Source organism: Mixophyes fleayi, chromosome 6 (assembly GCF_038048845.1).
Source record: "Mixophyes fleayi isolate aMixFle1 chromosome 6, aMixFle1.hap1, whole genome shotgun sequence".
Classification (NCBI taxonomy): Eukaryota; Metazoa; Chordata; class Amphibia; order Anura; family Limnodynastidae; genus Mixophyes; species Mixophyes fleayi.
In genome coordinates this window covers 171,152,954-171,297,132 of record NC_134407.1, presented here as the reverse complement: position 1 = coordinate 171,297,132, position 144,179 = coordinate 171,152,954, and the positions used below count along the sequence as shown (strand labels likewise).

The 144,179-nt window shown below is 40.1% G+C and overlaps 2 protein-coding genes across 3 annotated transcripts; both read left to right on the top strand.

Annotated features, from left to right (window-relative positions):
* Positions 1 to 51,998: 51,998 nt before the first annotated feature.
* On the top strand, positions 51,999 to 59,005 carry PHB1 (prohibitin 1). The gene is made up of 7 exons (XM_075177200.1): positions 51,999 to 52,082; positions 54,762 to 54,864; positions 55,188 to 55,349; positions 55,468 to 55,610; positions 56,817 to 56,933; positions 57,835 to 57,930; positions 58,336 to 59,005. The coding sequence occupies exons 2-7, from the start codon at positions 54,777 to 54,779 to the stop codon at positions 58,546 to 58,548; spliced, it is 819 nt and encodes a 272-aa protein (XP_075033301.1). The 5' UTR covers positions 51,999 to 52,082; positions 54,762 to 54,776; the 3' UTR covers positions 58,549 to 59,005.
* A 6,680-nt stretch (positions 59,006 to 65,685) lies between these two features.
* ZNF652 (zinc finger protein 652) lies at positions 65,686 to 99,533 on the top strand. Of its 2 annotated transcripts, XM_075177198.1 has the most exons (7): positions 65,686 to 65,980; positions 80,284 to 81,361; positions 82,412 to 82,438; positions 91,600 to 91,747; positions 94,106 to 94,221; positions 95,767 to 95,911; positions 97,450 to 99,533. In XM_075177198.1, the coding sequence occupies exons 2-7, from the start codon at positions 80,405 to 80,407 to the stop codon at positions 97,968 to 97,970; spliced, it is 1,914 nt and encodes a 637-aa protein (XP_075033299.1). In that variant the 5' UTR covers positions 65,686 to 65,980; positions 80,284 to 80,404; the 3' UTR covers positions 97,971 to 99,533. The 2 variants fall into 2 exon arrangements, with proteins under 2 accessions (XP_075033299.1, XP_075033300.1); XM_075177199.1 differs by lacking the exon at positions 82,412 to 82,438 and having other exon boundaries at positions 65,688 to 65,980.
* Positions 99,534 to 144,179: the final 44,646 nt, after the last annotated feature.

The window sequence follows — 144,179 nt, the reverse complement described above, 5'->3', positions numbered from 1 at the left end:
CACTATACTACATGTTTCTGTACTACATTACCATCTGTAGATCTTATTTACAAAGCTCTCTCAATGTGCACTACAAAACACTTTGGCTTTGACTCTCTGCATCTGAATGGGTCATCCAAAGCACAATAAGGTGCATGCGCATGGGATGGGTTCACGGCCACACATCACATGGGCACGGCCACATCCTACCATCGCTGTGTTCAGCTTCAGAGCACTGCCCACCCCCAGCCACCATAAAAAAAACACAAAATGCTGCTTGCAGCAATGCAAGTGGGCGTGGAACCCGTTCACCGCTGCTCTGCTATGCAAAGCCGCAGTGAATGGGACAAACTTCCCTCGGGCAGGACAGAGCCCTGAAATTGTGACTGTCCTGCCTAAATCGGAACCATTGGAAGGTATGATAAAAAGCCTTATCTCATTGATATGTAGCTGACTGGTATTTGGAAATGAAATCACATCACAAGTCAAAACTTTGTAGCTTCAATTCCGCTTTCTTCCACTCTCATGATGATATACCTGTAAATCATGAGAACTGAAACCAACATTCACCTGTAATCAAATTGGCCACTGAATTTATTGATTACATACATGGAGAAAGTCATTAGCATCACACTCTTCCCCTTACCTCTATACAAAACCGCAATAAGCCCGCCGTCTAGTTACTGTACTTTCTCTCTACATTTAAATATGCCATTCCCATTATGCTATCACCCACTTATTCCTAACTTGGCCAAGTTTCCCGTCCATAAATCTTTACTTTTCCAGGAGTCAGGTTTCCACGTATGACTAAGGGGCACATTTATTAATCTTCTCATAAAGTGAAAAATAGTTTTCAATCCTTATCGCATTGGTAAGGATTGAACTATTTCTCAAATTTATGAAAAACGGATCACAGAAACAGCAGTTCCGATAAACTGCTGTTTCTGTGATAAAAAAAAAACATACCCCGCCTCTTCGGAATGCGCTGTCTCCGGATCTCCTCCAGGTCTTCTTCGCTCCTCTTCATACATCAATTGCACAAACATCTCCGCTCTGTCTCTGCAGAGAGAGAGAGCGCGGTGAGTGACATGTGATCCCTCCACACATGCGCTGTCCAGCTGTCCTCTTCGGAGCAGAGCTGACAGCACGGAACATGCTAGGGCACTGAATTTTTTTTTACAAATTGGGAATTAACCTGGGATAGAGTAAGGCTAAGATTAGTGCTAGGTTTAGCCTTTCCAAACCCTAAGTGAAATATTAATTTAAACTCACTTACCGATTTTAAACAAAATGTGGTTAATTTGAAAAGAGACACATACACTCAGAAATGTGCTAGCTATCTCCTGAGCATACTCTGTCACAGCACCACAGCAAAAGAGTTAATAAAGTCATCTGCAGAACAAGAATATTCAACTCTGCAGAGAAATGCTGCCAGCAAATGTGTTCTGATTCAGGCGAAGGCAGCAAATATCCAAGTTAATACAAAGCATGGCACAAGGGAGAGAAATTCCCTTCAGTTAATCTAGTGATAAAGCCTCATTCTGTAAAATATGTTACACATAGGTCCTGTGCTTCTTTCTCACAATAACTGTACCTTAATTGAAAACATGGAGACTGAATTAATTATATATCTTTCCCCTCTTATCAGATTATTATTTCATATACAGAATGGTTTCTGACAGGTGTACATTTGGGGAATGCTGGAATTCTGTTTAAGGCACAGGAAAATGAGGTTAAATGCCGTTGAAACACAATAGGCCAGAACCCTGTAAATTAATTCAAGCTGAGCTATAAGAAATGTTATTCTTTCTGTTTGGACTGGTATCTACCCCAGAGGTAAATATGTAGTCCTGATGTAGAGAGAGAAAATGCTGGGTTCAATTCTAACTTGCAGTAGTTATTAACTTGTTTTATACCTAAATATTTTTAATGAACTTATTAAACTCAGGAAAGTGCTAGCAGTGCAATGTCAGTTCTGGGATAGGTTATGGAGAATCTCCAATCTATTCACCCTTCCTAATACAGACATTCTCCCTCTCCCCAGTACCATATACCTACTGTTCCCAACATTCCAATTTTTGTAATCAGGACATTGAGAGAAGAGGTATGACCACCTCATCATGTGGGTTTGGGCACATCAGCATCTGGGCTCAGTTTAGTCACAACGGAGTGTGATCATGTCACCTGAGGGGTGTACCTAGCACTTCTGCCATCTCTAGCCTTGTAGCACCCATATGGGCAGGACATACCAGAACAAAAGTTCTGGCTGCCAGGACTGTGGGAGAATTCCACTGAATTGGGACTATCTTACATAAGTCAGGACTGTTGGGAGGTATGAAAGCACTTAAGGGTTCATAACGTTGCCCTGGTCACTGATAAAGATACATTAAATCCGGCATACCCATCAATAAACATTTTAGTAATGGAGAATAGACCACACTGGTTCTAAAATATCTTCTATAACAACCCACTGTTGTTGTTCTTTTTGAGTTTAAACCCCAGCCCTTTTTATCTATAATAGTAGCACAAGTCTCACTCAAATGTAACCCCTGGACACAGAGTTCACTAGTTCAGGGAGGCCAGGACCCGGGAGTATAGAGCTAGAGGAGGAGGAGTTGCTGGATGGGGTAGGGCAAGGTTTCCTTGGGCACTGTAAATTACACCTCTCAGCATGCCCAAAGAGGAAGTGATGTCAGTTAGTTGGTTGGCACCAGAGAAGATGAAGCCCAGGAGTGCAGCCAAAGAAAAAGGAGGCTCTGTTATTGCTGGGACCACAGCCTGTCAGAAGAGAGTTGTTGAGGAAGGAGAAACAGCAGTGTTGAATATACAAAGCATATCAGGGCAGAGTGAGTACTCTGAAAGAATAAACTACAGAGAAGAGCACAGCCGCTAGAGGTTGAATGTAATGAGGAGAGCTGCCCGTCTTACAGAGCAATAGCGAGAACTGCTAATATAATAGAGATCTATCAATTTATCAGGGAGAGTTGCCAGAGTCACAGATAAAACTGCCAGTATCAGAGTGAGAACTTTAAATTCCAGAAGAGGACCTGTCAGTGTCGAGACAGCAAACTGCCAGTCCCAGAGGGGGAACTGTTCCAGAGAGAAATCTGGCAGGTGTCCACAGGGATTGCAGATCCTGATCGAGATGTCCAGTGGGAGTTCAAATCCAGTCGAGGTGTCCAGAGGTAGTCAAGAACTGTTACAGTTGTCTGTAAGTTTTCCTGATCTGTTCCAGTTATTCCATGTCCCTGCATTTTCTACTACTTATAGCCTAGTGAGGAAAGCCATTGTGGACCCATCAAGACCTTTAACCTTTACTTCAAGTTCTCACCTATTATTATTGTTAATGTGGGACCACCACTACCCTCAACCTCTTTACATAGTCATACTAATATTATTAGTTTTGGGGATACTCTTCCCATCACCTACTTCAAGGTAGAGAAACATCACTTTTATGACCCTTATTCAGAGAGGAATTTAGTGTAATACATTGTCTTTACACTTCATTTGTCAATGCTTATTTAAAACTGTACTAATACCACTCACATGTTTATAGGCAAATCTTTGCTATCATTGATATGGTGAGCTGTTTATGCTGAAAATGTCTATACCAAAATGTTGACAGTCATAAGATAAACTCAGTTAAAACGGTCTACATGTTCATAATTTAGACATGCAAAATGTCTACAGGGTTGTAAAGTCGACAGTCAAAATGTCAACATAAAGCACTAGGGGCCTGATTCATTAAGGTTCTTAACTTGAGAAACTTCTTATTTCAGTCTCCTGGACAAAACCATGTTACACTGCAAGGGGTACAAATTAGCATTCTGTTTTGCACATAAGTTAAATACTGCCTGTTTTTTCATTTCCTTAATGAATCAGGCCCTAGATTTAAACCGGCAACACATGGTAAAAAAAGTGGAATTAAATTTTAAAAAATCAAACGGCGTGCACCCCTCCCCCCAAATAGCTTAACCAACTCTAGGGAGATCTTAGAAAAAAGTGGAACTCTCCACTAGGTGTCTCCAGCCCTGTGCAGATAGCACTAGGGCTCCTCTCACACCCCTGGTCTGTGGGTGTGGGGTAATAATAATGATTTTATAGTGAATAAGCATTATATCCCTGTGCACTACAGGTCCCAGTAGGCTCTGCCAGGGTTGCTGGGTTTAGCACCCAGGGCCTGCTGAGACCTGTAGTACTCCAAGGAAAATTGTAAATAAAACACACACACACGAGTGTAAAAATTATTTTACTTGAAATAAAAACACCCCTACACAATGCTCATTCACCCTCTTTATTTCTCACCTAGGTCCAGGGTCTTCATCTGTAATAAATCCAAGGATGCCTGTCAAAATAAAAACCCCTCGATACGTGACGCAAGACTTGCTTTTAAGAGATCCGCCACAAAATGAGGTCTTACGGCACTAGTCCTAATTATAACATGGGAATTTGCCTTGGCTTGAACTCAAAAATCGGGGGGACCTCACGTTTTTTGTCTCTGCGATTTTGCTAGTACTAGCCTAGGCTAGCAGCACCAGGATTGGTTAAGCTATTTGGGGATGGGGCCATGACATTTTTTTAAAAAAATTATTTCGTTTTTATTTTTACATCTAGTGCTTTATGTTGACATTTTGACAGTCGACTTTACATCCCTGTAGACATTTTCCATGTCGACATTGTAACTGTATTGACCTAATGAACATGTTGACATTATGGATGTCAAAGTTTTAACTGTGTCGACCTTATGACTATTAACATTGTGGTATAGACATTTTGACTGTTGAAATTTTGTATGGAACTTACATTCTACCGCTACAGTCACTTAAGCCACTTTACAATACCTGAGGACAAATTCCTCTCTTTCTATTTGTTTTCCATTGTTTTACTGCCCTTCTAGTTCCCAGGCCAAGTAATACACGTGCCAAGTGGCTTTTTACCTGTCAGCTATTGTGAGTCAGATGAGAGATTTACCTTAACTATGAAATTATCCAATCCCGTTGCCCCCATTTATGCACAAGTACCTGGCAGAGCAGGGGCTGCACTAGTGTAAATCATAAGCTTTATTTCTGCTAAATTTTTTTACATTTTAAAAGAGCCTCTCATACAATATGTTTTGAACAAATAAAAACACCTTATCCTGCCATCTTAAGAAAACACAATATACTCTACTTTGGGATATAGTAGCATGGCACCACCCATGGTAAGCACTCAGGTTAAGCAGGAGGCTTAATCATTTTTTTTCTTTGCATTTTCTTGCTGTGCAGATAACTTTTGTTTTCTTACTCTACCCAAGCACATTTTATATTTGGAGAGGGGTGGGACAGACTGGGTCTTATTTTGGTACTGCGGTCAAGTTTAAATAAACAATGGTGATGATGATGAACTTCTTTTATTGGATACAAGGGATTGTTTATTAGACTATATGTCACAATTTGTTATGAATGTTACATCACTAGAAATTCAAGTTAACATTTTTACCTTTTTGATAATTATTTGAAATCATTACAGGTAGCAATACCCCAGCAGTATTGGCCAAATTGGACAGTAATCTTGTTAGATTCTGCTGCTCGGTCTATGTATGGCCAGCATTAATGTGCCCATTTAGACCAAACTGGCCACAAATTACAGAGTCTATGCCCCCCAAAAGATTAATTCCGATCTATATCTGATGCAGCGCAATCAGATGGAATATGCAATTATAAGCATCTGGCTGTGTATGCTGTGTATGATCTTTCAGGTTTGGTCATACGTATAATTACATATTTGGTCAAACGAGTAGAATTCCGTTGGCTCAACCCAGCTAGTTTTCACATTGTGCTTCCTAAAGTCTATCTTATCTATATATAACACTATTAGATAGTTCTACTACTGAGGGGCCAATTTACTATTAATGACAATAGAGTTGGTTTTCTATCATTGCTTATAGCAGTGATTGAAAAACCTCCCATCGGCATAGTTTACATAGAAAATATCACCAAGGTAGCTGAGTTATAATCTGCCTGGCAATACTGGCTGGGGGCAGTAAGACTAGACTTACTGCTTTGCTGGACCAGTACTTGGCGATCTGGGCATTCGTGACCCAGTAAGGTGGTGGTGTCCAGTTCTACTTAGTGGAATAAATAAATAAATAAGCTAAAAATAGTAAAAATCATATTAAGAAAAATTGTTTTAAAAGAAATCCCAGTTGAAAAAATACTTTATTTAAATAACAAAGCATATTTTCATTGAACAACTTATGCTATCACCATCTTGATATGGCAATAACAGAAGACAGATTGAGGAGGCACTTGTACCACTGTGATCCTTGTTAAATAGCTTTTGCCGGAATGACCGACGAATCTTGTCACCGGCACGGTCTATCACCGGTGATAGCACTGCTATCGCCAGCGGTGACCCTTTTATAGTTAGGGAGACACCTATAGAGCTTTTATCAGCATGATAAATAGGGCAGTGAATGCCTATTGTTTTCAGGGTCGTGAAAAGACTTAGGAAAAAAGCAATAGTAAAATCTGCTACAGCTTCAACACTAAATCAAGGGGAAAAAATAGACTTTTTAATCAAAATGTAATCCAAACAAATTAGCTATTAATAATATGCTTTGAGTTAAGCGGTAGTCTGCATTATTAATTATAAAGGATCACAGTTATATTGCTGTATATGAAAGTAAGACATAATATAACAGATCATACAAAAAACCTCAGAATATTAAATTACACCAGCTAGGCACGTAAATGATGAATAAATGGCTTGAAGAGCTTACAATCTGAAAGGTCAAGCAGCACATGAATAGGAGTGAATGTATTGACCCTTTGAGCTCACAATCAGTATCCCAGTATGTCTCTGTCACCGTCATATGCTGAAATGTCACAAGATGACAAAGGTTTGTGTCACACGCCAGCGCTCTGACTGTGAACTCAAGCCTAAAATATGTCTGCTGGGGAAACAATAGCTCCATTTTACCCCAGAAGAGACAGATAAGAGATGGTGACCCATATGCACTGTCACGATAGACCTGACCCCATGACTATCGGGGTGTAATGACAGGCTACGGGAACTACGTGGGAGCAGGAAATTAAAAAGCAATCAAATCTGCTGAGGCAATGAGTAAGACAGTCAGACAAATACATTTTATTTAGTTCAGTAATTGTATAGGTCTACACTTCACCCCCTCCTCCTAAATATATCTGTGCTAATTGTACTGGGCTATTTTTTATTTATTTAATTTTCTACTGAAAATTCATTCCAGATTGTAATTTGTTGAGAAATTCTTCATGTACCTTTTCCTTATTAAAGTATTTTCTTTATCCTTAACCAACCTTCCCCGTTCGAGAGAGAGGAAATCTTGGAGCACTCTTTGCAATTTAGTGATATGGCTGCTTTTTTTTAACCCACCACATACTACTGGAAGTGAACAAATCTCCTATGGTTCATTCTTAGAATATTTACAACATTAGGCCAGTAGTTCTATTACTTTTATTACTGTGTCAAACAGAAAAAAAAATGTTTAAAAATTGTTTTTAGGTTTTAAAATCCTTTTTTAATGTACATTTGTTTAATCTGTAATTTATAATGTTTTAAATCAAATTTGTTGGTAAAAAATAATGCAATTTTGTTCAACTATAACATTTTAAAGACAAATTTGCTCCAAATTCTAAACTTTTTTCTTTGTGGATTTCCAGTCACGAAACACTGAACTCCATGGAAATTCAAATTTTACTGACATGTTTAATTATATATATTATAGTGTGGATACTGTGCATTACTGCTCAATATCACCCCTCTCCCAATCTTGCAGGCTATTGAGTCAATGCACTCACTCTTCAACCAGTCATGAATTATAGTTTTAATTATATCCTCCAGGGAGTGGTCAGTCTCAGAACTAGTGTTCCGACACTTCCTTAGTTCTAAGTTGAGCTCCATTTAGGTGACGTGTGTAAATGGATCCACCTCTGCAGCCTTCCTAATGACCTGTGCCTCAGTGTGGTCCCATTACAACTTAATTGTTAAAATGAAGCTTATGGCCGCTCAAGCGCAGATCTGGCTGAAACTGCAATGACTGCCTCCAGCCTTGTCAGAGCGCCAGGGAGCAGGCAAGCACAGCTTTCTGTGAACAGATCATGGTGCTTGAAGCCGAGGATGGACATGATGACATGCAACTTGTCATCAACTCCGCCAGCATTGAGTAACAGTATCAAAATGAACATAGTAGCTGTATGCTCAAATACATGTATATTTATGTAGTCTTTTGCTGTCTGGTGGGAGGTGTAGGTTCCTGTCTCACAGTCACCTATCTCTGTATTATCCTGGGATTTGCCACCCATTGGTAATTCAGTTTATTGTATCCTTGTGGGTGATTAGGCAGCAGGAGCTACTGCACATGCACAGTTAAAGCGTCACAGGTACAACAAGGGTGTTCAAGTACAAGTTAAATAACAATGGGCACCAGACCATCTCTGTCTTTGATTAAATAAAACTAGGAAGCTTTATTGCATCCCTCACATTGCACTCCAGCACAGTTCTTAGGTATGGGAGCGAGCATTCTTGCATGATCTGTGCAATGTCACCTTCTTCTGTCCCACTGTGTTTCAGAGCCTTCCTCTTGGAATCCAGACACAATTTGCCAGATACACTCCAGTATTTATATCAGCAGTCACATTAATGGGTTATCATCATCATCAGCTATTTATATAGCGCCACTAATTCCGCAGCTCTGTACAGAACTCACTCACATCAGTCCCTGTCCCACTGGAGCTTACAGTCTAAATTTAGAGTCAAGGAGAATAATACTCATTCACTCACCTATGCTATAGGTGGCATTACATATAGTTGCCCAATGTCCCAGATTTTAAAGATTTGACCCTTGAAATGCATGTCCCTGGAAATGTCCCTATTTTTCAATATTGACCAAAAGCAGAATAAAGATCCTCTTTTTCTGTATCTTGAATACAATCCTTACCTTCTTATTCATTGCTTTTAGTTGGTTAATATTTATTGACTAGTATTTAATATGCAAAAAGCATCTCAAATTCAAATTCAATAATCTTGTCTTGATGAGATTTCAGCACTCTATGGTCCACTGAGACATTGTGCGATATGGGCCTCATTTTCAGTTTGACGCGTTTTGCACTCCAAAACGTACATGTAAATATTCTGTTGAAAAAAAGTGTACTTACATTTGTATGTTAAGTTGCACTTACCTCAAGAAACTAATAAACAGGAAGAAATAATATAATGAGAATTAAATTATGATAAAAAGAATAGAATTAAGTGGCAGAGATGGAGTATGGAGGAGAATAAAGGGAGCAAAGAGGTATAGGAGAGGGGTAATATAGTATGTGGGTGATTTTATATAAGCAGCTGTGTGTCCAACATATAGGATATGAATATGATAGTGTAAAGTGTATGATCTATAAACTAAAGAGAGCAAGCAATGTATATGAGATAGGATTAAGAAGCCTATTAAGAGTAAGCAAAAAGTATAATTATATGAGTATATTACAGCTATATAAGTTGTGGGAATAATTTAGCAGGGATATGAAAGACAAAAACTGATAAGAATTAGAATAAATGTGGAAAATATATAAATATAAAATGCTGTATAAAACATGAAAAATAAAGCATAAAAATGAAAAAAGTAAGTAATAAAAAATATAATCTAAAATAAAAATAGGAAAAAAATACAAGATAAAATATAAAAATGACAAAATTAAAACATATAAAATAAGGCTCCCGTTGCGAAGGACCCCAGGGTGTTTCTACTATGTTATCCTCCTCCAGAGCTCGACAAATTTTCCAAAAAATTAGCTACACATATACTGACAGCGGCTAAATCCCTTATCGCACTAAACTGGAAAAAAACTTTGCCTCTTTCTTTAACAGCCCTTAAAAAGCTAATCTGGCATGTCGCAGCCATGGAACAGATTACCTATTACCTCCATGGTAGAGGCCATGTTTTTAACCAGGTTTGGGCTCCATGGCAATTTGTAGAAAGCCCACCCCCCTCTAACCCTTAGCCCTGTGATGAGGGCCCATGTGTGGTAAATACGGCTCCCTCATACGCTTTGCTCTCTTGCCGTCTTGAGTCATCTACACACTCTCCACCTCCTGAGCTCTTTCATGTCCCTGCTTTGTGGTCACCCCCCCCCCCACTAACTCCCTCCCATCTACCCCATCCCCATATTTCCAACTTTCACTACAGTTATATATAATTTGATACCGCATATAAAATTGTAAAAATGGCTTCTTTTCATTATAAGCTTCTATGTACAGCATGTCGATTTTATTGTTCTGACTCTGTTTCTATACGTCTGTACAACAATAATACAGTGTCATTCCCTGTATTTCCTTATTTGACCAACCAAAACAAAGAATTTAAAAAAAAAACAAACATATAAAGTAAATCAAGATAAAAATAAAGAAAAAATAATAAAGAATAAAAAAAATTGAAAAATAAAATATTAATGACAGAATTAAGATAATAAGTTATTCTAAAATGATAAATGGTAAATATTAATCTATGGATAATATATAATAAATAATAAATCAGACTATGTCAGGAGTGGTGTGTTAAATGTGTAGGTAGTTTCAAAAAGTTTTGCCTTTATCATAACACACCTTTTGTCACTAAAGCTGTCCAAGGTTACTAATATACAGGGTCCACACCCTCTCATTCGTTCTTGCAAAACAACCCAATCAATTCATCATGGTGCAATAAATAAAAAGCAACAACTAACAGCTCATTCAAGTCACCATTCACATCCTCCTAGCACTGTATAAGCAGTGTATAGTTGGACAAGGGGTACAGGTAATTTTCTATACCCTCACCCATGCAATTTCCAAACAGCAACAGAAAAAGCAAATGATAAATGGGTAATTCACTTCTGCCTGTCGGTGTCTAAGGAGTAGCAGTGGAAGCAAGGGTGTGCCACAGGATGGTTAAATGGTTAAATACTGCTGCCTGAGGTGAGGTGGTCAAGCAAATAATACTCTTGTCAAGAAATATGGAGGTAGATCTCCTGGCCAACAATTATCATACCCAAGTTGGTGTGCCCTTGAGCCCTGCTGTGGTGCCCAAAAGAATGACCCTAGTAATGTGCAAAGGTATAGGCCATATTTGCTAGATTTTATTAAGAAAAATAATTGGTTGGTAAATAATAATTTTTAAAAAAATAATTGAAAGTAACAAAAATAAAACAAATGAACATAAAACCATTATATGGTATTAACAGAACAGTGCTGCCCTAGGCATGTGTCTAGTTGGCCTATATAATAACAAGACATTTCCCTGATGAGGTATCAGTGGTGCCCTGCTGCTGGGAACGATGCTTATTGGGAGTTATAATCAGTGGTGTAATCAAGCCAGGGCACAGCCAGAGTAAATGACTAAAGTGAGCTGGTCAGAAACTTCCATTTTGTTTAGCCAGCCCTGGTTCAATTCTACTAATTTCATGCTAATCAAATGTCACAACACAACAGGCCATTTCACAGAGGTGCAAAGTTCCAGACATACAATCCTCAAGTTTCACCTTTGCTTTACCATTCCACAGAATGCCAATCCCCACTGTATTTGTAAATTTGCATTTTACAATGAGAACTGGGAAGGAGGTCAATTTACTCTGCTTTGTGTGGTATGCCTGTGTTAGGAGTGGGAATTCAGGCAGGTCAAAAATGATAGGGGGAATTCCTCAAGGATCATTTATGCTTAAATTCCACTGGCAAAATTACGCAGCTAAATGCAGAATGAGCGGAATATTCAGAGAAACAGGTTTGAAATTTCACTCATTTCTATTCTTATTCTTTGCATATTGTCAACTGCAAAGTTTCTGTAAAATATACCCACAATTACTGTTTCTAAATTTATGCTGTTTAAATTATGAACATTTCTGTTCCCAATTTTGCGCCGACTTTCCCTGGAGCTGCTATGATTGGTTATTTTTTTGAGGGTGTACCATAGCACAGCTCACTTTTCCATGGCATTCTGAACAAAAATTATGATTTTAAGAAGTACGGAAATAACCATAAACTATGCAACAAAAAGGCACATGTAAAAATGCCACTGCGTTATTATATAGGTCACATGAGTAATTTTGTTTTTTTCTGTTCTCTTAATTTTTTTGTCTCCATACCTGTCAAAATTACTGGTTGAAAAATCCAGTCAATGTCAGAGTTCTACCCAAAGCATTACATGATCCACCAAGCCACACCCTTTTCAGTTAGGTCACACCCAGCTTTTTATGCCTCTTTTGGCCACCAGAAATCAAGACTGTCCCTCAAAATTTACTATAGAATGAACCAAAAAAATGTATTATTGGATACCATGCAGGAAAAATAATAAAATAAAAAACAGGAAGATCCTATAACTAAAAGAGAAAAATAAATCAGCAAAATGCATACAATGCATTAATCTTCATTAGCATTTTAAAATGATATTTTTCTGGTACAAAGACGTTTTTTTTTATTTATTTTTTTAAAAAACAGAAGATTCTAACTAGAACAACCTTTAACAGTATAAAGCATTTGCCTAAATAGTTTAAAGTTTTCTACAGCATAGCTGTGCTACATTTGACAGTCTAAGCTAAGCCTAAACTGCCCACACACCCTGCAACATAGGCAGAGACAGCAGGAATTAAGCCTGATTTCACAGTGTGTACACCCAAAATGAGCCCAAATTCCTGACAATAATCTGATTAAAATTGTGTGGCCAAATTGGACACAAGTTCAGAGTTCATGCCAGGCAGCAGGACCAGCCTATGTGGGACCAGTGTTAAAAATTCATAACCATATACAATGATTGTGATGTTTATAATATAATTTTTTCTAGTAGTTGATGTTATGACCTATGTCTGTAATGCTTTTTATATAATATTTAATCAGAACATGCTAATGTTAATAGCTCCACAAAATAATAGCACATCACACATTATCTATTTCTCCTCCTAACCATATTCTCCCAAATGTGCTTACTCCATCTTCTTTGAAATTGTCAATGTACACGAAAGAAAGGAACATATATGCAACATTTGATTAGTTTAAAAAGTTCCTCTAGTTGAAAAAGCCCCCACCGCTTCATGAAGGTCATTGTTTACCCATGTAGTCATAGACCAGTACTGGTCGAGTGATGTACGAGACCCTATTACCGCTCAACATCCTGCTCCAAGCCAGAATGGACACAATTTGATGTTCATAGCAGTGGCGGATCCATGGGGGGGGGCGATCGGGGCGATCGCCCCCCCCTAGCAGACACTTGCTGCCGACGGCTGCACAGTATGTGCAGGTCCGTCCAGCCGTGACAGGCAGGGACAGTGTGCTGCCCGGCTGCTCTGACTGTGTTTTAAACACAATCAGAGCAGCCGGGCAGCACACTGTCCCTGCCTGTCACGGCTGGACGGACCTGCACATAGTGTGCAGCCGTCGGCAGCCTAAGATGTTAGAAAGGGGCGGGGCCTAAATCGCCCCCTCCCTAAATCGCCCCGGGTACAGCATTTTTCTAGATCCGCCCCTGGTTCATAGTCAGGACCCAACTGGGATTAAAAAGCAGCCCTGGAAAACGGACCACAAAGCCCACATACGTGAGCATGCATCTGAAGCTAAAAATTCCACAGCCATAGATGGCTCTAGTTTTCATCGGTCTGCTTGCACTTGTTGGGGTCTCCCAATTGGTGGAAAGGATTTTTTTTTTTTTTTTTTTTTAAAATTGACTTTAAAATGAAAGAATGGTTATAGTTTTGTCATATTTTAAGACATTGTAAACTTTGGTTTGTTTTCCTGTGTAACTCACCAGTTTGTGGAATATATATCAATTTTAATCAACTGCCATTTTAGTGACACAAATAACTTGTTTATTGCCTTTCCTATATTATCCCAAATTCTCAGGGGCAGATTCAATTCCCCGCATTGTTCTTTAGAACAACATGGTCCACACACTATTACCGTTACTACAGTAATAGCTGCAAATTATTACCGTTACTACCAGCGTCAGACTGGCCTGCCGAGGAGCCAGGCGATCCACCGGTAGGCCCCGGCGCTGGTTAGCCACGCCCCCACCTGGTCCGTTGTCCTGAACGCCAGATGATTGAAGTGCAGAGACCCCAGACACAACTGCGGCTCTCTGCGCATGCGCCGTACAGATACAGTCATTGGTAGATACGTCATGTCACATGACTCATCTGGAAAGAAAAACCGTCCACGTTGGAGACGTTCTGCCGCCCAGAGGAGCTACATGAAGAATGCAGGAGCAGCAGGAGCCATTGCTGATAAGGTTAGTAAAGTGCGTAGTGCTGCAGCAGTGAGCAGCCTGTCATTTTGGGAAGAGGGGAGAGAAAAAAATGTGGCATGAGAGATGAGGGGCAATAAGGGCATGTGAACTGCCATGGCAGCATGGCAGAGTGTGAAGGGGGGACCAAAGGAGCATGGCAGAGGTTGAAGGAGGGGGGCCAAAGCAGCATGACAGAGGGTGAAGGAGGGGAGGCCAAAGCAACATAGCAGAGTGTGAAGGGGGGCCAAAGCAGCTTGGCAGCGTGTTAAGGGGTAGCCAAAGCAGCATGGCAGCATGTGAATGGGAGGCCAAAGTAGCATGGCAGAGTTTGAAGGGGGGCCAAAGCAGCATGGCAGAGTGTGAAGGGGGGCAAAGCAGAATGGCGGAGTGTTAAAGGGGGGGCAAAGCAGCATGGCAGAGTGTGAAGGGGGCAAAGCAGCATGGCAGAGTGTGAGGGGGGGGGCCAAAGCAGCATGGCAGAGTGTGAAGGGGGGGCCAAAGCAGCATGGCAGAGTGTGAATGGGGGGCCAAAGCAGCATGGCACAGGATGATGAAGGGGGGCCAGAAGAAGGGGGGCAAAAGCAGCATGGATGGCGCAGTATGATCATAAGAAGGCACAGCATGGTGATGAAGGGGCATAGTAATGTGTGTGTGATGGCATAGCGGGCTTGTGGCAATTTAATGTGTGTGTGGTATGTGGTGGCTACCTAATGGGTGCTATTTTGTTTGTGGGGTGATGGGGCAATTTAATTTTATAGTGGGTACTATTAATTTAAGATGGGGTGGTTTGGGGGCTATTAATTGAATGTAGGGCTCAGTTTGAGGAGCATGAGGTCTATTTATTAAATGTGAATATAAATTATTTAATGGCAGTGACGGTTGCGGGAAATAGGTATATTTATGTTACGTAAATGCTATTAATTTATTGCTGGGACTGTCTGGAGGGAGGGAAATAGGTTTATTTATTAAATGGGACTACTATTACTTTAATGTTGGGGCTGGAGTATTAATTGTGGGTCCTATTGATTTAACGCCGGGGCTGGTTGGAATTTTCTAAATGTACCCATTTTTTTTCAAATAGGGCCCCCAACATTCCAGGTTCCAGACAAGCCTCAACTAAAGAAACCAGTAGCCATGTGGGACAGTCTGTCAAATGTTCTGAGTCTAGTGGGACTATCCCGATTTTTTTGGTGACAGGTCAAGACTGTGTACTCTTTATATACATACTGCATTCTTTATATACTACACTATGCTGCTAGCTGTCCTTCGTAGGCTGACCACTCCCCCTCTAGTTTCTGGTCTCGTCTCTTTTAATGGCTGACCACACCCCCTCTGGTGGGCCGCTAGCGTTGCGGTCCCCCGGTGGGCCCTTTATGTCCCGGTCCGACACTGGTTACTACTGTAATTTCTACACTGATTGTAACTCGCGGCTCTGTGAGAACAACGCAGTGAATTGAATCTGCCCCTTAAAGTAAATCCAGCTCCTGGGCATGCATCATGAAAGAACTAGCAGTATATGCCCTGCATTCACAAACCTTTGCATTTGTATCCCTTCTCATTGTATCTTCTCATAGCAACATATATAATCTCTTCTTACATACTAGAGTACTTTGCTAACAATGTTACTGACACATGAAAGAAGCTTGGGCTGGAATTTCACCTTTACTACTATGACTTAACCCAGCCATGCAGACTACATATGTCCTTTTATTCAAATTCCTCCTTCATGTAACTTTAAAAGGCCAGTTAATTTAATAAGTATTATGTGCAAGTTTAATGAGTTAAAGGGTCATTCTCATGTAGAAGTAAAGTGACCTAAGAAAAATCCAGCATAAGAATACAGACGGATTTTGACAGCAGATGAGAACCAAATGGCCCATTTTATCTGCCAATTTCCCGTCCTGACTCAGGCTTGTTCGTACTCAAGAGAAACGTATATGTCTCAACATAACAGTTTTATTCATGGAAATGACTGTGTTTGCCACACACCAAAATTGTTATGGCTGCTTTAGTCTAGTTTATACACAAAATTTGTTGTCAAGCCAAATAAAAAGGTGGACATATATTACTATACTCATCTGTCTACAATACTAAAAACCTCTAAAATTCTTAATTCATTGAATAAAAATGAAGTTCTGGAAAGCACTGAATAGTACTGCAATTGTCCGACTCTTACTGGTGCATGCTATTATGTTGTTGGAACATGACTGGTCTTGGGGTCAAAATACAAAGGCCCAGACTCCACCACCTTTGACCTAAAAAGTTATGTCAAACAATAAACTCCTGAACTCATTAGTAGTAGTTAATCCATTCAAAACCTCAAAATGGATGGAGTAAGTCCCTTTTACTGTTTATACTAATAATTTAGTAAATGTTATTTCCTTCTCAAGATATATGCATTACATTATTTCTCTCAGTTGCACCCGTAACAGATTATATATTTTGCAGAGTATAATGAAAGAGGTTATCCATCGTTATGACTTTCATTTATTGCCTTGTACACGTTCTCCTGCATCTTTGTCTAAAACAATGTTTTATTTACTGGCTTTCTTCTGTGTTTTTCAGACAGGCTTTCACATAATCAGACAGAGTTTTTTCATTTATTTACCATGGGACAGTTAATCGTACAATCATATCAAGTGTAGAGCACACAACAGAATTATGTTTATTGCAACAGGACAATATAAATAAACAGCTCTCCTTTATGATATAAATCCATCTCAGAAAAACACAAAATAAAACAAATAAAAATAAATAAATAAAACCATATTCAAGTTACTTTTAAACCAGGAAAAGTTGAAAATTTCAGTTGTCAACTTCACTGCCTTAAAGGTGGTAACCACCATGCAGCCATTTCCACCATTAGCTATGGCGGAAACATTCAAACAATGGAAGAAACATGTTCTTAACAGTGAAAGGTTTAATGTAAAAGATTTACAGTTGCAACATGGTTTATTTAGATAAAAGTTATGATCAATCACCTGTCACACAGAGTGTCAATCACACTATTCACTTCTAAATTCCCGATCTGCCTTTATATTACAATGCCATGGGCAAGCACCCCCTCAGTGGAGGTGCCAAGCCCCCCCTCAGTGGAGGTGCCAAGCCCCCCCTCAGTGGAGGTGCCAAGCCCCCCCCTCAGTGGAGGTGCCAAGCCCCCCCCCCTCAGTGGAGGTGCCAAGCCCCACATGGGCATTGCGCCCGTATCTCCACTGCATTTTACCTTAGCAGGCAGGAGGTGGGGATGGCATTCTCTGCTTCTCAGTGAGTGTAGCGCATGGCTATGACATTATAGCCAAGCGTCACACTCCGATCTCATCACAGCCATGAAGCAACAGCAGGCAGCTTCACGTGCAGGAAGCTGCAAATGGCTTCTCCTTCATGTCGGCGGCTAACACTCCATGTAGGGGTGGGGGGGGCGCCACAATGATATTAAAACATTAGATGATTGACATTATGTCACTCCTTCAGTGTTTTAGGTGCTCCATCAATATTAGTGACCCTAGGCAACTGCTTGCTTTTGCATAATAGCAGTGCTGGCCCTAATTGTAGAATACATTATTGCTTTTATAAAAATGGGATGTCAATGTTGTGCCCTAAGTAATACAAAGGGCTAGATTTACTAAGCTGCGGGTTTGAAAAAGTGGGGATGTTGCCTATATGCCTATAGCAACCAATCAGATTCTACCTGTCATTTTGTAGAAGGTACTAAATAAATGAAAGCTAGAATCTGATTGGTTGCTATAGGCAACATCCCCACTTTTTCAATCCCGCAGCTTAGTAAATCTAGCCCAAAGTGTTTTTTACACTGATATTTTATTGATCTGTCTTGTCCTAATAATTAATTATGCATCATACTGTTGCCCCCGTTTTTTCTCTCTCTAACTGCCTGCAATCAGCTTATTCTATCTGTCCCTGCTTATCCTGGTCTTTCTCTAGTCTTTAGTGTCTCTACCTTTATAATTCTATCCCTATTCACTGCTTCTCTTTATCCTATTGTTACATTTTACACTGTATCGACTTTCCCCTGGAATGGCTCCAAACTGTTCCCATCCCCCCTTCCACCTTGTGTAGGATCTCTTCAAAATGTATAGCCTTCCCTGCGTAATGGGATCCATTAGCCCTGTAGATAAATCATGCATATATTAGCCAGAATCCAAATGTCTGCAATGAAAATCCTTTCCTGCTACTGACAGTCATTTACAGTTAAACAATTTTCAGGAATATGGTGTCAGGAAACAGACACCTCAGAGTGTACACTAAAACTTAGAGGGCCTCTTGTGAACTGCAGGGCAAGATAAGCATTATCCCATTGTAAATTATGTTAAAGAACTGTATACAGTATATACGCACAGTGCAACCAAGCGTCTGTGAGCGAAGGAAGACATAGGTGTTAAGTGTTATACTCTCCTGCGATTCCGCTGTTAATTAGGTTGTTTTAGACCAATTGGCAACATATTGCAACACTCCTGACATTCTTCCATTAATAAAAAAAATATATTTTACTTTTTGGCTCTGTGACGTCTGAGACCTGTCCTTTAGCCAGCTCCTTGATACTGTGGTCCTCACTCTGGTGTAGCAGTAGTAGTGTGATGATCACTCAGTGAATGACAACAACAGTGCTCTTCTCCCCCTGCTTCAGTACGAGAAGTGCTGAGGACAGAAATAGAGGTGGTGATGAGCTCTATCCATTGTGTAGGGGTTATCATGCTGGTCAAGAGATAATGTATAAGTTATCATGCTGGTGAGCTGGCAGAGCAGAGGTTATCATGCTGGTCAATTGGCATTGTAGAGGTCATCAAGCTGGTGGACTGGCAGTGTAGAGGTTAATGATGCTGGAGAAAGTAAGTTCTGCTGGTAAGCTGGCAGTATACAGGTTGTCATGCTGGTCAACTGGCAGTGCAAAGGTTAAGTCATGGTCCAGCTGACATTGTAGAGGCTATCACACTGGTGACCTGGTAGTATAGAGGTTAAATCACGCTAGAGAGTTGGCATTGCAGAGGTTATCATACTGGTGAGCTGGCAGTTTAGATGTTATGCTGTTCAACTGGCATTGTAAAAGCTATTATGCTAGTGAACTGGCAAACTAGAGGTTATGTCATGCTGGTCAGCTGGCAGTGTAGCGGTTAAGTGTGTACATGGTGAAGAGGACAAATCATGTCTTTGAGGAGCTGGAACCATACTGTTGTTTGCCTCGGGGCGGAAAGCTTAGTGAAAAAGCAAAAGCTACATGCAGTTCAGCAAGCAGTGAAAGCCTGCAAAAGGACCTGTTTTGTTTTCCTAGATCTTCTGGTTTTGCAAGATAGTTGTCCATTAAAAAGAGCTTAACAGTCATGTCACAGGAAAATAGTCCTTATAGGACTGGAAACAGCCATGGATTGCTGGAACTTGTATACATTTGTACATCATATATATAGATTAGCTACACACATAAGGCTCACTGGATCAGTCATACTAAACAATCCCCTGAATAGTACTCTCATACTCTAGCTGAGTTAAAGATGCAAGGTCAGCAGAGCCCTGGGGGAACCAGTGCTAATTAATTTCAACCCTTTAAGTTACTGCACATGTAAAATAACTGTATAATAAATCTTAACAGTATATATCCCCTAATAATAATTCACTAGCAATAAAACTGCTCTTAAGACGGTCTGATAAACCATAAAACATGTCACTGGCGCAAGGTCATTCTTCTCTTACATATGATTGATCATTCTGCCAATTAAACATGACATTGTCACTAGATAACATTACTAAACAATGTGATTGATCTTTTAACCTTGTGGTTCCTAGCTCTTCTCCAAAATGAGTAACTGAGTAAGTTTAGTTAATATTATACTGAAAATAACTAATGAAGTCAAGTTTCACTTTGTTGTTCTTTTGAGTGTCTAACTTTTCTTCTTCTTCTTATCCTAGGTTTATAAGGCGCCACAGTGCTCCGCAGCACCGTACAGTAGGGAAAACAGTACATACATAAAACTGGGACATACAAGACAGACAAAATAAATGCAGACATGAAAACAAAGGGTATGTAGGACCCTGCTCATTAGAGAGCTTACATTCCAATTGGAAGACGGCATAGCTGAAACAAGAGGAATGAGTGTGGCTCAGAGTGGAGATTGGGACGGTTGTGGGGGTGTATTAGTGTGAAAAGTATTATCGGGAATAAGGTAAGCTCTAAAAAAGAGATGGGTTTCAGAGAGCGTCTAAAGACTTGAAGGGTCTTGAAAAGCCTGATTGGGCGTTCTAGCGAATTCCACATGTGGGGAGCAGCACGGGAGAAATTTTGTAGGCGGGAGTGAGAGGTGGTTACCAGAGATGAGGCAAGACACAGGTCAGAGATAGATCTAAGAGGGCGGGAGAGTATGTTGATATGAGATTTGAGTTGGGAGTGTTGTTGAGAACTTTGTAGGTAAGGGTGAGTATTTTGAATTGGATTCTGGAGGACACAGGGAGCCAGTGTAGCAGTGTTTGCAAAGTGGTGCAGCAGATGTGGAGTGGTGAGAGAGGAAGATCAGTCTTGCAGCAGCATTTAGGATGGAGTGAAGTGTGGATATATGGGTGTCAGGAATGCCAGATAGCAAGAGGTTGCAGTAGTCAAGACGGGAGATGATGAGAGAATGGATAAAAGTTTTGGTAGCATGTTGAGTAAGAAAAAGGCAAATTCTGGGAATGTTTTTAAGGTGGAGTCAACAGGACTGGGAGAGAGTCTGGATGTGAGGAGGGTTGAGTCAAGTGTAACACCAAGGCAGCGGGCTTTGGAGACTGAAGAAATTCTGGTGTTATTGACTGTGAGGGAGATTAGGGAGTTAGGTTACAGATTTACAATCATGAAATAATGTTAACAGAAGAAATAACAACCAAAAGAAAAGTATAATTTAAATAGTTGTTTACTTAAGTTGAATTACAGGTTAATAAACAGGTAAGGCCTCTGAATCTGTGCAGGAAATACTGTATATAGCCAGTCAAATTGTGATACACACAGCATTGAAAACACCAGTCTATAGCAGAAAAATATCAGAGTACAGGATTTTAGTATTTGAATTTAGAAAATGTATTTAAATACAATTAAAAGCTTCAAAAATTCCTCCTCCTCTCCACTTGATTTGTATAGAACAAATAGAAAGCATGGTCAGTCTGTTAATTAACATATCATACTACTCTTTCTCCATCCACTACATGAGTCCTTTGCTCCATGCCAGTGCTTTTCCCTGATATGATGTAGACCTCATTCACGAGCACACCATAGTCTGACTGGCATGCTAATTACCCCAGCCATACAGCCTCTTCTGGATGAACAGGGGAAGGAAGGGGTACAGGTGGCTTTGAATAGCTTATACTTAAAAAAAGGGGACTAAGCCCCCATTAATGTTAGGATGAGCGTTAGTCTAGTGAGTATAAATATGATAGAAATAAGGAGTGATGTGTCTGGTTTTATGTTCAATAATTACAGCAATCAGATTAAAATAGTGCACAGTGCTGTACTAGTCTGGGCCGCACAATGAGTATAAACCAGGAGGCAGCTCCGCAGTACTCTTAACTTGACAGTACAGTTCCTTCACATCTTGTACAAAGCCTGACTATTTGCCAAAGGATTCCAAGAGAATGTAACATTGCTACTGTGATCATCTGGATTCCTCTTGCCTGCACTCCTTCCATCACAAGTTGTTCAGTAGTATACTGAAACAAAACCCACTAAAATATCTGACACCAATTTCTTGGCAGACAATCCTACACCACACCTCAAATTGTAGTATCATCCATATTAAACGGTTTGTATGAATGCTTAACATGACCATACGGCACAGCATGACACTTAAGGCAACCGCTTGGTTTCATATACATATATTTGTATACTATAAGCAGTAGACTACACTAAAGTGCAACCATAAATGATCATTAGAACATTTTACCCATACCCTATTAGAGAGCTAAATGTCTTTTCCATCTTATTTTGCTTCTCATTGTCCCAATACCTGAAATTACTCCTTAGCCCCAACTCATAGAAGTAACTACATTAGAATGGGCAGCAGTCTTGCACCGGGACAGCCTCATGTTTGCTGAGCCATTGATCAGTAAATATAAATTATGAAGTACAGGATATAATAGTTGCACTTTGCATTACCTTTTTTTTGAGCACATATTCCTGGTAAAATGCAAATTCTGAATTGTACAGTACACTTTAATTCTAAATATTGTAGTAAGACAATTTGTCCTCAATGGTGAATGGAAAGGATCTCAAAAAAACATAGAAAATCAGGGAACATGCAGATCAATTACTTGCCGGATGCAAAAGAATAGAAAGTACTGCGTTCATTTTTGTATCTGTGCCCACATCATCCTCGCAGCCAAGGCAGCTGCATCTTCTGACTCACCCTTTTCACATACTGAGCAGAGCTTTTTATATTGTGCTGTAACCAAAATCACGTGTTATCAAGTGTAGACTTTGGTTAACTAGACATCAATGTTCTTGGAGCTGGGGCTCTAAACCTGTTATCGGTAGGTATGTATCTTTCTTGTGTGTACAATAAGAGATAGTATGGTAAAATAGAATTATATAACACCCCAAGAGGATATATGCTATGTATTGCACTGATTCCAAAATTATATATCTGTCTCAGACCACTGCACCACATTTAGGATTATGCAGTGTTTCATATAATTGTGTTTCATATCTTGTAGATCTTGGTGAGACTCATTCTGAGCCATGCAATCTCTGAAGTTATGTGACACAACGTAATCCTAGACTAAAGGTCTAGCTCTGGAATCTATTCTAAGGAAAGTGGAGAGTGGCAATGGAAATTATATTTTATAGAATGTACCTCCTTTTTCCATATGAATATGAGTTCACACAATTCATGGCATGGGTGGATGCCTGCTTAAGTCAACTGAACTTTTAAAGTTCTGACTGAGCTTCAGGCTTTGGTAAATTCAAAAATGGGGCTTCTAGTCTTATTTCATGCCTCTATTTGATTCTTACATTGAAAACTAAGAAGTTGTAAAGCTGTAAAAAGGGGAAGCATTTACCGAAAATGAATAGCTACTCCATGATGGTGTTGCTTACTAAGGGCCTATTTATGAATGGTATGATAAGGGATGATTATTACACGGCCATTTATTAAAAAATCATCCTGAGACAGTACATTCGATAAGAGGCTGTCCCAGTGATGACTTTGCTTCACAAGCATCTCCAGGTTCTGACCCAGAGTCTTTACTGCGCATGTGCGTCCTTGGAGATTTTAGCTAGTTAACTGAGGGGAGAGCACAATGGCTGCTAGAGACAGATCCAAAGATCCCTATCTAGCAATGCTCTTCCCATAGGGCAGAATGGCCAACACGTTAGCCATCAGACTCAAGCTCCGAAAAGCCTAGTTTTTCAAAACTTGTTAATTTGGCCCAGACCAATGCAATAGTTAGCCTAATACAGGAAATATATATGATATATCCTGCGTTAGGCTTTTGTTAAATAGATATATTACTTAAAAATGCCTAAAAAATGCGGAAAAAGCCGTTTTCACATGGTATAATGCTTAATAAATAGGCCCCTAAGTAAGGATTGCACCTAGTTTTGTTAAGTAGAACCATAGGATTTCAGTGACTGGCATTTCTGTACTGCCACCAGTGGTGTGGTACAGTTGTAATGAGGAGAGGCAGTGCAAGATAGGGACAAGAACATGAACTAGTCACATAGAAAACCTTTTAAGCTTCTGTCAATCATAACTGTCCTTCTTAACTGAACTTCCTTTCTCTTGGTTTGAGTGAAGGATTTTGCTTTTATGCTGCACAGGTACTCTTGTGGCTATCCACCAGCTTGGAGTATCTGTGTGCCTGGTGTGTTTTTTTAATTTGCTTTGCTATAAAGCAGAGGATAAGACTGAACCAGAGTAGTCGCCTTCCATGTCACATGACCTCCTCTGCACAACGCAGGGTGGTCACAAAGCATCTTCAACCAGAGGAGGAGGGATTGCAGTGTTTTCTGAACTGCGTGCGCTCCCTCCTTCCTCAGTGGACTCCGACTGTGAAGGTAAGTATTTTTATATGTGGGGTAGGTGTGTGCATGGTCTGGCAGGGGTATGTGGGGAGGTCTGAGGGGCATGTGAGGTTCATGGGGGCAGGTCTGCGTGGCATGTGGGGGAGTTTCAAAGCACATGTGGGATCTGAGGGCTTGTATGGTCATTTTATAGCAAGTGGGAGTCTGAGTGCATGTTAGGCATTTTGTAGCAAATGGGGATCTGAGGACCTGTGGGACTATTTTGGAGCAAGTGGAAGGTCTGAGCGGCATTTGGTGGAATTTTGGCCAAGTGAGAGGCATGTGGGGGCATTTTGGGATGAGTACAATGGGGTGCCGAGGTAGTTTTGAGGCTATTTTTTATTCTTCCAATTAAGGGTAATGTGTGGTCATCTTGAAAGTTGGAGGGCCACAGATGCAGCCCTTGAGGTATATCTGCTTGCCCATCACTGATCTAAGCATATAAGTGGTGCACATCTAGTATGCTTCATAAATAAGGTCCACTGGAGGCAGCCAAATTGTGTTCAGGAACAATATTCATAGTAGTTCAGATCAAGGCATAATGAAAAAAACATCACATTACATTACAAACATTACTTAGTAAGATCAAGATCAGATCTTCTATAGTGCCCCCTAGTGCTAAAGAATTTATTGCCATACATTTTTAGATGTATGTATACTTTAAACACATGATTATACAAAATACGATGGGTTCTACTAATATAAGCAACTTAAAACTTGAAAGAAAATGTTAAATATACTATCAAAAGAATGTCCTTTCTATCTCTAGAAAAACAACATATGGATTTGGTGCGGTTTAGTAAGCGCCTCTCTAGTAAAACTAATGTGGATTTAGTAAGTGTCTCACTAGTAGTAGAGGTGATCTGGCTTTAGTAAGATTTCAGCGTTAGAGCATATGGTTTTTTTATGCTCCAACATAGGCTTGGATGCCATGTTAATGCATCCTAGAGAAATAAAAAGTTTAAAATAGTAAATACAGTGTAAACAAAAATGAATTAAATGTTAAAAAAGACAACTAAAAACACACGTGTACACCCTACACCTACACTTTTTATGGTTCGCATACATGGACTAAACCCTAATAAAGTAACATTATTTGGTATCCTTGTAGAGATTGGGATAAGTCCATGAAACTAGCCGAGGAAAAAAAATCATAGAAAAGGTAATTTTTGTTACATTTTTACCTGTTTTTTTCTTCTTAAAACACATTTGACCATTAGTGTTATGAAAAGAAAGCACAATCAATCCCTGAAAAACACAAAACAAAAAATAAAAATAAAAAATTCTGGGGTAGGTTTAAAAATAAAAAGCTTATTCCTGGCAAAAGAGTAAGATGTGAAAATGCTGGGTTGTGAATTTGGCAGGGACCTGTGGAAGCAAATTGATTAACAGTATATCATTCCTACTTGCCTACTTTTTATACGACCCACTGGAAGATCCCAGGGAGGAGGTCCAAGTATGGAAGTAGGAGGAGTGACGTTGCGATTTGCCTCATGGAACGGCCTCAGCCGCGCAATGCAGCAATTTGCATCATTGCACATAGCGGACAGGCCCTTGATAACATGATTTGCACTGCCTCTAACACATTGAAATAAAATTGGGTGGGATTCGGGATGGTGTCCTACATTCAGGAGTCTCATAACGATGATATAATTAATTTAATGAGCGTAATGTTGTATTTACTCATCTATATTAACCTTTTAGATATGTTGCAATACACCACTAGAAAGAAACTCAAATATTTATGTGCTAAATAGTTAGTCCATTCCACTTAGGTATAACTACAGTTGTAGAAATAAAATCATGGATATTTTGTTGGATGCAAATTAGGATACAGGGAACATATTTGCAAATATAATTATGAAAGAAATGTGGCCATATTTGCATTACTGCAATCACAGTTTTATCAATGTGTTGTATGTATGAAAATCTATTACCCAGCAATCTGTCTGTTTCTGTAATAATTTTATTTTATTCGAGAGATACATGCTTGTTTACAAAGTTGGCTGAGGCTGGTGTCTGTCTCCCTCTAGTGCTTGGAATATACATTTCCAAATTCTTTATTTAAAAAAAAAAAACTTTTTAGGTGAACAACTAATATACGAGAGTCATGAGAGACATTTCCCCCCACAGTCTACAAGTAAAATGTTGTTGATATAAATTGTTTCTCCAAAGTCATTTCTGGAAGGTTCTTTGAGAGCTATCTCTTCTCTTCATCTTAGGTTACTCTGCCAATTTGGAACCCTGCAATAAAGAATAAAAGAGAGAGCTGATTGACAAAGATCAAAGTGCAAAACCACAGCTCTATGTTGTTTTGTAATGTAACGTGTCTTCTTTTGAGCAATTACGCCTGCTTATATGGATAAACATGTGGGTTTGCAAGCCAAAATGCTGGATTAAGTTTACTTTAGGGTTGTAGGAGGCAATCAAGATGTGGGTCCACATCCTTCACCCTCTCCATCAGCCATCACCTTCAAGCACTGTTTAGCATGGATAAACCACATCATCACAGTTCACAGCAGTTTCCTTACATGCTGCTTCTTCTCTAGCGTCTACTGAACAAACTCCATGATTCACAAAAGATATAAACTAGACCAGCAAATCGTTAAAGGCATACTTGCCAACTCTCCCGTAACGTCCGGGAGACTCCCGCATTTTGCGTGAGTCTCCCGGACTCCCGAGAGAGTGTGGAAATCTCCCTGATCTGCCCAGAAGGGAATCGCGGCATTTGGCCCCGCCCCCACTGTAAAATGAAGCGATTTGCGACATTACGTAACGGGGCGTGGCTAAAATGATGCGATTTTCGGGGCCATGCCCCCTACACGCCTACCTTCTACTAGCAGCTCCCGGGGAAAAAAAATGAAATGCTGGCAAGTATGGTTAAAGGAAAAAGTACATTTTATAAATATTAAAATTAGTTTTAACCGGTGGAGAGGATGAATTTATGGGGAGTTGACTAGTTTGTGGGCAGATGAGAGTGTTTTTTCTGGTGCGTGAATGAAGAGGGGGGAGTTTGAAGGGTGGTCTAGTACTAGGTACAACTCCTACAGAGCTTGTCCATTCTCTTCTGGTGTTGGTGCTGCCACTCAGCCCTTAGACCTGTCTATCATTTAAGTAGTGGATCTGACAAAGCAGAAATTGAAGCGGTCTGTCATTCATCCTTACACAGATAGTTGTCTCATCATCATATAGCACCAAAAATTTCCGTACCAAATGATTTCTCCTGAGATATATTGCTTTAGGAATGTGGCCAGTAAATGGGGAAGGGTTAACTAGGTTAAATACATCAAAGGCCCCACATTGTGTCAGGAAGCCAGCTTAACATATGCACATAAGCATGTCACAGAGCTGACAGAGTCACCACATTTGTGGACTACCATCTGATAACATAATTCCCCTCCTGCCACCAATCTAGGATAACTTTATACATTATAGTTTTTCTGTAGACAGGCGGATATTGGTATTGAAAGGTGATAGTCTTGTAAATTAGCAAGAAGGTGGGACTCTATGCAGATTCAAATAACACAAACTGTAATCATCCTTCACACAGTGCCTATGAATTTATATAGAAAACATTAGACTTCAAAACACTCTACTAATATTTCATGCTTTGAGAGATCTTTGTGCCAATCTTAATTCAGGGAGAAGAGCTACATGTGGATTTGCCAACTATAGATAGCAGCTGTACAGAGAAACTAGAGAAATCACATCACCCTCAAGGATTAATATTTCATATCCATATTTGGTATGTACCTGTGACTGAATTCATGTTCTGGTTAGTGAATGTGAAATGATGTCTCTGTAACGCTCCCTTTCCCTAGGGGTACCCAGCTCTGTGCTGATAGCACTAGGGCTCTTCCCACACCCCTGGGCGGTGGGTGTAGGGTAATAAATGGTTAAAAAAACCTGAAATGTTATTTTACATTGGTGAGCTAAAGTGTGCATGCTGCTGCTTGCAGTAATACTGCAAGCACCAGTAAATCTATGGCTGTTATGGCATGCTGACACTTGGGGAACCACAAGTGAAAGCATGTCCTTACACCCAGGGCCCCTCATTGACATCACTAAATTTTACTAAGAGATAAAAAAAAAAATCATACTTACTAACTATGTTCTTTCTTCTATGTTCGCTTCTCGGCCTTTTGGCTAAGATCAAATGAGTATCTGTCCAAATACGGAACCGCCCACCTGAAAGGGCCATGGGAAAGCTTGGTCTGGCCAGAAGGCCGGTAGCTTGAAAGCCTGGAACTAGTGCCCCTGGAGTGGTGACCCAGGGGTGCCTGAAATCACTTGGGGACTGGTAACCCTCACTTGAAATTAAGGCACACTGCACAAATTCCACTTTTAAGCTGCACTCGCTTCCTTTGCTCTGGCCTTCTGGCTTGGCAGGAAAATTTTTACATCTCGGCCGGAAGGCTGGGGCCATCTTGCACGGTCACTATTTATTTTTCTACACTGTTTGTTCTTTGACTTCTTTATATGTTTTTTTTTCACTGGATTGGAGGAGGTACGATAGCCCTTATGGGTCCGATGCCCGAAGATCTAGGGGGGGTGGTGTGGTCCTAGTGGCTCCCACCTCCCTGAACCATCTGAGGTCTCCTCTTGGGGGAGGTAGAAGAATTTGGTGCCAAGGGGAAAGCTTTGGCGGAACCCTTGGCAAAAGGGACCCCCCTAGCCTTGTGGCGAAGGGGGTCTGTAGACCCTTGCTCCCCTAAGGGGCCTTCTGGCACAGGGGAGTCGGGGATAAAGGGACCCTTCCGCTTTTGAGGAGGGTCTAAAACCGTACCCTTGAGCACGTTTTTTATGAGTTTTTCACTTATTTTTTTCAAGCACTTGGGAGAAAGCATGTTCCAGGCTTTCAATAAAAAAAAACTATGCTCTTTCTTCTGTACGATCCAGCCTTATAAGCTTTTCATTCAAATTGAATTATAAAAAAAAAATACCCAAATAAAATAAGCCAAGTTTCTTTGCAAAAAAAAAAAAATCTTGTCCGGCAGCTTGATCCCCAAAATAATCAAGTCGGAAGATGCTTGGAAATTAAAAAAAAACCTCTTTTGGAGACGCCGGAACTGCTTTTCAACACAGAAGAAACCCACCGCATAATGAAATTCTAACAGCCGGCAGGTCTATTTCTAACCTGAGGCTTGCGTCTCTGACAGAAGTGACATCAGCGTTCCCTCACTTTTGTTTTAATACATGCTTTTTACTAATTTCTTTTCTAACTTCTTACAGACTAGGTACAGCTGGCAGGAAAGCATTGTGGTCAGTGGCTAATACGAGGTGCCTTCATTAATTGGCCACAGGTTACTTCCCCCTTCAGTGTACTTTGGCTCGTAGTCCTTTGTGTGGAGGACCCCTTAATTTGTTTTTGTGGTCACATCATTGTAAGTCCAGAAGGAGTGTTGTTCCTTTGACGCTAGGTTAAGCAACGTTTATTAAGTTAAGGAATGATATTATTGGTTTTAGTGATTCCAGGCCATACACTCCTTTTGGTTTGTTTAGTATTAGTCTGTTAGGCTGAACTCGCACTTTGCTTTCTCTGCCACCTTTTTCAACTATAATTAAAACTGTGACCTTTTTGCCAAATTCATATCTGTGTCTGTGTGTTTATTTCCTTATTAGAGTGGTAAGTTTAACATGATATACGAGGTTTATTGTGCAGTGGAAAGAAGCACCAACATTATGCAGCTTATTAACAGCTGCCAAGCATCTAAAATTAAATACAATCTACATCTATTTACATATTGTACAAAGTATGCCTTTCACATTATATATATAAATAGATTGATAAACAGTCAGACGGACAGTCAGAAGATTGATCACAGACCGACCAATCAACCTACCTTTGGCATACATGTTCACAGAGTTAAATTTAGTGAAAACATTTCCTCCATTATATGGGGAGGGTGAAGGGGGACCCAACCACCATACATCAGCATATTTTATACTTCTAGCTATAAAGCAACCAGCATAAAACCTGACAAATTAATTATAAATACAGACTTTTAAAACAAGAAATCAATATACACACTAAAAATACAATCACATATTTATGGCACGTAATTTCTGTATGTAAAATAAGACAATTATTTTTTATGCGTATTGTAAAAAAATACCCAGAGTTAAGCAAATTCCTTACCGCCATCTGCTCCTAGAGGCATGGTAGCTTCTGCCTAATATTCATATATTCAGTTTATGCCTGGAGCCTAGTGCATGATTGCAGTATATAGCTCTGATCTGCTAGGCCTGGCAGCCATTATTCATTTGTAATTAAGATGAAGGGGCAGAGGCTAGTTTGCACTTTGTTAATTATGTTCACAGTGATTTTTAGCACAGAAGGTAAGTAGTGAGCCTATGTAATTCATGAACAGATTTATAAATGAGGGATATCTCAGCCCGAGGGAAATTAAAAGCTGAGGTTTGTGTTTAAACTATATGGGTCCTTTCCCTAAAGGGTTAAAGTGGGCATGTCAGGCTAGCTGGAATACTACCATGGTATGACACTTTGGGAGTTTGCTTAGTATGCCACATTATAAATATCCCTATCTGGCGGTGATCTCCCTCTTTTTGCTGGACAAGTTGTCAGATAAGTACTCTTGTGAAATTCTCATCTGTTTCTACCCTTCTTTTGTTTTTTGGTCCCCAGGTCCCACAAAGCTGCCTCTGTAAAAATAAGGCTGGCGGCATAGGTTAGGCTATTGTTTCACCAGCCAAGCCCGGCGGCTTGCCCCTGGTAGCATTAACCCCCCACCCCTTTCAGATGTTGTAGTTCGGAAAATTGGAGTGGATCTTCCTTTCTCCTTGCTTCATAGTTGGATTTGATCTGCTCTGTTTCCTCCACCAGCCCGCTCCTCTGCCCCCCAGTTCACTCAGCTACCATACTTTCACCCACTGGCCCTGGGGAGTTACCCCCCACCCCACCTCCCTGGAAATGACTGTCACTTCTTTTTCTCTTGCTGGATCCTCCGGCCCTACCTTGCAGCCCTCCCTTAGGGTGTCTATGTTTAATAGCAGACACACTAGTACTTGACTGTTCTCACCAGGTTCCTTTTTGTCTGATATTGGGTTACCTCCCCAGTTCTGGCCACTGCCCCTCCCATGCTTCAAGCTAGTTTTGCAATGTCTCCCGCTGGACGCACTAACTCTAGTCTCCCAGCAGGCAATCTAGCGGTCTGCATTCTGGGGGCTTCGTGGTTGGAAGAACAAGGGGAGCATACTGGAGGAAGGTTCCGGTGGGTTGGGTGAGGATGAACTTGATTCTGGGAAAAAGCTTGTGCCTGAATTTTCAGATTGTTGCAGTTCTACCGGGGATTCTTCAGGGTCCCGTGTATGCCTCAACAAACTTGTTACAGTTTTTAGCAAGCATTTTGTGATGAAAGATGTATTAGGCATTAGGCTGGGTGGTTCGAACAGTCATACAATACAGGGGATTATGGGACAAAATGATGCACTCTGCGAGTACGGACATTTTCTGCGGGGTCCGGCTTTTGGGATAAGATCTACAAAAGTAGATACGTAAACATGTTTGTCATTATGGACAAAGCCAAAAAAATGGAGACTGGGGCTAGCATAGTGGTGGGATGGCCAGCTAGAAGACTTACATAACTGGTTGAGCACTAGCACTGGTTAAGCAAATGTGTGTGCAGCATGTTATCTTAAAACCAGGCACCACGAGTACATGAACATGTTTACATACATTCACATGATCCATGACATGTATATTACCTCTAAATCTGGTACTTGATAGTAATATGATAAAGAATTTCACGTGAAATATGACTGTCAACTGAGTGTTCTTTTCGGCTTCAAGGATGTTGAAGCCTGGCTGAAGGTTTCTCAAGATGGTAGAGTTAGTGCTAAAGGCATGCAAGCTCGTAAAATGATCAAGCAAGGGAGACCTAGCATGTCTAGAAATTTTTGCAGGAATATGAAGCCTGGCAGGACTGGGGCTTGTTTCAGGATGCATGGGCCAGTAAAGGGTTGACCAGTGCATGCTTTCTTTCATTTAGACCAAGTATAAGAGCGGTAAGTTCAAGGTAGCTATGTCTGCTGCCTTGGCGGGCATATCCTTATATGTCAAACTTCTTGAACAAGTCGATATGTTCGGGAATTTTATAATAAGCAAGGTATTGAAAAGTTGGTCCAATGTAAGCCTGATCAGTGGAGGCCCATCAGTCATGCTGGTGAAGGTTAAAAGGGTTACTCATGATTTGTTTGAATGTTATTTAGTACTGCATTTGTGATGTTGTTTTTTGCTGCTTTCAGAGTGAGTAAACAGTTAGCCTTATTCAAGTTGGTTTCATCCATGGGAATGTTGGTCAAACACATTATAATTGCTGTTCCACGATGATCTGTCAGTCCGGTAGTCGAAGACTGATCCACTTGGCAAGGGGCGATGGGTTACTTTGTCTCCCAAGGGAAATAGTTTAGTTTGCCCAGTGAAATTTGTTACTGAATATGCCCGTATCAGGCCCACGGAAGAGGGTAAATGCTTAGTGCACTGCGATCTGACCCCTGACAAAGACATTAGACCTAATAGGGTTTGATAGTGGGTTATTTAGCACACATTCGTTTAGGATAGGGGCAGCCACATCTGCGGCTCTGGATGGGGCGTCAATACAATGCCTACAGCAGTTGGGAATGTGGAACTCCAATGCTTTTAAAAGGTATGTGCGGCCTTCTCTGCTGTGCTGAAATTTCTGTAGCTTTGGAAGCAAGGGTACGAAGGGATTTTACCCAATTTTTTCTGAAAAGTATGGTGTCTGATTGGCAGTGGACACCGAAGGTTTTTTTTATGGTTTTGATCTTTATTTGTATCACCTGTTCTGCTTTTCTCATCTTTCAGTTCTTTTGTCAATTTCTGATGAGTTCTATTGTATATCTGCACAGGTCGTGAAGGGGCTTGGCTCCCATTCTGCTTTCAGTGGGCTTTCCATATGGATTTTTCGACTTCTGCAATTTGTGAACTTCATTGTGATTGACTTGGGGGTTTTATCTTATGATTTTGAGATCATCAGATGACCCTGCAAATCTGAGTGATTGGCCACTCCCTTTATTCACTGGGCTGCTTTCCATCGGTTTGCTATAGAAATTTCTTCCATTCTCAGGTCTGTGGTAATTTCTGTTAAAGCTCTCAGTATGAATACAATGAAAAGTATTGGTACTTACTACAAATGGAGTGTCTTTATTTTGAACACATGTAATATCAAATGCAGTCAATGTTAATACAAGTATCACAAGCCAACAAGTAATACTGGTAAGATGTATTGCAGAACTCAGATAGGCAGGGTTTAATACAGGGATTTACACAGTATAGTCTGGCACTTGTCTGATTGAGTGAACAGCTCAATCAACAGCATTTTATATGTTTCACACTACATACTTTATCTACATATGTACAATTGCTCCTATATTTACAGGTCAGTGCTGTCACACTGTATTTTTCTTTTCCTGGCCATTCCCCATGTCAGCCCCATTTGATAGGACAAAAGAACACTCCCTAATTAAATAAAAGGCCCATTTTATTTTCATATCACCAGTTTCATAAAAATTCAGCTGATTAATTATAGGCAGGGCCGGATTAAGGGAATGGAGGCCCCTGGGCTAAGGGCGCCTCCATTCCCCCGTGAGGCCCCCAATGTGAGCCCCCCCCCGCCCCCCCAAGCGCTTACCTGTCAGTTCAGTCCTCCGTCTCTGGCGCGCTGTAAGCTCCTTACTGAGGAGATCTCACGAGAGTTCACCCGCGAGATCTCCTCAGTAAACAGATTACTGAGCGCCGGGGACGGAGGACTGAACTGACTGTGCTCAGCAGCATTGATCGGGCTGGGGGCGCCCCCGATCAATAATGCTGCTGAAAACTTTGAAGGGCCCCCTGGATGCCCGAGGCCATAGCCCATAGGCTATAGCCCAGTTAGACCTCGGGTTAATCCGGCCCTGATTATAGGGTGTTGGTTGACACGTAAATGGCCAGAAAAAAATACTGTAAATATGATAACAATTACTGTTACTATGATAACAATTATGGTAAGTATAATAAAAATAATATTTTTTTCTGAACGTTGCATGTCAGCCCTTACTTCTGAGTAATACCCTATCCCAATAATCAAAACTAGGGGTCAAGGTAAGCTGGGCAAATATACCTGCAAAACAAAACAAGCTCTAGAAAGCTGCATGTAAAGATAACATATTTATGCCTATGTGCCAAATCTGAGGCTTCTGAAGTTGCATCTAGGCACTAGATTTACGTCAGGCGTACTTACACCGTAATACACTTACACCCAGCCAGGTTACTAGCTGAAGAAAAGTTTGTTAGTGAAAAAAGCATTTGCTATTAGATTTTATTTAACCCCCTCCCCCCCTTCAAAACTCTGTAATACAGCAGGTATAATCTTCCTTGTCATTTATGAATGAAAGTGCAAAACATTCACTCAAAGATATGCCCACAAAATCATATAATATATGTGTGATCGATGAAGAAAGAACCTATCAACTCCAGAGGTGAATTCTCAATCAGCCCACCATAAGCAGCTAACTAGTGCTGGCGACCCTCATGATCATTATCAGCAATTATTTTCACAGCCCTCAGGCAGTTTGGATTAGTCTCAAAATTGAATTGGGTGTTTTGCTCACCCGATCCCTGAGACAGCAGACAAGGCAGAGGCATGAACATTCAAAGTTCTTTATCTCTGGAAGACCCCAATGTTGTGACTCAATTTGAGAGTATTCCTGCAGGATGATAAAACCTTTCAGGATCAAAGATTGCTTTGAGAGGTAATATTGCTCTCTGTCTAAACAAGAATTGGTTCTACCTCTTGCATAAGCTGATGACTCTTTTTGCCTCCTTTCTTCTTTAGGTATGTCGCAGCTGAGCTGTTGTCTATTCGCTGTCTCAGATGAGCTTCTACAACTGTGAAGCAAGTGTCAAAGGAGCTTGTTTAACAGCTCGCAACACCGATATATTGGAGGAATTGCTTGTCAGATCCTGAGTTCACTGCAATTGCGACACATATGTCCAACATGGCTCACCAATCTTGACTGGGGGCATGCTTAAGGTCAAATCTACCAGGGAAATGTGCAAAACTAAAAATGAGGCAAATATTATGGAGAACAATTTTTAATATATAGCTAATATCTAGTATTAGTTCTGTTACACAATCTTTTAGTTAGTTAGAATAGGTATTTCAGCAAATATTATTGAAAAAGTTTATGAGAACTTTGGGCACAAATTCACTACATGTGTCTTTAACACAGTACAGGAGCAAATACAGGTTTTCTAGAGGGGCATTTCCACACTATGCTACCAGCATGGGCATGACCATCATGCAAGGGGTGTGGCTATCATTTTATCCAGTGCTAGGCCTATCTCCAAATCCTTCCCATCCCTTCAAATACAAAGCTCCCCCTTCACAAGCATAGCAGTGTGAAGTGGAACATTCCTCTTGACTGTCCCTGCAGTCAAGACAAAGTTCTAACTGAACAGGACGATCTCCCAAAATCAGGACTGCCCCCTCAGAATCAGGGCATTTGGCAGACTGTCCTGCTATCTAATACCTGTTCTTGTAGCTTTCACTACCTGCTCAGGTCTTAAACTCAACTGCTACTTGCATGGATCCTGGGATGTTGGGGCTCTGTTTAGAAAAAGTAACAGTACATATAATATGGAAAGCTGAGCAATGAGTGAACATTCTAACCTGCCTACCTAAAATGAACCTTGAGGTTAAATCAGTAGCACTCACCTTTAAAGACTCGCTGAGAGATCAGGAAAGAACATGGGCCAGTACTCTGTACAACTAATATTCTCATTTTATTTAGTAATTTACTTTAAATAGATGTCTGGTATTTGTATTATTTTTTTTAATGTATTATGTAAATGTGTTATGGATCTTTTCTGTCTGTGCATTGTATACTACTGTAAATTTCACGTACAGAGCTGCAGACCTTTTGTGGTGCCTTATAAATAAAAGATAATTATAATTTGCGAATGTGAAAAAAAAGGCATATGCTATTTTTTCTTCCTTTACAATATCATAGACCTATTTTTACGCATTTTCATCTATTTTTACTAGAATAATGAATGCATTAAATGGCAGTGACTGAAGCAGTAATGGTAACATTTTGCTACTTCTGATTAGATGAATTGGGCAGATCATAGCATTACATGATGAATGCCTAATTCTGTCGAGAATTAGGAATCCCAGTAAAAAAATATGTTTTTACTGGGATGAGATATTCTAATGCACATTTTGTAAACATCCTCAGCTTAGCCACAGTACAACAGGTTATAAAAACAATTAATGCACAATTGACATATATACATAAGCAAAGCAGATTTAAAATAAAGGGGTTAAATTCAGAGTATAACTTACAGACAGTGGTATATTTTGTGCCAAGGGAAATTGGCTTGAAGATAGACAGCTTCTTGCTTCTTGTAACTGGTCTCAACTTTTTAAATACACCTTTACACCTTACCCCACCTTCAGGGGTTGTGGTCTGTGACACTGTTTACAATCACCATTTGTATGTTGCCTGACTTACTACCCAATTCTACTATGTGGCTTAACTTTCCTGTGGAGTGTCATGCAGACCCAATTTTATTATTAATAGATCCACTATGAATTTAACCATTTACTGATACCAAACAGGCCTATGTCCAGTGTATTAGTTGAGCTTATACTAATTTCCTCAACTTCTCTGTGTGACGGAATGCTTTGTTGAACAAAAATATATATGTTCCTGGCGCTGGATAGAATATATAAAAAATATAAAAAATTAAAAAAATACCTCCACAGATAGTTGATGTGACAGCACCAGCAGCTGTGAAGAACCTGTTCATTCTAAATGGAAAAGCAAATAAAAATATATCACAGAGCTGAATGCTGGGACGCCGCCATCTATAATAATACCAAATGTGATTACTAAAGAATTGCGTAGAATCCGTGGAAATGGATAAAAACAACACTATTTATTTCACAGACATAAAACATGACAAATCAAACATAGATATAGATAAATAAATTCTGACCAGTGTATTGATCTAAATATGTTCTATATGAAATTTATCAAATATAAAATACCAATAAAAATGTACACGAGTGTCATATGGTGATGAAATATACCCTGTAATACAACCTACATGAGGAAACCAAATTATAGTAACAAATACAATGAGTCCACATACTGAAAAGTATCAAAATGAATAACATATATTTATCTTTGTCTCACTAAACATTAGCTCTCCAGAGCAAATCAAATAGATTCAGATTTATCTCAGAGGAGCAGCGTGGTTAGATGAAACACCCAGAACAAACAAACTGTCCAGTAAATCGTATCTCTGATAAGATCCAGTAGTTCGCAACTTTAGAGATTACGTGGAAGGTCTGAGCTGTCAGCACATGGTAGTATGTTGATCGTGTGCCTGGATAAACTTCCTTTCAGCTCCTAGTTCGCCTCACCAAACATGAATCACTGGATAATGTTTGCAGTTCTGAAGCAAATGAATGCGGAGAGAATAAAGGCTGTCAATAACAGTTAATTACCGTATACTTGAATGCAAGCGTCTTCTCAGCCCGTGATTCACCGCTGTTATCTATGGTGTTTCTGTTTGGCCAAACACTTGTCTCTCTCTGCTCCCTCTTTTAAAAATACACTTGATGTAATGGGTTCTCTCATAAAACGAGTAAGTAGGATGAAGCAGGAAAATGACTTAAAACAAGTTCTGATCCTCCTGATGCATTTCATCACAGACTGACGCATTTCATCACAGACTCGTGATTTCTTCAGAGAAATTGTCTATATTGCGTTATTTGATGTATGGGCTGCCCTTCATCATGCTATTGATGAATATGTGGTTGATCACTACTTTTATTGATTGTAAGTGGTATTTTGAAAACTAAAATATATTTGCCAATACAAAATATAGCCATTCATCATGTGGTCTCCTTGTGTAAGACCACAAGCTGTGAATGGCTCCCTCTGTCTCTTTAGGCATCAAGGTGTCTTATAACAGAGAGGTTAGCAAGGCCACCAAGTAAACACACACCAGACCCTCTAATTTTACATTTTATACCTTAGTAGCTCAATTCAGTGGCGGATCCAGGGGTGGGAGCGATCGGGGCATTCGCCCCCCCTAGCAGCAAAAAGCTAGGTCCCAGACGCGATTAAAATGGGAGGGGCTAAGCGCGAGCGGGGCTAAATGTGGGCCAGCCAATCAGATTGGTCCCAGCCGGCGACCACAACAGGAGGGGCGGGGCCAATCGCGGGCGGAAAGCGGGGTTAACGCAGGCCAGCCAATCAGAGCAAAGGAGGGGTGTGATTATGCAAAATCTCCCCTCCTAAACATAAAGTCTAGATCCGCCCCTGGCTCAATTTATCAATGGATTCATTTAATATAACATATTTACACTGCAGTGATTTAGGCCTTATTTCTCCCAGTTATGTTATTGGTTAATCCTTATAACTGTAATTCTTCTATGTTCACTACAGTGTAATAATAATGCAGATGTCATCATTATGCACTTGCCCATTCAGTACTCCCTGAGGTGAGTGAGGACAATTTATTAAGACAAGGGACTAAGGTTGAGAAAGGTCTTAAATGATTTATTTTGATTTCAAGCTTTACATCACTGCAATTCCAATAACGATGTGTAGATTTATTATATATTCACTGTAGGAGGCAAAGCTTAAAGTGACATCTTTACACATCGATATGGGCATTGTTAGGATTGACTGCAATTATGGAAACTGGTGTGCTGCAAAAATTGGAATGGAGTGTCCTTTGTATGTGCACAGAGGTCACATAGGAGCATATGTGTAAAATATATGCACTGCATCTCTCTACTTTATTCCTGTTCATTGTTAATGCTCAATGCCTGAGACAAATTCAGTAAAAATAGCTGTTCCGAGAACCTAACACTGAGGTTTGTACCACAGGAAACAGAAAGCTCCCACTGTTTAGCAGTCAGTGCTCCAAATATCTGAGCCAACATTGTAAATCCCACAGTGATATATGCCACTTGTAATTTGTGTTTCCCAACTGTGTTACAATTTTATGCATGTAAATATAAACATCTGCCTAAATAAACAAAACTATCTAAAGTACACTGTTAGGCATTTCTTCTGACACTTTTCACTTCTCTAGTAATTACCTCAATCATCTAACGGTTACAAGTCACAGAACCCAAATACATAAAATCATGAGCAAAAGTCTCAATTGAATGATGGAGACCTCTAGTGGCTGCAAAACACAGTGCTCAACACATATTACAATAATACAAATAAGATAAGCACCATTATTGGTATCTGCTAATATACACTTTTTAATTGCTGGCAAGCTGCCAAGAGGAGATTGCTAGCTTGCATTAACTGTAATTTGATCCCCTTCTCCACTGGCTTTCCAGAAGCTGTTTCGGCAACGAAACACCAGGCACCATTGAAGCCTTCCCAATCCGACAATAGAGACTTGCATATTCATAAGATATCTACTTCCCACATGCACCTTTTGATATCTTCTATCTTATTTAGCTACTTTAAGAGGCCCCACCTGTGATCTCGGGCACAGCTGATCCTGCAAATATTGCAATCTACGATATACCATTCCTGAAAATATTTTAACCTTTGCCCACACTAAGCTCTATGAGGTACATTTCCTCCATAACCACTTTACTATTGGTGCAATGTTGTGAGGATTCCAGAGTAATGTTTAGCCCTGTTCGCCCTGCCAACAAACTGGACCAGGGCCGGATTTCCCGCTAGGCAATCTAGGCAGCTGCCTAGGGATTAGCGGTCCCCAGAGGGCCCTTCCAGAGCCGACGATTAGCAGGGTAGGAAAGGCAGAGGGGCGCTCCCCTCCGCCTGCCATTCCCCTCTGTCCGCATAATAAACAAGAACTGGAGGCGAAAATTTATTTAAGAAAACAAAATAAAAAAAATCAGCTGACCGTGCACCAGCTCCCGGCAGTCTCCTCTCCTCCTCTCTCCCACTGAATGTCGGGCGTGATGTCATCACGCCCGACGTCATTTTCAGTGAAGATTCGAGGAGCAGGAGCATTGCTGGAGCAGAGAGGAGGTACAGCGGCACCGCGCCATACAGGAAAAAAGAAAAGACAAGAAGAACAGAAGAGAACAGAAAAGAAAAAAAGGCAATTGAAAGGTAAGTTAACTTACGGAGGCACATAGGGTGAGGGGCAAGAGAAATGTGGAATAAGCATTAAGGGCGCAAGGAGGCAAGAGAAAGGTGGAACAAGCAAGGATGGCACAGATGGGCAAGAGAAAGGTGGAACAAGCATTAAGGGCACAAAGGGGCAAGAAAAGGGTGGAATAAGCATTAAGGGCACAGAGAGGCAAGAGAAGGGTGGAATAAGCATTAAGGGCACAGAGGGGCAAGAGAGAGGTGGAATAAGCATTAAGGGCACAGAGGGGCAAGAGAAAGGTGGAGCAAGCATCAAGGGAACAGAGGGGCAAGAGAAAGGTGGAACAAGCATCAAGGGCACAGAGGGGCAAGAGAAAGGTGGAATAAGCATTAAGGGCACAGAAGGGCAAGAGAAAGGTGGAACAAGCAAGGAGGGCACAGAGGGGCAAGAGAAAGGTGGAATAAGCATGAAGGGCACAGAGGGTGAGGGGAAACAAGAGACATGTGGAACTGTTAGGGGAAATAAACAAGGGGGGCAAAAATATGGAGGGCACAGTGTGATGGTGAAGGGTGCACAGTGTGATGATTAAAGGGCAAAAGCATGATGGAGGGGCACAGTGTGATGATGAAGGGAGTAGAGTGTACTAAAGGGGAAACAGTGTGAAGAAGGAACAAAAGTGATAAAGTGGGGACATTTTTTTTCTCTTCTATACTTCTCCAACTTATTTGCCAAAAATCATTTTTGTAGGAGGGAGCTGTGAGATCGTGCGCAGGCCCAGTGTGCCTGGACTGGGCGTGCAGGGAATGAAGTGACATCATACGGAGGATCGAGGTAGAATGCGCAGAGTTGGACCAATAATAGCAACCATCAGCAAACGTGAGTAATGAAAAGTAATCATTATTAAAGATTAAAGCTATGTACAACATTGTTTGCACTCTTTTTTTAATGTAAGGATTTAATTAAAAGTTAATATTTTTTGGTATAACTTTGTCTGCACTATCTTTTCTAGTAGGTATTAAAAGTTAATATAATCCATGCTTTAAAAACAAAACAAAAAAAGTAGTGCTATGGATTGTTTCACGGAGGGGGGCCCCAAACCAATATCTTGGCTAGGGCCCTATAAGGTCTAAATCCGGCTCTGAACTGGACAGACATGAATTATATAAATTACCTAGGCAAATAGTGGGTGAAAGACATACCAATTTATTCTATATATAAAACACACAGCAAACAAAATAAGAGCAAATATGCAATACCAAAGGGTTCACCTCAATGCAAATAACACACTCCCATATCTGACTCGCGTCTTTGTCTCAGTCAATTCAGGGCTTAATCTCTGCTGCTGAGCCACATTCTTCACTACTTTTCCCCACATGGTAGGGACTGTGCATAATGAACTCCTGCTTTTGGCAGGTTCACAAATAAAGCACAGTTCAGCGTCGGACTGGCACAGCGGGCTACCGGTAAAACCACCGGTAGGCCCGGCTACCGTACAGCCACACACCCTTTTACCCGTGGGCAGAGCTTACCTGGAGGCCCCTCACGAGGACACGGCGTCAATTGCGATCGCAGCTGCGAATCAGTGGTGTGGCACTAGTGTCCAAATTTCCATTGGCAGTGAAGCTGGGAACCCGCTGTCAGTAGGAACCTTTTTTTTCCATACAGAGTTCCGACCCGAAAGGAATAGCAGGTGCACCTACACGGACATACGGCCAAAGAGAAGTTTCCACGGAAGAGAGAAGTGAGTTCATTTTACCTATATTAGCGGTTAAACTCCGTTTATTTACTCACACATCGTGGATTACAATCTCTTCCCCCTGGGAGGGAGTCCAGGACATTCATCACACCTGGTTAGGAGCCGTATTATATTATTTCTTTCTGCCGGAGGAACATTTGATGACATTATTTATACCTACTGTGCGGACAAGCTTCATTTCATAGTTATTATCTACTCCATAGGAATTATTGTCTTCATTTCCCTCGATTGGGATCTGGTCATTTATGCCTTTCTTTTTGGACTATTTATACATTTTATTACTATCTGGATCCAAAATTAATATGGATGTATGACATCCATTATTCTTCTAGCACGAATACAAGTGGGGAACTGCATTATTTTGACTATTTGATTTGGTTTGATATGCTTTTTTATATTTTTTGTATTTGCTGTATGTGATATATTAAATTTATATTTATTTATACATTAGTGTACTTGGGATGTCAATACTCTTCCAACGCCATTATTTTTTCATATATATATATATATATAGTGTGTGTGCGTGAATTGTGGTCACTTGCGTGGCATAACATTTGGGGCACTACTGTGTGGCATAACATAGCATAACATTGTTTTGGGGGCCCTATGTGGTATAGGGGGCTGCCTGTCTATACTAAACTATAGGGGGGCTGACTATACTAAACTATAGTGAGGGGGGCTGCACAGAGAACACTAAAGGGAGGGGGTGATGGGACCTTTAATGCTGAATAATAATTGAATGTGGGGCTGAGTAATGCTAGGAATGTATTAAACGTAAATGCTATTTATTGCTGGGGCTGTTTGGAGGGAGGGTAATAGGTTTATTAAATGGGAATACTATTAATTTAATGTTGGGGTTGGTTGGAGGGAAATAGATCTATTTATCAAATGTGAGCACTATTACTTTAATGTTGAGGCTGGAGAGAGGCCTAATTATTGAATGTGGGTGCTGTTGATTTGATGGCAGGGATGGTTGGTGTTTCTAAATGTACCCATTATTTTTTCCAAATAGGGCCCTCAACATTCCAGGATCCAGACAAGCCGCAACTAAAGAAACCAGCAGCCACAGGTGGTAAAAGTGACAACAGGTAGGACAGTCTGTCAAATGTTCTGAGTTTTGTGCAGGCTTGGCTAACTTGTGGTACTCCAGGTGTTGTGAAACTACAAGTCCCAGCATACCCTTACAGCAATAAGCTGCTATATATTGGCAAAGCATGCTGGGGCTTGTAGTTTCACAACACATGGAGTACGACAGTTTAGCCAAGCCTGGTCTAGTGGGACAATCCTGATACTTGGTGACTGTTCTGCCCAATCTAAGGGGCAGGTCAAGACTGTGTATTCTTAATACACACACTGTATGCTTTATATACTACACTAAGGTGCTAGCTGTCCTTCGTGGACCACCTACCACTCCCCCTCTAGTGTCCGGTCCCGCCTCTATGATGGCTGACCACACCCCCTCTGGTGGGCCCCTAGTGTTGCAGTCCCCCAGTGGGCCCTTCATGCCCCAGTCCGACACTGGCACAGTCCACATTGACTTTTATGTCGACACAGGCATGATCCTGGACCAGTCTGACAGGAGTAGTAGTATGCCTAGTCAGCACTGTCCTAAAGAAAGTAAACCCCCCCCATCTGCCCTGCGTTTGCAAATTTTATAATTGGTGTGAGAAAGTGGGAGGTTTGGTGTGACTTCAGGTAGGCAGTCCCTTAGCCCACTCCCATGCGGCTGGGTTTCCACTTAACAGGAGCTGCCCTTGGAGCTCACCAGTCTTCAACTCACTTGCAGGTATCCTGCAGTGTGTGGCTTCAGCATGTCTGCTAAAGCAGTATTTGCTGGGACACAACAGAAGACACACACACACAAAATGTAGGCTCAGCACAATGGTTCACACAAACTATTAACAGGTAATAGAAAGGAAAAGGTTTATAAATGTTAGGGAACCAATGAGAGAAAGCACTGATGAATACCATAATAACAAGCAAGGTCATGAAAAAGGTTGAGGTTAGGGGTAGCAGCAGACAAACAAGACAGGAAACAAGCTATGGTTAAAAGGCTCCTCCTGGTCAAGCACAGGAAGTCAGCAGCAGTATTTGCAAGAAGAATACACACTGGATCACTGAGAGCTCACATTACCCAACCAGCTACTGCTGCTTAGCAACAATCTAACAAAAGAAAATCAGGTGACATTATATAACATACCCCCTTTGAGGAGGGGTCAAGGGACCTCAATATTGAGGTTTCCGAGGGTACAGTTTGTAAAAGCCCCTCTTGAGTCAGCATAAAGTGCATGAAGTTTCTTTGATTGTATCAAAGTTCTTTCTTATCTCTCCAATGAACCAGATGAGGATCATTTCGACTATAAATTCTGGCGGACCATCAATAACAACTGGAGATGGTTTAACTGAGAACCTGGACCTGAATATTCTAGCACAAAGTACCGGCTTAAATAATTAACAATGAAACATCCTAGGAATTCTCAATAACAGTGTAAGATCCAATTATTAACAGGGTTTATTCTCCTGATGATTTTAAAAGGCCCGATGCACTTTGGCCCCAACTTGACCAATGGCTGTTTAAGTTTTATATATTTCGGGTGACCAGCCATAGCCTATCCCCAACCTTGAAACTAGGAACTCTCTGGTGTTTAAAAAAAATGTGATTGTGTGGCTGCATGAGAGAGACTTTTGGACTTTCTTTCAAATGGTTTTAGATGTCTTGCCATTCTTTTGATCTCCATGCTGTCTGAATCATCATCATCATTTATATAGCGACACTAATTCCGCAGTGTTGTACAGAGAACGCACCAACATCTGTCCCTGCCCCATTTGAGCGTAGTCTAAATTCCCTAACATACACACACACAGAGAGAGAGACTAGGGTCAATTTGAAAGCAGCCAATTAACCTATAAGTATGTTTTTAGGGTCTGGGAGGAAACCAAAGCACCCACAAACATGGGGAGCCATGGTCAGGAATCAAACTCATGACCCCAGTGTTGTGAGGCAGAAGTGCTAACCACTAAGCCACCGTTAATCCTGGAAGTCTGGAAAAAGAGCAGGTCTTGGGATACTGAACATATACACAGCAAAAGGGAGTTATACCCAATGGGGTAATAGGTTTATGATTATAGACAAATTCTGCTCACTGAAAAGACCAATATGTCCAATTATCATGAAGATGGGAAATGTAACATCTGAGGTACTCCTCTAATGTCTTGTTCACCCTCTCTCTTTGACCTGTAATCTGAGGGTGATATGAAAAAGAGAAATTTACACTGACACGCAGCATGAAACAGAATGATTTCCAAAGAGCGATCCTCTTTCGAACACAATGTCTGAAAGGAATCCATGTAAATTTTCTCACACAGCACACAGAAGAAAACTAGTTGGATTGCATGTAATTTAAAGATGTGTTGCACAAACAATGAAATTAGAGTCCTAGCAGATGGAAGGCCAGTCAGCGGGATAAAATGTGCCATTTTGCTGAAGAGGTCCACCACCAGAAAAATTGTATTTTATCCTTTGGATGGGGGAAATTCGACTATAAAGCCCATTAAAATAGAAGACTAGCATTTGTTAGGGGTAGGAAGAAGAATGAGGGGAGCAACAGGTTTACCTCTAAGGCATTGGTTATGGGCACACATTTGCCAGACTATTATGAAACCTCTCATCTTCCATGAGAGATGGGCTGAACAAGACAAAATTTTAGTTGTTTTGGAAATGCCCGGATGACCTTCCATTCTATCTCGTGAGCGACTATAAGAACAGCTTGTCTAACCTCTTAGGTACAAACACTGACTTAAGGTATAATTCTGCAGGGGCTTGAGTTAGGCTGACTGAAGGTGAGGACAAGTCTTTGGTAAGGACTGCCGAAATACTGGCAGGAGAAATTCTGGAGATACAGAGATTACTTCTGGATGTTATTGAAGAAAGCTTCTAGAGAGGGCATTCACTTTAAGGTTCTTTGAGCATTGTCTGTAGCTGATTGTAAAATTGAAGTGTGAAAAGAATGGCACCCTAAAAGCTTGCCGTGGGTGTAAGCTTTTAGCAGTCTCAATCTACTGTAAGTTCTTGTGATCTGTGTAATTTAGCTCCCACCATCCAGTGTCTCCATTTCTCAAAAGCCCACTTTCCTGCCAGAAGCTCCATTACGCATGTCGTAATTCTTTTCTGCAGAGGAGAATTTCCTAGAAAAGAATGCAGAGAGATGCAGTTTTTCTTATCTCTCTAGTTTACTTGGGACAAAATAACTCCAGACACAACATTCGAGGCATCAACTTCAACTATTAAAGGTAACTCCAAATTGTGGTGACAAAGAATGGGTGCATTACAGATTCTTTAAAAGGTAAAAAAACTTCCATAGATTCAATGAACCAATTTGACGGGTAATTCCACTTGCAGTCTGCGGACCACCTGAAGAACGCCATACAATACCTTTCCTCCTATTTGCGGCACTGCTTCAGAGAGTGAAGATAAGACTCAGTTGAAGCTACCCTGTACCATGAAGTACGAAGGATGAGACTCGAAAACTAGCTAGTTTGTGCTACATTTTCTGAGTGCAGAGTGTAACGTAACGCTGGTCTTCACCAGAGTTTGCTGCTAAGCAGAAAGGAAAAGTTCTACTGACTCCCCATTAATAACTTTCACATTTTCACAAGCTTTTATTAGGATGGGGTCTTTTAACTGTTCTGATGCAAACAGTTTCTTCCTCAATTTAAGATTAGGCATACTTTCAGCTCTGTCTACTGCTTCTCCTTCCCCCGTGGGAGGGATCTCATTTTGACCCTCATCATACTCTACTAGTATGGCTGGGGAAATAAACAGAAATGGCTCTGGGAGTTCAAATGACGCACCCACTGTCAACGGATTGCAGGGCAGTCAAATCTATGGGATTCCCAAAAGTTCCAAAAATGGGGAAAATCTCTCTCTGTTATAGTACCATGCACCAAGAAAGGGACCAATTCAACTTTAACAGTAGACGAACCACAAGAGGTCTAAATATTCACCTGAGCAGTGACATAGTGCGAAGTGTCACCATGTAGAAATGTTACCCCAACAGTTGTTCGCTAGAATTTTGAGGAGTTTACTAACCCTGCTTTCACTAGGGTAATTAAACTTCCTCGGGGGAATTCAATTGGTCGCGTTACTGACAAAAGTAACGCGGCCTGCGCACTTTTAATTAACAATTACTGTTAATACGGTAATTTCAACTGGGTCAGCCAGATGTAAAACTGTACGGGCTAACCTGGCAAAGAGACTTTCTGCAATATTCAAAGGCAGCATCACAGTGCAGAGCTTCTAGCATAACTGGACAATTAGCAACATGTTCTGGCATACCACACCTAAAACATTTCAGCACATGACAGTATAGTCTTATGTGGTGGGACCTTCCTGGCCTTACGGACTAAACTCCAGGCCCAGTGCCAACAGTCTCTTCAATTTTAAGTCCTCTTGCCTCCCAACAATCTTTTCCCATAGAACAGCCTTACCAGATAATACTGAAGAGTGCTGTCACAGATCTATGGTGCGCTGCAGTGCAGCCAGTACTTTCTCTGCCAACAGACACATCTCCACCATGTCCACCAACTTGTCAGCAGTCTTAGAGTCCATGTAGCTCACCCACTTGCACAAAACTATGGGCAGAGACCTAAAATAATGGTCCATGACAGCTCTTTCCACCATCTGTGGACTGGTTAATGTCTTGGGCAGTAACCACTTCATGGTCAGGTGGATAAGATCATGCATTTGTGAGTGAGGAGGCTTGTCTATGGAGTAAACCCAGCGGTACACTCGTTGTGCTTGAACCGACAATGTAACTCCCAGGTAAATCAAGATTTCCGTTTTAAATTTTTCATAGTCCCCAGTGTCTGCAGTGCTCAAATCAAAGTAGGCTTTCTGAGTTTTTCCGGCCAGAAAAGGTACCAACAGGCCGGCCCACTGTTCTTTAGACCAAGTCTCACGCTCCACGCTTCTTTCAAAGGTGGCCAGAACATCTCCACATGATCAGCCATGATCACTTTTTGAAGAAAGTGATTAGCTCATATGGTACTGAAGCTAGTCACTGAGCTGGAGGCCACGCTTTTAGCCACTGCTGTACCATCTGAGTCAAGGCTTTGAGGACTTAGCGCTGCTGCCTGTGGTATTCCTTGAGGGCTAACTATTGCACCCTTTTAGCTTTCTGCTGTTGCATGTGGTTTTCCTTGATGGCCAATTGTTGCACCCTGGTAACTTCCTGCTGAGCCGCTGTAGCCTGTAGCAAGGTCTTATCCACCTCCTCCATATCTTCCACACATAAGGGTCTTTTTTTCAAGTAGCTTCCAATTTTTTACTTCATTCTTTACAAGATTGACTAGTGAAAAAGGACCTGAAGTGAATATGAAATAAATATTGACTCAATGTATCTTTCCCTTAAGACATCTAACAAACAGACAAATAGCACATACTTGCTAGAAACTTATGCCTGAGGGCCACTATCAGCTTATTGTGACCCTGTACAAGCTACTCTGAAGGTAATTTCTGTAAAAGAAAGCAAGTTGTATATAATTATATATTATAAATATACATACTTACCAACATTTTGGACTTTTCCAGGGACATTGTGCTGAGCAAACGCATCTAAGCAGATTAAGCACCGGACTGTCTAGGCATGCATTTAGTCAAAGGGGTCACATTTACTGCCAAGACTAAAAGTTTCAGTGTAACCTGTATCTAAGATTAGCTGATATGCAAGGTGTTATTGGATTGCACGTTGTGGGGGAGCTTTGATCCATGTTTACCCAGGTCTATTAACTAGTATAGATGTGGCCACCTTATTAATGAAAGAAACAGTTTTCCACCTTATAATTCATTTTTGGATGGGACATTTTTGAATAGGAGCTCATTCCTTATCAGTGCATTCACAACAAGTAACTAGACACAAAAGCCGCATAGCAGCTTTTCAGACTCGACTGTTTGATATGGAACTTTGGGGCTTACTTGCTCCTAATTATGTGATCTGGCGTGATTGTGAGAGTTCATGTGTAACCGTTCTTATTAGTGATGGGACTGTAGTTGTTTAGCTGTTCTCCGCATATGCAAGCCTATATTTAAACTACTTTGAAAAGCTGTCCTTTAATATAAATGTATGTGTTATTATATACTTAGTTTTGATTTTATAATTTTTTTCTTTTCTTATATGGGTTATTATTTTTGCACAAATTTCTTTGAGATCTGATTAATTAAAAATGATTGTTTTTATGGAAAACTGATGCTTCATTAGTGAAGTCTGCCATTAGAATTTTTTGATCTACCATAGGCAACAACTAAAATCTAAGTGTGTGGATTTTATCCATAATTCATTCTGTGGTATTTCAAGCATATATACTGGTTTATTGCTAACATTTTTGCCAGCGGTGAATTCTAATTTTGTTCAGGTACACAGGATATTTAATCTTAGCACTTAACTCATTAAGACTAATGTCTCCCCTTTGTCAATAAACTTACACATCCACTCCAACACATAAGTATCTGATATTATATTTTATAAATATAGCATATTATTTTCATAGCTCTATGTACTAACGTACATAGTGCATCAGTGTATTCAATTTTACTATATTATTATATATAACACAGGTCTGCTCACCTCCAACACCTCCGAGATGATTTAGGACTTCAGCATAGAGACCCAAAGCCATACTGCTCTCTTTCGTTCCAAATCTTTTTTTTTTGGCTGATATATAGATCTAGCTTTCACTAGAGAGACTGGCGTTTTATATATTTATATATATTATGTAGTACAAGGTGATTGATAACTTTATAAACTTTTCCAGACTAGCACCCCAAATATGAACGCACCCAGTGTCCTACCCGCAAAACTGTGATGCTTGATGTCTCTATGTTACCACTTTCCCTCCATCACGTCCTGCACTTTGTTCCAATAAAGAGCAGTAAGAGAGAAAGCATGCAAAATGAAGGAGCTGGGGAAATAAAATTCTTCTCTGCAGCATCTAAAGTGACTGCAATACAAAGTTCTCTGCTAGGCTGAGCTGCTTCTCCAGGCCTCCTTCCTGCACCTCACCACTGTTTACTGGCCTAGAGCTGCAGGAGCAGTCTGGTGTATGGGCACTGCAGAGAACAACACAGTTTTGCAATTAACATATTGGTTGCACTAACCTTGCATACCTCCCAAATTTAACTTTTCCTTAATAGGGACAGTGTGTGTGCACAGCCGCAAATCTGCATCATACACAGAAGAATGGGGCATGGCCACGGAATGTTACGGTGTGCCACAACCAGACCCTCTCCTAAAAACAACCCTCTGATACCAAGGCATTGAATAGGAACATCTGCCAACTGTCCTGGAATCAGGACAAAAGTCCTGATCTGAATATTTTTAATAATAACTGGCCATCTCGATGGCAGGGTGTGGGGGCCCTTATGGGCTCAGATCCCCAAGAGCTGGGGGAAGGGGTTGTAGACCTGAGGTTGGCACCCCCAGTACCTTCTGATGTTCCCTCCCTTTGAGGGGGAATGCAGAAGATCCTGTGTGTCCTGGTGGAAGCTCTTGCCCCCTAAGGAACCTTATACTTCTGGGGGTTCCTCCTGAAGTTGCCTACCCCAGTGCACTTTTTGTGATTTCACTTTTTAGCACTATCCCGACAGAAAGCACCATTCCATGCTTTCAAAAAAATCTTCTTAATAACACATTAAGGAGCCTATTTATCAAAGGTTTCCCCCCTGTAAAAACTGTTGTTTTCGGGGAGTAAACACTAATTTGCTATTTATGATAGTAGCATTGCAGCAGATAACATAGATATCTGCTGCTTTGCATCTCCAATCGTTTTACTGAGCACTCCCCATAACAATGTATGGGGAGTGCTCAGTAATGCTATTTAACAATAAATGTAATTAACTTTTCAAACATGTTAATGTACATTATCATTAATGAAAAGTTTCAGTGCTGTCAGCTCTGCGCCGAAGAGCAGAGCTGGACAGCGCATGTGTGGAGGGATCACATTATCCCTCGCTGTCACTCACCGCTCGCTCTCTGCAACAGTTGCAGAGAGAGAGCAGAGATGTCTGTGCGCATGCTCGAGGGTTTCACTCGGCGCATGCGCACTGGAGTAAGAAGAGGAGCCCCGTTTATCGCATGCTGCTTCGGGAACGAAGCAGCAGTGGTAAGTATGATTTCCACTTCACAGCAACAGCAGTTTTTCGGAACTGCTTTTCCTGTGTTGCTTTTTTAATAAATATGAGAAATAGTTCAATCCTTATCAATGCGATAAGGATTGAAAACTATTTTTCATATTTTGCGAGTTTTGATAAATGTGCCCCTAAAAAAGAAAGAAGACCCCAAATCAGGAGGATATTTTATAAGTAGCTGATCTGGAATTAAAACCGTTGCTTAAATGCTTGAACTATGTACTTATATTATTTATTATGTTTATTTTCTATTGATGTGATTTATATGCTGACTTCGAATTTTGAGGCACCTTACAAATAAACGCTGATATTTTAAAAAGGAATGTCTATATTTTGTAGTACATACAAAAAAAATATGAAATAATTTCTATTTCTAAGCTACTATCAATAGGAAAACTGCACAAACAAGACAGAGCACATTACCCATCATGTTCTGCACTTCTTTCAATAAAATCTCACTTATTACAATAGCATGACCAATATATTTGTCCTTACAAAACATACTTTCCTCCTGTCACCATGCTGCTAAGAGCAGCTCGATAAAGTTTCAACTACCTTAAGTCCGATTTATAGCGGAGTGTTATGGGAGTTGTAGTCTCCGCTGCCTAGTGAATAGTGACGTGTAATGAAAGCTAGACTACAAATCCCTAGGTGCAACGCGCGGCCGATCAGTCACTTACGTTCTAGAAGGACAGAGGTCGCACATGCGTAAGCACAGTGCTTGTCTCGTGGAGGTCAAAGCTGCGAGGAGAGGAGGTGAGTGCGGGAGCGTGGTGGTCAGTGGAGGGGGAACATGTACAGGGAAGAGGAGTAGACATGTTTAATGGCATATGATCGAGGCTAATGGATAGTGGTGCAGAAGGGCTGTAGCTGTTTGGCTGATATGCTGGGGGTAGAACAACAGTAGGCTGTGTCCACTGTCCAGGTGCAAGTACAGGTCAGGACTGTATTTCTCTAACTGTGCACAATCCAGGACTGTGTGATCCCCCACCACCCCCTAGCTATGTACTGAAAATATACGGGCTTTGACCTGTTCCTACTACTGTTATAAATAAACGTTGGTGCTACTAATTGACACAGGCCATTCTGCCATGAATCTCTCATCCCAGACGAGAGAATAGGGAGGGAGTGAATTTGGGGAGCCTGAGTGGGTGAGGGACTTATTTTGCAACACAATCGAGAACAATTTTAACTAAAAGGTGTCCACAGACATGTTTTTCTTAGTGTGTGATCATGTTCCTTGAGCAACAGTTGCTATTTGTGTGGCACCCAAACTGTTTTACCCCAGTCCTGGGCAAATGTATCCAAAAGAAGAGAGCGAGCGATTTTGTGGTGGCATACTTTAGTGATTAGCATTTGAGTCTTTATAGAACTATATTGAGAACAGCATGTGCCCAACACATTGTACAACCCACTACACCAGTTTGTGCCCACAAGTAATCTATGCCCTAAAAAAGTTAAGATGCCCTTGTGTGTCCTTACAAAGAATATTACATACCAACCTGTAATATCACAAAAATGCATTACACTAGCCTGTATTGTCCACTTCTAAACTAAATTACACTGGTCTGTGTGTAACCACCAAAAAAAGTACACAGCAGTATGTCCACCCACAATAAGAATGATAATGGCCTTTTAACCCCATTGAATACTTCCCCATCCCTAGTGTACTGGTAAGAATAATGATAATGTGTTTGTGACATATTGGCACTTGAAAACCTAACTCAGTGCTGTTCACTACTATTACCATGGCCAGAGCCACTGTCCTGTGCTTACTATTAGTCTCCCTCTGCCTCTTCTGCCAGTCAGAAAATGACAGCTGAATGGATGATTTATTTGCAAGGGAAAGGAGTTGACATATAGGTAAAATGGTGTAGTCTAGGCACATATATGTATTATACACATATATATATATATATATATATATATATATATATATATATATATATATATATATATATATATATTATAGACATTTATATTATTAGGCACATATATATTATACACATTTTTAATTGGATTTTATTACTTTTTAAGGAAAAGTTCCTAGTAATTAATAATTTTACATTTCTTTTACTCATACAATAACTTTGATGTGGAAAGCAATACAAGTAGTAGCTTCATGTACTATCCTGTCTTTAAATGTCCCTGCCCTCTGCTTTTAAGAGGTATTTTCTGCCCAAAATGATGTATCTGTTCCTCACCCTTCCCTTCTTGCTGCTCACCTTCTACGTGTGGAAGGGCAAGTCGCCTGAAAAAAAGAACTGGTGGATTGGGCCAGCTACCAAGAGGCTTCCATATCAGCGCAGATAATCCAGACTGGTCCTTGCCACCCTTACACAAGCTGTTGGTTGACTTGAAGAGGGGTCTTAACCAGGCTTTCCCCATAGCAGATCTCCTATGGGCCCCCAAACTCACAAGAGATGCTTTGCTGATATAGGACAAAACCCTGTAAACTTCTGAGGATAAATATCCCTGCCCTCATAATTTTATAAAGTTATATCCTATTTAGAGTATTAAGATAACGCCAACATCTGCAGATTTTTGTTGCACAAGCTTTTGACATACGGATTGCCTACCTCTGTTGTAGTCAAGTGCAAGATAAACATGGAAGCTGCAAATTGTTTTAATTACCCATTTTTAGTTGTAGCAGATACCAAAAAATAATTGCATGTTTTGGGATGTATGCTGGCTGCACATGCTGTGATCCTAAAACATTGCCCAAGAGCTGAATGACAAAATTACTGTCCAGTGTAGCCACTCATGTGGGTGGCCAAATATGAAGAGACACCGCTATTTGGCATTGAGACACTCTCAAAATTACTTTGGTTTATTAATGTTGTTGGAAGATAATCACACACAGACAGGCTGAGAGCAGTCATCTTCTGATTGCATTTTCCATTGCTATGATGATCACATTGTTTTTGTGATGTTACTTATCCATCATTTTGGGGGCCATAAGATGTGATTTGGGCCTGTTGCCACAGCATGCATACATGAAGCAGATTCGCTCACTTAGCTGCAGTGTAGATGACTGAAGAAGACTGATCTGTTGGCTTGGTGCTTAGAGCAAACTACTGGATTGGGGGTGACTACTGCAGGACAACAGGATTTTCTACAAGTATCATATAGCTGCCTACATGGGATGTTTTACATCTTTGTTATTTATCATGTGTATCACTGTTAAAGGGCAGCCCTAGCTAGTTTTGCTTTTCTATTTGGATTGACTGCATGCAGAGCTATATATTCTGAGTCCGTTTACACTTCAGGTTCCTGCTGCTATAGTAATACTGTTTAACTTGAGTATAAAGAATTCCCCATTTCTTATTGTTCAAATGTTACTACATTGTGTCTATACAACCTTCAAAGTGAAGTTGTAGGAGATCATTGATAGATGTGTGACTAATACATGATGTTCATCTTGTGCAACTACAGGGCTAGTATTAAACAATGGCAGCAAAATTGTTTGAATCAATTGGAAAACTTGGCCTGGGATTGGCAGTAGCTGGAAGCATTGTAAACTCTGCCTTATATAATGGTGAGTGATACTTGTATAGAATTTTTTATATATATATATATATATAGATTTATCTATTGGGTAACATAACACCTATACATGCTTTTTACATGTCTTGTACACATGAACAATGTACTGACAATGAAATGAAATTTAATAAAATTGTTTTGTCAATGGCACTCTATTTATTGCCACAGTGAAAGCAATAATGATGTGAGAATATAAAACGTTTCAGTGCTTTTTATAATGTCCATGACCTCTTTGTATCTTTTGTCCATTTTTTATCTTTACATATATTTACTCTTAGTGATAACTGTCTTCTGTCTTTTAACAACACCCACTAGTGGACGCTGGGCACAATGCTGTCATTTTTGACAGATTTCGAGGGGTTCAAGATGAGGTAGTGGGTGAAGGTACGCATTTCCTCATCCCTTTGGTACAGAAACCAATCATATTTGACTGTCGTTCACGTCCCCGCAACCTACCTGTTATCACGGGTAGCAAAGGTGCGTAGCAAATATCAGCGATTTTAAAGTTTTGTTTATTACTTTGTGAAACTTGTTATATTGAAAAGCAATTGTAAATGATGTGTATCATGTAGGATAATGCTGACTCTCTCCACAGATCTACAGAATGTTAACATCACTCTGCGTATTCTCTTCCGGCCTGTTACCAGTGAGTTACCGCGAATCTTCACCAGCATTGGAGAGGACTATGATGAGCGAGTTTTGCCATCTATTACTACTGAGATTCTAAAGTCAGTAGTGGTGAGTTTGTGCTAGTGCTTTAAGATTTAATGTGTGTAAATTGTACATTAGTGACTGCCAGGTTCTGAGAGCAAACTCCTTGCAGATGGCCGAATAGCCATTTTGTCATTTCATTTATATAAACATCATTTCACCAATAAATATTTAACCAGGCATTTTGGATGTGTGATTTAAGGGTAGTCACTTTGTAGAGATGACAATCTGACATCATAACTGAAAAATTAAGTAATTTTGACTCTGCTTAAAAATAAAAACTATACAGGTCTATATGGTCTCTTGTATATTTGCAATGCACTTTACCTGCTATTCCCTCGCCCCATTTTCGCCAAAGCAAGTAAGCTAATGGAGTATTTGGGTCGGGGGGGCTAAAACTGAAAACTAACTGCTTAGTAATGTTGACATTATACATGTTCTGTATACCACCTGTATATCTTAAAATTCACTCCGCTTCAGTTATTTCTAGACAAGCAAACTCCGTTGCTCCGTAGGGCCCACCCCAATCATTTTGACAGCTTGTTGAAGTATCTTGGATTTAATATTGGTAAATATGTGCCTACTTTTGATTTAGTTTGTTGGATGGTTTTAGATGAACAGTATAGACCTTATCCTGGTACTCTGCCCACTTGAATGCAGACTCTTCACTTTGGTGAATTTCCCTTGGTCGTTCTAAAGGAGCAAAGCTTGTTGACTTAACATAGTTATCACTTTGAATGCAGTGTTCAATGATTACTTGTCCAGGAACCGGTTCTAACCCACTTGACTCCTGGACTGTCCTTGATGTCATGTAGTTACCATCATTATTGAATGCTTATGAATACCCATTCCAGGTTATGTAACATATGCAGGAAAATATTTCAAAGAAGATCCTCATTATTTCCGTCAATGCCAAATGTAACCTAATAAAAATAATTGTCTTAAATGGACCCTAATTTTTCAACCAAAAAAACATGTTTTCCTGCATACCCAAGACTAATATGTTCTACTTATTTATTACATATTGATTAATCTCATGTGATCAATCAGATCCACTTAATTTGTGCTCTAGAGTTGTTACAAAGCCATCAATATTTTCTACTGAGTAGCGCATTTTCCTTTTTTTTTTTTTTTTTTTATTTATTAGGTTGGTGTACCTAAAAATTTCTTCAGGTATTCTGTAACTTAAATAACGTCTGTTCCTCAGTCATGACCTCTAAATGTATCTGATAGGCCCGGTTCGATGCAGAGGAGCTGATCACTCAAAGAGAGCTGGTTTCCAGGCAGGTCAGTGAGGATCTAACAGAGAGAGCAACCACATTCGGACTTATCCTGGATGATGTGTCACTGGTAAGTTAATGTTGAGTAGTTCTGTAAAACTGTAGGAGGGGGGAGTGTTCTATATGGACTGGTAAGTTGGAGGGCATTGTGTATTCCAAGGCTAATCAACATTGTTTGTCCCCGTTTTTCTTGGAATCCATAAAACGTCATTTAAAGATTAAAAGAGGTTGCTCCCGTCCATTGGTACCTGAGGTTGGTGCAGATCAGGGTATTTTTTTCTTGCAGATCACACGAATGTATTACAATGTGTCCAGGCCTCTTCAGAGCTGACCTGAACTCTGTTGTCCCCCGCTGAGACATGTGGTGTGGTAGCTCCCGAGTTTAACTAATCGGATGAGACCCCTTTGTTTGCTATACGGGTATAGGAGGACCGGTTGTAATGAGCAACTTGCAAAATGGAATCCGGCGTATAACAGCTTGGAAATATTTTGAAAAAAGTACTCATTATTGTATGAGATATACAGTAAATCAATGGCGATATAATGGCAATTAGAATGTTACATGGACAAAATAGAATACCCAATTTTGAAAATGATGGAAATCCCTATCCATATAGTGTAGTGTATGATTAGAGCGCAGGGCATTGTCCTTGAATAGCAGGATATGCCCAACTGTTTGTGGAAGGGCCATTTGCTATAATTGACCTAAGGGTTGGTCAGAGAGAACTTTTCTTTATGGTCACATCTTGTTTCATATATTTTCAGTCCTAATAAAATATGTGATCTATTAAAGTTATTTGTCATTTTTATGTAAGGAAACTTGTATTTTATGCATATTTGTTTGCAGTTTTCCCATATGTTCCAAAAATCTATTTTCATATGCTAAATATTTGTATTTTAGAATAAGTGGTAAAGAGAACAACAGCCTAGAAGTAAAAACGTTGTGTACAATCTGTTTCCTCTCCCTGTAGACACACTTGACATTTGGTAAGGAGTTCACAGAAGCTGTGGAGGCCAAGCAAGTATCCCAGCAGGAAGCCGAAAGAGCCAGGTTTATCGTGGAGAAGGTATAGTCATAGTTCAGTTGATTGAGTGGTTGGAAATCTGGGAATAATTATGTTCTTATAAGGTTGATAAGCAGTCATTCTTCAAATTGGTCACGGAATGGAGGGGTAAACTACATCAGCATTTATTAAGGCCAATTCACTTATGGCTTTCTGCATAGAAAGCATAGCCAGCCGTATTTGGATTTATCTTTAAGGGGTAGTAGCACTTAAACTACATTAAGACGTGTTATGCTAAATGGTTACGAATTTAAATGCTCTTTTGGCTGAGGCTGAGTAATGTGGCTTCTGTCTGTTGTGACTAGTTGTACTGACCAATAGAGAAGTCTGCTTTGAAATAGTTTTGGATTTTTTTTTCACATTTTTATACTGCTACCACTCAAACGATTTTCTAATCTCCTTTTACAGGCCGAGCAGCAGAAAAAGGCTGCGATCATATCTGCTGAAGGAGATTCTAAGGCAGCAGAATTGATTGCAGTTTCTCTAGCAGATGTTGGCGATGGCCTAATTGAACTGCGTAAACTGGAAGCTGCTGAAGATATTACATATCAGTTGTCAAGATCTCGTAATGTTACCTACTTGCCCTCAGGACAGTCCACATTAATACAATTGCCACAATAATTTAGAATATCATTCCCATCACTCGTGGGTTTTTTGTTTTTGACGCTCATTATCCAGATTAAGGACTAATGTAAATGTTCCAGTTTATGGAGCAGTGGACTTTACTACAGAGTTAACACTATATTAACGTTAAGTTAACTAATTAAATTATAGTGATAAAGATCGAAGCAGAACACCTTAATAATGGAGTGTACTTTAGTCCAAAATCAACTATGTCCCAGCCATTACATTGCTACATTATATGTAGTAATTGCAGTGTTGTACAAAACTTACTTCGAGCACTTAACTTTGACATGGAGTTGACTCTGACTAAGAACAGCCCATCTGCTGTTAAACCATAATCCCCAAGACTAGCCATGTTTTCCTCTTGTATAGGGTTATCCTGTGCAGGAACTGTCTCTTGACTTTCAGACTTCTAGTGTATCAAGCCTTTCATTAAAAAAATACAATAATTCTACCTGTAATCTGTATAGTTTATTTCAGTATATTGAAGACTGATGCTTACAGTCTTAAGATCTGTGGTGAAAACTTGATACATAAAGTAGGAGAACATAACAAAGGTAGAGGTGGGAGTAGCTAGGCTAGTAGAGTTGGTGAAGAAGTATTATGCAGAAGAATAGACTTTTAAGTGGTTTTTAGGGCAGATTTAGAAGGTTCAGGAGAGTGATAAGTAAAGACTTCATCATTATCAATAATTATAATAAGCTGCTAGCGAGAAGTCTTGAGAGAGGTTATAGGGGAAATGAAGATGCATCAAATCTTATATTTAATATGGAGTGGGAATGGGGCTCCATAACCATACAGGGGGGGGGGGGGGGGTCTTATAGTTTGTCTTAATTACAGGACAACCTGTCTCATATCAAAGCATTCATGGGCATGGTCTGACAACAGCCCTGAAGATTCAGATTTGCACTGAGTAAATGGAGAGAGAAATTTAACAATGTAAATGAAAAAAAAAAAAGACAAACGCATGTTGAGATCACTACTTCTTTAAATCCTACAATTATAAACCACTGTTCTTTTAAACTTTGTTCAAATGTCATTTGGATGCTGCAACATAATTATGTTGTACATTATGTTAATATTTGGTAAAAAAAAGACTTGCTGTCTGTACATATGGAAGGTAAAATAAAGCGCTCAAATCATGTTTAGTTTGCATTGGCAAAGCCAGGCAAAAGCGCCTTGTTGCTGATAAATAATGTAAGTTAATGAACCTGTACACAGTTACCTGCAGCATTCGGAATCGTTAATGCTTGGTAACATAGATGAGGGCATTCTATGGGAATACTCTTTCAACACATCTCAAAGTCCCTCTGAAACGAGGTCAAATTCCTTACACTTCAAAGGGTAAATTCATCAAGCTGCGAGTTTCTGGTGGGTTTGAAAAGTGGAGATGTTGTCTATAGCAATCAGATTCTTAGATTTTATTTAGTACATTCTACTAAATGGTAGATAGAATCTGGTTGCTATAGGCAACATCTCCACTTTTCAAACCAGCCGGAAAATTGCAGCTTGATGAATTTATCCCCGTGTTTATCAAAACCTGTTTTATCATTCTTTGCCATAAAAACTGTCTTATGTCAAAGATGTCAGTGATCCTTCCAATATTTTTACTTTAAGAAAATGTGAGTATTTTATTTTGCTTTTTTTATTTTTATACTTTGTTAAAGCATAATCTTTACAGTATCGCAAGATTATGAATTCACTTTAGTGTCAGTGTGGTGATAGTAGTGCAGAAATTCTACAATCATAGCATTTGGTATTGTTCAGGTAAACTTTGTTATCGTCCTAGTACTAGGGCTTTTGACTCTTTAGGTATATTAAAAGTTTTCGACCCTTGTCGATTCTCAAATTGATTTGAACACTATCATTCCCAAGATGCCACTCATGAATTGAGAATCCTCTGTACACTTAACAAGTATGTGATTAAAAACAAATTATATATGTATTTGATGTAGAACTTAAAAAAAACTGAAATCTGTTTCAAGAACTGTGGGCATTTGATGTCGGTGACATAAGACCTTGTCATATTTATAAATAGACTCCATGGTAGCCCTCACAAATGAGATTAACCCAACATATAACACAGGGTGGGTCCACAAAATCAAACCAACACTGATAATATTTTATCAATCAACTGCTGGAAAAATTTTCCTTCCAAACTGAACAGCAGCCGAAGCCATGACATCCAGAAGGTAAAGCCTAGAGAAGGTATGAAGAGGTGAGCAGCCTGCTGCTTTCCATAGTGCATTAGCTGAAGTCTGAGCCTTTGTGCCAAGGAGGCTGCCACTGCCCTTGTGGAATATGCCCTTGCCTACCTTTGGTATTTTGCGTCTGTTCTTTATAAACCTGTGTAATGACTACTTTAATTGAGCTTGCCTAAGTGTGTTTGAATGGGGCTTTCCCTGACATGGACCTTTGGTCAGAACAATTTCAATGTATGTAATCTATCCTCACTCGTTGGTAGGATTTGGACAAAGGAACGGATGCACAAGCTCTTGCTTGATGTGAAATGTGGAAACTGCCTTAGGCAGGAATGCAGGATTTGCTTGTAGCACTACTTTATCAGTGTACATGTTCAAAACCTTCCTAAAACCATAAAGTGTGACATTCTCAAACTCCTCTGGCAAATGTGATTACCACTAAGAATAAAACTTTTGTGTGCAAGTCATTTAAGTGAAATTTCATGTAAGAGTTCAAACAGTTCTGAAGTACTAAATCCTCCATAACAAATTAAGAAACCCATGGAATCACAAAAAGATTTGATACAAGGACAAATCCTTTTAGCTGCTTGAAAAAAAAAAATCAACCAGATCATCTTCTACATAGAATTTGATGGCAGACAAGAACTACTAGACCAATCTAGTCTGCCCATTTTTTAACCTGTGGTAACCCTATATGATACTTAGTTCTATGTAAGGATAAACTTATGTATAGCCCACACATGTTTAAATTGCTCTACTCTATTGGCCTCTACTACCTCTGATGGAAGGCTATTCCACTTACTCACTACCCTTTCTGTGAAGAATTTTATTTTTCTCTGAACTTCCCTTCAGTTTCAGTGCATGTCCTGGTGTTCTAATACTTCTCTTCCTTTGAAGGATGTTTCCCTCTTGTACTTTTGTTAAAACTTATATTTGAAAGTTTCTATCAAATTCCCCTTTTCCCCTGCCAGTCTTGTTTTCAGCAATATATCAGCGTTTACAAACGCTGGAACTCTTCCTTGTGTAATGTCCATTCTCCTGCGTGGATCAATACTGACTGAAAATCTGCCAATTCTCTGCCTGCTACACAAAAAGCAGAAAGAGCTATTTTATTATTTTCTGACCATGATATAACTTGCTACCCCTGACATCATGATTGTGCTCTTTGGGACCTCCTAGTCCATTTATGAACGCCACTACTGTCTGGTTGTCTGAAAGATCTTGAGATGATTGTGTAGCAGCTACGGTAGAAAATGATGTATGGTGGGCCACGCTGCTGTTGCTTCAAAGAATATTTGTATGCATTTTCTAATCATTTTGAAGCCATGTATTGCTTCTGTAACCAGATGAGAACCCCAACCTTTGGAGCTTTAATCTGTTGTCCATTCCTACTCCCTTTTTGTTTAATCTTGTCACCAGGCGAGAGAGTCCCTGGTGCTGATCTACTGAATCTGGACTGCAATCCCACTGATCAAGTACCTTGAGCTGAAGATTCCTCATAAGCCATCTTGTCCACGGAAGAATAACTTTAGCTGCGGAAAACATTCATATTAGCCTGAGACACTCCCTTAATGAGGATTGTTGTTGACACTAAGGGGCATATTCAATTAGGATTCCAGTCCGCGGTAACGAATGTTAAAGTGTGCACTATTGCCGGTAATACGGTAGCGCAATAACGTGGATTTTCGTACGCAACCCTATGGGCTGCGAATGAAAATCCATGTTATAGCGGTACAGTGGATTAAGCTTACGGCCCGTTCCGGCGCGATCCCGCGGACCAGAATCGTAATTGAATATGCCCCTAAATCTGATGTCATGTGAAGTTTTAAAACTCATTCTGCTAACCCCCGATGCTGTGTCTATCTGTATTTCCAGAAACTGCAGCTATTGAGAAGGCACCAGGTGATTCTTGATTCTATTTATGATGCAACCATATTCTTGTAGAAAAGAGATGACTTTGAATATGTGTTGATTGGTCATTGTGTTCTGATTTCCCTATTGTTAGAATATGATCTAGATAAAACTAAACTACAAACCTAGTTACTAAAAGCAGCCATAAACACCTAGAACATAGTAGTTTGGAGAATGTTGAGAGGCCAAATGGTAGGCAGGTAGGTAAACTGGAAGTGTTGCCCAATACTGAACAATCTTGAAAATGATGATGTTGCTGTGCAATTGGAATATGCAGATAAGCGCATCATGCAAAGCTATTGATGTAGATATTGGGTTGAGAATAGAGTTTAGACACCATACGCAAACATTTTGCATACAAAAATTGACTGTATACAGATCATCCTAATTCTGAGTGCTTGGGAGACTGAAGCCATGGCTAATCCAGATTTATTTACAGTCCCTGAGGCACTCTGAAACTTTTTAAAACTTTTCTACTTTGGCCAATCTATTGTGTCCTTTAATCGACTTCTGTCTTCCAAGGGAACAGCTGTTTTTGACAAAACTGCAGCATTAATTAATTAGGTACAGAATCTATCATAGTAGTTTCATACCTTTTGAAAGAGATACATAGTCATCTTTTTAAGTTGGATTGCCTATTTTCCAATTGATCACATTCCTTTATAAAGCATTTCTCTAATCATTCTGTGTAATATGAGTACTCTACGTTTGTTGAGTAAAAATGTGCACAGCCTTCTATATATCCACTTAATTTTATTTAACAATCAAATTTCATTAGAGTGTACCTTTACGATTAAAATATCAACATATTTATATAAAAAACAAAAGTTCTTAGATAAAAGGTTAAGCAGGGGTCATCATACTTTGATAAATAAATTAGAACCTCATACAAAAATGAAATCCAAACTTGTTTGGTAAAATGACAGGTGAATTTCAGTCCAATAAGCAATGCTTATCTCAGAAAAAAAATGCCCCTTTATAATTACCGGATTTAGTTGTAAGGCCATTCAAACCTTTTTTGCTGGGATAAGTTTCATGTATATTGCTTTTAGTGTGTACTCCACAAAAAAACTTCAGGGGGGGATATTTACTAAACTGCAGGTTTGAAAAAGTGGAGATGTTGCCTACAGCAACCAATCAGATTCTAATTATCATTTGTTTAGTACATTCTACAAAATGACAGCTAAAATATGGTTGCTATAGGCAACATCTCCACTTTTTCAAACCTGCAGCTTAGTAAATATATCCCAATATTGTGTTTTCTACCTTAAATCGCTGCTGTTTTTGGCATGCGTTCTGCCTCGTTGCGTGCACACAACTTCCATTCTTTGCGGTCAGTCAGCCAAAGGCCAATAGAGTATGTGTTTTTTGCTCCAACCCTGAAACCAAAATCGGCTACAATCCAAGTGTAATGTGGAGAAAGGAAGTCCATTCCTCTGCCATCAGAAAGGTGGGGCCTGTCTTCCTCCCTCCCACATCCCTGTCTCCAAAGGCCACTTCAACCCCCCCAAAATTAACTTACCTTGATGTTCTTGCAAACATACGGCACCCAGTCACTGATAGCCTGGGACTACGCCTAACTGCGAGGAGACCAATGCACTGTGTGCTCCCACCGCAGTGGGCCTTCGCATTTTCAACGTTAAAGAAAACTATTTAAAAAAACAAAAAACAGATCATGACGGGGTCCAGTCCATCCAGCCCCTTCCAACTGTTCTCTTTGTACCCCTCTGATAGCACCAATGATAATAAAGGTTATTAGAACAATTCAAGGGGGCGGGGATATCTTGCACTGATTTTTGGAATCCCTGTTTTTAATAAGGTATATATTATTTTAGTTATATATGTGTTAGTGCACTGTAGTTCACTCTATACATTGATGTTCTCTTTAAATAAATCATAATCATTGCTACCAAGAGATGTTTGCATGGTATAAATCTTACCAAATCAGTTCTAGGGCCTCACTAACTATCCATCTCATATGAAAAAAAAGTATAATAATTAAGACTCCTTCACACAATTTTTTCACAGTATTGGTTATCCCAATTTGCACATATGCTGCTTTCCTGTGTTTGGTCTGACACACAGTAAAGCTGGGTACACACTATACACTTAAGCCTGTAAATGCCAGAAGTATGCCGCACCATGCATGCAGTATATTCTGAGTGCTTTTCTTGATTTAGTTCAATCTAGGACCAGCCATATGATGGTAAAGCGTTGCTGAATCTGATGATCAATTTTGATTGGATTGTTCTTGGGACAACACACAGCGCGATATTATTGCATTTGCTCAACTTAATGTTACAATTTAATAGTCATCTGTTGTCCACAAAACATCTAGTTTTAAGGAGACCGATAACAGGTTTGAGACACTTGAATAAGAAACCCACCAACAGGTTAGTGTTCCAAGGAGCCTATATGAGTGCTCTGAAGCACCTGGTTTTACAATAATCTGAGTGGATGACTTTAAACATCGCGCAGGCATCAGAATCATTGATCATCTGCTGGCATTAAAAGCCACACGTCGAAAGATACTTGTCTACTATCAATAATCCGGATGTCTGGGGATATTCGTTCGCCTGAACGAGCCATAAAGGTTGTACAGCCGTTAGTCTATGAAGTATGGCACTCTGCCTATTATTAACGTATGAATGACATGAAGATGGTCTCTTTCTATGTCCCTGCTTACAGGGTACAGTACGCCTTTCTGCGCATGCTCCTTACTACATCGTTGTTACAGGTGCTTTTAGAAAGAGGAGTTCGGTCATTGTCGGCTTTACCACCAGGTCTACTTTAGCAGCCATTTTATTGGAGAACATAAATCGCAATGTATACGGCAGGGTAGACAGGTTGATGACGTCATCTTCCTTACTAGTGTCAGCACATAACCTGTGACAACCCCTGACGACTGTAACGCGTCGTTTTTAGACTTGTACACATGCGCTGTTTATTTAATAGTCTGCTAGCAACCATGTGCGCATGTGCAGACTAAAGTATACTAGAAGGCGCGTTCACTCGTCGCGGATGAGCGTCAGTACACGGCGCAAATGTTTATGGTCTAACGCTACGATCTGTTCATGCGCACTGCGCAGCTCCCTTCTCTGCCCGGTCAGCGCGCATGCGCGATCTCCTTCTCGGGTGCTGAGCCCAGACAAGCGCGCCCCCGGCACGGAGCGGGCAGCGGCCACGTAGCTGCGCGGCACCGGGAGCGCGCACGGAGGGGGGGCGCTCGGTGTAGTGACGTGAGCGGCGGAGGAGGAGGCCGGAGACAGGAAGGAAGCTTCCCGGGAGCCATGGACCGAGACACCCCGGGAGGGAGGGTGAGTGAGAGAAGCACCCGGGCGGGAAATCCAGATTGTGTGCATTATGAGGGATATACACCGAGGCCCAGTAAGGGGGCAGATAATGGCTATAAAGCCCCTGCTCAGACAAGGCCTATGGCTTCTAGGCCGCAGGAATTGGGATTATATTGTTCTCTGTAGGCCTCACTGTTATGGGGGCTTTGCGTTGTTTCAAATGCACGGGTTGCTATCTGGGGAATGGACAGGGCTTTATTTACAAGGCCGTGGCCTAGGGAGGGGCAATTCATTACCTGCCTTCTGCCATCACTTGCATCACCTACCACAGGCAAGGACTATAATATACACCACCCTGCTTAGACAGGACATTGTTACCTCCCCCTCTCAGTCTCTATTCTTTGGACTGTCATTATAGACGTGGGAAAGGTGGTAGATACTTACCTTACCTTAATGTACTTTAATTAGCTTGTTGGGATAGTTGAAATGACCCTCTGTTACCCAAATGCTACTATGTCTGCTTTGCTTTCTAAATACAAATAATTTAATATCCTTCAGCTTGTGAATGTATATTATAAAGAGGTCACGTTATAAGCCCCATTTTTTTCCTTAGTTACATCATTTTTTATTTTTTTTGTGTCATTTTCTATTTTTATTTACATTCCCAATGACCTCCCCATTTAATAATTGTCTCTCTTACAGCTTTATATGGTAATTGTCTAAAACTATGGCTTTTAGCTATATAAATCCCAATTCTACACTGTATTGTGCCATTATAGTGAATATATGAAAACCTCTAATGGTTTATGCGGTTGAGTTTTTAAATAGTAATCATTAAACACTTGTTTTCTCACTAATCTGTGCATTTTATCGAACTATATTACGAATACTGTCACATGATTTCTATTGTTTACTGTTGTTCAGAAATTGAATTGACATTGCTTCTATGCAGTGTACACCATCACCATATTTGACTATATGGTCAAATGTCTCTTTGAATGTTATAATGTAAAGGCTCAATACAGTGTATGCACATTGTCTGTAGAAGTGTCAAAAGCTACATGTTCTACATACAATAGAGCAATTTATTTGCTGCCTTGATACAACCTCAGAGACACATGTATGACCATTTTTGTGACTATGCTGATATTGTAGGTTAGGTGCATGCTATTCCACTCATTTATATTTTCTACAGAAGTCATAGGGAGCATGTTTTTCCTGATGGACGATGAATGTTTATATAGTTTTCTCAGTCCCTGTAAGGTGCTAATGTTAGTGTTTCTTCCAATTTCCAAGAATAATATTAAGCAAAATGATGTTCAACTCATTTTACCTTTCAGTTATTATTTTGTCTACTCTATGCATACAATTGATATGTGTGAAAAATAATTGTAAATTGTATCAAATTGTGTTTCTGCCTTTGTCATCCGTCTATCCTATTTTGTAAGTTACATATCCTTCACAAAGTTGTAGTGTATGTGCAGTTATATCTGTGATATATTTTGCCCAGGTGTTTTTGAATTTTTTTGTGCTAAGCATACTGCTCCACTTTGATTAAGAGTTTCTGCCAAAGCTTTAGACACCATTCGCCTTGAGTAATCGGTAGGAAGGACGTTTGTATAAGTAAATAAAATGTATCACATATGATTTAGGAAAATGCATGTGCTGATTTAACTTTATTAGGGTTCTACTTTATGGCTGAAGAGAAATGTCACCTATTGAATTAGGTTCACTATTACAGGATTATTGTATTCTATGGGGGGAATTCAATTGTACAGACCCACATGTTCATACGGTAATTTTAACCTGGACTTTTGCTTGCGGCTCCCTGAGCTGCGAGCAAAAAAACAGCGTTAAAATTACGGTACTGGCGGTAGTAGTTACTTTCGAGAGTAAAGCTGCCATAGGAAATCACCCCTATTTATCCTATTAACATTTTCTTTATACAGTTTACAAACATTGGCCTAATATTCTTAAAGATCATCAACATATAGCGCCAGCAAATTCTGTAGCGCTTTACAATTGGAAACAAGCATGAATAAAACAATACTGAGTAATACATGCAGACAGAGAGGTAAGAGGGCCCTGCTCGCAAGCTTACAATTTATGGGGGAGTAACTGTCAAAGGTGATGTTACACGGATGCTTTTCAAGCGCTTCAAAGGCAAATATACTTATTTTTAGACATACTTATTTTTTTGCATCTGGAGAAGAGCAGTGTTTTGCATAGATACATAGACGGTAATAAATATTTAAAACACTCAAATATTAAGGTTTTCACTTGGAGAATGTTCTTATTGAGTGCTTTGGACACTTGTCAAAAAAGCTCTATTGTCAAGTGTTTTTAAATCCTTTAAGCAATTGAAGTGTCCCTGTGATCTCTTTCCTGTTTTACACATAAAACCAAATTATTTCTGTTTGGATTGTTTACATGTTGCAGTGTAAATATGAATTGAAAGTATCAGTGTGACACCACCCAAAGTGGGAGGATTAAATCCATTATTTACAAAACAAAACATGACACATAATAGGCTATATTCTATGGATTACACTTAAACCGTACATTGATCGTATGTGAATGTATTGTTAAGGCTGTTTATTTAGCCTATTTCTCCAGAAAGGTTCAACAAATATTTTAATTTTCCCAAGAAAATTACATTACATGTGGGTCTGTAAGTAGTTATCTTGTTTGTTCTCACCCAAGAGGTACATTGTAACCTCTTGCCTTCATCACATATATATGTAATTGTCTTCTGGGATTTTTTTACACTTGATGCTAAATAAATGTTTGCTTAAAAAAAATGCTTTATATATTATAGTGTATTGTTGCTCATAGTAATCGCCTTCAATCTGTTGTGTAGTTTAATATTTTTGGAAAGTGGCTGTAAGAATGTTTGATCACTTTGTAATACAAGTGGAAAATGTAAGAAAGCAGGCATGGGAATTCATGGAAAGTTGCATTTATAAGGAGTAAAATTCTGTTGTGGGTTGGTGGTCTTATGTAAGGTGACTTATTCTTAGGTTTGCATGAAATTTGAATTTGTAGCTAAATGGAAAACAATTTGTCATTAGCCTGTGGTCTGCCAAAATATGTCTCTGTCTGTTGGGAGAAGTCAATATTCCATTAACAACACAACACAATGGCTGATACAGAGTGAGTACTACACAGGTTTGCATTGCATGTCTTGTGTGAAATTGCTGTGAGCATGTCCAGAACAGTGGCCGCACACATCCAGGTTCGCACGATTCTGGAACATATTACCGTTTGCGCCTGAAATGATGTTCTAACATCAGCCAAGTACAGTAAGGGAGTGTTGGCAATAACTGCGAACAGATACAGATGCTGTCCAAGCTGTATTATTTGTCCAGCAATATTAACAACTGTGAGTTTGGAATTTGATACTGCTGTTTTATGGTGCTTATATTTATTTGGAAATTTATATTTACCCTCGACGGGCATACATCAGTAATCTGTATATGTTCATTTAGAGTTTCTAATAGATTTGAACTCTAGTGTGGCAGTTGTTTTAATATTGTTCACAATTTTAGTATTATAAATTGTGTATATTACATTATTCAAGGATCCTTTTTTTGTTTTTGCCCTAAACAATTTGGAGTGGCTCCTGAGCGCCGTTGCGCATATTTCTGTGATTTTTTTACAGTTTTATTTGGGGTGTGCAGGAACCCTGCAGCTGGCAACCTAGTGTTACTATCATACCCAGTGCTGAAAAGTTTACATTTCATTTTGTTTGTGTTGGCTGTGCCTTTACCATATTCTAGGAGTTGCTGAAAACAACTTAATGATTTTAAATTTCTCTGAGTTTTCCAGGGTTGATTAAGCGCATATAAAAGACTGATTCCATCTGCCGAACAGTTCTTGTATTGTCTGATGTTACTTATGGTACTAAAGGAAAGACACTTTTGGGTGAATGTATGTATGTGTTTATATTCTAAGTTGTCCAAAATGTGTGTGCTGGCACTGTCAACAAAGGCATTTATTTAGAATTGTATCATGATTATCACATCTGCACTGCTTTAGTAAGCACACAAAAGGCCTCGTTGTCAATGCAGCGCCTGTGACATTGTTGAAGTATAATTTTACCTCACGTATGCACAATTTGTGTTCTTAAGTGAACGTCTGTCTGGGTTCAGTAAGTTTCCATTTGACTTCTCTGTATCCTATGCTGCTATGGAAAGGAAAGGGTAAATACTCATTCTTTTGTTGGACAAAGAGAGGAGGGAGTAGCTTTTCAAACATTCTATGTACATATACTTGAAGGATACATTGAAGGTTTGTAATGGAAATACTTTTCCTCTTTAAACAACTGATTGTTTTCAACAAAGCCAACTGCATTTTAAAAAATAGTTTAGAAATAATGCTGATCATACTTGATCATGTACACAACATACACCTTATATTTAGTATTGGTGTATAGTTCGGTGTATATAAGGAGGTTGGAATATATGTACAGCAATTCTTAAAATTAAATCTTTCATCACACACAATATTTAGATATTCGCATAATTACTTGCATAATGCTATGATGGCAGAGTTTGAGTAAAACTTGAAAAGGCAGTGATGAGGTTCATCTCGAGTCAGTGGCTGAAACTATATATATTCAATTCTGGCTGGAGGAGAGCTGTCCAGACATTAAAATACGCGTTTCATCCATTCACTGTCTTCAGATTTCTGTTTTTATACCCATCTGTTTTAAGTAACCGCAAATGTGCAATTCCTCCAGTTGACAGAAGGGTAAATAATCCCTATTTTATATAAAAATTGTCAGGACACATGTCTCTGCCTAATTAACCAGATAAGATATATTTGTATTATATTAGCCTAAACCATTGATCAGCTACATGGTATTTTTAAGGGTTCTCACACCTGAACTTTGGTTCCTCAAGGTGTCATTACCTTTTTAGAATCTCATTTGATCTCATCAACATGTTAGAGTAGCTGCATGAAATGTTTGCATAGACCAAGCTATTGGGTAGTCTATGGCTGGCTAGCCAAGCTGGTGGAAAGACATCACTACCCATTCAAACATTGTTATGTTTTATGTCCTGTGCTAATTCAGTAATAGTTGGACTTGGAAGAGACTAAAGATAGGTAATTACCAAGGTCAGGAGGGGGCTGCATGTGCAGTATGGAGGGCAGCCAGTTTCCCACCACTGCTTTAAAGTAGGAAGACATCAAGGGCAACATGCATTGCTGAGGATAAAGTCAGCTCTTGACGGTGACCCCAATATATTCAAAAGCAGCTATATATGTACTTTAGTCATGCTTTTTGATTACTTGGTTGCAGGCTTTTTTTAAAAAAATTATTTGTTTCTAATTGCTATAATACAATAGCTGTATCTGACATTATTGTATTTCGTCCAGTCTTTATAATTTTCCAGTAAAATCCCACCTTCTGAGGAATATAGATAGACTTATCATGGCAGTTCTAATCCATAAGATCAGCTTCTTTTAATAGAAGTGGACATTGGATATTTCCTGCCGTGTGGATATGACTGGATGCTCACATGAAAAAAATGATTGTGGAGGTGGGCCCAATATTCAATTGAGATTGCAATATAGTGAGAGGTTGATGGTTAGATCAGCATCATTAGAATTGCATGTTACATGTAGCAGTAGGGTTATGCCAGGCCTCAACAAGTTTCTCAAAGTTAGGAGACACAGAGAAATATTAAGAGTTAGCAGTTTTCTGACATAAAATGTGCAAATAACAATATTTAGAGGGTTGGCTTTGTACATTTGCAGATGAGCTACCTAGAATACATCCATTATACAGAATGCAAACACAGCAGCATTTACATTCGGACAGTTCTATATTATGCCAGGCATGTCACCACCACCTCCTGTGCAATCCCTACACACCATCAAAATGTTATTTTGATTTTCCATTGCATTGACCATGATAAAATCAGTACTGGTTGCAAACATAAAGATCTCTCTGTCAGTGTCTCCTAAAGGCAAGGGGGATGCACACCTAATAAGTCTCAGTTATGAGGTTGCAGGTTGTACGGTCAATGGTGAGCCATGGTTCTGGGTGCAGTAATAGCATAGTGCTATTTAATGCTGTTCTTGGGAGCTGTAAACGTCAGAAACAAATAATTTGGTTTCTGGACAATGACAAGGGTTAGAGCGAGGATTGCCTGTAGAATCTGGATTATGCTCTTTCACTTATTTATTTTTTAGTCATCCTGGTGACTAACATTTACTTCAAAATGTTATTTTCTCCTGGGCATAGCAATACTGTATATCTGCACTTTCCACAAAATCTAACAGTTAAATGTGGCAGCAATGCTAACTGGTCCACTTTAGGCTACGTCCTTCTTTTAGAGCACCTGTGATTTTTATATTTAATTTTTTTTACATTCTGTATAAGAGCTAATGCACACAGGCATTAAAAAACAATTCTTGTTAAAAGCGTAGTGAAAAACTTGTACTTGTCATCTCATGTATCAGAGCATTGGAAGAGTGTTCACAGAGCTTCCCTGCAGCATAGTGTACTATTAATAATAATAATATAATAATTTCTTTAATTTATAAGGCGCCACAAAGGGACCGCAGCGCCGTACATGACATATACAGAGAACGGTGACCCATGACACAACATGATACAGAAAGAACTAAAACACATGTAACATGGTAATGCAAATCAAACTATGTACTTAATGAGTCTGCATAAACTCCCATTATATTTTAACGCCTTTGACCTCTGCAGGCAATGTTGAAATTGACAAAAAGAGAACTATTGTCAGAAAATATATTCTGATTAATTGACTTACAATATGTTTGTTTGGGGGGATTTGGAGTGTTTTAATAGGCTTTAAGTATATACGCTAAACATGTAAAAAGAACACTTTTGTGTATGAGCCTTTATATTTCTTGTGTAAGATGTATTTAATCTCCTGCATTTGTCTCTGCCCTAAGGCAGTTAAACTGTAGTAATGTTATTATACTTTTATTTGCTTACACTTTTGTTTCCACAATGTTTTCATGTCTTACAAATTGTTTGCCAAACGTTTGTTTCATAAACACAAATTTTCACCATGGTGTTTGTTATCCATTGTCTTTATACATTTCTTTTAACTTCGTGGTGTGTTTTACTTGAATAAAATTTGTATGTTCTGTAAATTTTAATGCTTTTCAAGTGTACTTTATACCATATATTTTCTTGATTTGGACTAGAAGTTATTGCTATGTGCTCCTTACTTGTTATAACTTATGTAAAATCTACGAAAATAGAGACTGAAAGACAGTCTTAAAACTGGTGCCTTGAGCTCCTAACAAAATGTGGTGTTAACCTGGTCTAGCAATATAGTGCTGTGTTATAGTACATTTATAAAACATGCAGTGCTTTATGTACAACTTGCACAGTCACATACTATTATGCCTTATGCTGGTCTTTTAGACATACAAAAAAACATTGCATTTTTTTCTTATACCTAGAAGCTTGCTGTATTTTTGCTAATGTTTTCTTCTATTTAAGTGGATTGACCACCTTCAGATGTCTTTAGTGTATTGGTTTGTACAGGCTTTAGTATATTTTACTGAATTCTTTTGCCCATATATTAATATCATTAGGCAGACATTTACTCATTTTACCTTTTGTATATACAACAAAGCTCTTCTAAGCTATTTGCATTGGATCATCAGCATCAACTCTTATTCATATAGCGCCAGCAAATATTGTAGCCTTTTACAATTGGGAACAAGCACAGTAATGAAACCATACCGGGTCATACAGTCAAACAGAGGTGAGAGGATCCTGCTCGCAAACTTGGAATCTATAGGACAATTGGAGTTGGATACATGCGGTTAAGTGCTTGTTGCATATTGGCCCAGCCACATTGCAAAGGTAAAATGTGCTTAATGGGCTCTATGATCCAGTCACATAGCAATAGTCTTGTATTGACTGTGCAAAAGGTGGTAATAGGGTAATCTAGGGAGGAATTTATAATTTAGCCTGAAGAGGTTTTCAGAGAATGGTTGGAAGGCCATAGAAAAGTATTATTGTGTGAGGAAGGGAATTCTACAAAGTAGGTACAGCCCAAAAAAAGAAACCAGTCCTTAATACAGTTTCATCCAGAGAGCATGTGTGCCAACGCATAAAAAATAAACCAGTGCATGATTTTATAAAGAAATGGCAGAAAGCTACAAAGAAAAGGCCATGTATAAAAAGTTGCATGTACATGTCTTCTGAAAGTTTTAACACTGTTTAAGCACAGACTGTATTCTAAAGATAGCGCAATTTTATTTACCCCAAGTGTTAATGTCAGAAAAGCAAGACAAGCATAAAAAAGGCACACTGTAGACCAGTTTTTATTCCGTTATCAAAATACTTTGACCGCATAAATATTGTTGTTTAACCAATACATCCGTACCAATGTGCACTTTTCAGACAATGAACCTCAAGGATCAGCTATACCGTAACATATTCTAAATCCATTTTTAAAGCTTCCCCAATGGGTTTATCTCCTGTACTTTATACATTTCTTTATAAATCCATAATGGCTTTCTGTTTATTGTGTGACAATGTCTGCTACATACAGTAGTATATACTTTGAACCAACAACATTTTTATTTTGATAACTTATTTACCTCATAATGTACTAAACACACTCTTCCTATATCTGCACCACTCCCCTTCCTTACTGCAGGTAGAAGTTTATCTTTGTTCTTATCAGACCTCTGTTAAGAATGGGGGAGGGAACCACCAAGGGCCACTCATGGCAGCCAGCTATGTTTAAACTTATTGTCTCCCTTAGAATGTGTTTATCTAAATATAGAACAAAAATAAACCGTACTTTCCTGCACACATCAAAAAAATATTTACCCCTGTAAATACCCCAAACTAGTTATTTCAGTGCTTCAATTGTGGCACACACACAAGTTTTCCTGTAAACCTTTAAATTCACTTTTGTGAACTGTAATTCTTAAAGGTTGAAAGTAGTGCCTTATTGCTTTATGTGATGATAATTTCAGATTTTAGCAGTTTTTAGTATTTAAATTTTTTTTTTATGGGAAGCCATAAATATTTTATAAATAGATGTTCCTGTGCTGCACCCGTAAAAATTCAGTTAAAGTGATTGAGTAAAATGCCCAACATTCAGCAACAAAGGCACCACTTATCAGAAAGCGGTGCTTCACTTTATCAGTGTTGTATTGTGCATCCATTGTGAATAACCTAAGATGCAAAGCACATACTGTCTTATCTTGTAGGTGCTGAAATAAAATGTAATCATTGCATCTCTTATGTTACATACACACTGTTAGTGGAACAACCACATTTACTGAATGAATTGAATCAGAACAGAATTTGTTTGTACGTGCACAGTAAAATTCCCCACAAATATTTGCAATGTTTTCTTGTTCAGTTTCAGAAGATGTGATCTAACAGTTGTCTAGATGAAATGCAAGTTATTTTCCTATTCACTGTTGAAAACCCCAAGTATAATGTATGGTTCTAAACAAGTGCAAAATAGCACTGAAAACTAACATGGCTTCCATTGTTTTTTTTCAGATCAGGACAAGACTCTTGTTCCTAAATTTTTATGCTTGGGTATTAACAATGCTGTGACTATTGGGAGAATGATTCATATCCATATTGTTTATTGAACATATGTTGTCTTAGCAATCCCTAAAAATACAAATAGGATTTGATAGAAAAAGAGCAGGTTAATCTATATAATGTCCAACTCACATTTGGACAATAGATGTGTTATATCACCTCCCACTGTCACTATATAAAATAAATAAATGTGCTGCATAATGCCAGGCTGTAGCAAAACATTCTGGGTCATTTAGATGCTGGTGCTCATTACAGCGCACGCTGCTCTGTGTACACTGATCCTTCGCCAAGTGTGGCGTGACACATAAGTGCGAAGGACAAATTCACAAAGAGCACTGTGATGTTTAGGTAACCTTCGGTCATAGCAATTTATGGATGCTAATGGTCTCTGGTAGCATAAATAACATTCATGTTTGCTGATGTACTCAGATTTTGTGTGTACACATTTATTGTTTTTTGGAAATATTTACTTACCAAGGGTAGGCAAAGTAATGTAGAATTAAGACTTGCTCCCAAAAGCTCGGTGTCAGCAGTAATTATTTTAGGCATATTGGCTCCTGGGATTTGCCCAGACTTGCCACTTACCATCTCATTTTTGTTACTTATATTTGCCTAGTTTTCCTTGGAGCTGTTTGTTCTATGTGTTTGTTTTTCCCTTTTCTCATTTTTAATATCCCAAGTCTTTCATGGCAATGAACCTAATAGCAATGTCTGTGTGGCCGATTCCAGTACAATAAAGTATCACAGAATGCAAGCTGTAGGTAGGGCCAATTCAAATAGCAAGTAACAATCTAATGCCCAACAAGGGGCAAAAAAACAGACGCTCACGGTTAGGGGGAATTAGTCTATACCTAAAATGGGAAAGTATATCCACAGATTGGCGATATTAAGATATCAGTAATTATATTATTAATGGCTACTTGCCACTGCCCTGTTCTTTTGTGTATATATTCCAATTCAAATAGCAGCAACGTGCTCCAGTAGCATCATGCTTTGCTGCTGCATGATGCTTTGGTAATGATCTTCACTTTTTTTTTTGTGTGTGTATAGAAAAAATGCAACATTTTTACTACCGTAATTGCTGATAATGCACATATAAACACAGCCGGAAGGTTACTACGGAAGCTTGCAGCGAATTAATTCGACTCTATGTCTGACAGTTATGAAGGTTTTCAACGACATGGAATATCATTAGAAAAATCATTGCAGGGATTCATGGATTCGTCCATTTTCAACAGGTAGTCCTTAAGCCAAATGAAGACACTGGCCTTTCTAGCACCCTATTCTCCGTTTTCTCAGTGAACATTTTGTTTTAGGGCATTATAATTGTGGACGTAGATGTTTTGTGACCTATCCTATTAAGAAAGGGAAACCAAATAAGCGTTTCAATTGAAATTCTGAAGTGAAGTGCACCGATGGCTGACTGTACATTTGCAACTTAGATTTACAGAAATGCCAGAGAGTGTTTACTATGATATTTCTAAATAAGTGTTCCTTAGTTTTGCTGGTGTTTTACCATTATACGGTCTGTTCATTTCTCTGTGCCTATCTGACACTGGCCTTTTATGCTATGTCCTTGTTATTAGCTTTGCAGGTGGGACTGTGTCCACAACATAAGCTTGCCTTGTTCCTACAGCTGCATTTATATTCTGGTCGTTGCCACACTGAGGCATGCTTACTGTTGTTTTTGATTGGCCCGTTTGTCCCATGTGACTTGTCTCCATGGACCGATATTGAGTTTCTGTAAAGAATGGCTTCTCCTTTTGTGATTATATTTCTCTTAATAATCAGCTATTTCACAGGCTGTTAAGCCCATATACCCTCCCCCACTGCTGCTGGAGTTCTGCAATTGCATGGCTGCATAAATCAGTAGAAATACTGCTTCTGTGAAAGCAGTATAGAATATACTATTCATGAATGTAATAAACGAGCATGTCATAAGCTTCAGATCTGTTGAACAAGTGTGTTCTTTGAGACTTCTTAGAAGTTAGAAAAGTGAAAATGTATAGAAAATTCTACACAAATATTAATCCTTATGTCTGCCTGCCTTATTTAACTAAATATCTGGACATGCCCTATCTCTTATGCCATAAACACCGTTCTGCTAGGTTTTTTTCTATTTCCTCCTCTCCCCTTTATAATTTTTCGCTTAACACTCACTGACTGCTGTATATTTACACTATATGGAGTGTCCATTTTAAAAAATAAATTCTGGTCTTGTTTCTGACGCTTAAGGTGATCAACCTGTAAAAGCCTCTCTTGTTATATCTGTTTACTTGTTATGGAACAGCTTTATTGGCACAAATGTCTGAAATTTATTTACATAAAGCTCTAATGTGTGTGTGTGTGTGTGTGTAAATTGTATAGAAACGTTATTTATCCGGTTGGATAAAGATGGAAGTTGTTGCATTAATGTTAGTAGTTTGACTTTGATTATAACTCTGTAATGTCTGTAAAGGGGTCCCCAATGTTTAACTCTGCTTTAAACGGGTTTCTTCAGCCCGTTAGGGGAGCCAACAATGGAAAGTGCATTTTGTATGACGAGACACAGGAATACTCTGCAAAATGGATGTTTTACCCAGGGTGACTTGCCTGTGTAAATCTGGCCACCTGCTACAATATCGTGAGCGATATTGTGGAGTGTGTGGCTACACAACTAGCCCCATAATCTGATAAAAATTTACTTGATCGTTATCTGGAATGTTCGGTCATGTTGCGACTTTGAGTATGCCCCACTGATGCCAAAAGCGATCCTGCTCCTTGGCCCCTGCATCGACTGGCTGTATTTTGTCCAATTTGGCCACCTACTTATGCACAAAATTGGACACTGATTTTGTTATTTAGCATCCAGGGTGGACAAGTAATCAAGATAGAGTGTCCCTCCTGTGCTCCTGTTAGTTGGGGAAAGGGTAAGGAATGCAGCCTAATATAACCCTAGGAAATACCTACTAAATTTCCACAGATACAATAAATTATACACAAAAAACGGGATAAGGCGCAGATGGGAAGGTGATAGAATCGGCGGGTATCTAAGCATCAAACAATGCCTGAGCATGTGTATACCACAAAACATTTAAACCAAAAATGATGAAAACAATATAATGTTCTTAGTCACAGTGGAATGTGTTGTGGATCCCAATATTCAGTGTCACAAGATCATCTTAATGGGGAACGTGATCATCATCAGGCGTGTTCTCATAAATGCTCACAAGTTCCACCGCATTATTCATATATAATCGGAAGACAAGAAGAAAACATTGATTCCCCAATAGTGTAGCAATCCAAGATAAAACGTTTAATAAACACAAGATAAAATTCACTTACATTTAGTAAGGAACACGGTGCATATAAAAGGTATCTTTTACACGCAACCAGATTTCTGCTGCTGTTCCATATCGCGGTCAAACTCCATGTAACTTCCGGGTTTGGTCGTCCCGGTAACCAGACTCAACTCACATTGGAACCCTACGCGTTTCGTCACTAAGACTGCGTCAGGGTTAACCTAACGCGTAGGTTAACCCTGACGAAGTCTTAGTGACGAAACGCGTAGGGTTCCAATGTGAGTTGAGTCTGGTTACCGGGACGACCAAACCCGGAAGTTACATGGAGTTTGACCGCGATATGGAACAGCAGCAGAAATCTGGATGCGTGTAAAAGATACCTTTTATATGCACCGTGTTCCTTACTAAATGTAAGTGAATTTTATCTTGTGTTTATTAAACGTTTTATCTTGGATTGCTACACTATTGGGGAATCAATGTTTTCTTCTTGTCTTCCGATTATATATGAATAATGCGGTGGAACTTGTGAGCATTTATGAGAACACGCCTGATGATGATCACGTTCCCCATTAAGATGATCTTGTGACACTGAATATTGGGATCCACAGCACATTCCACTGTGACTAAGAACATTATATTGTTTTAATCATTTTTGGTTTAAATGTTTTGTGGTATACACATGCTCAGGCATTGTTTGATGCTTAGATACCCGCCGATTCTATCACCTTCCCATCTGCGCCTTATCCCGTTTTTTGTGTATAATTTATTGGACAAGTAATCAGAATGTTTCCAGCAGCACATAGTATTTCAGCGAACGTGCTGTACATGTAGGAGGCAGCGCCCTATCCACTTGTATTGGTGCGGACGGAGCTGAGTGTATAATGGAGGAGCTAGATCCTCCCATTAGCAAAGTAGTGATGTAAGTCCCCTGATGCTGGAAGTTTGAGTCATACAGACCTCTATATGAAATTAAATTTGTATATACAACTTATTTTTATTTTTTTATCTACTATAGCACACTTAACCTTTTACAAGTTGTCATCTTCTGTGATTACGGTTCTTGTGACTTTATGATCGATTCTAGGCACACTTTTTCTTTTGTTTAGCTAGAACCCCTTTTCCCCTGTGTAGCACACTAGGAAGCCATTCATTACATGTATTGAAAAGCCAGACCACCACATCTGGAAAAGAGATTGCTGTTGGCACTGTTGAACCAAACCTTTTTTTAGCAATTTAATCCGTTAGAATATTGTGTATAGATCACCTGCTTTGACTACAGCACAGGTCTTTTTTTGGTCCTGGGTTTATTACATTCCTCCAGTCCCATGTTGACAGTCTTGTCCTCTGTGCTATCAGATTATTATCCAGGTGGAGCATAGCTAAATGGGAGTGGTTTTCTATATGTTGGCACCCATTTAATAGAGAATGCAGTTATTTTAGCTAATTATTTGCTTTTGTTTTTGCAGGCAAGGCTTTCCACGGACCATAATGTCTAGATTGCCCTTGGATTCCTAAAAGTACAGCACTCAAGAAAGTGTCTTATTAACATCTTTCCATATACTTTACAGTGATTCTGAACATTTAGAAATGTTGCGTCCCTCAAATCTTCAGCCTGACCCAATGGGTCAGGCTGCCAACTCCTGCCAAAAATTGCTGGATGGTCGCCCTTCAGATGTTTCTGGAATGGGACTTGATGACCCATTGCGAGCTGGTGTTCCAACTTCATTTTATCATAGTACAACTCAAGAAATTGATTTGACAAACCGGCAATTCAAACGAGAAACAGGTGCACCTTATTCGGTTATGATGGACACTAAAGTAGGAAAGCCACATCTCCTTGAACAAGAGCAAGCATTTTTTCGGGACAATAAGCCAACCAATGAGGTTCGACCTGTTAAAGGAGAGAGACAGAATTCTGGAGAATCGGAGGAGGATGATGACGATGAGGAAGATGATGACGACGATGAGGAAGATGATGAGGATGATGTGAATTACAAAAGAGAACAGATAATTGTGGAAGTAAACCTTAATAACCAAACATTAAATGTCTCTAAAGCAGATAAAGGGGTGGCCAAGGAGTCTTCCCACATGAAGACCAGTAGTGATGAGGAGGGAGGTGACTCTGGCGAGGATGAACAGGACAGCCATGAGGATGAAGAAAATGAATCTCACCACATTGGAGATCAGACCAATATGGAACATGTGAACCAGGACCAAAAAACTGAAAACTCCAAAATGCTATCGGGTGATGGAACTACACTTGCCAACCCTAATAATGAACAGGTTAAAAGTGGTGAGGCTCCCAAACGGAAGAAGAAGACTCCCAAAGAACCAAAATCTCCTACTGACAAGGGAAAGGTTGAGGAGAAGGAGACACTTACCTGTGACAAATGTCCCCGGGTTTTCAACACACGATGGTATCTGGAAAAACACATGAATGTTACACACCGGAGGATGCAAATTTGTGATAAGTGTGGAAAGAAGTTTGTCCTGGAGAGCGAGTTGTCACTCCATCTTCAGACAGACTGTGAAAAGAACATTCAGGTATGTTCCATATCAGATGGTATTCTCCTCATACTGTACAAGAGAGTTATGGAAAGTATTTCATTAATCTTTTAAGGCTCCTTCACACACCCGTTTGAGCTGCATTTTACTCTGAGATCTAGGAGGACTGCAGACTACTATAGTGGATGTTTAACAAACGTGCAGCATCTGAAAATGTGCAATGGTGAAATATTTTGCTCAGCATGTATTAACAGCATCCTTCTATGTGAGATAACTGTGCTGGATCATTATTATGCTCCTTCATTGAAACTCAGTTGACACTACTCTTGCAGTGAAGGCACAGAGCAGAATGCAGCTTACACAGGTTGAGATCACCCTTAAGTTTTACCCTTCATCCTTCCAGTGCATCTTTTCTCTACGTACAGCACAGGCAGCCATTTAGTTGTCTGAACCATTATTCATGAGAATGCAGTCGATCAATTCACTAGGAATCAAGTGATGTCTGTTTTTCCTAGTGCATAGACTGCTTTGTTCAGGACTTTATTTCACAGGTTATTGAATTGATATGTTGCGTTCTTATTAACATTAGCTCAGCCTACAAAATGGCTGCCTTCACCGTGTGTAGCAACAGATTTACTCAATTTTGTCAGAGCTAAACTGCATCAAATACTTTATACATATCATCTTTGTTTCTGTTGATTTAAGAAATTATAATATCCTTATTTCTGTACATTAGATTTTTCTCATTTTATTTATTACTTAATGTAACAATATTATATACTTTTAGGTACTGTACTGTTTACTTTGAGCCTTTCTAACCTACTACTCTGCCTGTTGATATTACACTTGCTTAAATATAGGAAGATATTTGTGCCAAGATTTTAGGTAGAGGACTTGAAGTTTTAGGGAAACTATCACATAGAATCTTCTGTAAACATCGTCCCAAATCGTAGGGCTTTATATTGTATGCTTACATTGATCGGTTTTAAAGGCAAACGAACATTCAACAACATTTTCAGATGTGTTTTATTTATTTTTATTATGGTCATTCATAAGACCGCATATGTAAAACTTCTTTCCTTCAAACAGGGTTCCTGTAATCTGGTCCCAAAGATGGTGAGTAATAGCAACTGGAGGCAGTCATGATTGGCCACCAGGGCGTTTATTTGCATTTAATATTGTTCTGTTGCTGAACACACCCCTTCACTTATGATCTTAAGTGCCTAATATCAGTACAGGTCTTCTCTTGTTCCCAACACACTGTCACATTTTAGCCCAAATTCCACAGTAAAATAAACACAAAATGTGTGTTTATTACACTGACTTTTTTTTAGATGCCAGTGACACTGTTGATCCTAATTTATTTAATATATATGTCTGTGGACTTGCAACACATGTGTAGACCTGGTAGCTAAAATATTTTTGGTTTATTAAATTTAAACATGGCCCTATAAATCTGTTTTCTGTAATCCATGTATTTAGTTATGTGCCGTTACAAAGTGTTAACATCTCAAATATGCATTTATGTCTTGCACATTATTATATAAGGTTTTGACTGTTACAAATTGTCAGTGCTTGTTTTTGTAGGTCCATATTTCTCTTTTCTAGCAGCACAGCAGTTTTTTGTTTTCTTCCAATGTGTTTGTTTGAATTTAATAAACAAGCAATTATGAATAGCTGAGCTAAAGACAAAAAACATTCTTATCCCTGCCAAGTACTAAAGGTGCCCATACATACTGTGACTTTAATAATAAAGTATGTTAGTTTAGATCTAAGCAGCAGCTAGTGGCTGTGTGGTTGGGTCCAAAACAGACTGCCCATGCTTCATCAACATTTCACCAAGACATAGCAAATAGTGATAGAGACTGATGGAAAAATCTGTCAGCCCATGACTATGTTCTTTTTCCATGTGTACAGTCATCATTGAACCACACATATTTTCGTCTGTTTGTTCCGAGCATTCAGACCGGTTTATGTATGAGCACCTAAAAGCTGTCCATGCAGCTGCTGAAGAGCAAGTGGCTCTTTGAGAACTGGTTGTTTTACTCAACCCTGCACTTTCAGATTGGCTAAACATGCAGTTAGACCACACAATTAGCTCTACCTGGTTGCCCAGCCTTAGGGTAGCCTATATCAGCAAATCATCAACGTTTATTTGAAATCGGCATGTATGTGGTACGCCACCTACTACCAAAGATGGTCGAGATTAATTGAAATACTCTGAAAATGTAGTCGGCTTGTGAGTAATTATAATAGATTTTATGGCATCTGGCAGTTCAGCCTAACAGATCTGTCCATTTTGACCACTCATGTGTCTTCAGTGTTTAGCTATTCAGTGCTCACACTGGATCGCAATGTATCTTCAAGGGGGCTTATTGCATACCAAATATGAATACCTTTTTTGATTAGATTGGTCTGGATACTTATAGTCTTAGAACTATAGGAATTTTAAATATAAATCTATTTGTTCTGCACAAAATATTCTGTGTAGGATTCCTTTTTGTTTCATATTAAAGGAATTTTAAATTGAAAATAAACTTATTTAGAGATGTAACTTTTGCTTTCCGAAATGTTCTTTTGGTTTTTTTTCCATAAAATTTTATTTTAAGCTAAATAAGTCTAGTGCAATGTTTTATTACTGGTCATTATTGCCTCTGTATTTGAATATTCAGATATTAAATTTACCAGCAGACTTGCAGTTCTACAAGGGTTAGAGAGTAACAGATTGCCTTGTCCTTGAAAGATGGCAGCATACAGTAAAAACAAAACATTCATAAATGGTGTATATTTTCCCTTGTAATTGTAAATTGACGTCCTCTCCAGTTCGCTTTCTCTTCTCTGAGAATAGGCCACATTGGTTTAACCAACCATTCAAGTTCCCCTAAATGATGATATACCTCCTAATCCAATTTAAGGTTAACAGCCACAAAACAAATTGTGTTCCACTGCTAAAAGAAACTTGGATATTTTTTCTATCAACTAGTCTTGTTATGTTATTTCATTGCATAATACTACAGTTTTGCACATTAGGTTTCTGTTTTTTTCCATTTATTTTTCTTTTATATATAATCTGGAAGCGGTGGTAGTCATTTTAAATGACTGCCAAGAAAGATTCCTACACACAAAAAAACGAATTTCTGTAGTGTATGGATTACTGTGATGATCTGGATATGGATCACCAGGCAATAACTTCTGATTGGCTGCATGGTTTTAAAAGGGGATTCCCATCTTTCAAACGAAGGTTCCCCCCTGAGTGTGTAGATGCCAGTATTATGAAGATATTGCACTTTTTGTGTCCCCTACACTATAGTTTTTGGTGTTTTTTTCCACAGTGCAGTGGCCTGGATCTGCTCCCTCGGTGAAACCTGCACAGTGATGTCACATTGTGCAGATGCCCCCAATAGCAGTAAATGCTGGTGGGGAATAGTTAATGTGTGTTTTTCATTCATTTGAACTCCTTATGTAAAAGTTGTAAAAGTTATTCTTGGCGAACTTATCGCATTGCAAATAAGTAAAAATAGGGCTGGTCTTGGTGGTACAAAATATATCTGGCCAGTAAGAGGTTAAATATCACTCTGGATTGTGAGTCCACGAAAGGGGTTGAAGAGGTTCTTGTAATAATATCCTGAAAATAAATGCATTTGATCAGAAGTCATAGTTAAACTGGTACTCTAGTGGTCCACAAGCTCACTTGTACACTGTTATATGTTGGGAATTGGAGCTTTAATACTAGTTTTATGATGCAATATATTTACCAACAAAAACTTAATTTGAATACCTGCCCCACAATGAATCATACTTTATTTTGGTGTAAAATTTCTACATGGTAAGTATTGTAGACTGGACTTTTTTTGGGAGGCAAAACCAGCTCTTGTTTAAGTACAACTTCTATTGTGTGCCTTTATTAGAGTAGTTGTATTGTCCCCTTGCATTAAAAGCAGTGATTTTTGAAAGGGACAAGATGGTGTATTGGTATATGATGGTGGACCTGGCTCACAACCCACTCATATACCAGTCAGATGTGGCCCTCTTAAGCCCAGTATGGTCCTTTCCACCTTTCAAATTTCTCCCAGGCTAGTCACTGTTTTTAGTGTTGCACCTGGACATCTACTATTCATAATCAAATGTATTTAATTTTATAAATACCATTTTGACATACAGTACATGGCCAGAAGTATGTGAACACCCCTTCTAACAACTGTGCTTGGCCATTTCAGCCACACCCATTGCTAATAGGTGCATACAGCCATGCAAACTTCATAGTCAAACATTAGCAGTAGAAGGCCTTGTATGGAAGCGCTCAGTGACTTTCAATGTGGAACTGTCATAGAATGCCACCTTTCCAAATAGTTAGTTCGTCAAATTTCTGCTCACCTAAAGGGACTGTCAAGTGCTGTAGAGTGTAAAAATAGTCTCTTTGATTGCAACCCTCTCTACAGAGTTCCAACTGTCTCTGAAAACTATGTAGACACAAACTGTTCATCAAGCGCTTCATGGATTAACTTTCCATGACTGAGCAGCAGTACACAAGCCTCAGATCATAGTCGCAATGCCAAACGTTACCTGGAGTGGTGTAAATAAGTGCATTCTCTGGAGTGATGAATTGCGCTTCAACATCTGCCAATTTACTGTCAACTGTAAAGTTTAGAAAAGGAATAATGGCCTGGACCTTTAAGTTCCAGTGAAGGGAAATCTTAATGCTACAGCATACAATGACATTCTAGTGGATTATGTGCTTCAAGTTTGTGATAGCTGATTGGGGAATGTCCTTTTCTGTTTCAGCATGACCATACCTCTGCAAAGCAAGGTCCATCAAAAAATGATTTTCAGAGTTTGGTGTGGAAGAATTTGACTGGCCTGCACAAAGCCCTGATCTCAACCAATTTAACACTTTTGGGTTGAATTGTAACACCAACTGTGAGCCGGGCCTTCTCAGTGCCCATCTCACTAATGCTCTTGTGGCTGAATGGATGAGAATACCCACAGCCATGTTCTAAAATGTAGTGGAAAGCCTTGCAGTAGAGTGGAGGCTGTCATAACAGCAAAGGGCAGGACCAACTCAATTTTAGTACCCATGGTTTGGGAATGAAATGTTCAACAATCAAATTTGGATGTGATGTTTGGGTGTCCACATACGTTTTAGTCATGTAGTGTACATTTGAGGAACTCCAAATCACCTACACAGCACCAGCTTTTTGATCACACCACTTGGGGGCATATTCAATAAGTTGTGATGTTCCCCACATTTTTTACGGTAATACGCTACCGTAACATTGAGGATTTATGTTTGCATACCCTACGGGACAAAGGGAAATCCGCAATGTTGCGGTACAGTTGAGTGCTTTTGTGTTCATTCCGAAGGCACGTTGCGAGCAATTGAATATGCCACTTATGTGTAATATTTACCCATAAATACTTGACCACAGTTTAGCTACTTGGCAAATCTCATGTATTCTGCAATTTTACCCTCCTTTGATCTACTGTTGTAGTATATTTTAAGACTTCAATTCAGAATTTGCAGGAAGAATCCTATGTCCAATTCTCATCGGTACAACAACTGAGGGTTCTTTCTTACAGCATAAATAATGGTGGAGGATAATGTTCAGTGCCAGGAGAGCAGCATTCGATTGGTTGTGATCTGCAGGGCTCAGCCAATTATTTACTACTTTTATTTTTTTTGTAGCCTGAATTAGTTCGGATATTTCAGGCTATCTCCTCTTTTCAAACTTCTCTGAACTCTCTCAGAAAGGAAGTATGCTGCTGGTCTAACAGTGTGGGAGCTGCATAAACCAGGGATTATACAATGGATCTCTGTATTGATTCAAGTTTTCCTTATCTAATGTAAGGTCGTATAAACATTAGTATATTTCTGCACAGATAATCCTATTTATTTACATATTGACATTAATTTGTGTGATTGAAAGCTCTTGTCTAGAGACTAGAATATAACTGGCTTCCTATGGCCTCAAGTTTTATTCAACAACAACAACAGTTTGACAATTTAAAAAATAAAATCAGTTTAATTTTCTTCTTTAAAAAAGAGAGATTCAACACTTTGTATAATCAAAGTGGCAATGCCGTTTTTCACTTCCATTTAAAGGGAAAACCTGTTATTTAAGATGAACTAGGAAATATATCATGAATCAACATTTTGATGATGGTGATTTTTATCTATAAGCTTAAAAAAATAATTTGCGCAGGAACCTTGTTTACTAACTTATCTGAATTAGCCACAGTAATTAAAATGACTATAGATTTTAGTGGTAAAATAAAATATTGTCCTCTACAATACAGTTACGTCCAGTGAGCATAGGATGAAATGCTTCTTTAAGTTTAAAAGAAAACCAGCGCTAATACTCCTCATTCCATACCACAAGTATTTAAATGCAAATATTTCACACTGTACAGCAATAAACGGTAAACAAATTTTAAACACCTTTAAATATTTTATAAAATTGAACACCATAAAATGTAATAAAATCTGTATGTTCATAAATAAATTGCATGAGAATATTCAGTCTAGGACCAAAATGTATGGTAACAAACTGGTTATACTTAAAGAGCTTTAGATGGTGAATATCCCAGCTGTACTTGGGAACAGTTAGTTTGTATGTGGGTCTGCTTGTGGGATGGAACAAGGAGTATTGGCACTTTTTTTGTCTTTAATTTTCTTCTTTTATAAGGTGTACAATTTCCCTGAATGAACTGTGTTTTATTCCATTATATTTGTATTTTTTTGCACCATAGACAAATAACTTTTCAGAGTAGGTACAAAAGCTGGTGTCTACTCAATGGGATGTTCACATGGGAGGTGCCTTTGGTACCTAATCAGCTTGTTTTAAACAGGCCGAGCCAGAAGAGGTGAGTGAAGTGTAGCCCATGGGACAATTATAGTGAGGGAGCATCCTGCCAGTCCTCCATACTTATAAACACATTTGGTTTTTATTTGGATATACTTTTGGTATAGTTTAAAAGGATGAGAAGCTAGAGGTCAGCCCTTTATAATGGGACTATAAGGATCCATGTGGTATTTCACTGGTGAATGGAATGCCTGAACAAAGATGAAGATTTGCAGTATCACCTATATATGCCTTGTGTACAAGCTGCCTGCTGTACAATTAAATAAGGTAGCTATTTTGTGGCGCTTTGTTCGAATGGCCAGTGGTCAGCTTATTTCCAAGGTGTAATATAAGCTAAAGATAGTTCTGCATTGTTCATGGAGAACTTTTAGGAACTAACATCTTTAAGAGAAGTAGAATAGAAAACATTACCAACATACTGATGGTGGAATAACTAAACTATATAAACAAAGCAATATATTTTCTTAAGTGCTGCATTCCATAATGGCCTTTGATATATCTTCATGTAGGATAAAATGAAAAGCTATATTTAAACCTAAGCGGGTGTATGAGGTTGTCTGTTTTTGCCAATGATGGCTGGGATTTTTGTGAATGATTAAGGTCTCGAGGAATTATCTGAGAACCATGTGTAGATTTGGTTGTTTACAAAAGTAAATATTTGCATTTGATATTTATAAAAGGCTGCTTATTAGCGAGCTGGAAAATACACATGGAGAAACCACAGTCTGTATATGGAATATTATATGCCCTTCTGTATAGGAGTATATTTGAAGTCTGCAAAGGGTTCTGTAACCATATAAAGGTACAGGTCACAGATTTTTGAGGTGAACTCACAAATTATAAGCAATGAAATCAGGACTCACAATTGAGACAGATATTGTGTGTGTGTGTGTGTGTGTGTGTGTGTGTGTGTGTAGATAAAGATATAGATAGTGTGTTTGTGTGTATTTAATCACTTGTGTATTATATAGACTACACTCAGTACAGCCATCACGATCTGCAGCAGGTTGCCATTTTACGTAGGAGGCCTGTCTCCAATATAGCAGTCACAATTACTGACACTTGCTCTGCAGATATGACTTGGATTGGTTGACTCTGATCTGCAGTGGCATGCCAGGTCCACATGGAACATGTATTTTAGATTTATAGTTCATACCTGAAAAATTTAGTTTTGGTGTTTAGCTACTTTAGACTGTCATATTGTTGTTTAAGACCGAAAACAATGATAGCAAGCATTTAAATTGTGTACAGTGTACATTTATCTAGTGATGGTTGGTAGTATACCTTTCTCAACTTTTAATTTGTATGTGTTTAGGGTGTTTAAAGGCCTGCTGAGGAGATGCGTAACTGCATAATCCCTGAGAAAGGGGTTAGTTAGCAGACATGGCCAATTAGCTTGTTCCAGTGGGATCTTGGTAATTGGTTTCTTGTCTACAAGGTTGCTGTTCTAAGGGTGGTGTCTCGCAGGCAATTTAATTGCTGCATTTAAAACACAGCTTCCAATCTTTCCAAATGAAAATAATTTATGAGTAGTATGAAGCAGCTGTCCCATGAGCACATTTCTCGATCAAACAGGCTTTAAAACACCGATGGCTGCGTTTTGGACAAGTGTCCAAAGCATGCAATAAAACCGCTCTTCAATTGAAATCCATTGTAACTTGTAAACGTTTATTACAAGATTTAAAAGCACTGTGCTTTTCCATCTACAATAGGAACTCTAAAATTATGCATGATTGCTTGTGACGTTAGAGAAACGCTAGCGTGTAAAGCACCACTGCGCCCTCCCCCCACCTAACTGCTATATAGGCTGGTGAGATGTTTTAGATTTGTTAAACTTTGCATGTTTTGACAAATTCATCGTGGTTTGTGTATTGCAAGACCAGAATTTTTTGGTTTTAGTAAATTTGGAAAGTAACACAATCTACTTTTAAAGATCATTGAATCTGCATTTTTTTTTTTTTTATATTGCTGCATACAGTGTTGAAAAATAACAACTTAAGCCTGTGGTTGTGGTCATCTCCCGGTTGCACTAACAGACCCCTCTAAAGCCGGAAGACATCTGACTGCTCAGCCTATGCATAGAGCTACCAGATCTTATCCAAATTTTTGACCACCTATATGTGTTTACAAATTGGACACTGGCCTGCAGTTTGTCACCTGGAACAGGCCATATATAATACTTACCACTATCCTCAGTGCACAGAATTACTCGATTGACTGTTTCAACCAAAGGAAAAGAAAAATATTCCAATGTTTAATGTTAAAGTGTAAATGAGCAAAAACATTTTTTCATGTGGCTAATAATGGTGGATAATATCTAGACTTTGCTGTAATTATAGTAGAACTCTGGTTACTAATAATCTTTTAAACACTAGCTGAACTTGATAGGGACTCGGCTTAACCTGTGTCAAATTGGCTAAAGTAGAGGACAGCCTATAAATCATTATAATGGTACAGCTGTTTGTGCATTTTCATCTAGATGTGCTTCAGTTACATTCTTTAAAAAATAACTCCTAACAGTAGATTAGGGATGCTTATAGAGGTCTGAAACGGGTAGGAGGTTTTTATTTTTTTTATTAGCAGAACCTGAGTAAGTCAGATTCGAACCTTGGAGGAATCTTCAAATATAGTATTTTATAGTACCTGTTCGTTGAGATTGGACCAAACCTGTCCGCTTCAAATACAGTTTAATAGTGAGAGCTAATCCAGGTGTTCTGTGAGACAGTAACCACCACACCTGCAGGAGTTGTCCCAGTGATTTATCGTTGAGCATTACCTGAATGCAGAAGTAATGGTTTATCCACATGCTGTACAGCAGCAACAGTGTTACATCTGTTTGGAGTGGCAGACTGTTGGAAATATTTACTGCTGCAAATTTATGGTGGACAGGTGCTAATGAGTTAACTAGTTAAGTGCCCCTGTCATTTACACAAGGGGAAGTGGAATTTAAAGTGTTAATTTGCTAGGAGCCATCACTGAGTCGCTTTATGGCTGCTATTCTTTGCAACTGAACCATCATAGTAATAAGGTGGCAGATGGAATTTTGATTAAGGGATATCAATGTAGAGATAATCTGAATTAAATTCTGTTCTCTGCTTCTGAATTTCAGATAACTTATCATAAAATTTAACATACCCCTGACTATAACACACTGATGTATTTTGACAACGTGCACTTTTGTGTGTTCACAAACGGCAGTCCTTTATATCACCACAGGATGAAGGGAAGATTTAAAGGCAAATGTTTTTGCTGTTCTAGATAAAACAATCTCGTACACAAGAAGCTATATTTATATGTTTAGATGCTCTGATAAGATACTGTCATTGACCCTGATTGTGCTGGTATTGTGCTGAAACATTTGGTGAATGTTGTAAGCTTCTGGACAAAGGGGAGCTGACCTCTCTCCTCTTTCCACAGTGCATTACGTGCAACAAGACTTTTAAAAAGCTCTGGTCCCTCCATGAGCATATTAAAATCGTCCATGGTTACGCGGAGAAGAAATTCTCATGTGAGATATGTGAGAAGAAGTTCTACACAATGGCACATGTCCGCAAACATCTGGTGGGTAAGTCATCCAGCCACTTTCTGCGCATTGTAGCTGACGTACACTTGTCTCACGGCTGGCCATCCAGTAAGGTGGCTTCCAGATACTTTGAGGAAGTAAGGACTGCTACGTCAGATGACATCTTTACATATGTATTTCTGCTGAAAATATTATACAGTAAGGAAGGGAGCATTTATTGTTGCCATAAAGGGTTATTATACACAGGGTGTACATTTTAAACTATATACAATATTTCCCCTTTTGATCATTTCAAATGCATACATCCTATAATTATAAATTTATTAAGTCGATAGATCTTGTGCAAGTGTAAACAAGTTGCATCAATTGAGTTATTTATGTTAAATATTCTCTATTGTCAGAATCAATGATGTGCATTGAACTAATAGCCCAAAAACAAGTTTTCCCCCACCTACCCCTGTCCATTGTATCATGAAAGGACTGTCAATACAGCTTTTAGCAAACTCAAACGGATACACTGCTGGATCCTTTCTCTTCTTTCCCTTCCCTCTTTTTCCTGAAACTTTCACACGTAGTGAATAGGTGAAGCTGCGTCTAATCCATGACGCTACTTAAGATGTATCTCATGAGGGGTAGCAGTTGTATATGCAGTGTGCCTAATCCATTAGAGGTGTTTTCAAGACATGAGGAGAGAGAACGGGACTATTAATGAACCATTACCCAACAGAATGCCACCTTTCTTGTTAGTATTTGCAAAAGCAGGTTTTAAGTTTGAAATTTGGCCTATAAATTGCATGTTGCATTTTTCAGGGCAAAAAAGTATGGTATAGGACTCATTTCAGGGTAATGATTGTATGGACATATTGGATAAGTATGCAATAACGTCCACATGCATAAATAAAAATGGCAAAACATGTTTTGTTTTTTTCATAAATCAGCTTTTTAAATGTTAGGTGGTAATGTAAATTGTGTACATTAAATATCAATACTTGTTTTCAGAATGCATTCTATATTTTAGCCACTAGGTGGAGATCTTACTGCAGCATATTGGAATAGAGGATATGTTCTTAATTGGAAATGGCACATTTTTTGGGGGACAAATGGTCATATTTTTTTTTTTATGCCAACATAGCAGGTCTGTCTGACGTAAATGAGTCACATGTATACATACCATTTCATAGGGAGTAATGGAAAGCTGCAGCTCTTTGCATGGATGGGTCCTCTTTATAAGTAATATTTATGTTAGCTTGTCAGCATGTATATGCCAGCCATAAAACACATTCATTTATTTTGGATATTAACTTCTACCACATAAAATTGCTAAATGAACACTGCTAAACTAGTAAATAAAATAAATATAAGACTTAATTCTGCCACATTTTAAATTAGAATATAAGACCATGTATGTATTGAAGATAATCCTTATATAATCTTAACACATTATTCATTTCTAAATGTTTTCAGGTTACATCATGTTTTTTATTAAAATATTAGCTATTTAATTATACCTTTTTACAAGCCAGGAATCTATACCATTCCATAACGTACTTTAGACTGGTTAGTGAAGAAGATTGGTTCATGTTCAGTACATTTTGAAATGTCTATATAATTACATTTTAAAACCTATAAACCCTAACGTTCCAAATGATTCCTTTGTATACCATACAGTTTACTTTGAAAAACAAGTCAGTGTTCTTTCAGGACACGAAGAAAAAAAATATATTGTAAAATGTAATTTTTGAACTGCATTACCCATCATGACCTGAAGGGTGAAGTTAGTTTGTCCGCACAAGAAATTGAACATTTGTAATATCTGTAGACCACATTAGCATTAACTGTGGTGGGAGGAATGCATACATACATGAATTTCAATCATGGAATAGTCAGTCATATTCATATTCCTATCAAATGGCTATTTAATATTCTGACTTTTAAATGTATGGTAATGTTCATTGATCTATGATACAAAAAAGCAAGCAAGTTAATGTATGTCTGTTATATTTATTTATAGTCTGTTATATTTATTATATATATTTAACAAATTAACAATTTAAAGCAGCAGCTTGTAAAGCAATTATACTGGTTGGTTAGGTTTTACTTACGGAGCAAAGGGTTAGTGACACATGTAGAGTGCTAATGGTTTGGGGTTAAAAATATGAGTGGGGAGGGGGGGGGGGGGGAGACAAAGGATGGATATAGTGGTGATAGGGAGGAGTGTGGAAGAAACATGTGGAGGAGATGTATTGTCAGAAAGGTAACCATGATTTCTAAGTTGTGTTTTGTTTTTGTGTTTTTGTTTGTTTGTTTTTAATAATATTCCCAGATGAGGAGAGTTGTTATATTGGTACCAGAGACTCTGTATGTGGCCATTTTTAACATTTTGTTCTGCTTTCTATACAGCTCACACAAAAGACATGCCATTCACCTGTGAGACGTGTGGGAAGTCATTCAAGAGAAGTATGTCCTTGAAGGTTCACTCTTTACAGCACTCGGGAGAAAAACCTTTCAGATGTGAGGTGAGGTGTGAGTCATTTGCTCCCTTCTCTGTGCCAAGCACCTGATATTTAAATGTTCCCATTTATGCTTGTGTGTGCCTATAGTTTATTATAGGAATGCAAGAATATTATAGGCATTGCTTGATTAGGTACCAAAACAAGGTTCATTATATTGTAATCATCATTTATTTGTTCAACACCACTGTATTACACCAGAGAATACTGAATCATTCACATCAGTCCCAGCCTCATTAGTGCTTTCAGTCTGTTCCCTACCATTTTTTGTTCAAAGCCAACTAACCTACCCCTGTGTTTTAGACAGTGGGAGGAAACTGGAGCCCCCAAGAGCAAACACAGGGAGAACATACAAACTCCACACAGCTGTTCCCTGGTTGGAATTGAACCCATGGTCCTAGCACTGAGAGGTAGCAATACTTAACCTCAGTGCAACTATGCTGTTCATTGGCTGTGTATCTGCTGTAACACCTTGTAGGAGTTTCTAATGGGCATCCCTAGAAAAACATGACATGGTTGTTCCAATAGGCTATCCTGTTTATTGAACAATTCATGTACATTACGAATGGAGATTGTTAATTGCACCTGCCGCATACATACTAGAGAGAGCCATTTAGTGCGATGAAACTATTTTTATAGGTTCACATATAGACCCAAAGATTTTTAAATCTGACCCATAGAGATAAAATGCACTATTCTATGTTTACCTGACATTCCACTGCAGTGTATTTTTGCCACAGCATGTTTGCAACCCTTCCTAACATGGCAACCTGCTGCACGGCCGTGAACGTGCATGGCGGACACCTGTAATTCAGTATAAGCTCTCCAGTTACTTAATGTTGTTTAGTTCCGTAATACACAGCCTTTGCTATGTATTTTAAACAGCTCTTTAATTAGAATGCATTCTGTTAGTCCACTAGCAACTAAAGACATCACAGAGATTCTTAGTGAATTGATGGGCTGCATTCTCTCTCATGAATATTACTGGAGCCTAAAAACTATTTACAGCTTTTAAAGGAATTCTGCATCTCAAGCGTTGTTTGGTGTTAAAAATAAATAGCACTTTATCAAACATCTGATTACATAGGAGGTGGCTATAAAAAAAAATAAAATAAACATCAAGAAGGTAAAAAAGGACTACTATCAATATGGGGCACACCTTGGGGGGGGGGTGCTTATGACATTGAGTTACAGTATTTGTGATTCTAAATAATGTACATCATTTCATAAGCACCCCTGGAATGCACTATAGTACTTTTTTTTTTTTTTTCTCCTTTTTTCTTTATAGCCAACACCTCTTCTCGTTTTTTGATTATGCTACTATGGGAACAGCTTATGATATAAATGTAAACGTAATTTTTCAGCTAAGTATAATTACTTTACCACAATAGTTCTAATTTTTAGTGCAGAGGGTCTCCCTACTCTACATTATTTTATTTAAAAAAAAAAAAAAATTTTAACTTTTTTGAAAATGTCCTGATGGCATGTTGTGTATCATTATGGAGTAGCTTTATGCTATAACCCTCACCCAGGACTTGTTTCTGTTTCCAGAACTGTGATGAGCGGTTTCAGTACAAGTATCAGCTGCGTTCACATATGAGCATCCACATTGGACACAAACAGTTCATGTGCCAGTGGTGCGGTAAAGACTTCAACATGAAGCAGTATTTTGATGAGCATATGAAAACACACACTGGTAAGAGTCTTCCCTCCATTGTTTTCCCCCTTTATCTGTGTGTGTTCTGTTATGCATTGGTTACGTTATGAAGAAGATAACTACGGTTCTGCAGTTGTTTCTTCCTAGACGGTGGGACCTTCACTTTATATGCAACTGATCCCTATCCATTAACTAGGAGCCACAGATCTCCATGAGGCATGAGTTCACTGGCTCCTAGGGAATTCTACCAGCTGCATTCTTATGAATATCGATTCAGCTCCCAAAACTCCTGTCTCCACTTTATGTAGGTGACGGATGCACTTTACTTTTTTGTCAATAAATAATCTTCAATAAATATTCAGAAATTTTGGAGGTTAATGTTGTATTTAATTTTATTAGTACATGATGTACACTAATTCATTATTGGTAGCAAACTAGTTAAAATTTGATAGTTAAAAAAAACAAAACATTGTTTTATGCTTAATATGACAACTGTTCTATGTCAAAGTTAAACAAACAAACAAAAATATCAAGTTAATATAATTGTTACTGATTTGTAATTCAGTACTTTGTGCTTATTGGCCAAAAGCAACTAGGTCTCCCTAAATGATTGCTCTATTCACACATTAAGCCTGTCTCAGGCTTTTTAAAGCTATAGACTACATTATTTGATTATTTAGTGATGGTACCAGTTGCCATCAACATAGTAACAAGTAACAGACTTACACTTGTATCTCCTGTAATAAACTGTAAAAACAAATCTGAGAGCAAAAGCTGGTCAATGTACAGTCACATGTAAGGAAAGTTAGATGAATCATATCTCCCTGTAAGAAAAAGACTGCTGGTGGAGTGCTTATTTAATGTATACACAAATTTTATTTTGATGTACATTGTTAAAAGGCCATCCATATTCTGTATTTGTAAACAACACAACTGATCTTGGTGATTGTTCATTTTAAAAATAGTCAGTTCTTTTAAATACCACAGTTTCAAGCGTTATGTATATATGCTGTGGGCAATGACAAATTGTTTTCCCCTCATTTCAGTCAATTGGGTGAGGATAGAAAATTCCCCTATATAACATTCCCAGAACCACTTGATACATAGGTCAAGGGAAGCTTGGGGCTTTTTGATAAAGTGCAGACTGTACTTTCCTTTTACAAACCTGGTCAGATGAGGTTCTCATGCGCCTGAAAAGAAAATATTTATACAGTACTAGTGTATTGCATCCATAAGAGTTCCAAACTGAGGGACCTCTTGATAAAAACATGTAGATCACTAGTGTCTCTTGTTTTTCAGTAAGTATAATGGTGGATCAATGTAGAAACAATAACTTTTTTTTTTTTTTTTTTTTTTTTTTCTGATCAGTTGTCTACACTGATTATTATTATTTTTTACATTATCACACAATCAGTGCAAAACCCTTGAAATATAAATATAGTCATTGTGTAATTCCAATAGTATATGTGTCATCTTATGCACTTGGACTTGCATGTCCTTTACAGAAGTTATGAAACAATGTTTTGTTTTTTGTTTTGTTTTTTAAAGCACTGTTTTCTTTCTTTTTTTTTTTGCAGGAGAGAAACCTTTTATCTGTGAAATCTGTGGCAAGAGCTTCACCAGCCGCCCAAACATGAAACGCCACCGCAGGACCCACACGGGTGAGAAGCCTTACCCATGTGACGTTTGTGGTATGCGCTTCCGTTTTTCCAACATGCTAAAGGCTCACAAGGAGAAGTGCTTCAGAGTCACCAGTCCAGTGGGTGTTCCCCCAGCCTTGCAGATTGCTCTTAACAATCCCTCACAAGTTGTCACCAACCTCCAAACAGGTCATGTGCCACCAAGCAGTCCCACGCCACCCCTGAACCTTAATGTGCTGAGCTCCTTGCCTCCTCGACCCATCCCACATCCATTTTCCCACCTTCATCTGCATCCACATCCGCACTCCCATCCACATCACTTGGCAGTACCGCCGGTACCACATCTGCCTCCACCTCCAGCTCTCTTTAAGAGCGAGGCATTGAATCACCGTGGACAGACCGATGATAGTTTCCTACGGCACCTGGCAGAGAAGACCAGTGCTAGCCAACATCATTAATGGCAATGGCAAGCTACAAGTAAAAGTGCCAGCCTAATGGGGTTGGAGCCCCAACATAGATCTTATTGAACAGCAGCATATGTCTAGGCTACAACTACACAACAGGCCCTTGTTACTGGCAGAGTGCATTAAAGGGTCGCAAAAGTGGAGCGCAACCAGACCCTGTTTTGGGAAATGACTGTAGCGTAGAGCAGTGTTGCCCCAATGGGGTAGCTGACTCGTGATCACTACTCAAGCATTATTTTAACCTATAAATTGTCATGACGGTATCATCAGTCTGACCCTACAAGTGGCACAGCAGTGGGAGGGGGTTTACTGGCAGTAACCCAGAGTTTGCAGATTACCTGACCCAGGCTACTTACCAGGCTTAAAACGAGTTAAGAAATAACTTAACAATTGCCATGATGAATGGCCCCAAATGGATGGATTACAAGCTACTCTGGGAAGGCGGAGAAGGAACTTTAGGGTATTTTCTCTCCCTATTGTATACTAATGTCTGAGACTGACAATGTCCTTAAAGCATTAAAAAAAAGGTTTTTTTTGCTCCCTTAACTCCTCATGTTACAGCCCTACGAAGGTATACCATTATGTCTGAAAACGATTAGACGGCTCCCATACATATTATTTTACTACCAAAATTATTTTAGAGGATTTTTTTTGTATAGACTGAATCTAGTCTGATGTATTTCAACAAAGATGTGTAATTTTTATTTTATTTTGTGTAGCTCTCCCCTTCGTCCCTATTTTTTTTTTATTTTTTTTTAAACATTCAGAAAGAAAAAAATATTCACAAAGTCCCCCCAATTTTTTCTGGCCTTTTGGTAATACTTTCCGCTCCAGATTTGTACAAGTGGTGTGCATTTAGGACCTATTTTACCTTTAAAAGTGCAGTCCCCCTTGCTGGTTATAATATAAAGTTTATATTTCATTACTCCCTGATCACACCCACAGTGTATATGGCACCTAGAAACCTGCTGTCCTTTTTTAAAAGTTTTCAAAACTTTTTGCCATAGTGTATAAATATTGGATTCGAACATTGCTGCCAAGCCATAGTAATTACCAACACATGCATTGGTAAGAATAAAACATTGCGGCTGTGCGAGCAAAATGGAACTGCACCTTTAAAGTTTATTCCCTTTTAGTCAATGTTGAAATCAACAATTTTCTAATAAAATCCTTCCTTTCCACCTGTTTCAATGACCACTCAGAAAATGTGTTTTAAATAAAAAAACAAAAAAACAAATATAAACTATAAAGTACCAAGCACTTTAAAGGAGAATCGGCTGTCCCCTTTCTATGATGTAAATGGACAAGTGATAGGTCACTAGATGATATGAACTTGAAGTGACGAATGAGTGGTGTGGAGCAATTGACATGGAGTCACGCAGGACGGGGAATCCAAGGTGTGATCATTTTTGAGGTGATATTAACTGGATTATGTGAATTTATATCCTAATATATTAGTTTTCAGACAATATTGCAACATTGATAATAAAGGGCTTAATAGTGGAGCTGGAGCTTAATTCTTAATCATTTGCTTATAAACAAATATGATTAATATTTCGACTGGTTCGTTTGGTCAGTTTACTGGTGAAATAAGCCAGCCCACAGCAAAAATGAGAGATGTTTCACTTGGCTGCAGGGCTCAAGTCAGGTAGTATGTTAATCATATAAACATTCAAGTATTTATTAGAATCGATAATTATTCAACACAATTATATTTAAATTGGTGGTTAATTTAAGTATACCAACTAACTCCTAAGTCCACTGGACTAAATTTAGGTCTACCACCTTCAGATGACTTAATTTTTTTGTCTTTAAATGAAATGCATTCTTTTGGCTTCCTTCTGTGTTTTCCAGACATGTATTTATATCATCAAGGAGAGGTTTTTTTTTGTGTTTTATTTTTCCTCCTTTCCATGGGATGCAACAGTGTCTAGATACCAGCAGTGTATGGAATGTAGGAATAATGAAAATAAATAGCTACTGATGGTATTAAGATAGGGATGAAAAGCACAGAATAAAGCTAGAATGAAAAAGCCACGCAATTGGTGCCCGTTTCAAATTCCAACCAATAAATTTAGTTTTCTGAAGGGAATAAAAAATGTTATTTATTGTGTGTTTGTGTTTGCACATTTAATCCACTGCTATATTTCATTGAAATGATCCTGTTTGTTTTACGGTGGTTCTACTGCAGCACTGTAGGAAAGAGGTGGACACCATAGCTAAATGCATGTGGTAAGAATCAAAGGGGGTAGTTACAGTGCCAGGAAACACTAAATGGTTTGTTTTAAGGTGCTGAAAACTTCCAGAAATAACAATGAAGAAGCAAATTCAAAATTCTTAATAGTTCTTTATAAAGTGCAAATCTGTGCCTAACATTTAGTGCGTTTCCAAGTACAGGTTACTGGTGCTGGTATCATCTCATGAACTGAACGAGAAAACCTGTACAATGTGCGTCTTGTCAAACCATATAACATTACATTTATTTATACTGTTCATTATAAAATGCTCACATTGTGAAACTTGGCCTCTGTGATATATCTTTCTTTTTTATTTTCTAGGATTGATTCCTGTAATAGTACACTTTTTCCTATTAATGAAACACCTTAAATAATGATGCATATAAGCGTTGTTTTGCTTTTTTCTAAACCATTATATTACATTCATGGACACAGGTCTGTGCAGTTATGGCCTATTTTCTTTCATTGTAATGTATTATAAAGCAGGTTACCTGATGGCAAACAGGTGAATATTATACAGATCTGCATGTACAATGCAGTGTAAGGCTATGTACACACTACAGCAAACTTCTAACAATGCAATATGTTTGCCAATCTAACAAACATGAAAAAAAAAAGTCCAGACCGGCAAGCCAATTCACGTGAACACATTATAAATGATTACCTTCAGATCTGTGGTCTTCATCTGTCATAACCATCGGCTGCAGCAGTGACAGATGTCATAACATGCATCCATGCGCTGTGTGCCATGAAGAGGCAGGAATTATAGCCACAGCCTGGTGGATGGGGCTGCAGAGTTGTTGCCAGTGGCAAGCAGTAGTAGCGATCTCATGGGCAATGTGATGTGATATGTAATAGCTAAGAAAAGCTGCTCTTCTGGCTTTCTCTGGCTCGCACAGCAGAAGAGCAGGGAGTTATGGAAGGAGCCGCCTTGGAGCATGATTGTGCAGTCTGACAGCTGGGCTTGGAAGCCAGGTCGGGCTGTCAGACTGTAGTTGACGGGAGATGATACAGAGCGCTGGGTAGGGAAAGCTTTCTTTTAGGGACCACATTTGGCCAGCCCAGGTGATGAGGTAGCAGCCACTATGACAAAAGCCTGGAGTGCCGAGCTGAGAGTCCCCACAGCTGCAGGTGTCTCCTGGCTTAGCCGGGAGTCCAGGTTGTAAGTGATCCTGCAGACTGTACTGCTCTATCATTGATTGCTACAGGAGGGAGGAAAGGGAGGCTCTCTCACACATAGCCCCTGGAAGCTCTACCATGGTTAGATCAATTTGCTAAATGCACATTCAGCACAGGCAACAGTTTTCTGGGTAGACCATCTCAATTCTTTAGGAAATTGGTGCACAAAATTCTGCTTGTGCTGTCATCCGATAGTGGCAGTGGTAGTCATCAGATAAATTGTTCCATTTCTGTAGAGTGCATGCACACTACAGAATTGGAACGACATTGTTTTATCGTTGAATGGGATTTGTAGTTCAGTTTAACAATCTCATTCAGCAGTATTATATAAGGCTGCAAATGTAGTTAAGTACACTGTGGTGGAACATAGACTATAATTAGACAATATCCCCTTAAAAAAAAAAAGCTGTAAACTTACAAAATACCGATAAGTTAATGCACCTCCTCTAACCCTAAAATACATATTAGTTTTATATAATAGAGCTGCTGATAGATTTTACAAATATGTATTCCAGTTCCATTTATTCACAGAATTTTAGATGTACAGCTGAATGCACATTATTCAGTCATTCTCTGCATCAGGTAGCTGGATGCAGTGTTCTATGATGGGTTCCCTGACATTAAGGGGGGTATTCAATTGTTAGCGTTAACGGAAAAAAACGAGCGCTCAAAAAATCTTAGCGTTAATACGGTAATCACTCACGGAATTTCACCTCGCTGCTCCCTGAGCTGCGAGCTGAAATTCCGCGAGTAAACTACCGTATTAACGCTTTTCTCGCGCAATATTGCCGTATAAACGGTAATATTTTTTGAGCGCTCGTTTTTTTCCGTTAACGCTAACAATTGAATACCCCCCTAAGTCTGGTGTAGGTGAAAAAAATTATCTCAATCACAACATTATCTATTCGTTTGATCAGTTCCTGTAACTTTTACTTATGTTTTTATGAATGTAAATGGTAGCTCTTTTATATAATTCAAGTTGTATTTTAGATTTAGGGCCCATATGAGTTGCCCACATGTCATTGTAGTGATTGGAATTATTTGGTCACACAAAGGAAGGACCGTCACACCAGCAAGTGCATTTATATAAAGTATCGGGCTTAGATGTTAGTGTCAGTGAGGAAGAGCTTATATGTGAGCTGAGCATGCTCTGTACTCAGGAAGGGCGGGTGAATAATGATGTCAAGTGTTATGTACAGCTGGAATCATCCTGTTTGAATAGGTCGTTATGTGGAGCCTCAACAACCTGATGAGGTTAGATAGGCAGAGCTTTAAAAGGGGAGGAGAAACAAGGTAAGTGATATTAATTATATGTACACACTTCCATGGCATTGAAAAGAAACATTATAATGCAAACATTTTGCCCAAATATAACAATATCTGTGTGTTCTTTTCAAAAACTTTGTACAGCTCATGTATGCTCATAGTTTCTCCCTTCATAAGGAAGGATACTGTATTTTACTAAACATAGAGAGTCACGTCAATGAGCAGTGCTCATCCTTGCATCAATTGAAATAAAGTTGTCAAGCCACTCCTGCCCTTGGCTATCTTCACCACAGGCCATGGTTGGTGATCCCATGAGGAAAATGTATTACATGAGGGAGCAAGGCTTATAAAGAAATAACAAAAGAAGTTTACAAAAATATATAGCCATAGAGGGCACTATCGTTACTGCTAGATTTTAAGTTTCCTGGTAAGGTGCCCATGGTGCATTTGACTATCCAGTTTTAATCGCTTCCAAAATGTCTCCAGTATATTAGCAGTGTTCACAGCAGCACAGATAATCACGGGATTAGTGTACAGATCTTGTGGTAGGTAGAGACCTGTTGTGTGAGGGGAGACTGCATGGGCTGGGCAGCCTGAAAAGCTCATCTAGCTACATTGCTAGCTTGGATGTGTGCGTTAGACTGTATTCTCTACCTAGTTAGACTAGCTGCTTGGGGGATGTGGTTTCTGGTCACATTGCTACATCAATATACGTAATTTGTTTATCCAGTACCCATACAAATTTTACCTTTTCTTCAGAATACTTTGAATTTTCAGAATATACCATTAGTTTGCCTATACCACCTGACAACAAAGAAAATCTACCCAATATGAGAAAAAAAAGTGTTCAATTAAACGCATGAAAGTAAACTAAAAACAAATGTTTGGGTGGATTTTTGTTTTCTAAACATCGCCAAACAATAAATAGTGATTCTGGCTTTTAATCTTAATCCAGCTTTCCAAAGCACAAAAAGAAAACAAGATTCTACAAATAGGTTTTCCTAATAAAATCTGTACTTAACATTGTTGTGTTTTTTTATTTTTTGCTGGTTTGCTGTTGAATGAAATGCATAAAAGGTGGAGGAATTAGATTGGTAGCCCATTTTTAAAAATAGACAACCTTCTGCATCAAGTGAGGGTGCTCTTGAGTTTTTGAAGCCCGGATGGATGAGATCTGGCCATGATTACCCTCCCATCTGTAGACTTCTTAACTCTTTCTGTTGTGTATGGTGTAATTTTCTGATAACAAGACAATAACTACTAAGGGGACACATCATTTAATAGAGGAGACTGTACTATTTCAAATGAGAAGTGTCCATAGTTTTTTAAATCCAGGATAGGAAAAATCTAGACATTAAAAAAACACCTGCATCCTGGGCGCCTTTTGTGTTTTCTGTAGTGTAGATTGGTATCTGATGATCACCAGACAATAGCTTCTCTGGGGCCACATCTTTCAAATGAGTATGCCCCTGGAACTAGGTGCCAGGATGGACCCTTCTGCATGCCTTGCCACCTCCTCCGCCTGTCCCCCACCAGCTGTAAATGCCGTTACAGACGTGTAAGTATGCTTTTTACTTTATGCTTCAGCGCTAAGGACAAGTTAGACAAATGTCCACATATATAAATTAAATGATGGATGAATAGAATTTATTTTTATGAAATAAGTTATGGATGTAGATGGGAGATGATATAGATAAATATATTAATGATGAAAAATGAATAATAGATTTACAGATCTATAGAAATCAATAAGTTATAAACAAAGAAAATTCTGGCTCTTGGAACCAAGTGAAGAAGCAATGTTGCAAAGCGTATTTTAAAAACTACCATTGGAACTGTTTGCATATTCTATTTCATTATTCTGTTTCCTTATTAGTATTAGTTTCTATTTATTTGTAAATCTACTTCATTGTTTATTTTCAACATAGTTTTTATATTCACTTTTTCCATCACTATAATCTTATTCACACTAAAGTTGCCTAAATAGTGTATTTAACATAATACATTACTTTTATTAGTTCCATTGATCAATTTCTCACACTATATTGCCTTAATTTTCATTGATATAATCTTCATGAATATTTTAATCACCATCAGCTTCAATAGAACATTTTGGAATGTAAAGACTCGCTATAAGATTATACCCACAATACTCCCAGGCCCGGCGCTCCCATTAGGCAAGGTTAGGCACTTAAAACTGTGCGGCGACCGCTGACCTTCCACGGCCGCCGCACAGCATTCAGATACATCCACGGAGATGGGGGAAGAGGCTATTGCTCACCACCGCCGCCTCTCTGCTCTGTCTCCTCCCCTCCACTCACTGACTGTCGGGCCGTGACATCATCATCACAGCCCGACAGTGTCAGTGAGCGGAGGGGAGCAGACGGAGCAGAGAGGCGGCGGTGTTGAGGCAAGGTAAGGAAAGATGTGGGGAGGGGGGAGGCGATTTTCAAAGTGTCTAGGGCGCCATGGACCCTAGCACCAGCCCTGAATACTCCTTACAGTTTATATCCATTATCATCATCAACACTTGTTTAAATTTCTGTCATTACCTAATTCTTATTGTTCTCACCTTCTATAATTGGATTCCATTATTTCATTACCTAATATGTATACAAAATCTTTTCCTCTACAATCCTCTGTGGCAGCTATAACTGTAAATTTCCTTTCTCGTTTAGATAGACACCCATTAGAAAGAAAAAACAAACACATTTGATGGTATATAAGATACCTCCTCTTCTTCCTCTATGTCTTTTCCTGTCTCTAGAATTAGTGTAGGGCAGGTGGTGTCTTGTTTTCTGTAGTACAGAGGCTTGCCATCTATTGGGTCCTGGCAACAAACCATTGTCTGCTGACAGCCGAGAGTGGCTGGCTACCCGGGGAACACCAGTCTGCCACTTCCTGGAGCAGATTATTACTATTACCATTTTTTTTTTATAGCACCACTAATTCTGCAGCGCTGTACAGAGAACTCATTCACATCAGTCCCTGCCCCATTGGGGCTTACAGTCGAAGTTCCCTAACACACACAGACAGAGACTGACAGACAGACACACAGACTAGGGTCAATTTGTTAGCAGCCAATTAACCTACCAGTATGTTTTTGGAGTGTGGGAGGAAACTGGAGCACCCTGGGGAAACCTACGCAAACACGGGGAGAACATACAAACTCCTCACAGATAAGGCCATGGTCGGGAATTGAACTCAAGACCCCAGCGCTGTGAGGCAGAAATGCTAACCACTAAACCACCGTGCTGCCCCAACTTGAGTGTAGCGATGGCTTTTTTATTTGGCAGTCTACAAGTTATGGACCCAGAGATGGAGGCTAGTAAGTGTTTCAAAACTACTCAAGTGTTCCCTGCCTTTAGGAAACGGTTTACCTGGATACTGAGCAAGTCCTCTGAACCCAGCAGCATAGTGGGGCCAGAGTCAAACACTAAACAGCCAAAAGGTACACACACTGGGTAGGTCTCGTAAGTTAAGGGTCCTGAATTACATGTGCATTTTATTGTTTGTATTATCTGGTCTCTTCAGTACTCTGGTAGAGCCTGTGAAAAAGATAGACAACACGATGCTTAAAGTTTGTGGCATCTGACAAGCCTTTAATGAATGAAACTGAAGGAGTATTTTGCACAACACACAGTTCTCAGTCAGGAGTAAAACCGCCTCCTAAGCAATGTAAGGAAGCTTTTGTGACTGAAGATTTGTGTGTCATTCACGTGTTAAATGGAGCAAGGTCTCAGACAAGCATAGGTTGGAAGACAAGTTTTCATCAGAATGTGTTCCCCAATTGTTTGGGATGAATATGGAAAGAGAGGCGTCACTAAAGTTTAATTTTGACAATATTTAAATTATGCTGAAGCATATTTACAAATATATGGATCAGGATTAGGCTTTTCAAAGAGTCTGGTGAATCCCTTTTTGAAGACCATAAAAGAAAAAGTGGTGTTTTCTTTGTACATCAGATGGTGAAGGAGCTGATTTATAAAGAATTTGTAGAGGTCTAGGATGTATATATGTATCCATCCATTAAGGAATGAGATGGCTCTGAACTGGAGCATGGTCCGTACGTTGATGCACCTGTGGCTAGTATATCCTCCATAAATACTATGCATATTGAAGGTGGGAGTCCCCTCAGTGATCACGTGCATAGGAAGATAGAGAGTTGCTTTAAGAAACTTCATATTTTATATGGAACCATCTTGAAATCTGGTGTAGCTGTGGCTTTAGTTGCTAGAGCACGTAGATTATGGGGAGACATTATACAGATGTCCAAATGAAAGACTGATGCATGTTGAAAAGCATCTATGCAGAAAGGCATAGCGTTTTTGTGTGAAGCATGTTTTAGATACATTTTGCTTTTTCAGCAAAGACAATGATCTTTGCAGCAGTGACTAGGAGAGCCCTCTGGATGCACCCTTGGGTTGCAGATGCTCACATAAAAATAGTCTACCCAATCTCACATTTGGAAGATCTCTGCTTGTGGAAGACAAATGGATGCAGTTATCCAGAAGTCCTCTGGTTGTAAATTTAGCCTCTTTCCACAAGATAGGAGGCCTAGGTATTCCTTGGCTCATCAGCACTTCAGAGATGTGAGAAGTATTAAGCCAATGAGACAATAAGGCAGACAAAATATGCCTAGTACATTTAAACTGGCTTTTTGTCCAAAAGAAGGAAAGTCAAATCTGAAGACTCCACAATAACTATTGTCAGGATAGGTCCCCATTAGCACCAATAGACAAAGCGATTGCACAGGTTGCAGAGATATGGGTTCACTCCATCACAGATCATTGGGTGTTGCACATTGTAAGAAATGAGTAATGTTTCGTCAGTATTCAAAATGGAACTTTGTGGTAAAGTCCAGAGGCTAAATGTGTTAAGGAGCAATTTGTGTAAATTGACAATATTCTGTGATTTTGTCAGCCAAATTTAAAACGGCAATGTGTTTAAAGTCAAATCTTGCCTTTAAACACGTTGCCGTTTGAAATTTAGTTGCCAAAGTCGCCGAATATCAGCGATTTGCAAACATCGCTCCTTTATACATTTACCCACAGGGCTCTAGCAACCAGGGTAGAATTGGTAACCTTTTAAAGCAGTCTGCAATCATTAATAAGGCTCATGTAATTTATCTTGTTCCTGTAGGTCAAGAATGTACAGGTTTCTATTTCAGTCTCTTCCTTTTCAGAAAGTCTTCAGGGGCTTTCGTTCTGGATTTGAAGAGATTAAACCGATTTATTCATATCAGACATTTCCACATAGAATCTGAATTTCATCCACATGGTCACTGGCGGTGGGTATTTTCTCCCATCCATAGACTTTCAGGATGCCTATTTTCACATTTCTGTTGCAGTTCATCCCATGCAATTCTTCAGGGTTTTGGTCCTGGGCCAACACTTTCAGTTCACCTTCCTGCACTTTTGGGTTGAGACATCTATAAGAAATTTTTCAAGGATGTTCGTCAATCTGATAGCAGAATTGAGGAAAGCAAGGAGTCAAGATATGGCCTTATCTGGATGACATACTTGTAGTGGGGAGTTCAGAGCTCATTGTCAAGTACAAATCAGCTAATGTGACAGTTTCTGCCACAACATGGCTGGGTAGTGCACAATAATATTAAGTTCATGGGGCCTGATACACTGTATAGATCATAGTATCTTTGTCATAAAGAGATGTATCCAGATTCATTCCTGTGCATGTCTGCAGTGGATGCATTGTTGGGCATCCAGAAGAAAAGGACTGCAACTGTTGAACGAGGTTTCCTCCACCATAGTAATCTTCCCATGGGCAAGTTGCCACATGCGAGATCTTCATTGAGAAGTTCTAACGAAGTGGCAATGCACACAGACGTCTTCTCTGAATCATGCCATCACCTTGTCAAAAGCCAACAGGAAGTCTTTCATGTGGTGATTGAAGTTAAGGACAAAGTCAATTTTGGAGACAGAATGGATGCTACTCACAACAGGCGCCAGTATCACAGACTGGGGGTCAAGCACTTTCATCTTCATCTAAAAGAGAAGTGTCTCAGGATATTTTCAGACAATAAGACTGTAGTAGCCTTCATAAGTCATCAAGTAGGTGCAATAAGATGGACCTTAATGGAAGTAGCAGAGATCATGCTGTAGGTAGAGTGAAACCTAAAATCCCTCTCCGCATTACATGTACCAAACAAACGGGATGGATTGGCAAATTACCTCAGCCATTCTCCCAGGAGAATGGTCCTTTCATCAGGCGGTGTTCTAGCTGTTGATAAATAGATTTGGTTTTCATTAAGTGGACATCATGGCAACAAGCAGAAATGCAAAAGTTCCCAGGTTCTTCTTTTGACTCGGGCCACTAGAGTCGGAGGGAATCGATACTCCGACTGTTCCGTGGACATTTCGCCTGTGCTATGTCTTTCCTTCAAATCCACTCATCACTTGCATGCTAAAAAAAAATCCAAAAAGAGCAGAAGTGATAACAATTTTTCCATATTGGTCTAGCGTCCATGGTTTCCTGGAGCCTGTAAGATGCTCAACGAAATGCTTGGCCTCTGCCTCTTTTGTCAGATCTACTATACCAAGGCTCTGTTCTTCATCCTAATCCAAAGAGGCTAACTTGACATGGAGTTTGAACGGAAGCTACAAAGCAAAAAAAAGGAATCTCAGAACAAGTAGTCAATACAGTGTTACAGGCAAGGAAGAATAATTATTCAGTTATCAAATACAGGATTTGAAAATAATTTATTGAATGGTGTGTATGTAAATTAAGTCCAACAGCAGCAACCATTCTACAGATACATGACGTCCTCCAGGATGGTTTCAGCAAAGATCTGGCTTTATCTACACTCATAGTACAAGTGCCTGCTTTGAGTGGGATCTTAGATAGCAAGTTGGCCTCAGAAGATTTGATTTTTCACTTCCAAGAAGTGAAGAGGATTTGTCCCTTTATCGGACCCATTTTGGCTCCATGGGACCCTAATTTAGTTTTAAACATGCTGATGTCTGACCCTATAAGGAAAGTGAAAATATTGGCTGCAGTTGCACTCAACAAATTACAGATACTCACAGAACTTATTTAATTTATTTAAAACCATATAATAAAATAATGTATTTAACAACACAAAATAGCCAACTGATACCAAACTGTGTACATATTGTAATAAATGTGTGCACACTATTGGAAAGACTTCAGATGTTACAATTCCAAAACCTTTGCAGTTAATTACAGTTGGAGATTTTGCACATAGGATTTGGGATTTTTCAGGAGAAAATTATTGTCGGTTAGTAGCTGTAATAAACAGATAAGGTGGATGTTGGTGAGCGCTCCCTGGTATATGTAGAGTGTAATGGGTATTGCTGCACAGGGGGAATGGGATCGGTAAGGGTAGTTCCAGCCCTTACAAAGATATATATATAATAATAACGGTGTCCCCTTGGCGCATATGTAAAAATCGTGCAGAAGGATTTATTCCAAATGTTACAATGACATCACACGAAATGACACAAGGTTGCAACTTGTGAACAATAACAAAAGTACAAAATGTGATATAGAGTTACAACTTGTGAATACAGAGGTTGAACTGCATGTACGTATTGCGAGCATAAACTATACAATCACCTTGGCTCAAAACCTCAAACACATATATAAATAGCAAAGTTCTCACTAGATTGGACACGGAGGTCCCAAAGAGGTAAATGGAGTCCAATAGGTGTTCAGTGATCCAGGTAGTACTTGGAACGCCAGGCTCTGATGAGCAATAGATCAGAGAGTGTCTCACCTTCAGGAATATTGTATAAACCTCAGAGGCAACATGGGTGAAAGATAAAGTTCAGAATACATAAAAATAGTCTGGTAACCAAACACAAAGTCTTTAGACCTGTAGTGTGGATAAATTCCGGTATTCACGTTTGATGTACAGTGTTGCTGCATATACAACATAATAGTCCCATCCAAACAATGCTGATGGCTCGCTGGTGTTAATAGACTTACCCCTATAGGGTTGATGCGCTGTGAAACCTCTCGAGATGACTGCCTCTAAACGGTGAGTGCAGTGGGATCCTCAGTAAGCTGATGCAGTCGCGGCCGCGGCTGGCACCAAATTGCGCATGCGACGGATGTACGGCCGGGTATAAGCGCTGTTTCTCTATCGGTCCTGGCAGGTATCAGAGACAGATGAGCGATGCAGCTACCCTTCCAACGTGTTTCGCTTTACTGCTTCATCAGGGAAAGTGAGTGGGTCCTGTAGCGAGGGTTTCGTTCTAATTAGCCTCGGTGCTAGGGAGGAGGGGAGCTACCTATGTACCAACTGGGGGGTGTTTTTAACCTGCCTCTACATAAACTGGAAAGGGAATCTACCAAGAGATATGGCTGGTAAAGATGGTCTTTTGAGGAAAATTAATTATTGTAAAGCATAATCTACCACCTGCTCTCAAAGCAACTTTTGGGGCAAGTTTTTATCCACACCTCTCTGGATGTCTAGATCAACAAAATTCAAAGCCTTGTAGTTCCATGCACAAAGCCCAGCCAACCTTCACAGCAACAAATTGCTGTGTGGCAGGCAGTATCATGATGTGTAAAAGAGTATGAGGGCAAGGAGGAAGCCTCAGACTTGAGTTTGGTAAGAAGAGCGAGTTGTTTCAGCATCAGAGTATTTTAGGAGATGAGTGCACTGATCTTATGGGAGGCATTGTCCTGTCAACTTGTGTGAACGGAAGGGAGGGCAGTGCTGTATGTGATGCGGCAGTGTCAATGTAAGGAAGGGAATGGAGTCAAGCAGGATACCTGAACAGTGTGAGGCTCTGAAAAAACTGATTTCTATATGAATCCTAGATCCAAAACATTCCACAATTTTGAGAGCCCATCAGTCACATGATCTGTGATATTTTAAGAATGGCTGGTCAAGTATGGGAACAAAGAGGACATTTTGGGTTAGTAAAATCTAATATATTTGATTTTGATTATGCCAACAACATTAGTCCCCTTTGAAATTAATTGATGAATGATTTCATTATCTGATTGTTATTGTCCCCCAGCAGCCAAATTATGATGAAAATCTTTAGTAAAGGTGGGTAGACACTAAAGATTTTTCATCCAGTTATCGTGCAGACCATTCTATAAATGACAGTTTGGTCAGATATTGCATTAGTGTGCATGCTCCCACAATCAGGTTTTATTGCACCAAATCAAATAATATTGTTTGAGTTGGTCTTCTAAGCGATGTTGGGTAAATGTGGAAGTGTGTATGCACTCACAACCAGCCGTGTAAGCAGATAGCTGTAGAATGCACAGAGTCACAATATTTTCAGCAGATAGTTATGCGAGGTGAAGAGCACAGATCTGAAGGTAAATTGTGTAGGTGTATACACATAACTCTACATGCTCATCAGGACTTTCAGAAACAGAAATTGCATCTGCAGTAATTTACAGTAGTGCGTACTCCGCTTTAATGTTTGCAGCCTAACAAGCATTCTAACAGTCCCTGCTTTATACAAGCACGCATAGTATTCTAGTCTTTCATTAGAAATGCAGATTTGGTGACAACTGTAGGGACTGGCTAAAGTCGACCTGATTTGATTAAGGGACTGTCGATATAAAATGGCGCTTTCCATCTGCTGTGACAATGGCCCAGTATGCCGGGACCTGTAATTCTACGGTAGCTGAAGAGTCCCTGGTCTAGATGATTTTAGATTTGCAGTGTTTCACTTACCAGAGTACGGGGGCCAGTGTCAATTTTCATTCTAAAAAGGAAGGGGGCAGAATAAAAAAAAAGCTAATTAAATACACAAATAATTTCTAGCATTCAGATATTGTAGCCTGATTCCTGATAGTGACCGTTGCATTTGCAGTGGACTTGTAAGACCACATATATGTGTAGCTGCAAATACATTGTATCTTTAGTGTGTGTGTGTGTCCATTATCTAAGTAAAATGTAAAAATAAATTCCATCATTTTACTTGAATGACCGATGAAAAAAACCAAATTTGATTCATGACTATGGTTAACAAACCTCCAGAATTACTGAAACATGTATTCAACTGCTTTTTAAAATTGTTGGTTTTACTAAGCAAAAATAGACACTGGCTAAACACGTGTTCAGTACTTTTCCAGCTTGTGTGGTCACAGAACATGTCTTTCATATAGAGGTGCAGCTGACCAGTTTTCCTGAATTAGTTTGACAGTAGACTCACATCCTTAATCTACTTTTGTTAACATTTAGATGCTTGAATTGGGTACATGTTTACCAAGACCATCCTACTTCAACCTGTCTACACCTGGATGGTGGTTGCAGCCCATCGCACAGCCCTAGTTACATCCCTATTACATCGTAATCCACTCATTTATCGGTTTCATCATTGGTGTGCCAGTCCTTTTATTCACCAATTGTAAACTTTATTAGATCAGTTAGTTTGTACCACACTAAATTGTTATGTTGAGGACTATGGACACCCTGTAGGATTTCTTTTGGTTCAGACAGCTATATAAAGAGGAGTAGCTCAATCAAGATGTAATGAGTGTACCTTAATAATGATTCCCCATTTGGATTTATTGTTATTTCAGAATTAAGGGGTTATGTAGAATAGGTATAATAATTTATTGGGTATCCAATGTCTCGATATATATATACACACCACAGATGCCAGTGACTGTGGTTTTTAAGCTACACAGCCAGTTTGACTAACCACAATGGTGCAGTGGTAAAGTGCTGCTAACAATTGCAGCCTTTATATGTCCTATTATCAGTCACAATCCATACAAAACTGCAACTGATTAGGATAATACTGTGTTAATAGAGTGTAATGCTTACAAGAATGTAATTAAATCCCAGCCCCTTGGATTTCCTATAGATGGGCGGTCTACCAAGGATTGGTTGATACAAATTTCTGTTTACAAATGCTGAATTGATAATTGGGAGTAGCACCGAGCATTCACAAAATTTAAATATAAGAACCAGTAATCCTAACTGCTCGTCGGAACCGTTGATTAAAATGAGCTGAACATCATTGATTAAAACATGCACAAACTGAGCACAGCGTCCGCCGACAGGAGTTTCGCTATAGGCTTTAACAAGGCAACCCAATGGCATGCCTTGATAGTGAAGGACACGCCCACATTGATGATGCACCAATCATAACAATGTGAATTAGTTACCAAATCATATGGTTCATGAGTGGCATTCCAAACTTCCAACAGAGTCTTAAGTTTCACCCCTTCGTTTCACTGATTGGTCAGGATGCAAACAGGTAAACAAACATCTATTGGAATATAAGAGATCAATTTCAAAAACCTAATTGTATTTGACTATGGTAAATATAAAAGTATGAGAAATAATATCCAATCACAAGAATAGTCAAATTGGGTTGATTAATTAATTAATTATACCAATTCTAATGTGTACGTGACTGACCAAAAGGCTGAATGAATGAATGATTGTTTATTTCATTCATTCAATCTTCACTAATGGGCAACGTTGCATTTATCATTAACTATTAGCTCTCAAATTATCAGTTGTGTGCATAAATCTTAAGTTATTATATCATGATAAAAAAGAAAAATAACTATGAGATGAATAACTTCAACTCTGTTATATGAAAAATATATGGAAACGAATGAAGCCAGTAATAATGATAACAAGTGGTTTGGCTGATTTTATGAGTTGTGAATATATGATAATGAAAATGTGTAATGTAAGGTAACAATGGTGTTATATCAAGAGTGTAAGTGAAGCAATTACTAAAACAAAGCAATATGAATTACATCAACATAATTTTGGGTCCATGGCCCTGAAACTCCCCAGACCTTAATCCCATTGAGAACTTGTGGTCAATCCTCCAGAGGCGGGTGGGCAAACAAAAGTCCACAAATTCTGACAAACTCCAAGCATTGATTAGGCAAGAATGGGCGGTATGTGGCCCAGAAGTTGATTGACAGCATGTCAGGGCGAATTGCAGAGGTCTTCAAAAAGAAGGGTCAACACTGCAAATATTGACTCTTTGCTTAAACTTAATGTAATTGTCATTAAAAGATTTTTACACTTATGCGATGTTTGTTATTTTACTTCAGTATATCATAGCAACATCTAAAGTAAAGGTATAAAAACATTGAAGCAGCAGACTTTGAGAAAACCAATACTTGTGTCATTTTTCAAACTTTTGACCATGACTGTATTTATTTTTTTAAACTCTTTTTATAGGAATTTAAATTAATTAAAAGTACAAGAAAATTACAATAGAAATACAAAGCATAAAGACGTTCAACAATCTATTCTATCCAAGCATGAAAAGTGAAGAAAAAAAAGCATCAATAATCACATGTCCGTCCAGATAAATGATTGCAAAATATGAAACATAAATATCACTGAAACAACATTGCAACGGAAATCATACATAATAAAGAAATGTCTTCTACCATAAAAAGAAAATAAAAAAATGAAGATGCATCAGTAAAGAGCAAGAAAACTAACTAATGATCATTTGAACTAATAAAAGAGAAAATAACCTCTAAACAAATGTGTGTCACAGTGTCTCTCCTCCACATCCAAAACACATAAGTAGAGGGGTGAACCGCGGAAAGGGGAAGCCAGACTGGAAAACACAAATTGGAAATTAGATAAACATTAATACATTATTCAAGCTGTCGGAGCAGAGACCACTCGGAAGGTTCAAACAATTTCACAACATTAGAATGCACCTCTTGTTTTGGTGAAAATGTGGTGGTATTTGAGAACTTTAGAGGTGAAGCAATGCAGTCGTAGGATAAGGAGATAATAATTCTTCCTCTACAGTTCTATTAGTAAAATGATCCCAGTTTAGGAATCAGTCCAAGATGTATTGGAATAGAGCAGCCTTAGTGAAGGACAAATTGACTGGTGAGCCAATGCCTCCTTGACTCTTACCAAGAATTAATTTATTCCTGGCAATTTGGGGTTTATCATTATGCCATAGAAAACAGAAAAATACTGTAGTACGGGTACATAAAAAAGATTTAGTATTACTGCGTGGGAGCATCTGGAGCGGATAAGATTGCTTGGGGAAAATGACACTCTTAATAGCAGCATAAGGATCCAATAATGACAGGGGCAGATTAAACTAATTTGCTTGAAGAATTGTAATTTTATCAATGATAGGGGGATAGTTAAATTTATAGAGACTGGAGTTTAGCTGGATTATAAATCCCTAAGTACTTCAATTTAGTTGGAGATAGAGTAAACCGTGAGATATGTTTGGTTCCCATAAGAGGCCTCAGATTTTTCCAAATTAATTTGTATTGTAAGGTCCCTAAACGGAGATGTGCCTCACAGGGCGACTAACTCCTAATACCTCCGAATTTACCACGATCCGCGTGGATGACTGGATCCTACCTCGGTCCCTGATTGGGGAGTTCTCCGGACGCCCACAGGTAACACCTAAGAGGGAAAACACAGTTAAACCGAGCCTACCAAGTAAGGGCTGTCCGAGAACACGGCAACGGACAAGGACACTCTCAGTCCAAGCCCACTTGCCGCCTCCTCGCTTTTGCTCTTGCCAAGACGCGGGGGACTACAGGCACTTAAGACCAAGACTAGTCCGAGGACTAATCCCGCCTCAAGTACCTCACACACCTGACGGTGAGGGCCTAACCGAAAGGGGGAATCGAGCGTGATACCGGGACACTTCCATTTCCGATCCAGTTCCTCTGCGCCTTCCCGACTCCTGCAGATGACAAGAACACACAGCCTCCCTCTACGCTCTCAGTGAGACGAAGATGGCACCCACAAAACTGGACTGACTACAACAGCGACCCGACCCTAACAACGTTCTAATGGTCGGCAACGCAACTAAGTCAAACCACTATGACTAACTAGGTGTGGTGCAACGGAACTGCTCACTTACACACTACGGGGAACACCAGCCGGTGTTCACGGACTAAACCGGAGGGCGGTTCCTAACCCCCTCACCCAGGTCGTACCAAGAAGCTGCCTTCTTGCTATGGGGTCACCCACAGACCCTAAGGACCGGTTCTTTAAGCCCGGCTGAGGCTCAGTAGAACAGCACACTAACCCGCGGGCCGACTGCCGCACGGAACAGCCGATCGAACTGAACCGCCCGACTGCCTGTACTCGGGTATCTCACACGTGTCCCTACGTCCGGAACCACAGGTCCACCTGCACGGAACCGGCCTTGAGGACCCTTGATCTGAACCACGGCCGCCCCTGGAACTGCCTCAAGGTGTGCTGCACTGCCACCAACTCACTCAGCCATCCCCTCTGGGTACCAGTGTGACCCCGGGGACCTAAGGGACAGGAAAACTACGTGTGTTCTCCCCTGACTATGTGTATGCTGGTAACTACACTTGTCCCCACAGCACGGGTTAGCACAGGAAACCACAGGAACAAGAGCCTACCTTTAATGGGGGCCTGATGTCTTGCCCCTGGACACAATTACATAGCACACCCAAAATACTGTAATTCAGCAATACCCGCCTCACAGACAGAATACAATATACAGTACTTTGTAGGCTACTTACCAGAGCACACCGCTGTTAGCCAACCAGCAGGTTGCTACAGCACCACAGGAGCCTCCGCTCTACTGTACCTCCTAACTACGTGTGCTCACCTCACACGGGACCGCGCCTACACTCACGAGGCTCCCAAGCCTCTACCTCATCACCACCAGGGCCTTCTGCCCTTCACACCATGGGCCTCTGCCCAGCTACAAACAGAGCCTTGTGCTCTGATTAATGGGCCTCAGCCCCCTCTCTACCTCAGGGCTCTGAGCCCACTAACTAGGGCCTTGTGCCCTGCTACCCAGGGGTCCTAGCCCCTGCCTGAGGCATGTGGCCTCCCTGACTGACTGAGGGCCTTGTGCCCTTAATAGCCTACGGGCTACCAGGCCCTCTGGCCTTCCTATGGCCTCTAGGCCACCAACTACCTAAGGGCCTTGTGCCCTTGTACCTGGGGCTCTCACGCCCCTGTCTAACTAACGGGGGCTTGTCCCCTTTATCAAAGTAATATGGCCTACTGGCCCACTAATTAGTAGGGGCCTAGTGCCCAGGTCCCTGGGCCTTCTGCCCCTAATTTATTGTGCCAACGGGCCTTGTGCCCGACCGTGCCCACGGGCCTACTGCCCGACTTTATTGAGTGTGCTGCGGGCGTGGGCCCGGGAGAGAGTTGCCTGGCAAGGGCCTAACCTGGTGCTGTCTTCGGGGAGCTTCTCCTGGACTCCTTCCCCGTCTGCCGCTGCTTCCACGCTCTGCCGCCGGCTTCTTGTCTTGATCACGCCGGTCTTCAGGCAGCAGAGGCGCTCTTAGCCCTAACAAGGGCTCTCTGCCGCCACTGCTGGTCTCCGCTGTCTTCTCTTCTGTTCTTGATCCCGCAGCTCTCCGCGACACGTCCTCTTCTTTCTCTCTCCGCCGACGAACTGACCATGGCGGCGCGCGCGCCGACTTAAATAGTCGGCGCCGCGCTGACGTCGTCACGTAGCGTCGACGCGACGCCACGTGATGACATGGCGGGTCCGGATTGGCCCCGCCGCCATTCTTCTTTTTCAAATGGCCGGGAGGTGAGCCCAGATTGGCTCACCGTCCCGGCTGAAGCGAGGGAACCGCCGCCCGAGGAACGACGACGGCCCCGGACAGGTAAGCTCTCCACAGTATCTCACGAAAGAACCAAAAAATATGGATAGTGTTAGGGTTGGCTGGGATAGAGCATTTTGGATTGAAGACTGTGAGAAACCTGTCATCCGCAAAGAGTACAAGCTTAATATTGCCACACCCCATGTGGATACCAATAAAATCTGGATTGGTTCTCACAGCCACTGCCAGTGGCTCTAGAGCTACTGGAAACAATAGTGGGGAGACCAGGCAGTCCTGTCTCGTGCCTCTCTCCACCACAACAATTTATTTTTAATGGCTTTGTCACATGCTTTTCAGGAAATACTATGGATGGGAGAAGAACCAGATTAGGCCTTTTTTCATTAGGGATTCAAATGAGGTCCATTATGGAGAAAGGGAGATGGCTGTATTGTTCTAAATCCACCTAAGATTTTTCTTTAACTGGCTATAGAAAGCAATTTTTGATTTGGTCTATTCTGAAAGAAATCCATAAATAAATGTAAAACATATTATTCTACTTTGAAAATAGGATACAGACAAAAATCACATCATCTGCAAATAGACAGAGCTTATATCTGGAATTTTCAGCTAGAGATTCCAGGGGCTGCATCTTTGGGGAGAGACTTAATAGCTGCTTTAACTTACCGTCCAAGGACTATTATGTGACAATGGGTCTGAGAAATTTAAAGGATTGCATAGAGTCCTCTGGGTTGGTACATAAGGGAGATGTTAAGTAAGTTCAAACAACTGAGTTTATATTTTGAAAACATCCAAAATAACCGATGATCATCTACAGAGTAAACACAGCTTGCTTCTGATTGGTAAGCACAGAACTAAAATCTCTAATAATGACAGTTGTTGTGAATAAAAGATCTCCAGAGAAATTTGCATTCTATAGTACTTCACATAGAATAATAAAAGTTCTGATTTGTAGAAGCAGACACAGTACTCACAAGAAACAATCTTGGTAAAGAAGCATATCCAATTTTCCAGATTATCTGTAGGCAGAAAAACTCCCAAGAGCAACTGAGATGAGCTCAGAGCCCCTCAGCAGGCAGAGCGATGTAGAAAGATTCCTTCCTAGTCAGCGGACAAATATTAAATATATATGCAGTTCAATGTTCAATCTGTACTCATTTAGATAGAATTCAAATTAAGCTGGATGCCAGAATGCTGAGTTAGATTAGTAATGCTGCTTGCCTGTGTTACGAGCCGCAGCAGTGCCGAGCCCCGGCGGTGCCCAGCCGCCGCGACTCTCTCACCTGCGTCCCGGCCGTCGCTATGACGACCGGGACGTCACTTCTGGGGCCAGCCTGACCATTGCCTTAGCAACGGTAGGACGCTAATCAGTCCAGCGCCGCGTCCCGGCACTATGGGGTAGCCGGGCGCGTGCGCAATGTTTAAACTAGCCTGTGGGCTAATTATTAATTAATTGTCAGGCATAAGCTGGGGGCAATTTCAGAGCTAGGCTCAGATTAGTCGCATTTGGTATTTAAGGCAGGGAGGGCTTAGCCTCCCTGCCGGTTATAGCTTCCAGATTCCTGCTTGCTACCTGATTCTGTGCTGTTGGTGTAAACCTTTTGGATTGTCTTTGCCGTGTATGACCCCTGCCTGTACCTTTGATTTGCCTCTTTGCCTGTGACCCTGACTCATCTTGCCTGTGCCTTGGACCCCGCTATATTGCTCGTGACCCTGACCTTTGGCGTGTTTCCCGACTATTCCTGCTTGCAAGTGACCCCTGACCTCGGCTTGTTCTCTGGATACGTTCTCTGCTGTCTGCCATAACTCTCTATTCCTGGGTTCTCCGCAGCCGATACACATCTCACGACTCTCTGTTTGTCTGCAGTCAAGTCTGTCCCCACCACTAGGGGCAACAGTGAACACCAGACTCTCGGAGCAGACTCCGGGTTTTGTTGTACTGGCTGGAGGGGTTCCTAACAGCCAGGGTGCACAGTCTGAAGTCTTTGTCTGCTGTTTGCCAAGGTATAGAGTCTTAATTATTTTTATGCTGTTTGCAAAGGTTTTAGAGCTATAGTTGAAGCAGAAATCAGTATACTAAAGAAACTCAGAGATGAGACTGTGCAGGAGTCCAAGGTAAACTCTATCACTGACAAAGAAGCATAGAACAGGAGGGTGTTTTAAACTCCATATATATCTGTTAAGGTCAGGAAAGAAGTACACTTTAATTTAATGTGATCGGTGTGTAATGACTCATGCTCACCATAGCTGAAGAGGTAATCCTAACAGGGGGACTTTATTTAAATGATATAACTAGAGTAATATATGGCAAAATATTGTTGGTTAGCCCTGAGTTTGGTTAATTGATAACATGCTATATTATGACAATGAAACTCATTGCAGGTAGTGATGAGGCCACTTCTAACCAATACAGAGCGAGTTTTCCACTCTCTGAGGAATCGGAATGAAGCTACTCTGTATTGATTAGAGTCTGACAGAAAGCGGGCCTGTCATTATCATCGCAACTACTCACAGAGTATGTCATTGACATTTTATTTTTTCCAAAGGGTTTTTTTTTCCGTATTACTTTTTACATAGTGTGTTTGTATTTATTTTAATGTATTCTTTTAAACATCCCAGAGGGCCCTGGATGCCAGGACATGCTGGCATTTGCAGTTCTAGAAGCTATAGTATACCCAAACACTTTTGGCATGCCAGGGCTTGCTGGAAACTCTAGTACACTAATAAAAGAAATACAGGTTTTAACTATTTCAACTTTATTACCCCAAGGGTATTTGGTAAAAGCATTAGTGCTTTCAGCACAGGGGGAACAGCTGCATTTTTCTGAGCCTGATTCCCCTTGCCTAGTGTGGTAGTGTTTTTTTTCCTATACTAACCTAGGCTATGTGCTGGCATTACTTTTTAATGGGGGCGCATATTTTTAAAAAATGTTTTCGTCTTCTGAGGATCAGCATCAGCACAGATCTTTGCACTAACCCTTAGGCACTCAAAATAGATATACCTACTGACAGGCATATCTGCACATTCCTGCAGGTCTGCATCTCAACCCAGCTGTGTGAACATACCCTTAGGCTGCATTTGTACTCTCCTTCCCTGTTCCACATCTCCAGACATAAGGAGGTGTTAATGCTAGACACGAGAATGGTGCATAAGCGTACATTCTGTTTGTAAGCGTACACAGTGCAAATCTGCTCAGTTTACCCCGCTCAAACTGGCATAAGTACAACTCTGAAACAGGCCCAATATGTCCAATTGGTAGTACCATTTAATTGGAATTTTGTTTGAGATTTCACTTTATTTTGGACAAGAAAGCCATATACAGTTCATGTGCAGTGTAATGACTAGAGCCTGCACACATACTAGCACACACAAAATTATGAAAAACTTATTTCAAAATAATTCTGCTGCTCCTGCCAAGTATATGCATAACAAATATGTACTTTACACAAGGTTAAACATAACTTGTCCAGAAACAATGTATATATTTTTCAAAGTAGCCCCTGATGAAAATAGAAAAACAATTGTAAGAATTGTCATGTCACAACTTTCCCCTTTGCTAAGACATAAACGACCAGCTGATATCTATGCACCATCTTTACATCGCCTTTATAAGCATGACAGCTGCATAATAAACATCATACTGCAAACAAAGTTCAAAAGATACCTCAAGATAAATGTCACGTGGCTTCATTCAAAAGAACTCCTAAGAGTCACAAATTTATATGATAAAGTTTAACAATTGCATTGAAGAGCATTTTTCCTGTGTATACCAGTCTCCCTTTTAGTAATTCTACAGGGATCATTCCATGCCTAAAATGGCTAATTAAAACTTAAGATGGCTGATAGTTGTTGTGACAGGATGGACCTCCTATGCCACCCTAGCTGTTGTTGGGGACTGACTGAGCTTGCCTTGCCACCGTCCCCTTTTCTTTCTCACAAAAGCGCCCTCTAACCGCAGAAGGAGGGGCTTTTACTGCTGCCTCCACTAGGCTCCTTAGCGACACCTAGAACTGTGTCCTACTGGGTAACTCTCGCTGCTATTGTATCCCCCTTGCTGGCTACCTGACCTCTTGCCTTCAGATCAGGGTTACTGTGGATGGTTCCCCCTAGCCTATCACACTGGCCAGAGCTGCAGGCTAGCGGGCAGTGCGTGGGTACTGAAATGCTGGGCCCAACCTCAAAACAGCCAAATAATGGATTAGATTGGGTCTAATCTGTAGGTCACAGGAATTACAGCAGGTAAGTATGCGTCAAAGCAGGTTCCTTAAGCAGTGATGTTTATTAGCTCAAGAAATCCTAAAACTGACAGTTACACACTTACTGAGGTACTAGTGATATCCAGAAGTTACAGATGGGATAATACTAATACATGGTCAAACAGTGCGCTTTTTATACAGATTTACACAGATACCCTGGCAGGAGGTAATCCAGCCTCCTGCCCCTCTAACCAACCCAGCTGCTTTATGCAGCCTGGAGGGGTTTAACACTTTTATACGTTGCTGCTATCGGCATCACTACATCTGAGGTTTTCTACTGAATGTTTACCATCAGGATAGAACATTTCTCTAATCTTGCTTTGAATGTAGTTTAACTTGCAAAACTCACATTCATCTGTGATCACTTGCATAGGGAATCTACCAGCAAGGATATCTATCTCCTCCTGTCTTTCAGGTTCAACAGAAGTTTTGGTCACTCAGAGATGAAAAGGTCTAATTAACATGAGATTACCTATCTCCAGACAGTTGCAAAATCCAAATATGACATACTGTCGCAGAAGTCCATGCTTTTCCATACAAAACACACACCAATATAAAAACATAAGTATATTTGCAATGATATACAGATGTGCATTGCACTCCTATTTAAAATAAATATCTACAATAAGTTATTTCTACGTGATCCAGCCACACTCCTCTCCCCTTGTCCATTCGGTCAACCAGCGGGTCATGTTACCATGATTTGACCTCTGGTCCCGCAGTCTTGGGGTTACAGTAGGTGATCCAGGGGATCCGGCTCTTCCTGCAGAGATAGTCCGCCTGCATTGCTCTGGGCCTTTCCTTGCTTGTAAATGATGTGAAAGTCATAAACTTGAAGTGCAAGGCTCCAATGCAAAAGTCTGCCATTCTACCCTGAGGCTGTTGTAGCCACTTTAAAGGAGTATGGTCAGTTACCACAGTAAAATGTCATCTGTGCAAATAAGGATGAAGTTTCTTTACTGCCCAAACAATTGCCAAACATTCCTTTTCAATTGTGGCATACCCCACCTCCCTGTTCAGCAGTTTTCTGCTCAAATAGGCCACAGGGTGCTCCTGCCCATAAGGCCCCACCTGACTAAGTACTGCTTCCAGTCCATACTGTGATGCATCAGTTTGCACAATAAAGTCCTTGACATAATTGGGCATCAACAGTACTAGATCATGAACCAGGGCTTCCTTTAACAACTGAAATGCCAGCTCACAAGTAGATGTCCAGTCCACTACTTTGGGGAGGTTTTTCTAGTGAGATCTGTCAGGGACTTTGCTAAAGACTGGGACAGAACGTCTGTAGTACCCTACAGTCATTAAGAATGCCAGTACATGTAACTGGGTCATGGGCTGGGGCCAGTCTCGGATTGTCTCTACCTTAGCTAGTTCTGACCTAACCCTACCTCCCCCCACAGCATGTCCCAGGTACTGTACCTCTGACATCCCCATCTGGCACTTGTCTGCCCTAATAGTCAGACTTGCCCACCGATTCTTCCCTAACACCAACCCTACATGCTTCAGATTATCTTCCCAAGTCTCACTGAAAATGGAAATGTCATCTAGATAACCCTGAGCTCTGACTAGCTCATCTACAAAAGCGTTAATAGAGGGCAAGGGGTAGGCATCAGACATTATCACATTACTCAACCGGCGGTAGTATATGCAAAATCGCGATGCCTTGTCATTCTTGGGAACCAATATAATGGAGGAAGTGGATGGACTGCACAATGGCTGGATCACACCTAGCTCAAGCATCTCCCACACCTCCCTGTATATGCACTCCTTGGCCTCTGGTGAGACCCGATAAGCGGGTTGGCCTAGTTGGCCTATGCTCACCAGTGTCTACACTGTGCACCACCAAGGTAGTCCGACCGGGCTTCCTACTGAACTGAGTCACAAAGGGCCACAGTACTGCCTCAAGCTGCTCCCTCTTGTGGGCACTCAACTGTTCATCCCAGGCCACTTCCTCTACACCATCTTCACCTCGGGTCAGCTATACTTAATGCTGAAGCTGGCATACTGCTAGGGACAGGAGCATCACCGGGCACCAGCACAAGATCAGATTGGTCGGAGATAACATCCTCTGCCTCTGATAGACTATGTGCCCTAGCAACCCAAAGAATTAACTGGTTCCTAACGAAATAGCAGCTTGAGGCTTTTTCTCTGGGCTGGCTGATGCTGTGGTTGCTGGTGATGGCTGTTGTCTAGCAGCTGTGGTCTCTTCCTCTGGGCTGAATTGTGCTGGTGTAGATCCTTAAGAGTGTAGTCTGGCAGCTTGGCTCTGGGTAATAGAGTTGAGAAATGCAGTCACAATTCCACCCCCAAAATCTTTGACCAAGATCACATCAGTTGGGAGGCCATCCATAATGGCAACATCTTGCAACTCCTGGCCATCTCCCCAGTCCAGATACATCCTGGCTACAGGCTCTTCCTTCTCCAGTCCATCTGCCACAGTAACTTTGGCAGTGTGACCCTGCAATACTGCAGCAGAATCAATAAAATGGGGACTCACTACAGTGATTGACGGCCCTGAGTCTCTAAGTCTTCTCCCTGCAGGGGACTCCATATGTTTTTGGGGGTTCTTTTGGACAAACAAGTGACTCTTCCCTCCAAGTCACCTTCAATCACGCCACACTCTGTTGGTCTGGCAGAGGTGGGAACAGTCTCTACTGGCTCACCTTTGCCAGTTAAGCAAGTCAGACGGGCCCCAGGACTTTGATTAGGGGCACGACTCTAGGGTGCTGGGGCTGGGGGACAGTCCATCCTTAGGTGACTGGTTTTCCTGAAGCTATTGCACTTCTTCTCCAGCCTGGGCTCTGGTGGTCTCTGATAACCCCCGGGACAGTGCAGGACAGTGGTTGGCAAAAGGTACCCGAATGGTTGGAAATTTTTTATGGGGGTGAGTAGAAGAGGGGTGTCCCCCTGATTGTACAGTCCTTTGGGGTTAGTTGTTACTAAGTGCATACTAGCACACACAAAATTATGAAAAACTTTTTTTTTAAATAATTCTGATGCTTCTGCCAAGTATATGCATAACAAATATGTACTTTACACAAGGTTAAGCATAACTTTTCCAGAAACAATGGTATATATTTTTCAAAGTAGCCTCTGATAAAAATAGAAAGAAAAATTCACGATTCACAATTTGTCATGTCACAATTTTCCCCTTTGCTAAAACAGAAGTGCCCAGCTGATATCTATGCACCATCTTTACTTCGCCTTTATAAGCATGACACCTGTATAATAAATGTCATACTGCAGACAAAGTTCAAAAGATACCTCAAGATAAATGGTAAGTGGCCTCATTCAAAAGAACTCCAAAGAGTCACAAATATATATGATAAAGTTTAACAATTGCATTGGAAATGAAGTTGAAAAGATGTAATTGCATGGGAAAGATTTTTTCCTTACTAGTCTCCCTTTTAGTAATGCTACAGGGACCATTCCATGCCTAAAATGACTAATTACAACTTAATACGGCTGATAGCTTTGAATGAAGTAAATTAACATGGTTAAATATATAATGCTAAGATATGGGAATTTTTACATATGCTCTATGGAACTGATCCATTAAGAAAAGTAAAAAAAAAAAAAAGGAGTAACTTTTCACCTTGGCAAAACCATGTTGCATTGGAGCGGGAGGTACATTTGAAATGTGGGGAAAGATTTATAGTTTGGATAGGGCATGTCCTAGAATCTAGGACCTAGATCAACTTCAAATGTCAGTGTAAAAATAAAGCCATCAAGTATTTGTGTCCTACATGAAAAAACAGACAGTATTTTCCTTATGTGTAAAATAATAAACTAATTTGTACCCTCGAATTGCAACATGGTTTGCCACGGTGCAAAGTTACTCATTTTTTTGCTTTACTTTCCATAATGAATCAGACCCTGTATGTGTGAATGGTGCCTTTGCTTAATACAGTACTGCTGTTTTAGGTTTACTTACCCTCTTAAAGCAAAATAAAGTTTTTATGTTTGGTAGTGACTATATATTTTATTTGCCTCATACAGCTCCCTGTTGTATGGTTTGACAATGAAATCTTCTAAACACTGGGACTGCTAGATCATCCTCATAAATTAAAGCCAGATACGAGTTTAAAACCAAAATATTCTTCAAAGAGCAGTCTACACGTCCTCCATCTGGACTAAAATCAATGTGCAAACCACATTCTGTACTATTTTAGTACCCTTCCACAAACAAGCACCAGATGATCCGTTTGGCATGGGCGTTGTATCATAATTAAAGGATATTGATACAAGTTCTGCATTAGACTAGAAATGTAACTAAAATAGTACCTATGATTTTAAGCCTCTGGATTTTGAATGGATTTAACTGTCCGACTGTTCCCAACCACTGTGTACCCTGTAATTTTCTAATCAGTAGTTCTCTGTGAACTGAGCAGGTTAGAAGATGTTTTCACAACAAATGGTTTGATCTAAGAGGCCCAGTTTCTCCTTCTTGCTCACTAGAATATATTCCAGGCTATAATTTACTCTCCCTCTTTCTCTATAAAGACACAAATCTGCTCAACATATAATCTCATATACTGTACAAGTTTCCACAGCCTGGCTGAGGAATATGCTACTTTACAAATAGGAATAGACGTAGATTATCATGCATAGAAATAATATACCCTAGCAGTTATTCCCAGTATTTACCACTTTTAAAAATTTATATAGTTTGCACCAGCCAAGTATTTTGAATACCTGTGAATTTCTGTGTAATTTAGGCAGGGGCAAAGAGTGTTGTATATATCAATTATTTTGTTTTTATGCTGACATACTGTATAAATCAGAATGAAGAAGTAAAAAATGACTAATAGGAAGACCCAAATTAGAGATGGACAAAAAGCTCAGGAATGTGCTTCTGACATCCCAGATCTTCACCATCAGTTTGACAGGAGCCACACATCATTAATATGTGCTGGTGGGAGACCTTGCTCCTGCTACAATATAACGGTCAGTCTTTGCTTCCATTCTTCTCATATTATGACAATGCCTATCTCACAACCAGCCCTGTCCTTAAAGGACACTGCATCTGACATTACCAGCACCCTCATCTCCTACTGCTGTAAACATTTTGATGATGTGATTGGCTACATTGTTCTATCCTCAGACACTTCAAAACTGGGGATGTACAGGAGATGAAGACTGAAGTACAAAAAAATGTGATATGACAAGTGCCGGGTCCAAGAGGGGTAAATATGATTGGGGTGATCCCTCCCATCAACTACCATTCCCTGCACTAAAATCCTTTACACTGCTGGGTGGTAGGCTGCTGGTCTGATAATAAACTTACCGAACTGATGGAAGAGGGCTTATAGCAGCCGCCTTTCCCATAGAGATTTATGTGCTCACAGGTACTTGGATGCCCCCAGGACTTTACTCTTAATGTAGTGTAAGTTTATTAACAACACTACAGCGGCAGGGCCGGAGGAGGCTGAATAGATGGTAATGGATGGTCAGACGTAAGCCAGGGTCAGAAGCAAGCAGAATAGTCAAATAACACGCCAAAGGGTCAGGGTCACCAGCATGAGAGAAGAATCCAGAAACAGAGCAACGGGTCACAACAGGAGGTCCAATAGTAAACTGGCAGAGTATCCACAGGAACACTGGAGCAAGACAGAAACAGGACAGGAGCAGGTCAGCAACAGACAGAATCCACGCTATAACCGGCAAAGAGGCCTCCCTGCCTTAAATAGTCAAGAAATCTGTGACAGGATGGACCGCCTATGTCACCCTGTCTGTTGTTGCTGGGAACTGGCTGCACTTACTTTGCCACCGTTCCCTTTTGTTATCCCAATTGTGCCCTCTTTCTGCAGTAGGAGGGGCTTACAAAGGCTGCCACCACTGGACTCCTATACTGGCATCCAGAACCAGGTTTCTTCTGGGTAGTTGACCCTGCTAGCATACCTCGTTGCTGGTGTACCTGGGCTGGTACCCCTGACCTCTCACGATAGATCAGGGTTGCTGTGGATGGATCCCCCCCTGGCCTATCACACTGACCAGGGCTGCATGGGTAGCAGGCAGAGCGGTGGTACTGGAAAAGCTTGGGTCCAAACCTCAGACAGCCGGAGAACAAATTAGTTTGGGGTCTAATCGGCAAGTCACAGGAATACAGCAAAATTGAAGATGTTTCCAAGCAGGTCTTTGAAGCAAAATGTTTATTTGCTCACACTGATTAGTGATACCAGTGATCAGGTCAAGTTGAAATCAGAAGAACACTTTTCACATACAAGCTAGTGCCTTTTATACATTTCAGACATTGCTATTTTTAGCATCAGGATATACTCTATTTACACAAACATGGAATTACATGCATTGCAAGGCTAACAAAATTTACACTTATTTGTGAAATTCTCTCTGGGCAAAAGGCCACACAGTAACGACTCCATGCTGGGCCTTTGGCCAGAGCAAGCATGACACTTCATCACAAAACTTCGTTAGCACTTCCTACTATCAGACTCCCTTGCACATATGCCTAATTGGAGGTTTCCACTAGCAACCTTACAAATCCTAAACAATGACACTTCCATACTAAATACATCCCAATACACAAAAGACCTCCATCCACAAAGGCCTATTGTATCAGATATATGCATGAGAAATAAGGCATATCCTTTAGTAAGGTGAAAACAGGAAAAAAACTGTTTCTAGCCTAGTCTCAGAAATAACGATTTCCAGTCTCAGAATATATACAATACACAAAATAAGTGCATTGGCAATTATATAAATATGCGCCCTGCGCTATTTCCCTTAAATAAATTGATACCATAAGTTATTTATGAGTGATCCAGTCACAACAGCCAATCAGTGACAGGCAAGGAGATGGTAAAATGAGCCCCCCAGGTGTGACCTAATAAATTTAATTTAACATTAACAACCCGCAGGCTTAATGGCGCATGTGCCTGGGTGCCCTGTGTTCGCTGGGGTGCAAAACACTGACAGCTCGGCATCCGACCGTTGTCCTAGCAACGGTCGGGCCGATATACGGAAATTACGTCCCGGTTGCCATAGGGATGGCCGGGACGCCAGGAGCAGCAGGGAGTGAGTCACGTCGGTGCCCGAGGCCGCTGCGGCTCGTAACACTGGGAAGTTAGAATCTGTGTTCCTATAATTAAAGGAATTATGAGTGACAGATGAGCTGGGTAATGTGACTGGCCGACATGGGAGGGAATTGGATACACTGCACTGCAGCAGGAATGGTGAAAAGAAACTGATCCAGCATGAACATTAAATTTTAATAGTGTCACAGAGAGAATGAGGAGGAAATAAGAGAAGGTAACACACAGGGTGGAAAACTACAATGGCAGCATTTCATTGGAACTACATTGACTTCCAAATATTTTTCTTCAAACAAATGTAATTTTGTTATGAGGCTACTATACACTGAGACCTAGATTTCCAGATCTAGACTTCCAAACAAGAAGTCTAGATCTGCCTCTGGGTCTGATCCTACTCATATACATCTGAACCTTGTTGTGACTGGCCACAGTACATATAGGTTGGGCTGGAGGATGTATGTCTCTTACCAAATATAAATGTATCCCCTGTGCTTGCCATTGTTGTACCGGGGCTGTCAGTGAATCCCTTGGTTCCTTACATATGTTCTAATATTAGATCAAAATAGCACTGGTTCAGATAGTGTATGCATGCAGGGGATATCTGATAGAGCCTCCCATCACTATTGAGAAAAAAATAATAATTATTATTATTTTTTTATTTTTTAATAGCGTAAATAAAGTGCCAGATGCCCCATGTGAGTTTTTAGCAGTTGTGTCTTCCACTATAATTATACCTAGTTAAGTGTTACACTACACTGCTTTCTGGGAGGATCGAATAAAAAAAAAAATAATTACATTTTATGTGGTGTTATCAGTGGTTGAAGTGGAAAGGTTAAATATAAAATTTAAGTGAATTGAATTTGATCATTCAAAATGAAGGAAGTGTTGGTATGGTCTATCACTTCCACCATGGGTTCTATACTGTATTTGAAACAATTTCATTGTATGAAATATTTTACTATTACTACTTGCCTTTTAAATTAGTCCAAGGGTTATTTTAGGTTGTGTTCCTTAGAATTAGGTTATCTCCCTACAAATATTTACAGGCTATGTTATTTGGATAGAGTAAACTAGATGATGGCTGAATGATACACTGACCAAGAGAAAAAATGCTGACCAAGGCAATATTAACCAATTACTCAAGTAATCTGTAACAAATGATTGAGTAGTAAGTAATTTGCTTACTTACTAAGTAATATAGTAAGTCAGGGAGAGGTCACCAGCAATAATATTTTGACCCTCATGACAGAGTGTTTGCCATAAAGTCCTTTTAGTGGCCGGAAGGTTGTGCCTATCCATTCTGCTGCCCGATGCATCACCTCAATTGGCGACCCTCTCATGTCGTATAGAAGCTTCCATAGACTTTGGTACAAGAGTGAATATTGGTGTTAAAAAAAACAATGTTTTCCTTTTAAAGCATTATTAGGTCTGCCAATCAGGTAAATGCCACTAATTTACACTTTCAGTGTAAAAATTGTAGAGATGAGCGATTCAGATTCTGAGAAATCCGCCAGATTTTGGGGTACTGAGCCGAGTCATGACACTATTTCTCGCTTCAAATTCGGATCTGAAAATGAGGCAAGACATAATTTCTGGTCAAATGTTGGATCTCATGAATTTTGGATTAATATCATTTATATATAGCCCTCCCCCCTGTTCTCATCGGCCATTTTATAAGTGATAGCATGTGAGGAGGACAGCTGCAATTCTATGCTAAGAAAATCGCTTGTAGAGGGTTGGGAAGGGTGAAAGGGACAATTTATATAGCAATAGCTGTGATTTTACTGTAGTTTATTTAGAGACCATTCTACTACAACTGTGTGCTGACCAGTTGGATGTCAGCGAGTGAAGAGTAGCGGCTACTGGTTGACTAGTTAACTGTGAGTTGGATGAACTGTCAACCTTTTAAAAATAATTAGCAGCTTAGCAGCTCCTCCAACACACCCATGAGGTGGCTGCACAGTGTTGTTTTTCTCTTTATTTTAAATGTCATCCAAATCCATCCAGTGGAATGTCCAGAACAGGCTCCCTGGGTCAAAATTCTGCACAGCATACACCAATGGGGGGTCTGACCTGGACCCAACCCCCTAGTATGTCTTCTGGGATCAAATGTTACCAGTCTGTAGAGATGCTCACTGACCCCTGTGTTTTGGTTTTGGTTTTGGATCTGGATTACCTTCGGGTTTTGGTTTTGCCAAAACCGCCTTTGAGTGTTTTGGTTTTGGATCTGTATTTGTTTTAAAAATATTGCTAAAATCAAATAATTTTGCTGTTTTTTTGATTCTACATTATTATTAACCTCAATAACACTAATTTCAAGTAATTTGCAGTCAGTTTTGACCACCTTACAGGTCACATTATTATTTTCATACACTTTTGGACCAATACTGCAGCAACCTGGCTGGATGATAAGCAACAGAGCAATGACTCAAACACACAGCAGTTTCTAGCACATCTAGGACACATTGTCACACAGTAGTGAAATTAAAAGGGGTGCAAGATGGAATTGTCCTTGGATCACAAAATCAGTTATGGTTCATTTGATCGCTCCACCCGTTCCTTGGATAACTGGGGTAATTCTACAGCTATTACATGGACAGAGTGAAGCGGGCGGTCATATACAAGGAGACCCTCAAAGGTGGGAAAGGGATCCCGGATATCCCCACCATGCTGCGAGCCTTCTTTGTCTGCAACTGCATCCGCAGAACTCTTATTGAAAGGAACATTTGCTCTGCTGAGAAGTCCATGTCTTGCTGCTTTTTCCTCCTGCCTCGTTGGAAGACCCTTGGTTGGGACAAGTGGGACAGCTCCTTCCCTTACAACTGACTACACCTTGATTTTACCTGGATGTTGGACAATTTGTGAGGGAGCACCATCTGGAGGGACTTAAACCAGACTTGTGGAAGCCAAAAACTGTCCACAAGCTCATCAGAGCTAAAGACATTATGGAATCTGTTCCCAGAGCTCCCTGCTGCAACAACAAAACACGTGTGGGAGAATGTGGCCTCTAAGAGGCTGACTAATAGACACAAAGACATTGCATGGATGGCTATCCAGGGATGTCTGCCTCTCAGGACATTCATGCACTCCTGGAACCTGTGCTGATATGTCCACTGCCCCTTCTGCATCACCAGAAGGGAAACAGCACAGCGTATTTTTTGGGACTGCCCCACTGCACAGGCACTGTTGGATGCCTTGAAACATGAACATAAGGACAGTGTGCCCAGAACTTGCCTTTCATACCATTTAGTATTTTATGGATTATTTCCTGGGACCCACATCATTGGGGCAATCCAATTTTCTGTCTCTCTCTTCTCCTTCTCCTCCTATGTGTCTGTTTATTCAATATAACTCTGTTGAATTTGCCTGAAAATTCAGAAGACAAGCCTGCTTGTCTTCCTATTCATCAATGACTCTTAGCAATGGAGCACTCTTCTTTGGGTGTTACCTATATAAGGCAGTAGAATTTGAATGCAAATTCAGAAAAAAAAACCTGCAAGGACTTTCAGCAATGACAAAAATACCAACGCAGCTCTTAGATTTGGGTGTATAACTGTATATTAGACCCTACATTTAGTAGTCCAAATTAAGAAAAAAGCCTGCAAGGACTTGTAGATTACTATTTCAGCAACGACCAAATGACCAAAGCAGCTATTCTATAAGGGTGTATATTAGACCCTACACTTCTTAGTGCAAATTCAGAAAAAAAGACTGCAAGGACTTGTATATTAGGATTTCAGCAATGACCAAAGCAGCTCTTCGATTTGGGTGTATATTAGACCCTACACTTAGTAGTGCAAATTAAGAAAAAAAAGCCTGCAAGGACTTGTATATTTATATTTGTATTTCAGCAATGACAAATTCAGCAATGGAACTTTCTCTAACACTGCTACCACCCTCCTCTTTCTCTTCTATCACTTTGCCTGCCCAACTGCTTTATACTCTGTCCTACCCCTTTTCTGTCCCTCTCTCAAATGGAACTAGATCGCTGTGGAGGGCGGTATTTATAGATTCCAAAGCTCGCAAGATCCGAGATCCAAGATCCGACGACGTCACGATGACGTTTTTCCTCGTTTTGGAATCCAAAATAGCGCGAACATACCGAGCCGCCTCGGCTCGGTGTCTCGAACCCCTGAGTTCAGAAAAGTTTCAGGAAACCGAGCCCACTCATCTCTACCAGTCTGTGAAGTTTTCTTCCAAATCCATTCAGTGGAAGGCTCAGAACAGGCTCACTGGGTCAAAATTCTGCTCAGCATACACCAACAGGAGGTCCAACTGGGAATCTAACCCCCCTAAAACCTGTACAGGATCCAACTGGACCACCCCACGTTGGTTTCATCCCTATCAGTGCAGGGGTTGTTTGTCCGATTGCATAACCGGACAGACAAACAAACAGACCAATGATTTTTATATATAAAATAGTATAGACATCTGAACTATGTAGTGTAGAAAAAACAGGGAGCTGTATGACTCTGAGCAGAACACCCTAAAATAACAAATTTTTTTGTGCTTTTAAAATCCAAAGTGTTTCAAGCTGAAAGCAAACTTGTGAGGAACAGTATCAGTGAAGAAAAAATAGGGTGCTGCATGACTGTGAGAAGCACACTCCAAAAGTCATATATTTTTGTCAAGGCATCTGTAGCCTTTGTGACTCCACAATAATAAGTAGAGGTAGGGACGTTGATCATCTAGGCCCCTCCTCCCTATTACATCATTTGCAGCGAGTTCATTCAAGTAGTTTTTGAAAGGTGGAAGATTGTATATAATAACAAGCAGCCCAGCATCAGCTAACAGTGGAATGGATAGATACCTCATGCAATCTTTACCGTCAACAACTTCAACATCAACCTTCTCATTATTAGTACATAGTTCAGCATCCAATTTTCCAATTTCAATTGACTCCCCTAATGCAATCCATGATCCCAAGAGACATCCTTGCCTGCTACAGCTATGGACAAAACATCATTCACTGAAGGAACATCACTGCTGTATGGCCGTCCCTTTAGTTTGGATTGACTGCAGCCCATGATGAAACAGTAACTGGAGTCTGGAACATTTCCACAGCCTCATTCATTCTTTCCTAAAATGTACAGCAGTCAGATCAAGTGTCAGGGATAAGCCCCTCTGTCTACTCCCTGATTTAATATATTATCCTATATTCACACAATCAGACAATATATCACCCCTCTTTTGCCAGGAAAACCTATCTTAACTACCTTAACCAGTCACAAACTGCACTTTGCACACTCGTGACTTGGAAGTATTTACGGTATGGGGTTACATACGATCCCAGCACTCAATCTTCTCACCTATCGCACAGGTTGCAGATTTGTTTATTCACCCCTAAACAGCGCTCACACAACCACACCCAGTTTGGTCTTGCCACCACCTATTTAGTAGGGTAATAGGACCTCACTATCCTGTTCCACTCTGACACGCAATGAGCACTCCTTGTTACACACAGCTAGCAAGGCACACACAAGCAATCAAAGGGTTAACCTTTAACCCCTCAAGGCTCTATGACACAAATGTACAGGCAGGCACACACTAGGCTTGGTAGCTTGGTATACAAATGTATTCACAATTCACACCTCAGCAATTAAAGGTTTTAGCATGGCCAAGCAATCTTATCTCTTCTACACCGGCAATGATTTCGTTTAGAGAAATAAGGACATGAACTATTACACTTTATATTTAATATACAAAAGTACAATGCTTACAGATTATTAAGATGACATGACATACATAACAAGCAAAACAGTTTAAAATAAAGGGATTAAATTCAGAGTATAACTTACAGATAAGTGGTATATTCTGCCCATGGGAAATTGGCGTGAAGAGGGACAGCTTATCAATAATGATTGATTTCCCAAAAGACTGACAATTTGTTGTCACTGGTCTCAGCTTTTTAAAGACACCTTTATACCTTTCCCCACCTCCAGGGAAGTTGTGGTCTGTGACACATTTAACAATCACCTTTTACATGTTGTCTGATTTACTACCAAATTCTACCAAGTGACCTAACTTTTCTGTGAAGTGTCACACAGACCTAATTTTATTTTTAATAGATCCCATATGAATTTACCCATCTATTGATACCAAACAGGCCTAGGTACACGGTATGAGTTGAGCTTATATTAATTTCCTCGACTTCTCTGTGTAGCAAAATTCTTAATTTGACATATGAGCTGCCCTTCATCATGCCATTGAGGAATATGTGGTTGATCACTACATTAATTGATTTTAAGTGGCATATTTGAAACTGAATTATTTTGTATATATAAAATATAGCCAAGTCAGCAAATGGTCTCCATGAGCCAGACACCATGCTGAGTGATTCCTAAAAGTCTATTCAGGTGTCAAAACTCCATCCTATAGCTCACTGCAGGGGCCTTTGAAGCTGCCACAGGTGACACTGCTATCTTCTAACACTGGGATGTGCAGAGCCACCAAATACACACACAACAGACTCCCTGACTTCACATTTTACACTTTAGTAGCCCACTTTTTCAACCTTGGCCATAGGCACTGTAAGGTGAATTCCACCCACCCCTTGCACAGAAATACATTTTCCTGGAATGAAGTCCTCTAACCCCAACAGTTCTGAATGCACCAGTGTAACATCATCCTCCATGTCTCTTAACCCCACAGTTACCTTGTCACCCACAGTGACTGTTTGTAGGTTGTCCTTTGTGCTCTCTTGTGGTCCAGCAACACACAGGGCAGCTGGAGAACATTGCAGGGAAGGTACCCCCCTTGAAGAGGGTGTAGTGTTCTTCTTTTCTGGACAGGCAGTACTGATGTGCCACACCTGATTGCACACAAAACATCGGCGGGTGTCTTCCAAAACAGGCTTTGCCCCAAACCTCCGAAAAAATGAAGAAACAGTGGGTGATGGAGTTGAGAGGGGTGGCAGATTGCCATGGCGCAAAAGTCCCTCTTTTAGCTGTAGGTGCACGGGTGACAGTATACTTGTCAGCCAGTCTAGCTGCTTCCGCAGATGATTCAGGGTCCCGATCCACAACCCATTCCTCAACATCAGCTGGGCACAAAGTGAGGAACTGCTCTTGGATCATTAAATCTTTCAGAGCATCAAAAGTGGTGATCTTTAACCCTCCAATCCACTGTTTGAAGGAAGCAGACAGTTGGGTCACAAGTCCAGAATAAGTGTCAGATGAACTGCATTTTAAATCACTGAATCTTTGTCTATGTGCCTCTGGAGTGATATTAAAATGCTGCAACAGGGCACTTTTTATTGCTTAATAATATCTAGTCATTTCAGGTGGAAGATCTGCAAAGGTCTCTAATGCTTTCCCTCACAAACCAGGGGTTAAATGCTGTGCCCACTGATCTTTGGTCTATGCTATCAGCAAGTCTTTTCAAATCCTCGCAAAAAAGCATCTAAATCCCCGTCTTTTTCCAGAACAGGGAAATCCTCTGGACGGGGTCTGCTGATACCAGCCTCTTTGGCAGCTGTTGACGGAATAGGGATACATCTTTACTAATCTGTTCTTGTGAAGAACAAGTGCTGGCTGGGCAGGGGAACATGCTGAGCAGAGTCTTGGCCTCCAGACTAAAATTTGCCATCCGGCCCAAGACAAATAACAAATATTCTGGTGGTGTCTCTAGATACAGAAAAAGCCTTTCATATATGTTTTTTTTAATACAAAACAAAATTTGCTCACTGATTATCTCTGGCTACTTGCAGACAACCTCATACCCATTGAAATCTGTCCAAGCCAAGGAGATGGTGGTCTTGCGGCTGCTAATGTAATAGGGGTCCATCAACACTAGTGAGCTCTTGTGATGAAGAATAGGGGCTAACTGGGCTGAGGGGTAGAGGGGGCATATGCTCCTTGGGCTGTTCCCCAATTGGCTACTGAGCTGACTCTCATCCCCCAGGCTAAAAGAATCCACATGATTTTATGTTATGTTTTTAAAACAGAGAATATTTGGTGTCACAGAGAAGGTGACCACATCATGGATTCCAGAAATGAATGCCTTTGTGCACATGACATGACACATTACTGGTCTTAAATTAAAGCCATCAGGGCATGCTTACATATCTGCTCTGACCTTTGCATCAGAACCCCTCTGATTCCCACATTGGTCCATCTGGTTCAAGTGGGCTTTATCCTTGTCTGCCAGGCCGCAGATAACACAAAGCAGGTGATAGACTTGATTTCTACAGCTAACAAACATTCTACCCCCACTCTGGTGGTGTCTCTAGATGCTAATAAGACATTTGATAGAGTTTACTAGCCTTTATGAGAGGTACTCTCTAAGTAATGGACTCTCAAGGTTGATTCTTATGTGGAGTTGCTGCATTGTAACCCTTCTGCTGCTGTGCTTGCTTATGGTGCTACCTTAGTTCCTTTCCCTATTAGGAATGACACCAGACAAAGCTGCCTATTGGCTCCACTCATTTTTGCTCTCTTGATGGAGCCACTGGTGTTTAGCATCCGCAATAACAATATCACAGGTATACAAGCTGGCCCTGAACAATATAAGCTTTCCTTGTACGTGGATGATATCCTCTTAACATTTACAAACCCTCTCACTTTATCACATTATCACTCGCTGTTATTACGTTTTGAGCACTGTAAACTTTTGTAATTTGTAGGCATTCTGTGTAATGAGGTTTTATATTTTTAAGGAAATATTTAACATGTAGGTTTAATACAAAATAGAAAAAAAAAATCTTCTGGGTGCAGCCCACCTTCATCTATCTACTTGTCTAAAATTACCATCTTATCAGCCAGTGCCCTGCCACTATGTTCCATAGGGATTGTAACATGCTTTCACATAAAACTTGATCATGAGAGGTCGGTGGAGGAGATGCTGTCTGTGGCTCATAAAATTTCTGGGCATTTTCGGCATTCAGCGACCACATGTACATACTTTGTGCACACTGTTGTGCCACAATGTTTCATAGGGATTGCATCCTTTATTAAGCATGCCATGTATTTGTAGTGCTCTTCTGTCACTAATTTTAGCCAACCAGCTCGCTGCAGCCTTTGGCCAAAATTGGGAAAAATGTTGACAGTTGTGAAGAGATCATTAGAAAATAGTCTGTGAATTACTGAAAATGAATGTTAATGCTATAAATAGTAATGACATGCTTTCACCTATTTTTTTATAATGTTTAATTAAATCCAGATCCAAAGCCAAAACACAAAGATTATTTTAGAACCAAAACTAAACCACGGAATTCTACGCACATCTCTAAAAAATTATATTTACTTTTTTTAAACTGAATCCCTTAATTTCATTGCCCCTCTAAATCTGTTTCTGAGACTGCTGCCTCAGGTAGCTGAATTTGAAGCATACCCCTGGGTATCCATTATAATTCCATCAGTGACTTGTATGGATAGCACAAAACAGTAATAAAAAGGTGTAACATCAACTATATATAATGCACCAAGCATAACTGGTAGCTCTAGGATTATTAATACAGGAATTGTTTTCTAGAATATTAATGAAGGACATAGACAAACGTATAGGAAAGGGGTTGGTGAACAGAGAGGACCATTGGACCCACAACATTAGACCTTGTCCAGAAGTGCATTAGTATACAATATATCACTACCCAGTCAGTGTCAAAATTCCTTGACAGTGTTTTTGTGACTTACATATTCCAGGTTATGCTGGGACATCTAGGTCATGCATAGTACTCCACAATATATATGCTATTTTTCCTTTAGGGAAACCCATCAGATTCTGCTGACCAGGCAATATCTAATCGGGATATGTTGTCTCCAAGTAGCAGCTCATATAAACCTGTTTCTTGCACAAATATTAACTGCACCCCAGAATGGCTGTGGGATTAAATAAAGGAGATAACCACTTTTAAACATCTCACTTTGATTTTTTCCTTCCCACCTCCATGTAGCAAGCAGGCTGGTACCCCCATATCTGTGGCTGTATCTTGCACGCAGCCCACAGCATGAGAGAACTGAATCCATCCAATTATTTTTAGTAGCTAAATATGAGTTTCTGTGGCTAAAAGTTGGGGGAGTCCCAGGGGCATATAAGAATGAAAGAAGGTTAAAAATAAATCCACAATTGCTTTAATGGAAAGTGATTTTTCTTTGTTGCATGTAGGCTCCCTCAAAAAGGTAAGTATCACAGAGCAATATATATTGCATATTTGTCAGTTTCTAGTGATCCTGCTATTAGTCAGAAGCAAATAACTACATTGGACCTGAGTCATTAAGGAAAGTAAGACAAAAAAAAGAAGTTTTCTCCTGGACAAACCAAGTTACAATGCAAGAGGTGCAACTGAGTTTATTTTTTTGCACATAAGTTATATATTGGCTGTTATTTCATGTAGCACACAAATACTTCATAGCTTTATTTTTTACCTTGAAATTTAATGTTGATCTAGGACATGCCACACCCCAACTATAAATCTGTCTCCACATTTTAAATTTATCTCCCCCTCCAAAGCAACATGGTGTTGTCCAGGTGCAAATTTACTCCTTTTATTGCTTTCCTTTCCTTAATGACTCAGGCCCATTGTGTGCAGACCTGTCTAGGCAGATCTTGGTACACTACTACTGATAAAGACATGTTTGCTAAGCATGGTTATTATGCCATTATCTGTACTTTAAGAAATATTCATATATAAAGCCCAGATAATAAGAACAGATAGTGACAATTACAGCCAATATAAAGTATTAGAGCATACTTGCCTACTGTCCTGGAAAGTCCAGGAGACTTCCGAATTTCAGGGAAATTCCTGGGACAGTAGATCAACACCAGGGATTGGGCAGTGGAGGGGAGCACATGGCCCCTTAGGCGAATAATAAAGTGGTAAATGAGGGATTTTGTTGTGTTTGCGTGGGTTTCCTCCGGGTGCTCCGGTTTCCTTCCACACTCCAAAAACATACTGGTAGGTTAATTGACTGTTATCAAATTTACCCTAGGCTCTGTGTGTGTGTGTGTGTGTGTGTGTGTGTGTGTGTGTGTGTCTATGTTAGGGAATTTAGACTGTAAGCTCCAATTGGGCAGGGACTGATGTGAATGAGTTCTCTGTACAGCGCTGCGGAATTAGTGGCACTATATAAATAAGTGATGATGATGAGTATTTATTTCAATTAAAATAATGCAAAATTTGGTGTGTGTTTTTATTATTAGATACTTTTGTGGAACCACATGTTCCAGCAGCTCTGGTTGCCTAGGAATGGTAGTGCTTTGGGTTCCACAAAAGTACTTAATGATTATCTGAATTTCAACTATTACACTGGCACTCATCGCCAGGGCTGTAACGAGGGTGGTGCGACTGCCCATGGCACAATCCAATGGGGGCTGCCTGCTATGTGCCCACAGTCCAGACTCTAAGTGCATAGCTGCCACAGGGCAGCAATACATTTCAGAACCTAATGGCAAAATTAGGGTGCCCGTCTACCTTCAGCGTTGTGATGTCACAACGCTGTCAGTGGAGAGTAGAGTAGAGGAGACAAGACAGGAAGGCATAAAGAAGCCAAAGAAGAAGCAGACTGTCACACCACAAGGATTCTGGGAGATGCAGGAGTGGTTTGCCCGGTTTGATGCTACCCTCAGAGAGGCGCGGAGTCTAATGGAGAGGGAGGTTTTTACCAGGGGCTCCCCCAAGAGAGTACGGGCTTAGCGGCTCCCTCCCAGAAGGTAACGGGCGAAACCACAAGGAGAACCTGGTACACCGGAACAAGAAGAGATAGAAGGTAGCGGGAGTGTGGTTCAGTAGCAGTAGTTGCCACGGAGATCCTGTGGAGCTGGGAAGCCCCTAGAGTCAAGAAAGTAGCGGAGCGAGGTTCTGCAGCAACTGTTGCCACTGAGATCCTGTAGAGCTGGGAAGCCCCTAGATTCAGGAAAGTAGCGGAGCGAGGTTCTTCAGCAGCTGTCACGTAGGTCCTGTAGAGCTGGGAAGCCCCTAGTGTCAGGAAGGAAGTGGAGTGATGTTCTGCAGCAGCTGTTGCCACGAATATTCTGTGGAGCTGGGAAGCACCTAGTGTCAGGAAGGTAGTGGAGCAAGGTTCTGCAGCAGCTGTTAACAAGAAGCCCAGGAAGGAAAGCATGGACCATGCAGCAAAGAACTGGAGACTGCTCAGGTGAGAATCACTGTAGGAAGCTGGAAAAGGTAGGAGCCAGAACTGGGACGTTTAACCTGGAGGAGAGACTTGAAGATCTGACACCATACTACAGCAGAAGGTACCTTTTATAGTGAGAGCTAGAAGCCGATTGGCTGCAATGAAAGAATGGGAGAAATGCTGGGTCTGCACATGCGCAGAACTCGGCAAGATGGCTCCCACACTGGAGAGCCGCAGGGTCTGTCTGGTGCAGCGTGGAAGCAGAAAAGACAAGGTAAGTGAAGTCGGGGCGCTCGTCTAGATCAACAGGTTTGAGTGTTGATAGTACCCCCCCCCCTTTAAAGGTGGACGCTGGACACCGCCCACCAGGTTTCTTGGGATGCTTGGAATGAAACCTCTTAATCAGAAGATGGGCATGAGCATCAGAAGAGTTAATCCAGGTACGTTCCTTAGGGCCAAAACTTGTCCAGTCCACAAAATATTTGAATCTCTCACGGCCAAGATTGGAGTCCAGAATTTGACTGATCACGAATTCCTCACCATGCGAAGCGGGGAGAGGAGTTGGAGATGTTCTGCCAGATGAAAATCGATTGATGATTAATGGTTTCAGCAAAGATACATGGAAGGTTTTGGAGATGCTGAGAGATTTCGGGCGTTTCAATTTGACAAAAACAGGATTGATAACTTAAAGGATTTTAAAGGGACCAATGAATCAAGGTGCAAACTTCATGCAAGATAGCTTAAGCAGCTCTTTCTTGAAGGAGAGCCATACTTTATCGCCAATTTTCAATGGAGGAATGGCAATAAAGTATGGCGCTCGTTTTTTCCGGCGGACCCCACTCTCTATGGAATCCAGCCCAGTGCTGAACAGCCTGGGGTTGGTTAGTCATTATGGCAGGGAGACCCCTGCCACGTGTCCCCCTGCTATAGTGCCTCCAACCCCGACTGGTTTGCCTAGTGCTGGTTCCGTGAAAATAGGGGGGACCGATTTTTACGGAACCAGCAGTAGGCTGGCAGCAATAGGGTTAAGGCTAAATAGGGTGGTTGTGGCACACTTTTTTTTTAAAAAAAAAAACCTTTTATCTATTCTTTACTGTTTTGACAGCTGCCAGAGCTCCGGCAGCATGCTTTTTGAGCAATCTCGCCGCTCACAACCAGCTCTTTTATTTTGGTTGTTTAAATGGCGCTTAGCCAAACCCCTCCATAGTAAATTCTGCTGTTTGTATGTTCATCATTGTTAAAATTGGGATGGCGATTTGTAAAGTGGTGGTTTAAAAAAAAGTCATTTCTGGCCGTTTGAACGGCGGTTTTGTCTTTAGAAAATCTGGCGATGGCCAAACCGCCGGCAAACTAGCCGAAAAACGGCGGGTTTAGCAAACCGCCTGTTAGTAAATCTAGCCCCTGGGCTGTTCATGCACACATCTGCAGAAATGCTGAAAGGATCCTTCTTTATAGGTACACTATCAGACAGGTCGGGATTACACATAGCACTCGTGGATACACCCTCCTCAGGAATTTGTGTCATTTCTGAATCTAAACATACATTTTCCTCTAAAGCCTTACTCTTTTCTTCCAGTTTGGTTTTTACATGTAAAAGTATTTGGACACCACTTTTGGAGTCCGAATGACAAGATCTTGCTTCGTCATGACTGACCTTACAAGAAGATGCCTCAGTGACAGTTGCAAAACTAGCACTCATAGAGAAAGGCTAAGGCCTCATTCTTTCCTTACCACTGCGCATGTAGAATGGCATGTTGGCAATTTTATTTTTTTCTGTAGATAACTTTGCCTGGATTACAGGTCTTTTTTTCTTGACCAGAGTAAAAGGTGTTTTTTTTTTTATATTTTTGTTTCCCTTACTTAAAAACACTATGCACTTTAACATAGGCTTTAGCAGATGTGTGTCTTCTGTGTACTGCTGTGAATCCATTTTGATAACACAGTACAATGGGAGTGCAGATTAGGAACAACACTGCCAACCCTATTATTTCAGCAATGACAATTAGCAATGGAGCAATGGAGCTCTCCTCTTTGTGTTTTACCTATATAACACAGTACAATGTGACTGCAGATTTAGAAGACCAAGCCTGCCAGCCCTATTATTTCTATTTCAGAGAAGGTTTTGAGGCTTCTGGAACTGACATCACAGCCTGCAGTGGTTTAACTTGAAGAAGACAGCGGGAATGGCAGAGAGGCCCCCAGGCAAGGATTTGAGAGGAGGACCAGTCAATAGAAGAGGAGTGCTGTTGGAAACAGGGAAGGCCCAGGATAAGTGGGTTGGTGACCTGAGGCAGGATGAAGAACAAGATTGTCTTAAAATGCAAGACCCCTACTCGGAGAGTGAGGGGCTTAGTCTGATGATAGATGGTTCCATTGGCAATCCGGCTACCATCAACAGCGGTGATGACAAAAGGCCGGTCAAGAAGTTCAGTGGGTAGAAGATGCTGTTTCACTCAGGCGGCGAAAATAAAGTTCCCTGTCACTCTGGAGTCCAAGAGGGCAGAGAACGGAATCGGACCAGAGGGACCCAAGATGGTAATGGGAATGGAGCAGGTAGATGACTTGTTCAAATTTGGAGAGGATTTTGAGTCCC

Bases quoted from the DNA above. Each gene is read 5' to 3' on its own strand.
- PHB1 (XM_075177200.1), top strand. From the start codon at position 54,777: ATGGCAGCAAAATTGTTTGAATCAATTGGAAAACTTGGCCTGGGATTG. The intron at 54,865-55,187 runs GTGAGTGATACT...AACACCCACTAG, and splicing joins AAACTCTGCCTTATATAATG to TGGACGCTGGGCACAATGCT. The intron at 55,611-56,816 runs GTGAGTTTGTGC...TGTATCTGATAG, and splicing joins AGATTCTAAAGTCAGTAGTG to GCCCGGTTCGATGCAGAGGA.
- ZNF652 (XM_075177198.1), top strand. From the start codon at position 80,405: ATGTTGCGTCCCTCAAATCTTCAGCCTGACCCAATGGGTCAGGCTGCC. The intron at 81,362-82,411 runs GTATGTTCCATA...TCCTTCAAACAG, and splicing joins ACTGTGAAAAGAACATTCAG to GGTTCCTGTAATCTGGTCCC. The intron at 91,748-94,105 runs GTAAGTCATCCA...CTTTCTATACAG, and splicing joins TGTCCGCAAACATCTGGTGG to CTCACACAAAAGACATGCCA.